Source organism: Meles meles, chromosome 2 (assembly GCF_922984935.1).
Source record: "Meles meles chromosome 2, mMelMel3.1 paternal haplotype, whole genome shotgun sequence".
NCBI classification, from domain to species: Eukaryota; Metazoa; Chordata; class Mammalia; order Carnivora; family Mustelidae; genus Meles; species Meles meles.
Window position 1 is genome coordinate 89,999,251 of NC_060067.1, and position 144,179 is coordinate 90,143,429.

The following is a 144,179-nucleotide window of genomic DNA, read 5'->3' on the forward strand; positions in this document are numbered from 1 at the left end:
GGTAGCCAAGGTGCGGTGGATACTATTGATGCTATTGATGTCCTGCCCAGATCCTTTTTGTGGGCCAATGCAGGCATGTCCCAGATTCTGTGAGTGTTGCCTCCTTAGCAGTTCCCAACTATCCCCTTCTCTGGGGAATTGCCCTCCACTGAAAGGAAGCAGCCTTGCCCTGGATGTTATGCCTCCTCTTCCCCATACCAATGACAGATTGACTGGGGTGGAGACAAAAAAGCTGGGCCCTTGTTTCAAGGTAGGGCCAACTTTTTGGTGTAATTCATGTACTAGAGCTTTGGGAGGGATTAGGCTCAGCCAGACTCCAGTTAAGACCAAATATGGGTTTAGATTTTTTTCTCTTTTACCCTGTTTCCCTTCCTCCCTTTCTGCTGAGAACATTCCTTCAGTAAATCAGCACATCCAAATCTTGCTAGACTTTGTCCCCAGTAAGCTCATCCTAAGACCTGGGTATTATTGTGGCAATATAGAGGCAAGGTAAGGATTACTCTAGGCAATTGCTGTCAAAATTAATACCTCTTTGAGGTTGATGATCCTGCTCTGGGTCAGCAAGTCCTTGCCCCACTCACCATTTTAACACGTGCACTGGTGTTAAAAGCAATGCTCAAAGAAGTCGGGGGCAACTCGGGGAAGGGAACATTTTAACAGGACCAAAACCAATTTGTTTAGCAGAAGACATTTAGTTATTTATGATTAATTAGAAAATTATCAAAGTCCTAGATCTCTTTTTCAACCTCGCTGCTGTTCGTAATTTTTTCCTCAGTTACAGATAAAGGAAAGAAGGCAACCCTCAAATTGCTTCTTAGGCTTATTTAAAATTTTTGACACTTTGTGTTTCTGTATTTAATTTACTGAAGACCCTTGACTTAATGGCCTTCACAATATGTTGAGAAGCTTAGATTCATAGACTTGAAATAAAATAGGGAACTAAGCAAAATAATTTCCAGTGTTTTCAGAGTTTTTTGCACTATAAAAACTTAAAAATGACATATTTTGTGATTATTAAAAGCAAAGTTAGTACAACTTAGGATAACTCTTTTACCCAAACATGTCCAATATATTTCATTTACACAGTCATGTCCAACATATTTCAATTTTAAATGTGTTAAGTCAAATGAAAGCTTATGTAAATGGGAAGTTAAATTGTCTTATGACTGATGTCTAAAGAGAACTGAAATCACATTGACTGTTAATTGCGTGCCCTAGACAAATCTGGTTTCATACCTTGTTCAGTCAAACAGGGTTATGCTACAAGTAGGTTCTCAGTCTTTGGGTGTCATAGAGCTGTTTTAGGGGGTTGATATCATCATCCAAGGTGATAATGATCTCTCTCCCCATGTTTCTTTTTTTAAATTAATCTAAAAGGGTTATTTGTTAATTTTTTTAAATAAGAGTTTGAGAGTTTCCAAATTGATACCAGGTGTTAGTGGAGCCCAGTGTATATACTTATGAGTCGGTCCTTCAGTCAGCCATCTCCACCTGTGTGATGATTTTAACTTTAATGCAGTTTAAGTTGCTTGTATTCTTAGTCATAAGTTGTTTAATTTATACTTGTAATGACTGCTTTAAGACCACAACATAAGGTTTATACATTACTGAAGTGTATGATACTTCTGTAAATTGTCTCAAGGCAATATTTATTACATCTGAGATACAATCATCTGTTTTTATTTTTGGATTTTTTTAATGTAGCCCGTTGTCTCTAGTAGCTTAAGATATGTTTGAAAAGAGAAACTATAGTGGCAATTTTGTCTAACTTGGCTTTTCTTTTTTGTGAACAAAAACCCAGCTAATTGTATAAGAAGTATTTAAAATTCATACTTTGAAACCTTTGCCATTTAGAAACAAAACACGGTACTTAAAATCATTTGCCTTTTCTAGATATAAAGTGAACCAATTTCAAGTATCATATTATGTAAGCTCTTTTTATCTCTTTTTGATGCTGTATCATAGCTACATTTCAATTTTTTAAAAAAATGTGATCTTCAAAATAAACCCTTTTTATTTTATACAATTAGCTTAAAGTAAAATAAACAGTGGGCATCACTTGTAAATGGGAAATAAGCATTGTCAGTATATGTTTTTATTACAAATATGTAAAGATTGGATGAAGATGAATTTTAGAATGCTTCCTTAAATAATATAGCAAACTAAAATAAACTGTCTTTTCTTTACAGTTACATTTCTACACGAGCATTCTCCTACTGTACAAATTTAGTCACAAAATTTCACAATAAAAAAATGAAATAATTATTAAAATTCTGAAGGGTTTTGAAAGAGTAAATACCACAATGAAAATGGTTTGTGGATCCAAAAGGGAAAACATTGGACTAATGGTTTCTAAGATTTTGTCCAGCCCTGGAATACTTATCAAATTTCCCAGAGTAATATTCGAAAATCTAATTCCTACCCACTCTCTCAGGTTTTCAATATTTTGATTTGTTTGTTATAATGCAAAAACAAAAATAATATCAGTATCATTTTCCTTAAGATGTTAATGTGCAATGCCAGCACTTGCGAAGGGAAATAAGAAAATAGATGGAAAGATTTGGTACCTACTGTTATGGATAACCCTGTATCAGAAGCTGCAATCATAGGGACAGAAGGATGCTCACTTTGGGAGCTACACAGAGTTAAACACAGGAGTCTTAGAATCTCTTAATTTTTAATTTTATTTTATAACAATTTTATTTTTAATTGCAAAATTTGGGGTGCCTGGATGGCTCAGTCAGTTAAGTGTCTGCCTGTGGCCCAGGTAATTATCCCAGGGTCCTGGGATGATATCCCATATTGGGCTCCCTGCTCAGCGGAGAATCTGTTTCTCCTTCTGCCTCTCTCCCCTGCTTGTGCACTCTCTTTCTCTCATGATATCTCTCTCTACCAAATAAGTAAATAAAATCTTTTTAAAAATGTACAAATCGTATAGAAAACAGAAAACAAGATTATAATCCTTTAGTCTATAACCAAATAAAATTTTTTAAATTTAATTCATAACAAGCCCTTTCCTATGATTGTAATCATGGTATATATACTATTTTATATTCTATTTTTATTATCCCAAACACTTTCCACATTGCTATACAGCCTTCATTATTTTCACTTTCAGTGGCTACGCAGTAGTCTATGAAGTGCATGCACCATTTCCTTTATACTGGACAGTTAGGTTCTTATTTTAAATGGTCCCCTCAGTTATGACTTCCTACTTTGCTTTGTTTTTGTAGATTAAATATTCAAAATTGGAGTTATTGGTTAAAAATAAAATCACATACTTATAGGTTTGGATACATATTGATACAGTGCTTTCAAAAGGGTTTTATTATCAGTTTAAAGCGTCACAGTTGATGAGAACATGCTGTCTCTGCAACCTACAGTGTTATCACTTAAATCTTTTTCTAATCTGAAAGACAAAATAAAAAAGATATCTTGCTTCAGTATTATTGATTAGAAATGAAGGTAATAGATTTCTATAAGTTTGTTCAGTAACAACTTTCTTTGTGAAATATGTTCATATTTTTACCTGTTTACTTATTAGAATCATAATATTTCCATTTTTATTCATTTGTATGAATATGTATAAATACTCATATCCCCCCAATTTTTTGTATGTAAAAATGTTTGTTACATATTGAAGTGTTTCATCTTTATTTTTAATATGCTTCTTTGTGGTTTCCTGTATTCCTCTTAAGATCAGATAAGTTGCCTTCTCTTATGGGCTGAATTATGTACCACTTAAATTCATATATTGAAGTCCTAATCCCCAGTACCTTGGAATGCAACTAAATTTGGGGATAAGACCTCTAAAGAGGTAATTAAGCTAGAATGAAGTCATTAGAGTGGGCCTTAATCCAATTTGACTGGTTTCCTTACTGGAAGAGATTAGGACACAACTCTAAAAGTGGGAAGACCTCATGAAGAGTCACAGAAAAGATGGCCATCTACAAGCCAAGGTGAGATGCCTTAGAAGATTGGTTTCCTACTGACACTTTGATCTTGTACTCCTAGCCTGTGAGACCTGTGAGACCTGTGAGAAAATAAATTTCTGTTGTTTTAAGTCATCCAGTTTGTGGTACTTTGTTATAGGGGCCCTAGCTAACTAATATACCTTCTAATTCCCTAAATTCTACTAAATTCTACAACTCTATATTCTTCCTTCTCTTCTGTGGCTTTATTTTTCAAACTATCTCTGAAATTTATCTGTATTTTTGTTGATTCTAAATTGATGTGTATTTCCCCCAAAATTGCTACACAGTTAACCCATCTTCAGGCACTGTTGTCTGTTTTAATATAGTGTTATTTTAGCTTCATAAAAAGAAATGTCTGGAACATTCTTGTACCTAGTCAAAAACCTTCTCAGATCCCTTGCAGGAAATTATTTTTCTACCTAAGAAGCACCTCTTCTCGGGGTTTCAGTTCCTGTTTCACCATCACTTGTGAACTCTGCGCTAGTAGAACAAAGAAATCAGGAGAGGAGCTGTATCTTACTCATCCATATATAGTATTTCTGTAGGCAGAGCACTCTGTGCATTAAGGAAGGACTGATGAAAGAATCAGGAAAGGTGAGTTCTCAGTCAGATCTTGGGTCTCTATAGGCCAGTGGTAGTCTGCAGGTCCCTGAGGCCTTTTCAGAAGGTCTGTGATTTTGAAACTATTTTCATTACACTAAGATGTTATCTGCCTTTTCCACTGTGTTGACATTTGCACTGATGGTACAAAAACAATGATGGTTAACACTGCTGGTAGGTAAACATGAATCAAAGCAGTAGCTTCAAATTGCAGTAATAGTCACTGCATTCCTCATGGCACATATTGGCAGGAAACAAAATTCTGTATAAAAATGCCTTTTGAGAAGCAATAAAATATGTTGTCTCACCTCTTGAATATGTTTCTTTTTAAATATTCTGTGTGATGAAATGGGAAGTATACATAAAGCATTTCTACTAAATACAGAAGGGAACTGTCTCAAGGAAAAGCATTCATATGATTGAGTTGCTAGCTGGAATACTTATTTTTTAAGAGCACAACTGGAAAAATTATTCAGACTTGGATATTTGGTATACACTTCCTTGTGAATTCAAAATTGGAACCTACCATTTCAAGGAAAACAATTGATATTTGTTGCCAGTGCTTAAAATTTGGCCTTTTAAACACACATATGCAGAATTTGTATTCATGTCGGAGGTTGATACCTTCTCTGATGAAATCCTTGGTGATATTAACCTATAGGATTTCTTGGATGTTGTGTAATGAAGACACATTCCACATTGCAATTAGCTTTTCAGAAACTACCACTTGTTGATTTTGGACCAGATTCTTCATAAACTTAAAAAACCCCACCTATACCAGCAGATTGAACGCAGTAGTAGATCTGGGACTTGCCTACTATTCAGGTGGACAGTAAATGGATTTGCAAATAAAACCAGTCTTTTTACCTCTTTTTTTATTCGAAAAGAAGTTATTTTCATTAAAATATTTAATACGTTTTTAAACTACATTTTAAAATTTCAGTTCTAATTTCTAACATAGTAAATATCAATAGATAACCCATATAAACAGAAGGTCTTTGGCGTCCTCCGAAATGGTTTGTAAGAGTTTTGTAAAGGGGTCGTAAGGCCAAAAGTTTGATAACTACTGTGGTAAACGAACGCCTATAACAACGCCTCTTTGAAGGGCCTTATCCAGTATCCGTTAAATAGTTCAGAATCTACACAGGTTTCACATTGCGGGTCGACACCCAGAAGGACTTAGCGCTGGACGAAGGTGGGGGTGAGCCAATGCAGCGTTTCCAGTTTCCGGGGAAACCACCTTTCTCCGGTCTCCAGGATCTCTTCCTCCTTTCCTCTCTGCCTCTGATTGGAGGCAGGTTAAGTTCGTGGGCGGTCCTTCGGGAGATGGGCGGGGCTTCATTTTAGCCGGGGGGCGTGTCCTTCTCGCGCGCACGCATTGACGTCATACGGACGCCGCTGCCCTGGCGCCTTGCTTTTGCATCCACTACTGAGGCTCCTGGGGTTGGTCTTTCAAGGGGACGCGAGCGGTGCCCCCTCAGAGGCCTGGGATCTGGCAGCCTCTGTCACTCCTGTGCCGACCCGATAGCGCGTTGTTGTCACCGTCATGGATCTAAATTTAAACCGAGCGGATTATTTACAGGTAAAACTGAGGGGATAAAGCGGGAGCCGTGCGGGGTGAGCCCCGCTCCCTGAGAGGATTTTGTCCTTCCACTGACGTCTGTCGGGGTCGCCCGGAGCGGGGGCGGCGGCGAAGGTGCTGCGGGGCTGGGTGTTGCACTCGCGTAGTCCGGGTCACGGGCAACCCCTGCTCGTATTTGAGGGTCTGCTGGGACTTGGAAAGAAGCGCACACGCTCTCGCTTTGCTGGCTCCTGCCTGGTCCTAAAGATGCCTAGAAAGAACTGACATGATCCCGGATAACTCCCCGGGGCCTTCTCCTCCCAGGCTGCAGCTACCTGTTGGCCTGTAACTCCCGAATCTCCATCTCTACCCAGCTACTTCTCCCGCGCGCCAGACACTTCTTACTGTTTCTGGATCTCACCAGCCAGAGCATCATAAAAGCGACAACTAATTACTGTGCGTACAATTTATTATAGGCGCTTAGCATATTTAATCTCCCTAAAAATTCTCGAAGTAGGTATGGGGATCCAGGGACTCAGATAAAGCAATCTGCTTAACAACAACAACAACAACAAAATGAAGTTCTACAAAGTCTCTGACCCCACAGCTGGCGTTCTCTTTTACACCATCTTGCCTCATTATTTAAGCTCTAGCTATTCTGTCTCTCTTTTCCATCGCCTTTTTCAGTAATTTTATTTGGCTAATGGTACAAAAGTTTGCCAGTCCGTTTACCTGGAAGTTATGCAGGTACTCTCCACTTTAATATCTTCCATTTTGAGGTGGCCACCACATTTTGCTACTGGTTTTATCTCCTGAGCCTCTCATGACTCTGTCCCGTTTTTGCCATCTCCATCACCCCCAGTTCATGTTCTCATCTTTTTAAAAAAATTTAATTTAATTTGTGTGTGTTCCAGAATTCATTGTTTATGCGCCACATGTTTTCATCTTCTTAATTGGGTTCCAAGCCTCCAGCTTCACATCCCTACAAGCCATCATTCACATAACTTGTTAGAGTGGTGTTTCACAAAAGGAAATCTAAAGAGATTACTTTACACTTTAATACTACTCCTTGGAATACGGAATAAAATTGTAGTTCCACGTTATCTGTAGATCTTTTCATGATCTGTTGTTTTTTTCCAACTTCTCCCCCATTGGTCCCAACTGCCCCGCTTCCTATCCTAACTATGCACCACTAGTGATAGTTCCCTGCTGAACAGACCATGCTGTTTTTGTCTTCCATATCTTTTGTAAAATAATCTTCATCATCAGATTGGATGTCATTGCCATCAGCTTGTTTTGCATTTTAACAAAAGTCCTCTATGTTGCATTTTAAATAATTGTAATCTGTTTCCAAAGATTTTAAATCACTTTACAAAAGCTTTTTAACAACTGTATGTATGAAGTTTTTTATGAAGTCTTCTAGAAATATTTGTCTATAAAGTATTTTGCAACTAGAGACGCCTGGGTGGCTCAGTCAGTTAGGTATCTCTCTTTGGCTCAGGTCATGATCCCAGGATCCTGGGATCCAGTCCTGCATCTGGCTCCTTGCTCCTTGGGGAGCCTGCTTCTCCCTCTGCCTGACGCTCCCTCTGCTTGTGTGCACAATCTCTCTCTCTTTCTGACAAATAAGTAAAATCTTTTTTTTTAAGATTTTATTTTTTATTTGACAGGCAGAGATCACAAGCAGGTAGAGAGGCAGGCAGAGAGAGAGGAGGAAGCAGGCTCCCTGCTGAGCAGAGAGGCCGATGTGGGGCTCGATCCCAGGACCCTGGGATCATGACCTGAGCTGAAGACAGAGGCTTTAACCCACTGAGCCACCTAGGTGCCCGAAATAAAATCTTTTTTTTTTTTAAGTATTTTGCCACTAATGTATTATTTTTGGCTTGACAACTTTATAGTATACATTTTAGTATCTTTGGGTGTGCTCTATGTTGACTTTTGTGGCATATTTCATTAAAAAATGAGTTCATCACTGATCATAATTATTTTATATCACTAATTACAATAAAAAATAAGTCTCACTATGATCTGAATCGCCTGGTCCTTTCATTCTCTGATGTAATCATTTCAAGTTAGTATAATAGAAGACATTCACTAGGTGACTGGTGTGTTTTCTTAGGTGGGAGTGACCTCTCAGAAGACTATGAAGCTACTTCCTACCTCAAGGCATAGAACTACACAAAAGGTACTGTAGAGATACTGGTTTCTCCCTATCTCTTTAGCTCTGACAGAGGAGAGGTTTATATTTCTGTATTGGTAAATTACCCTTTAATGTTAAAATGTAAATAAATTTTCTTTTAATTTGAACAGAGGTTGGAATACCAAGGGACATTTATAGACAGTAATTTTCTTGCATGTTTCAATTTTTATGTACAGTCTGTAATAGATAAATAAACTTGTTGAAAATATATTTCATTTTCCTGTTATTAATTTACTTGTTGTGTACTAGTGTGTACCAGATTGTGTGTATGAAAAACAAACATAAAGCACAATAGGATATAGAGAAGGTTATTTTTAAACTTGATCATCTTTTTTTTTTTTTTTAAACTTTATCATCTTTTTAAGAATAAATTAAGTATTGAGGTAACTTAATAGCTCAATCAGTTAAGTGGCCAGCTCAGTTATGGTTCAGGTCATGATCTCAGCCTGGCATCAGGCTCCATGTTTGTTGCGGAATCTTCTTGTCCCTCCCCCTTTGCTTCCTCCTCCACCCTCACTTTATCTTTCTCATAAATAAAAATAAAATCTTTAAAAAAAAAAAGAGTAGGTTTTTGATGTTGAACTTTCTATTTATCTAATATTTATTATTTTTATAGAAATATTGATCCTATGATTTCTATAAGGCAATTATAATGTTAGTAGTAGGATATTTTAATAGCTGCAAAATAAACACACTATCCTGATGTAATAACATTTTTTTAAGATAAATCAACAGATTTCTGATAGTCATTTATTGTATTTGGTCTACTAGATCAGAACTTCTCAAATTCTTTTTGCTCCCAGAACCCTTTTACACTTAGAAATTATGTAGCATCCCAAAGAACTTTTGTTTATTTGGATTATATCTATAAATATTATTATATTAAGATTAAAACTGAGAAATATCAAAATATTTTTTAAAAATAATAAACCCATTACATTTACATAAATGAAATTCTAATGAAAAATACCTGTATTTTCAAAAACAAAAAGAATTTGGTGAGAATAGTGGCATTGTATTATTACACTTTTGCAGATTCTTTAGTCTGGCACAGAGAAAGGCACCTGGCTTCTCGTGTCTGTTCTTTACAGTCTGTTGTAATATATTGTTTCGGTTGAAGTATACAAAGAAAATCCAGCTCACATAGATACACAGTTGAAAATAAGAGTTATTTAAATAGCTTTTTGAGATAATTATGGCTCTTTATATATGATGTGACACATATACTTAACAAATAGTAGTTTCTTAAATATTAGCTGCAATGTGGAATATGAAACCATGTTGATTAGTTTTTCATACTTTGGTACATTAAAAACTATACTTTGTGTCTCACTTATTTGTGGAGCATAACAAATAACATGGAGGACATGGGGAGATGGAGAGGAGAGGGAGTTGAGGGAAACTGGAAGGGGAGATGAACCATGAGAGACTATGGACTCTGAAAAACAACCAGAGTGTTTTGAAGGGGCGGGGGGGGGGGAGGTTGAGGAACAAGGTGGTGGGTAATAGGGAGGGCACGTACTGCATGGAGCACTGGGTGTGATGCCAAAACAATGAACACTGTTATGCTGTAAATAAACAAATTAAAAAAAAAAACAACAACTATACTTTGAACGGATCTTTTACTCATGCATGGGTTTTTTTTTTTTTTAAGAGTTTATTTATTTATTTGACAGACCAAGATCACAAGTAGGCAGAGAGAGAGGGGGAAGCAGGCTCCCTGCTGAGCAGAGAGCCTGATGCGGGGCTCAATCCCAGGACCCTGAGATCATGACCTGAGCCAAAGACAGAGGCTTTAACCCACTGAGCCACCCAGGCGCCCCTATTGCATGGTTTTATAGCATCTTGTAATGGTCATTTGAGATTATTAGTTCATTGAGTTATACAGATTTCCCAAAGGTTGAATGTTCAAATGTTGATTGTACCAAATGTTATCATGGAATACCAAACAAATCACATTTGTTTATATCACTACAGATTTCATCAGAAAAGTTGTCAAATATGGAATAGCTGTCCAGTTCCCAGTGGCAGATACATGTCTTATTGAGTACTTATTTTTACTTGAAAGCTCAAATTTTATCATTGGGAACAAATACTCTCAATTATTTTCCTTTAAAATGATAAGCTCACTTCCTGCAGTTTTATAAAAAAAAATCTCTACAAATATTCAAGTGTTAATAACAACTTGTTATTAATCATTGTTAATAGTTGTCAGTTGTTCTTTCATTCTTAAAATTGTGTTTTGTGTTTTGTGGGGCCTACGTGTTACAGTCAGTTAAGCTCTGACTCTTGGTTTCAGCTCAGATCTGATGTCAGGATTATGAGATTAAGCCCATGTCCAACTCAGTGCTCAGGACGGACTCTGCTTAGTTTCTCTCTCCCCCCTGCCCCACTGGTTCTCTCTCTGTGTCTCTAAAATAAAATAAATCTTTAAAAAAAATTGTTTCATGAAAAACTGGGTAGTTCAGCTTATGACCAAAACAATTCTATAAGTGCTTTTTGGTTTGCCACAAAAGTATTCTATGCATATTTTATTTTATTTTTTTTTAAAGATCCATCCATTTTTTTTTCCTAAAATTTTATTTATTTGAGAGAAATCAGAAGTGGGGTAAGGAACAGAGGGAGAAGCAGATTCGAGCAGGGTGAGGGGCAGAGAGAGAGGGAGAAGCAGACTCTCCGCTGAGCAGAGAGCCCAATGCAGGGCTTGATACTGGGATTCCGAGGTCATGACCTGAGCTAAAGGCAGATGCTTAACCAGCTGAGCCATGTAGGCGCCCCAACCATCCATTTTAGGTAGTGGGCTGCAGAAAGAATCTGAAGCAGACTTCACACTGAGCACCAGCCAAACTCAGGGCTAGATCTCAGGACCCTGAGATCATGACCTGAGCCTAAAGCAAGAGTCAGATGCTCAATTGACTGCACTACCCAGGTGCCCCAATTTTATGCATATTTTCTACTTTCTCACGCTTAAAAGACGTGACTCAAGGACCAAATTTAACAAGATTAGTAATTGTTATTGCTTCATCAAGAACATTCTTATATTAAGTTGGATTTTTTTTCCTTTACTTTGAAGTGATGATGAAGATCACAGTAACCACTGGTGTGGTTTGTTGTCATTGTTTTGATTCTTGCAAGATGCTAGCAATTTTATCCACCATTCCTTTTGTACCATCATTGTAAATATTAATCTAGTGAAAAAGGAAAATAAAGACTTACTGACAAAAATAGTTTTCACTTGGCAGATTCCCTAAAAACTTCTTGTTGACCCTAGGAGTCTAAGAATCATACTTTGGGAATCCCTGTCGTAGATTATTGTTTTTACAAGTTATTAGAGTAGTGTAATGTTAAAAACCTTGGGCGCTTGGGTGGCTCACTCGTTAAGCATCTGCCTTCTGCTCAGGTCATAATCCCAGGGTCCTGAGATTGAGGCTCAGCAGGAAGCCTGCTTCTTCTCTCCTACTACCCCCTGCTTGTGTTCCCTCTCTCACTGTTTCTCTTTCTGTCAAATAAATAAATAAAATTAAAAAAACCCAAAACCGCAAATTGACCTTAACTGTTCTTATGTATTTTTTCATCTGAATAGAAATCTGCCAATACCAAAAATCTATAAATCTCCTAAAAATGTGTGCATAATTATTTGTGAGTGTTCATTGTTCTCGGAAGGCAGTCCATAGCTTTCAGCGAATGCACAAAAGTGTTTGGATTGCCCTACTACAAAGTTAAGAATCAGGGGCGTTGGGTGCCGGGATGGCTCAGTTGATTAAGTGTCTGCCTTCAGCTCGGGTTGTGATCCCGGGGTCCTAGGATCAAGTCCCACATTGGGCTCCCTGCTCTGCAGGGAGCCTACTTCTCTCTCTGCCTCTCTCTTTCTTTGTCTCTCATGAATGAATAAATAAAATCTTAAAAAAAAAGAAAAAGAAAAAGAAACAGGGACCTAAGAATGTGCTCTGCAACATCAAGTTTTTGATATTTGAGACTTATTTATGTCTTAATATATGGTCAATTTTCTAATGTTTCTGTGCGCTTGAAAAGAACATTTATAATTTAATTCTTAGGATGAATGATTACTTATTTATGGATGTGTGCACATGTCCTACATATATGTACATGCATGTATACAGATGTGCATATGTATTAGATCAAGGTAATTATTTTTTAACCTATATCCTTACCTTTCGTCTGCTTGATTATCAATTCCTTAGAAGTGTTGAAATCTTCCTCTGCATTATGCATTTATGGATTATAACGTAATCCATTGGTTACATGTTGATAATTGTTGAAGCTGAGTGATGTCTACTTTTGTATATGTTAAAATTTTTCTATTACAAAGGTTTTAAAAATATCAAAGAAGTCAGTCACAACTTTAATTGATAATTTTTAATTGCAACTTTAATTGATAATCTGTTTTGAAAGTTAATCTTAACATGTTCTTATGCTCCAGTTGAGAAAAAAAAAATGACCTCCCTGCCATTTCTGTCTCTATTCTCTTGTTCTGTTTACATTGTAGGAACAAAATAAATGGCCAACTACTTGCATAATGACTCTCCATACCTCCTTTCCTGCTCTTTTCTTGTAATTTCTTGGAGTATTATTTTGTGTAGGGGTACTTTCCTAGATTTTCTGATCTCTACATTTAAAGTCATAATTTATATATTGAGAATCTTGTTTCCCCCATGTAAGTTAATAGGGCATAATAATAGTAATTTAAGATTCTCTTTAATCTATTGTAGGTGGTTATTGGAGATCATGATGGTGTAGTTCTGTGCTTTGGCATGAAAAAAGGAGAAGCAGTGGTATGTATAGCTTTTTTTTTTTTTTGAGAAAAACAGATTTTCTAAAAGAGAAACACACTACTTATTGAATATTCTTAGGTTAAAATTGTCCTAAAAACAGTGAAAAATGTGTTGTGAGGGAAGCAGTTACATGGAGTATGAGGCTACAAGCAACACAAGAATCATTTGCTAGTTAGCTGTAGAACAGATTACTTCACACTTCAGGCTTTAAAACAACACACATTTATTATCTCACAGTTTCTGAGGGTCAGGAGTCTAAGCTCAATGTCTCACATGGCTGCAACACCAGGCTCTATTCCTTTCTGGGGCTGGGGTCCAATTCCAAGCTCACATGACAGGATTCAGATTCTTGCTCTTGTAGGACTGAGGTCCCACTTTATTGTTGTCTGCACACCAGGGCCTGTTCTCATCATCTTGAGGTCCCCACAGTTCCTAGCCCTGTGGTCCTCTCACAGGTCCATTCCTAACATGGTGACCTACTACTTCAGGCCAGCAGGAAGATCTGTCCAGCCAGCTAAGGTGGAGTCTTATGTAACATGGAAGTGATTATCTAATCACCTTTGCCACTTAATGGAAGCTAGTCAAGGATGTGATCAATACATCATCGTATTCACAGATCATAGTTTATAAGCAATAGGTCTGAGCTGTGAAGACTTATATTCACTATACATTATAAAGAATTTATAAAAAGATGAATAGGTAAAAACTGTCAGAAGCCCAGTGTTTCCATTATTCATATATTCTCCCAGATACTTTAGTCTCTGTATAAAGTTACTGGAGGGAAGGGAATGAAGCTGGTGCCAATAATAAAATGGAAAATAACCAAGGAAAAATTAATGATATAAATGTTGTATTCAGGGGTGCCTGGGTGGCTCAGTGGGTTAAAGCCTCTGCTTTCGGCTCAGGTCATGGTCCCAGAGTCCTGGGATCAAGCCCCGCATCAGGCTCTCTGCTCATCAGGAAGCCTGTTTCCCCTGACACCCCCCACCCCGCCTGCCTCTCTGCCTACTTGTGATCTCTGTCAAATAAATAAATAAAATCTTAAAAAAAAGTATTAAATTAGATATTAAGTTATACATTTGGGTTTTCAGTAAATTCTACAGCCTTTTATTTATAGTACTAAAATTCATAAAAATTATAAAGGAAACAGGAGACTTTAGTTTTAAAAAAAAGATAATTAAAATGCAAAAACATGTCCATTGGAGTCAGTGAGGGAATCTTATTAAAATGCAGGTTCTCATTCAGTAGAGTTGGGGTTGGGCCTGAGATTCTGCATTTTTAATAAGGTTAATCATACTGATGCCCCTGCTTAATGAACTGTACTTTGAGATACAGAAGTTTAGATTTTAATGATGTGGCTGAAATAGGTGTGGCAATAAATATTCCAAATTTAGGAGATATTTAGCCAAAAACCTTGAAGACTCACTGAAGTAAACACATTCATATCTAAAGATGTTTCCATAGTGGAACTATAATATTTTGTGTGTTTGAAATCATAGCATTTTTTTTCAGTAAAGGAAAATGCTTACAGTAAATTTGTGTACTTAAGTTTTTCCCCAATGATTTTTGCAGGCAGTGTTCAAGACTTTACCGGGGCAGAAGATTGCAAGATTGGAGCTAGGAGGGGTTCTTAACACACCCCAGGAGAAAATTTTTATTGCTGCAGGATCTGAGATCAGAGGCTTCACAAAGAGAGGAAAACAGTTCCTCTCTTTTGAAACTAACCTCACCGAAAGCATTAAAGCTATGTATGTTTATCCTTTTTCTTATTTTTACAAATCCATTTATAATATTTTGGATAGGTGACAAACATCAGATTAAATAGCATATCTTACTAGGTTTCCTGGGAAATAAAATTAACTAAAGGTACTTTATTAGTGAGAAACTCATTAACGTAGAATCAGTACAAAATCAGTTGGCTGTCAGAATGTTTTCTTTTTAAGACTCTTACAGTATTTACATATTATTTTTTTGACTAAATGGTTCCAGTTGATTCATGATCAAGGTATAAAAGAAAAAAGTAAAAGAAACCTAAAGATAGTTAGGTTTCTGTTCCTTTGCTGTCTGTGGTCATTTTGGTTGTGAGGTAGCATCATTTGCTGAAGACCTGGCTGTAAAGTTGCTAACTACCAATAGGCTATAATTTCAGGTAAATCAAGTAAGACCCTGAGTAAAAAAAAAAAAAAAAAAAAAAAAACAAAAAAAAAAAACCCTCCCTTAATGGTTTCCTGATTTGTGAGATTTTGCAAGTAAAATATTAGTTTTTTGAATCATGAGGAACTAGAGAGGGTTTTAAAGTTTATCTAATCCACTGTCCTCAGACCACTACTTAGAAGAATCCCTTGGAAGCTTAAAAGAGTAGATTTCTTGTCCTACTCATACCTGCAGAATCAGAATTATTAGGAGTGGGTAAAAAGAAAAAAAGTTCTTCATTTGACAACAAGAGCCAAGTTGTAGACCTTGGTCTGAAAACTACTAATTCAGTCCAGAGTTCTATGTGGTACACAGCTGTCCTGCAGAATTCTATATACTGCACATCACATGTCCTGATGTCTAGGCTGGAACACTTCACTCTGGTGAGATTAGATAAAAATTAAACCATGGTAAGTGGGAGTGAGTTCAGTGGTTTAACAAGAATGTAATAGTTTTGAAATGGACAATGATAATTGTGAAATACTAAAATCAAAGTAATAAATTAATAATTTGCATAACTCCACATTCAGAAAGTGATGTAGAGAGGTTTGAGGAAGATCAGGAGTCCCAGCCAATAGTCTCTTTTGCTTGTTTCTTAAACCTTTTTTTTTTTTTTTTGGAATGGAAGAGGTGGGATGGAGAGGATCTTTATTCAGTATTTTAAAAATTTATTGTCTGAATCCCCAGATTTATAAGAGTGCACAGGAAAGAAGGTTATAACTTAAAAATATTCAATAAGAAACTGAGCACTTACAAAGTTGGTTACCACTCAGGCATCCTTCCCTGCTTAATGCTTCCTTCTGTCCCCACTCTTGTCAACAGTAGTGATTACAAGTAATACTTTGGAAAATATTTAATTGCAATATAATTGCAAGTGTAGTGCAGATGGATTTCAAGATGAAACTTAAAATCTTGAAAAAGAATTTCACTAAGTTGATAAAAATGGTATTGAGAGGACTACTAAAATCACGTGCAGAGCCACAAAGTGAGGCCACGTAAGTGATAATCAAAGAAGAGAAAATCAGTGAAGATCATTATAGCATAGGGAATAATTTTAGTACCAGAACTTTTTAACTAGACTTTAAAGCGGTGGAGAAATAGTTGAAACCTTCAGATAAAATTACCTTCTTTATGATTACATGGTTATAGCAATCTAGAAGTGAAAGGTAATATACTAGTATGTGATTTTTGTCAAATTTCAGCTCTCCCAGTGAAAACTGTATTTAATATAAGAATTGGAACATTGTTAGGATTGTTGCCTAAATTTTGTTAAATATAATTTGAACTCTTTTTCATTTCTCTTTTCAAGATAAAATTCTAATGAAATCATTTCCCCCCACTGTTTATCATTTAAAGTAGGTTTGCTTCCAGTAGCCTTTTCTAGATAATTTACTATAGTAGTAAGAAAGCTAATTCTAGAGCTAAAAGCTACTTGAGCTGTAATCCACTCTGCTACTAGTTGTGTGCCATTAGGCAAGTTACTTAACATTTTATTGTTCTCTGCAAAAAGGGATAATAATGGTCCCTAGTTTACAGATTTATGAGGATTAAGCTAATACATATAAATCTGTTAGGACAGTGGTTGGCACACAGTGCACATTTCAGAAAAAGTTATTTTTGATATTGTCTTCAGATATAGACAGTTATCATTGTCTTCTTTTCAGTTTTTCTAAGCTTAATTTTGAAATGCCTTTTTGAAGCATTAAAATCGTGATTTTCAGCTTTTTAAAATCAGTGTTCGGGGTGCCTGGGTGGCTCAGTGGGTTAAGCCCCTGCCTTCAGCTCAGGTTGTGATCTCAGCGTCCTGGGATCGAGTCCCACATCAGGCTCTCTGCTCCACGGGAGCCTGCTTCCTCCTCTCTCTGCCTGTGATCTGCCTACTTGTGATCTCTCTCTCTGTGTCAAATAAATAAATAAAAATTTAAAAAAAAATCAGTGTTCTATCAAAAGGCTACTAATTAAGTGAAGGAAATGGGAAACTATTCTTTAAGTCTGTGATAAAATGATAGAAACAGTATAGATAAACTTATTCTCATAACAAAAGAATTCAGGAGTTTCCTATGCTTATTTTTTAAAATATGGATATTTTTAATTTTAATGTTCTCAGGCATATATCTGGCTCAGACCTCTTTCTCAGTGCAAGTTACATCTATAACCATTATTGTGATTGCAAAGATCAACATTATTACCTTTCTGGGGACAAAATTAATGATGTCATCTGCCTTCCAGTGGAAAGATTACCTCGTATTACACCGGTATTGGCCTGCCAGGACAGAGTGCTCAGAGTTTTACAGGTTTCTGTTATTTACATTTTTATGGTTTTTTGTAATTTATGTAAACGAATATTGCTGAAAAGTGTGTCCTTGAGATAAATTACTTATTACTACCACTTTAAATGTCCTAGGTAAAATTATATCTGGAAAAAATGCTTTTTAATTGGTAAGCTGATGTTTTTTATTGAGGCAAATGTATTGAGATCTTTGGCAAGTTTATAGAGAGGCATATATGGGAAAAGGATGCTTTTCTGCCCCCATGCATAATTTCTGAGCTAGTTCAGTCAGAATGGGATGGCTTTGCTACAAAGAACCCCTTCTAGCTTTTTTTTTCTTCTTTCTTCCTCCAATACTCTTCCCTCCCCCCAAAATCAAATTAATGGAAGAAACTGGGTTGTGGAGAGGGTGTTAGGTTTTGACAAAGAAGGGATAGTTGTGATCAGGGTTGTGTCATTTCTTTACTCCACATTTATGACAGTATGTGGAACAGAATAAGCGCTCAGTAAATATTTGTTAGATAAGTAAATGAATGATAGAAAAATCATTTTATTGTCCTTATATTTATATTAAAAACTATAAGTGGTTAAAACAATTACATAAGGCATTGTTATTAGTAATAAGAGTTATAATTATCTCCTCTCAAAAGTGGCTTTCAATAAGATACACATACATAAACACACCAGAATTCATAAAACAAAGTTTAAATGCAACTAACCTAGAACAGGTGGATTGCTTGGGTTAGAAAGTTGGACTGATAGTGCAGTTCAACAAAACTTTTGGCTGTTTATTCTGCGCCATCACCAGCTTTCTCACTCTTTGGAATTTCATAGCCAGGTGTCCATTTCTTGACATCAGTCTTTTTATAGAAGGAAAAATTCATTAGTTCTCTGAGGTTTTTTTTTTTTTCCTATGGGAAAAAAAGTTTGTGTTCAAGGTTCATTCTAGGGGCATGAATGATTAATTTCTTCCATAGCCTGTGCTTCTAAATATGAGTTGTTTGAATAAGGTTTTAAAAGAATCTGGCTAGTATTCAATTAAAAATTGGTCTGGCTGATTCAAGGATTCTGCTTTGTTTAATAAGAAGAGATCCATGAGCTTATTGTAAAAATACAAAAATGACTAAGGATTTGTGGGAAGTTAAAACTTGAAGCCTTTGCTTTACCCTTCACATATTCCTACTCCCCTTTGACTCCCCATTTGTAAGCAATCCGTTGCCCCAGAGGTAGCCCTTTTTAAAGTTTTTTGTGTGTATTTTTTTGTGTTTATATACTTGATACCTATGAAGTTTCAAATGTAATTTTAAATAAAAGATAAGGCATATGACTTTCATATGTTCTATATATAATTTTTTAAGAAAAATGTTATTCCATATTTACTATAATTTTGTGGGGGGTTTTGTTGAATGATTTAATCATATTTTTTCCATGTGAGTATAAGTACTTCTACCTCATTATTTAACAGCTTCACAAATACTGTGTACTGAATGAAAATGTTCCAAATGGCAAAATTTTTAAAAGGACAAATAAGTGGACATACTTTGTTTTCTTATCTAAGTAACAGGTCATTTGTCCTCTTACTAGAGTAGGTTTTGGAAATATCCAAAAGAAAAGCCAACATTCTCCTTAAGAAGTAATGTTGGGTTTGTTTAAATGTTTGAATATGCTCTAAGTTAAACTGGAAAAAAGAAACATCTTGTTCCTGGAAACCTTAGATAGGAAAATTTACCAGCTTCAGTCAAGTTTTTGGGTGAAGTATTTAAAATGAAAAGTATTTGAAGTGTAGACTATCTTGTATATTTCTTCTTGATCTTTACATTTTTAATGTGTTTTAAAATGAATTAACATAGACAAAATTGCTAACAAAGGCAAGTTAATAATCACAACATAACTTTCTCCAGCAGTTTTATTCTAGAGTTCTTTATAGGACTACTGATGTTATCTATGAGCATCTGTATTATTTTAAATTTGTATTCTGTTTCAGTTTTGAAATACTTGTTCTCCTTCAGGGATCGGATGTGATGTATGAAACTGAAGTGCCTGGCCCACCTACTGTTTTAGCACTACACAATGGAAATGGCGGTAATCATAGTCAAATAAGGGAGTGCATTGTGTTAATTAAGTCTAGATACTTCAGGTTTAATCATTTAACTATATATTAAGTGAAAATGGGAAATTGTAGAAAGAACATGAACTGGAATTGAGACAGTAGACTTCAGATGACTTGGCAGTAACTAACAGTAATGAACTAGTGAACTTTAATTTTTAGTTTCCTCATCTTAAAATTAGATGATGAGGAAGGGTTTTATCTCTTTTATGTGTAAAATTCTATGACTGTATAACCAACCTACCAAAGTAAGTGTTCTTTTTATATTTTTTAAATGAGATTTTTATGTGAAAGCCAGTGTATCTGAAAAAAATTGCAGTTTTAAAGAGATATTATGAGTCATGGGATAAATATAGCATGTTGACTTTAATTATACCTAGGTGACTCTGGAGAAGACCTTTTGTTTGGAACATCAGATGGAAAACTTGGGCTTATTCAGATCACTGCCTCCAAACCAGTACACAAGTGGGAAATTCGAAATGAGAAAAAGCGGGGAGGTATGTGTTTGATGTAGTTTAGTTCTGAAATTTCAGTGGTTATTAAATATTCTAAATTATATAGTTCATTCTATTTTATTTATTCATAGTACATAGTAGACTTAACATACCACAGAGCCACCTTACTATTTGTTTATTTAGCAGGTCTAGCATACTTTGGCATAATTATTAATTAAGAAATACTAATAGTAATTTAGGATAGACAGGGTTTTATGGGCTAATGTCCATCCATAACATCATTCTCTGCTCAAATCCATTATTTGGTGTAGAAAATTAATTTGAATTTGAGAGTATTTGATAGGACACAAGGAAAAAGTCCAATGGGTAAGGGAATATTTCTGTTTTCTAAAGAATTTTTACCTTTCTGAGAGAATTTGTATCTGACTTAGAAGGTAGTGAGATGGCTATTTATAGATGTAGTAATTCTATTTATATATTCATTTATTCCTTCAACAAATACTTGTTAGGAGAAACAGAGAATAAACAAGCAAATAAGTGAGATAGCTTAATTTAGTCACCTGTAAGAAATGTCAGAGGGTGATGTATTAGTGATGGGAGAAAGGAAAAAGACTGTATTTAGACTGGGTGGTAATGGAAGACAACTTATAGAAGACAAAATTTGAGCTGAGATCTGATTGATAAGAAAAGGAGTTAGTAGTGTAAAAACTTGGGGGAAAATTGTGCTCTAGAAGAAGGAAAAAGTCAGGACTTGAGGCAGAAGTAAACTTGATTCATTTGAGGAGCAGAGGGAAGACCATGCCTTAGCATGGTAAGAAAAGAAGTCAGGGAATTAGCATAGATCTAAATTATGTAGGTCCTTGTGGGCCTTGGAAAAGGATCTGGATTTTAATCTAGTGCAGTGAAACGTCTTTAGAGAATTGTAAGTAGGAGTATGACATGATCTGCCAAAACAAATCAAAAATCCCCCCCCAAGGAGAATGGATTTGCAGGGAAGCAAGTCAAAATTGGAAGCGTGGAGATCCATTAGGAAGTCATTGTTTTAGTTGTTCTAATGTACTCTAGGCTAGAGATATAAGTGGCCTGGGCTAAGCTAATGGTAGTTGGAAAGGAGACAATTTCAGTATGTGTTTTGAAGATTGGGCTGGTAAGATTTGCTAAGAGATTTGATCTGGGCAGTGAGAAAAAGAGAGGAAGAGACGTAGCCTAGAATTTTGGCCTGAGGAACTGGGTGATACCTTAACTGAGGTGAGAGATTGGGGAAGGAGCATTGAGGGGGTATGATAAAGGGGAATGAAGAGTTTTTACTGGGGCATGGAAAGTTAGAGATGCAAATATATGTCTCAAAGAAAATGCTGAATAGAGATTTGGATATATGAGTCTGGAGCTCTGGGGAGAAGCCAGAGTTGGGGATATAAACTTATGAACCATTTCTATTTAGATTATATTTAAAGTCTTGGAAATGGATGAATTACAGATGGAAAAGAGGACACCTGATTATGCTCCAAGGTTTTTGTTGTTTGTTTCCCCATTCTGATTTGGTGTATACATTTTTTTTCATTCTTTACTTTGTATGTACTTGACTATAATGTTAGTTTTATTAATAACTTGTCACCTCTGTCATCTTTTTTAAAGGGATTTTGTGTGTTGACAGCTTTGACATTGTGGGTGATGGGGTTAAAGACTTACTTGTTGGGAGAGATGATGGAATGGTGGAAGTGTACAGTTTTGACAATGCAAATGAACCTGTTATACGATTTGATCAGGTCAGTTCATTTAAAAAAAGACTATATATGCTTACTTATCAAAAATTATAGAGATGACAATGATGGTTTGGGTTTTTTTAAATCAAATATATTAAAATCTTGTGTTTGGCTTAGAATATTGCACCTTTGATGTTATCAAAATCTTCTCTAGACCACTCTTGTGTTTGAATAATAGACTATTGAATAATGAATAATGAATTACTTCCAACTGAATAATGAATTATTACTTCTTTGGTTTCTAAGCATTGTATATTTGAAGTATTAAATATTTTGCCTTAGTTTCTGTAATGCATAGTAGATTACAGGAGTAACATTTATATGTTTGGGTAACATAAATAAGCCTGTGTTGTCTCAAAATAATATTTTAGGATAAACTCATGTTGTTAAGACAATATCAACATATCTTTAAGCAGAGAGAAAAGTTGCAATTTCACTTCTAGCCTCCCAAAAGTTTACTATATGAGAAGAATTACTAGATAAGAGTAATTCTAGTTCACAAATTTTAAATGTAGTTCAGCTTGTTTAGCCCAAGGTACAGAGTTACATGGAGAGTCATTCTGTTGTAAACGGAATCTTTCATTTTTGTGAAGTGGCCTTCTCTAGTCCATGGTTTCCCCATCTTGCCTCTGGCAGGATTCATTGAGACTGTTTTGCAAACAACAAAAAAACCCACAATTCAGTATCAATTAACTTTTCTTTGTCTAATTTTTCTACTGCTGCTACCTCTCAGCTTTAACTGCAGATCAGCAAATACGGATGTTTTGATGTATAGAGAAAGTATATTACATAGATAATATGGGGATAAAAATTCTCTAAAGGTATCATACAGGCTATCATCTTCTTTATTCATTAAAAAAACTATTTGGGAGATAGTATATGGAATTCAGATAATAGACTAAACATGTTGGGAGTTTTGCGTATGTAGTTTAAAAAAAAAAAAAAAAACTTCTTTCTTGGGGTGCCTGAGTGGCATAGTTGGTTGACTCTTGATTTCCTCTCTGGTCATGATCTCAGGGTTATGGAATTGAGCCCCACCCCGGGCTCTGGGCTCAGGGGAGAGTCTACTTAAGTTTTCTCTCTCCTCTCACTCTGCCCTTCCTACCCCATGCTCATGTGCTTGTGCACATGCTCTCCCTCTCTCTTTCTCTAAAATAAATAAATCTTTAAAGACAAAAAGTAAAAAACTTCTTTATATAAATAAATGATTTTGCTCACTGAGTGACTGATGAGGCTAAGTGCAGCACACAAATATATGAGTCATTTTCAATCTTCTTTCCCCAAATTTAAAAGCACTGGAATTTTCTGCCATTTGTGCAGGATTTTTGCCTTCCAGTTTCATTGTTTCCACATGCGAAGTATTCAATAAACATATGTTGAGTGTCTGGAAATGGAAAAGTAAGTTTTATGGCTTATTTTAATATGTGAACTTTTTAGTTACTAATTAAGTGCTTGATCTTAAATTTATTTTAGATGTTGTCTGAAAGTGTCACATCTATCCAGGGTGGTTGTATAGGGAAAGATGGCTATGATGAAATTGTGGTATCCACATATTCAGGTATGGTAAATAGTAATAAGTAAAGAAAGAATCAAATGAGAAAAAACTTAAATTGAATAAATTAGTTTTGATGACTACTTTTTAAAAAAAGTGATATTAGTGAATCTTACCTATATCATTAAACCTTTATTGATTAAAAAATGAGGGAAGGAGTGGGTGTATTGATTTATAAAACAGTTAATATTTGGATAATGTTTGGATACTTAGCATGCTCTAGTACTGAGTTGGGGGAAATTAGAGGGGGAGACAAACCATGAGAGACTGTGGACTCTGAGAAACAAACTGAGGGTTTGGGGAGGGGATAGGGGTAGGTGAACCTTGTGGTGGGTATTGTGGAGGGCACATATTGCATGGAGCACTGAGTGTGGTGCATAAATAATGAATTCTGGAACACTTAAATAAAAATCATAATAATAATAAAGAAAATTAAATGATATTCTTTGATTTAAAAAGAAACATTGACTGAAATTTAGTTTGTTTTGTTATTGCTTACATTTCTTATAAAAATTTCCTTGCTTTTGAGTTGGTCATTTTTGCATTCTCAAAATAGCCAATGTGAGAGTTTTTTTTACTTTCCATGAAAATGATTTTTGAAAGACTGTTTTAATTCATCAAGTATTTGCTGGAATGTATTGACTTATTCCATACTTGAAAACTAGAACTATAAGAAGTGAAAGATTTCCTTAGTCATAGTATTATAATGTTTCAGGCAAAATAACAGTATCACAAAATGCTTATGTAATTTCAGTATGTTTTGAATATTTTCCAGTTTGATTTCTTTCGGTTTTTTGTTTTGTATTGTTTCTTGAAGGAGAATAAGTCCTAGGACTAAATGAGGTTGCTGTTTGTGGACAAAGGGGCATGTATACTTGGGGTTTCTTTTAATACTAGCAGCACTTAATGGTCCATGATTGTAATTTCATCTCTACAGGCTGGGTTACAGGCCTGACCACAGAGCCTATACATAAAGAAAGTGGACCAGGAGAAGAACTGAAAATTAATCAGGAGATGCAGAATAAAATTTCTTCTTTAAGGTAATTTTGGATTTTTTTGTTTGCTTTTTTTTTTTTTTTTCATTTCATGAAGTGTGTAGCTTTTTCTTATTACTGATAGAAGCAGAATATTTTATTGGAAGGAAGTATACCCTTTAATTCATTTGTCACCTTCTTAAAGGAAAGCTTATCAGTTTGAGAAAATTAGCAGTAAGTGCTAATTAGTATTTCAAAGTTAGAAATATACTTTTATATGTTTTATTCTATATTGACTTTTTCTTAGATCAAAAAGTGTATTTTTTCACTTGTTTAGTTATAGATAGTTGTAGTATTTGATTTTCTTCACAGGCATTAGAAAGAAACCATCACAGATGGCTGTATTCCTCATTAATAGTAATATTTACTGCTCATATGGACCCTTCTGAATCTGTAACTTTGGCTTATCAGTTTTCTTACTGGAAATGAGTAATATTGATTCCTTTAGATGCAATAATTGCTTCTATGGTCTATTCAGTTTGACAAGTCCTATGAAAAGGGACACCAGACTCAAGTAAAATTCCTTCCTATAACAAAGAAGTGGGAGTTCCTAGAACTTTTAATGACTGTTCTCCCTACTTCAACCCTTGCCAGCCTCTTGGGTCAGTGATGGCCAATCTTTTTTGGGTGGCATTTGAGGGCCACACAGGTTTTTAAGGCAGCAAAATGCCACAAATACTAATTTACTAAAGCTACACAAGTTTATACCATAAGCCAGTTTATAGCAAAGGCACCTGGAGAGCAAGCTCTAACTTTCAACCAAGATAGAAACCAAGTAGAGTTAAAGTCTACTACTCACATCCTCAGTATAATTCCATACATTTATAACCCAGTCTGTCCCTCCTGATGCCAGTGAATATGAGTTGAGAAACTTATGTCTGTTTTGTTCATTTAGCAGCTGCAACACAGGTACATATGAAGCATTCAGTAAATACTTCTTGGACGAATGAGTCTTTTCCTTGTTTATTGCACAAATCTCCTCCACGTTCTTCCCAGATGTTTCCCCCTAAGTTGGGGCTGGTTAAACCTCATGTTGTTTCTCAGTTACTATTTGCTTCATTTGCATATGGCTTTTCCCTTTGACTGAAGTGACTCTAAGCAATGAAGCAGTGCCTGAACAGTTCAGTCTAAGCAAAATCCTCTTCAACAGTTGATAGAACTTCAGCTGTACCCCTAGCTCAGGATCATCCTGTGGTCCCCAAAATGTGAATACTCTGCAGCCTCCTTTTGTCTGCCTTGCCTAATTCTGATTGAAAGGTACATATTTACTGGTTTTACACATTTTGTTTCTTCAAATTAAATGTTTCTCAGCCCCAGTACAATCAGTTTCTCTTCTGATTAGTATTATATGTAATTGTGACTAGATTTGTGTGTTAGAATTGATTATTTGCAACCTGCTTTGATACTTACAACTATGAGTTTTGATTTTTAGATTAGAGATAAATAATGTGGAATTCTTTTTGGTCAGTCATAGAAACAAAATTTTGTTCCTATTAGTGTCATAATTCTAATTCATCAATAAAATCCATTTTGCAGAAGTTAGTCTCAAATTCTTATAATCATTCTAAGGACTGCAAATGTGTATACTTCTAGGTGACAGAGTTGTATATATTTTCCTCTAGGAGTGAGCTGGAACATCTGCAGTATAAGGTACTACAGGAAAGAGAGAAGTATCAACAGTCTTCTCAATCAAGCACAGCAAAATCAGCAGTACCTTCATTTAGTGTAAATGATAAGTTTACATTAAATAAAGATGATGCCAGCTACAGTCTCATCTTAGAGGTACAGACAGCGATAGATAACGTCTTAATACAGGTAAGCAAAATGTCTAATTTACTTGTTTTGTAATTGGATCTATTTTGCAGACCATTCATATGCACTAATTATTACTGGACACTTAATTTTAGACAGCAATTATAAGTATTTATCTTTAAAAAAATTTTTTTTTAAGATTCAAGAGAGAGAGAGAGAGAGAGAGCATGAATGGGAGGAGGGGCAGGCAGAGGGAGAGGGAGAAGCAGATTCCCTACCGAGCAGGGATCCCCACCCTGGGCTCCATCCCAGGACTGAGGGGATCATGCCCTGAGCAGAAGGCAGACGCTTAACCAACTGAGCCACCCAGGTGCCCCTTTAAGTGTTTATCTTTTAAATATTGCATTTAGTTTAGATAATTTTAAAGGCTTATCTTAATCTTCAATTAGCTAATCAATTGCTCTAGATTACCTAAATTACATCTTTATTTTTTATTTATCCTGTAAGTATTAAACAAAAGACTGATGTACTTAAGTTTCAGGAAACATGAGAAGGAATGTTGGAGGTTTTGTTCTTTGGTTGACCGTTAAGAGAATTTTAAGAGATTTGACAGAAAACTGCAGTATTTAATGCCATTATTAGAATCTTTTTTTAAGCTCCAGATTCTAAAATGGTAGTTTACAGTACAGATTGCTCATTAGCTACCAGTTTCTAGGTAGGTCAGTAGACAAAGTTGATAATGACAAAGGGTGAAATTTAGGGATAATAATACACAACTCCATTCAACAATATATTCAATTAGTTTTTCTTTAAATATATGATATTCAGGGAGTAGAAAAAGATGATAATAGGATAAATGGAAAACAAGTGAAAGATGGAAGACCTGTCAGATAATGAGAAAAGAATAAAGATGAGGAAGAAGATAAGGTTTAAAAATATGTGGGGGAGAGATCAGTTTATTAATTAAAAAGTAAAGGCTGATATCTGTCTTAAGTAATGCTAGCTTAAGAGTTGCATTAAACAACTCTAGAAGAGCATCATTTACATAGAACTGAGTGCAGTAGCTCTGTCCTAGAAACTGCCTCTCCAGAGGAGATCAAAAACAGGTGAAAATAAAATTGATAAAAATGATCTGATATAATCAGAATGGCCATATTGGGAAGATTATGCTTTAAGGGGGGTGGTGAGAGATGATAGTCTGTGATCTCTGATAAAATTAGGAAAAAAAAAAAGTCATTGTGATATAATGTTTATTCTTTATTATATTTATTTTCTAGAAGTACATATTATCAAATATAAATTAAGAAAATTCATTTGCTCAAATTTAAAGATGACCATGAACTAGAACTAAAGAGAACCCTTAGAGAAAATGTTTTTTTGGGCACCTGGATGGTTTGGTAGTTAGGCATCTGCCTTCAGCTCAGGTCATGATCCCAGGGTCCTCAGACTGAGTTCCACATTTGCCTCCTTGCTCAGCAGAGAATTGCTTCTCCCTTTGCCCCTCACCCAACTCTCGTGTGCGTGCATGCTCTCTTTCTCTCTCTCAAATAAAATCTTTAAGAGAAAATGTTTTGTGAAAATTTTTAGTTTTCCATCTGAACCTTTTTTTTTTTTTTAATATTGACTGTAGAGTGATGTTCCAATAGACTTACTTGATGTGGATAAAAATTCTGCTGTTGTCAGCTTTAGCAGCTGTGATTCTGAGGTGAGTGGAAAGTATAAAGAATTTTTCAGATACTTTCATTTCTATTATGCCATTTTGAATAAAGTCTGTAAATGCTGATAGGGTTTGATGTTTCTTCTTCAGTCTTTTTCATAACCTTTCCCTCAAAATCTGTTTCTGCTCTTTTTCCCTGTTTTCGGATAATCCAGAAAACTGGGGTGTTGTCCTAGATTCCTTCCTTTCTCTCATCTGTTAAATCCAGTCAGTCACTAGTTTCTGCCAGTTCTATCTCCTTGGCTCTTATATCTCTACTCTGCTTCATTTCTACTTCTTTTTTAATTTTTTAATTTTATTTTTACTTTCCTTTAAGATTTTATGAGAGAGAGAGAGAGAGAATACAAGCAAGGGGAGGGAGAGAGGGAAAGCAGACTACTTGCTGAGCAGAGAGCAACAATGCAGGGCTTCATCCCAAGACCCCGAGATCATGACCTGAGCCAAAGGCAGACTCTTAACGGACTGAGCCCCCATGCGCCCCTTCATTTCCATTTCTGTTAACTTTCTAGGCCCTTATCATATTTGCTTGAACTACTCATCTACCAGTTTTTCTGCCTCCAGTATTGCCTCTCACCTCTAGGCGCTGCTGTACACTGCCACCAGAGAGGTCTTCACAAAGTATAAGCATCTGTGTCATTTCTTCTCTCAAAACCTTTTAAAATTTTCTTATTTCCTGCTATATGTAAGTCTAGATTTCTCACTGTGGCATAACAACTTTCTATGATTCAGCTCTCGATTTTATCTGTAGCTTATCTCTTACCAGCTGCTACCTTCCCTCCCATGCATATTATTTCTGCCAAACTGAAGTTCTTAAAATTTCTTGAAAATGCTGTATAGTTTCACACATCCTACATTTGAACATGGTCTGTTCCTTCTCCATATTCTTTTTCACCTTTTCTGGGCTTGTTGAATCTTGCTTAACCTTTATGGAGTAGACATTTGTTGAGTACTTACCATGTGCAAAGTACCTTGGATGAGATTGTGTCAGAGTTTTTGGATATGCTTACTCTATCACTTCTTTCTGCTTAGTATTAGCTGACTAGCATTCTCAGATCTAAGTGTGGCTCCTAAAGAGAAGTTAGGGTAAAGACAAGGTCTGGAGTCATTGTATTGAAGAAGGCAAGCCTGAGCAGGAGATGGTGACTGGAGTTGACATGTAGTTATACACACAAAAAAGGGAGTAATTAAAAGAGTAGATGTAGAACAAAGCTGATAGCTATATTAGGTAACAGTTTTTAATATAATTTTACAGTAAAATTTTTTGATAAGAGATTTTATAAGTTGTATTATATAATATGTATCATATTTGTCATCCCTGTTTAAAAAGAAAACATAAGAGATTGGGGCCTACATTTTTATTTTCATTTAAAAAATCAAGTTGATCTTAGGGCGCCTGGGTGGCTCAATCGGTTGGGCGTCTGCCTTCAGCTCAGGTTCTGATCTCAGGTCCTGGAATCAAGCCCCACATCGGGCTCCCTGCTGAGCAGTGAGCCTGCTTCTCCCTCTCACTCCTCTGTGCACTCTCTCTCTCTCCCTCTCAAATAAAGAAAATCTTTAAAAAAAATCAAGTTGATCTTAAAATTTTAATTTCCTAGTTGCTGTAAAAGATTAACCTATTTTATTACCACACTGCAGGATTCTTCAAAATGAGTATTTTATACTAATTTAAAACCCATTTTCTATAATGATGGCTTTAAAAAAAGCCTTGTTATGGAGGTTCAAGTATATACAGAAGTAGAGACAGTAGTATAATAACCTCCATGTACTCATCATTAACTTCAACAAATGACCAATCTTGTTTTATTCTGTTCTCCCTCTCCCAGCCCAAACCTAATCCCAGAACTTTCATGTATTTTAATCTTTATCATCTTAGCCATAAATACTTAAGTATGTAACATTTTTTTTACTCATATGAAAGCATATTTATTTTTAGGTGGACTGATATTCTGTGTTTACTAAATCGAAGTGATTTGAAATTAAAATGCTCAAATTTTCTTTTTAATATTAGCATCTTTTTAATTCAGTTATTTATTAAAAATAGGGAAATAGCAGTACATGAAAATTGAATACTAAATATTTCATGTTGCTTTGTTTTTGAAATTCCTGCACACAGATATATTTCTCTATTTTTAGTAGTTTAATATTTGGGTTCAGGAAGTAATATTTGAAGTAACCTCTCCAAGTTTATTTCAACAAGCATGTATTGAATGTTTACAGTATCATCCCAGGCACTGTGCTATTTGCTGGACATTCAGAGAGAAGATATTTCTTAGTCCTCTATAAGTATTTGTTAAAGTCAAAGACAGTCAACACGAAACACTGATGTTTTTGTCTTTGATATAAACATTAGAAGTGTGTGCTGTCAGTTAAATTTTTAGGACAATTAATATTTAAATGTTATTGTAGAAGATCAGGATGGAAAGAGCATGAGCTTTAGAGTCTTAAAAGATATGAATTTGTATTCTAATTTCATTACTTACTAGCTGTGGGGAAATTTTATTAACCTGTAATGCTGCAGTTTCTGTGTCTATTAAAACTTACTTAGTAAAACTTCAGATAGGGTTTTTGCAAGAATAAAAATAGCACTTATCTCAGTGTCACCCAAATGATATTGTGCTTAGTAAATGGTAACCATTATTATTATTGATGTTTTTATTATTAAAAACATGAATTCATCCTTCTTTCTCAACTTTGAATTCTTCCCAGTCAAATGACAACTTTCTTCTCGCTACTTATCGGTGCCAGGCAAATACCACAAGGCTGGAACTCAAGGTAAAAACGTTTGAAATTATCTTTAATTGAAAGCTTGAACTTTTCTTCCCTTTGCTATACTTTGCTATGATATCATTTCTTTGTATTATTTTCTCCCTGAAATGAGTCATTTTGGAGTAATGACTTTTGGATGACCATTTACGTTTTAACTCAGCCCCAACCATTATCTCTGCTATTGGCTTCTCTAAAATTACCCATTCTGAATTTCCTCTGAGTGGAATTTTTTTTTTCTAATTCTCCATCATAGAAAAGTTTCAAACATACATAAAGGTAATAACTTAAGCTTCAACAGTCATCAACTCATGGCATTTTTGTTTACACTGTCACTGTCCATTCTAAATTATTTTGAAGCAAATACAAGATATTTCATAATTTCATTTGTAAATATTTCAGTACATATGTCCAAAAGATGAGAACTATTTGTTAAAACATAACCACAATACTGTTATCACACCTAATGAAAATTATTGTTGATTAACAATAATTGAAAATAATTGAAAATTATTGTTAATTAACAATTATTGAAAATTAACAATAATTCCTTAGCATCATCAAATATTCAATATTTAGATTTCACTGATTCTTGTTTCTACCGTTTGTTTGATTCAGTCATGGTCCATAATTTGGTTATTGAAGTATCTGGGCATTTGCCCTGTATTTTCCTACCACCCAGATTTCCAGTGTCATTTATTACTATCTATTCTAGAGAAAATCTTTTAATGTTTTCTTTAGGAATTTAGTAACATGATCTCTTTTATAATTAAAAGAGATTTTAATTTAATTTTATAATTTATAATTTTATAATTTAATTATAATTAAGGATTATAGCACACAAATCTATTTTAGTTATTTGGTTCGTGTGAGGTTTTTTTTTAAATTATTTTTGATTCATTTATGATCTAAATATTAATGACTACAACTTTTATCATAGTGTTGATGATGTTCAGACTCAAAGCCTGTTTTTTTTTCAAGAGAGATGCTGTTACATAGTAACTTTTTCACATCTAGTTAAAGAAATTCCAGTGAAATGAAGGTTTTTTTCTAAACAATTTATTTTAGTCTGCATAAGTTCCCTTTTGTGTATTTTGAAAGAAAAATTAAAAACTGGAATAAATTTTTATGTAACTTAATTAAGCATTTTAATTACATTTCCACTGAACAAGACTGTGCCATTAAATTGGGAAGTAGGCCTAAAAATATTAAAAAGCTGTGTTCTTTTTTTAAAATTGGATGCAATAATAGATGTGAGAAAAAGAAGAAAAAGGTGCAACTTAACTTGCCATATGGTAAAATGTACCAAAAAACTACTATAATAAAAATAATGTAGGGTATTTACAAGGCCTAATTAAATAGGAGTACAACAGAATAGTCTAGAAAGAGCCCACTACACATTTATTGAAATTTAATGCATGACTTTTTAAAAAAGATTTTATTTATTTATTTGACAGAAAGAAACAGCCAGAGAGGGAACACAAGCAGGGGCAGTGGGAGAGGGAGAAGCAGGCTCCCTGCTGAGCAGGGAACCCGATGCAGGACTCAATCCCAGGACCTCAGGACCATAACCTGAGCTGAAGGCAGACGCTCAACCCACCTAGGTGCCCTGCATGACATTTTTATGTAGGGAAAAATTCTATTAAATTACTTTTTCTATTTAAAAATTGGTGTTGACGCAATTGGCATATATCTGAAAGAAAATTAAGTAGATTCTTAACTTAATACCATTTATAAAAAATAAATTCAGATGAGTTCAGTGCCTAATTATTTTTAAAAACAAAATTTAGTTGTCTTCTAGGTAATGGGTGAATATCAAAAAAATACAAAGACTGTCTATAACTTTATTAATCAACAAAAAAGACTACCCAGTAAGGAAAGTAGGCAAAGAATATGGATAGACAGTTCATACAAGGAGTCAAAATAGCTAAGAAATATTAAAAGAAAATGTTCTACCTTATTGTTAGGGAAATTCAAAAGAAAATAAACAAAAAACATTTTCTGGATCTAGCAGATTGGCAAAAAACTTTAAAAAGCAACATCACCAGATGGCAGGGTTGAGAAAAAGGACACTCTCAATCATAGCTGAAGAAAATAAAAATTGTTATAGCCACCTTGGAAAAATAGGCAATAGTCCCATTTGGAGGAATCTCTTTTATAGCAATAAAATTACAGTATTATATACACAGATATGTACTTAATTAACTGTGGCATTATTTGTAGAGACAGAAAAGTGGAACCAGAGTGAATATTTAATAATTGAATGGTTGAATAAATAGTTGTTCATATTTTCCATGGAATATAGCACAGCTGCAATAAAAAGTTCACTGATCTATTCCTGTTAACATGGAGTGAATTCCATGAAAAACAAAATGTGGATAAAATCCTTATATATGTAAGAAAGGTATGAAAAGAAACACACCTGTTTGGTCTGATAGATTATGCAGTAGGGGGAGAGCATGGGTGGGATGTGAGTGGGTGGGATGTGATGACATTAGGAGAAGCAAAGGGGAAAAAGTGATTATTAGAAATAAAAACAAAGATGTCTATAATATAAATAGAATTTATTCATATGAAATTATACTTTTTTTGTTTTTGTACATCTGCATAGAGGAATGTATGAAGGCATGACTACAAAATAGCAATAATCATCTCTGGGTAGCAGGATTTTGGGTGACTTATATGTTCATCCTAATTTTTCTTTATTTATATTTTTAATAATGAATATGACTTGTTATATTCAAAGAAAGCAATATGATTTTTATTGTAGAAAAAATTACGTGCCAGTGTAAACTTACCTTTTAAAAAGAAACCCTGAAATATAGCTGTATCAGATGTATTTTTTATTTCTTGTCTGTATTTTCATTTTTTATCTTTTTATCTTTCTTCTTTTCATTTAGAGCAATATTTGCAGTGTAACATTTGCAAAAAACCTTGCTTTAAATTTTTATTTATGTTCCCCATTGAGGGAAAACAATGATTCGCTGCCATGCCACCCCCCCCGCACTGCAACATGCTAAGAAAACTATGAATTAAAATATCAGCTAGGTTAGAGAAGCTACCGTTGTAATACAAGTACTACAGTCTATCTCATGAATGTGAATTGAGAGGAGCAGAAAGTAGGTCAGGAGGGAGAAGCTGGACAGCTTTCCAACTCCTCTAAGATTAATTTAATGAATTATTATTTTCTGGTAAGTGTTTTGAATTCTCAGGATATCCAACCAGGTATATTTAAAATAGCTGAAAAGAATTTCCTAATCCAAATATGTAATAATTAGATGGTATATACTTCTCTATTTTCATAGAAAATTAAGAATTAAGTTCTTGGTAACATTTTTTCTGTCAATAGATTTTTTTTTCTTAAACATTTTGAGAGAAAGAGAGAGAGCAGAGTGATGGGAAGGACAGAGGAAGAAGCAGACTCCCCATGGAGCAGGAAGCCCAACAGGGGGCTCAATCACAGGACCTTGAGATCCTGACCTGAGCTGAAAGCAGACACTTAACCAACTGAGCCACCTAGGCGCCCCTCTGTCAATAGATTTTTATAATAATAAGTATGCTGTAATACCCTCATGCGAAATCAAGTATTCCATTTAAGTTTTAGTTATTTGAAAAACTCACTTATCCCCTCAACAAAAATGTAAATTTTAACCATTTTTTTATGTGAATCTTATGAAATATATTATATACCTTTGTTTTTAGATGTGGTGGGTAGTATGTGGGAATCTGTTTTTTGGAACGGCATAGCACTGCTAAGTGTAGACAAATCACCTAAATGTATGTGGTGGAGATAACTTTTTTAAAAAGTTTGCTTTTGACAGCCAAAATCTTTAAAATTTTTCCTTTAATCTAGGTTAAAAGTAGTTGTTTAATAGAATGTCATTATTTACTTCAAAATATTACAGAGGATATTAAGGTCTAATTACTTGATTACTTATGTTGAGCATTTTTAAGATAACATTTAAGTTATGCTGCTAGATTATTTTTATTTTCTTTGCTCTTTTGTGTTAAATCAGATTCGTTCAATTGAAGGCCAGTATGGCACACTTCAAGCATACGTGACTCCAAGGATTCAACCTAAAACCTGTCAGGTCCACCAATACCTTATCAAACCCCTTTCACTTCATCAAAGAACTCACTTTATTGATCATGACAGGTAGGACAAAGGAGGAAGGAATTTGTTTTTTAGGATATTCTGTAATGCAAATAGACTTCCTTCTGATTTTTACAGTATAAATTCCAGTAGCTGTTTATACATTTTAGAAATTAAATATTTAAACAGTATGGACTCATATTTTTTAATATAAGATTTGTCTTCTTTTAAAGGTTGGTTTGAGTTGAACTTTCCTATTTTTCTAATATATTACCATTCTGCTATCAGTAGAGTAATAGCTCTCTCCCCCAAACACCTATGGTGAATAAATATGATTTAGAATTCGAGTTGCTCTGTGAATGGAATCTCATAATATTAGCCTCAAACATTATATTTTCTTTCTATTTCACCTCAGGGATTATTGGTAAAGCAGTTGGTTGTGATAGTCCCTTATTTCTGACTGCTTTTTCAATTTAAGCATCCTCCTGTTGGTAGTTTTTCATTTTCTTTTCTAAAGATGAGAGGGCATGGGCTTAAATGAAAAAGGGAAAGAAATAACCATTACTAAATACTTTTCTCTCAGCTGTACATTGTGCCAGATACATAGGCAATATCATTTAAGTTTGACAGTAAACAAGACAAGTAGTAATATCTCCAATTTACAAATGAGAAATGGAATCTTGGAAAAGTAACTTGCTGACAGGAAACAGTTATTGTGATTAGAGGCCAAAGTCCATATTTTTTTTCTATTGCAATTTGTAATTTTAAAGATATGTAATTTAAATAAGATATAGGGGAAAATATTCCTAAGGAAGATTTTTGGAAAACATTAAATAGATGCTCTTTGCAGTATCTTCCTGTTTTAAAGTCTAAGTTGTTGTTAGTGAAGGTAGCATGCATGGTGTGCTGGAAAGAACAGCAAATTAGGAATAAAGAGACTAAGATTATAATCTTTTATTTTATCTAATGTTCCTCTTTGGCATTGGGAATAGCATTTAATCTCTTTGGGTTTTAGTTTACTTATCTGCAAATGAAAGTGCTGGTCTGGCTGATATCAAAAGCCCCCTCTAGTTCTTAGATTTCTTAATCCTGTATTCTCTTAAAATTCCTGAATCTTTAATCCCTTAAACTTTGCATTTTCTTAACTGTTTATAATTATCCAGTTGATTTATTTTAAATTTATTTTACAGCCTTTTGTGTATATGTGCACTTATCTGTGTATGAATTTGCAAAACAAAGTATTCCATATCCCTGCAAGATAGCAGGTATTTTTCTCTAACTTGTCCAATGGCTCAGAGCTAGTAAACAGCTAGTAAATAATGGAGCAAGGTTTCAAATCCATACCTATTTTACTGAAAGCCCAATTTCTTGCCTTCACATGCTGATTCTTTCCTTCAGGAAATTGTGTAAGTGTGTTTTGTAGTTTATATAGATGAACTTTTAAACAATGAAGTCTACCTGTATAAACTGAATTTTATTTGTAAAGCTATTATGTTAATTGAATATTAAAAGCACAGATGTGAGCATTCCTTTTTCCATGAAATTCTCCGTGGATACTTTTATATTTGTTTAGCCACTATTGCAGAATTCTGTTTGTTCATGTGTTGTGTACATAAATTACCTCCATTTAGTCCCACACACAAATGTGTACGTCCACTATTAAATTACAGACCCATGAATACACTGACTTTAACGGGCCAGTTCAGTTTTGCTGAAGTTCACTCCTGGGTGGTGTTTTGCCTGCCTGAAGTTCCTGAAAAACCTCCAGCAGGAGAATGTGTGACATTTTACTTTCAGAACACCTTCCTGGATACACAACTTGAAAGTACCTACAGGTAAATAAAACTTATTATTGGTTCACAAATGTTTTTATATAAATGGAGCTTTTAATTTTTTATTTAAGGCAGAAATAACTTCAGAATAATGTGATTGAAAACCTATACTGCCCAAGAGAATTTTAGAAAAACAAATTGAATTAATGAGCTTAAAAAATGATTGAATAAAGATGAATATGAAAGATCAGGCTTTCCTATTCCCCACAATAAACCAGTTAGAAAATAAATTTGAAAAGACCCTTTCAGAGTAGCAATAGTAACAAAATATCCATATAAAACTCTGTAGGAATATTCATTAGAAATATGCAGAACTTACTTACATGAAGAAAACTTTAAAATTTTATTAACATAAAAGACTTAAGTGAAGTAATATATTCTATAGTCATCAATATGAAGACCATTGTAAACATGGCATTCCTTCCCAAATTGTCTCAAACATTTATCCTAATTCCAATAAAAATTCTGGTTGAATTTCTTAATTCAAAAATAGGAAATGGCTCAGAACTTGAGAGTTAAGAACCTACAGGACTTTGAAGCTATCATGTTAAGAGGTGAAGGTCATATTTTTCTATACTCTTAAGCTCCTATTTGCAGTCCTGCCCCTTCACTGTCACTACTCACTCATCTCCCATAGGCTTCCATAATTTCTGTTTCTGAATAGAGTAGAGGCTAAATTTTCCTTCTCTTTGTTCCTATCTCTGAATGTGAAATGACCTACTTCTTGGGTAAGGCTAATTTTTCTGTCTGCTCTTTGAACTTGTACCCTCATGTTTTCTTTTTTTAAGATTTTGAGAGAGAGAGGGCCTGTGCACAAGAGACCGTGGGTGGGGAGAGTGGGAGGCAGACTCCCCACTGAGCAAGGAACCCCATGTAGGGCTCGATCCCAGGACCCTGGCATCATGACCTGAGCCAAAGGCAGACACTTAACCAACTGAACTAGCTAGGTGCCCCATTTTTGTTTTTGTTTTTGTCTGGTGGTCAGCAAAGTGAAGTTTATTGAGCAATAGTACAAAGCTCCCGAAGAGAGAGGGGACCGAGAGGGTTACCCTTATACTTCTTTACCCATCATTCCCCCCTCTGAAGAGGTAACCCTAACATGTTAGGGGGAAAAGGTGATGACATCATAGCTGCTTCCTGCTGTTTAGGGGCTGGTTGGAGAGTGGCAGTTAGGGTTCCTCTCATCCTCGCCTATGGAGGGGTCCCCTGTAGATACCGGTTCAACCTCCATGTGAGTCTCCCTGTAAAGCAGGTTAGGGCATTTAAAAGGCAAGGCTCAAAGCACAGTGCAAGGGGCGCCTGGGTGGCTCAGTGGGTTAAAGCCTCTGCCTTCGGTGCAGGTCATGATCCCAGGATCCTGGGATCGAGCCCCATATCGGGCTCTCTGCTTGACAGGGAGCCTGCTTCCTCCTCTCTCTCTCTTTCTGCCTGCCTCTCTGCCTACTTGTGATCTCTGTCTGTCAAATAAATAAATTTTTTTAAAAAAAGCACAGTGCAAGACTGAGTACAGCACGGTTTCTGTGAGACATAGAGGATATAGGAAGAGTAACATTTTCTGTGTCTTGTCACTTCAAGACTAGTTTGAGGTCCTCTCTAGGTTCACAAATGGATTGTTTAAGGCCCTGTTGCAGCCAGGGTTTGACTCTGGAATGGTGGACTCGGGCTTCAAATTCAGGCACTGTGCTGTTGACCCTCCCAGACAGACTCTAACAAGCACTTTGTAGCTTCAGGAATCAAGAGAGTGGGTAGCCACCACTGTCCCTAAGACATGCCAGGTAACCACAGTGATCAGATTCAACTCTTTGTTTAAATATCCCATTTGCTGTTGAGCTAGCTCCCTGGCACCCAAGGCCATTCCCTTTAAAGCTGGGATACTGAGCAAGGCCTTCTTCAGATTTTTAAAAGCTTTTTCTAACTCTGGATCCCACATTAATAGATGTGTACCAGCCATCTGGGTGTCCTTGGTTAACTGATAGACCAATAGAAGAATTTCCTATTTCTCCATATCCTGGTATCCACAAGCAACAGTGTCCTTTTATACCCAAAAAACCTTTCCGTCAAGGGGAAAGTTGAGGGGGTCCTTAAGGTGTATGGGAACGGACACTGCTGTTAAGGCCTGACCCACTTCAGCCTGAGTTCTCCAGACATGGCAATTAATATCAGGTTCTAATAAAGGGAGGCAATTGCTAGTTTGCCCAGGGGCTATCAATATGCGTTAAAATCTCTACCTGAGAGAAGTGTGGAACTCTCAGGCATTAAGAGTGAGAGAAAAGTACATCTCCCCGGGTGTATCCCAGAAGGTGACAAAATTTGGCTATGGGTTGCCCAAAGACATCCTTAATGACAGCACAATAGTTGGACAGTTGGCTCAGGGTGGAGAGTAGAATAGAAAAGTTGGCTTCAGCATCAAGAAGGAAATTGACTGGTTTTCCTTCTATTTCCAGAATTACCTGAGGCTCTGGGTTCCCTGTGCTGAGCTGCTTCAGAGGAGCCACCATGTAGAGCCCTAGTCCCCATCATTCCCAATCGGAGGTGCTGGCCACCTGATCTCTTGCAGATTGAGGTCTCTAGGGGCATTCAGATTTCCAGTGTCCCCCTCCACAAAGGCCTTGGTTTTCTTTTTTTTTTTTTTTAATATTTTATTTATTTATTTGAGAGAGACAGTGAGAGAAAGCATGAGCGACGAGAAGGTCAGAGAGAGAAGCAGACTCCCCGTGGAGCTGGGAGCCCGATGTGGGACTCGATCCCAGCACTCCGGGATCATGACCTGAGCCAAAGGCAGTCGTCCAACTAACTGAGCCACCCAGGCATGCCAAAGGCCTTGGTTTTTGCCAATAGGGGGTGGGGCGGCCACAGAGATCCCATTTGGTGCCAGAGCCTTGGGAGGCCAAGCTCCCAAGGAAATGGCATGCAAGGCTGCAACCAAAAACTCAATACTTCCTCTTTAGCTTCTCTTCCTTACTCTCCCTGTTGGGGACCAGGGTTTGACTCTGGAATGGTCCCGTTGTAAAAGTCCTGCTGATTAGAGCTCTTCTAGTGTCCCCTTGGGGCCAACAGCCAACTTATGCAGTTTTTTCTGAATATTTGGGGCCAATTGGGTCTTTAAGAATGGTCTTGGCCTTGGAAGAATGGGGGGAGATAGCTCTCTATTTAATGAGATCCTCAACTTTCTAAGAAAGCTATTGGTCTTTTCTTTCTGAGTTTGGGTTGACAGCATCATGTTTACCAACAGATTCAAATAACCTTTACCAGAGACTTCAAAAGCTTATCTTAACAATTACCCATGAAAACTTTAAGATGAACCATTTTTTACCAGCAGACCCAAATATCCTTAAAAGCACAAACCTATGTCTGGCAACCAATGCTTCAGCAATTTATTCTTGGAAAGGATGTAGATGTAATCCCATTTATCACCCAAGCAAAACTTTCTTAACAATAACCCATGAAAACTTTGCAATAGACAAGATTAACTGCCCTTTTAACATAAGTTTATTTGACCCTCTACACATGTAGAAAGAATTGTTCCCAGCTCTAAACCTTGTCAGCTCAGGAGCAGATGCCATGTTTTTTCCACCAAAGTGGAAATACACAGTCCATGACAGGCTGGAGAAGGCACGGAATTTCTCCAAAACAAACGGAGTTTCAGCAACTGCTTGGGGATATTCCTCAAAGTCTCGGTCTTGAGGTAGACTAACCACAGTTGGCTCCAGTTATAGCCATTAACCCTGGGAAATGAACGAGGAAGAAGCCTCCATGGACTCCTCAATCCCTCTATAGTGTAGGCTTGGAAGTGATTGTGATACCAGTTTCCAAGGGGATTGTTAGGATCCTAATTGGGGTCTTGAGAGGATCCCAATTGGTGTCTTGAGGAGTTATAGCCTGCCCAGGCTACAGTTGGAAACTTAACCTGTCTTTGATCCTGGTATCTTTCAGGAGTGGCCAGAACCTGATGTTTTTCTGCTTTGGAGAGGGTCTGACTTAACAGAAGCATTACATCCAAGTCTGGAAAACTTTGAGGTCCCCCCGCTTTGTCTCAGGTCTTATAGTGGCACCTCTCCTTGGTCCCCCTTTGAGCACTACATCTTCTTGCAGAGTATAAAGCCCTCCAGCATCCGCAGGGGTTCCAGGATAGGGTGGGACAGGTAAGAGGACCCAGTCTTACCTTAGGAAGGATGGAGCCAGGGGTGAGAATTGCCCTGTGGACTCCATTTGCCTATCTGCTTTTGATGTGGGTGTGATGTTCTTTTGTTCCTCCCCCAGTGGTACAGTGTGGATGAGAGAACAGCAGGGAGGCTGGCAACAGTCCTACACTGCTAAGGTCAGAAGAAAAAGAGCTGCTTTCCCCACCCCCAACCACATCCCCTTTAAAATCTGGAAGGCATTGTCCCTCAGGTGGCCATGTCTCATTCTCCAACTTGTATCACGGCCATGCCCCAGAACAAAAGAAAATGAGTTTCCTTAGCTCAGTTATAACCAGGAAGGCATCCAAGTAAACGATATTGGACTATTTATGGGTCTGATACTCTTCCTGTAGCCTATAATGCCAGGAAGGGACTCCAAAGGAGTAAGGGTCTTCGTCAGGGAATTATGCATCTACAAGAAGAGAGGAAAAGGCATCCCTTACCTCGGTTTCTTAGAGTTGATCAGAGAGACTTGGAAAGAGAGAAAAAGTGTCCCCCACCTTAGTTCCTCCTCAGCTTTTCTTGATGTGTAGCTGTAGCTGCTCAGGCGACTGACAGCCAGAGTCACTGTCCTCTCTTCGAGGTATTGCCAGTAGGTTGCACTTACCAGGCTTGGTCCTACCTCCAGAGAGTGACCCTGGTTTCCCAATCCTTAAGAGTCCCTTAAAAGTCAATGGATACACTAGATTCTTTTAGTAGAGTTCTTCTGTCTGGCATAGCCACTTAATCATCTTTTAGTAGAATTGTTCTGGGGTCCAGAGAGGGGAAGTCCACCTGGGATAAGCCCCAGTGGTACTGTAAAGTTGGGAGATGTCTTAGATATTAGTTCTTTTGCCCTGCTTGACCATCCTTCACATAGGTGGTATAGGCAGTCTGAGAGGTGTCCTAGTAATGCCAAGGATAGGAAGAGTCAGAAACAGACTGTTTCTCACTGTAACAGGGAACAGAGTAAGATCCCTTGGAGGCCACCCGAACCACTCACAGAGGAATGTTCAGGGGACCGTCCTGAGCTTTTCCACTTGTTCTCCTAGGGGAGGAATCAGCTGACAAATAGTAGAGGGGTTTCTCTCTGGATGCCTGGATGGGCAAGTAAGGAACCAGGTCCCTCTGAGAATCTTCGGGTATCCAAAGGTAGCCTTCATCAGGCCCTTCAATTACTGCGAGGTTTTCCCTAGGTTCCTTACATCCGGTGATCTGTCCCCAAATGAGTTCTGAGCCCTTACCAAACCAACATTCCCAACTTCTGTTGGGGATCAGTTGGAAGAAAGGAGCCTAGAGAACCTGTCTCCTGGGACTGAGATTGGCAGCTGCGCTAATCGCTCGTAGATGGCTGATGGGTGCCCATTGTTTCAACAGATAAAATGGGGGTGGGGAGGGGAGAGAGACTTGCTGCCCACTACTCATGGTTAGTTGTCCTTAGTGATGGTGGAGACCCTAGATGAGCTCCCATAAATGTTACAGGATTTTTTTTCTCTGTTGGTGCCTGCAGTTCTTGGTCACGTTGCTTCAAAGAATGAAGAGGTAGACCAGACCAAGAGTGGTGGTAAACAAAGCAAAGTTTATTGAATGATAGCAAAGTGATCGTACAAAATTCCCAAGGAGGGAGAGGATCCAACAAGGCTACCACCAGATTTTCTGAGTCTAGAGGTATAAAAACCCCTTGGGCTTGTTGAGATAGGCTGTTTTAATCTGATTAACCATCCCTGTGCCTGTCATTCAATCAGGTTTTTGTCACCTATCAAATGGGAAATGGTGGAGGGCTTCTTCCAGAGTGGTATAAAATCTTTTTAAGGGTGATTTCTCCTTGGGAGTGGGGAGGCGGAGCTTGTCCCTGCCTGCCTGCCTTCCAGCTATCCTTCATCAACAGTAAACCTCACACCTTAAACATAGCAGAGAATTCAACATGCTCCTGGCATATTCTGTATTATTATAATAGCATACCTTTGCTCTTTCCCATTCTCTGTCTTTAAATATTCTTTCCTTAACAGTCAAAACTCTAGGGATGCCTGGGTGGCTCAGTCCATTAAGCATCTGCCTTTGGCTCAGGTCATGACCTCAGGGTCCTAGGATCGAGTCCAGCATCGGGCTTCTTGCTCAGCAGAGAGCATACTTCTCCCTCTGTCTGCTGCTCCCCCTGCTTGTGCTCTCTCTCTCTCACACACACACACAAATAAATTTTAAAAACTCTTGAAAAAATAAAGCTATAAAAAATGCCTTAAAAAAATCAAAACTCTGCTTATCCTCCCAGGCTCAACTCACTAGCTACATTTTGAAGGCTTCCTTGATTCTCTTTTCTCTTCCTATCTGTCTTGGGTTATTTATTGTTATTTGAAGTACATAGTAATTTTTATGTAAGCTTGTCTCTTCAGATTAGACTTGAAGCTCCTTATGGGCAGAGTCAATTTCTTAAGTATCTTTGTATGTTTCCTCCAAGTACCTACTGCATGGCTTTGAAAATAGTTGTGCTTAATAAATGTTTTTAGGGTGCCTGAATAAAATACATATATATGGAGAACGTGTGCTTAGGAAGCAGACATACTTAGGTTTGAATCATAGCTCTGTGACTTACCAGCTATTTGCCCTTCCTGGACTATTTAACTCTCTGAGCTTTAGTTTTCTTTTCTGAGGGATGGAAATAATAGCACTTCATTGAGTTGTGATGATTAAAAGAAGGTAAACCAGGTGACTTATTCCACAGTGCTAGGTACTGTATGTTTAATATTAAATATCATCAGTTAAAATTAAGGACTAATGAAAATATCATGATGAAAAACATAATTGGAATCAAAATAATATATATGATTCATCTTCCTAGAAAAAAAAGAATTAGCATTTGTCTACAGCAGTTAATATATACTATTACTGTGTGTGAAAACCAACTAAAAAGATGGCATTTAATGCATGAAAGATGGTATATTTATTAATTAGGGAATTTTTGGTTATCATAAAAAGCAACCAAATAGAAGCAGACCAACATAGTGAAGAAAAGGAATTTATCAGCTCATATCATTTAAAAGTCCAGTAGTGGGGCATCTTGGTGGCTCAGTTGGTTAAGTGTCTGCCTTTGGCACAGGTCATGATCCCAGAGTCTAGGGTCCAAAGTCCTGGGATGGAGACCTGCGTCAGGCTCCCTGCTCTGTGGAGAGCCTGCTTCTCCCTGTCCCTCCGCCTGCCATTCTGCCTACTTGTGCATTCTCTCTATATCTCTGTCAAACAAAAAAAACAAACAAATAAATAAAATTTTTGAAAATAAAAGTCCAGTAGTAATCTGCTTCAAGCAAACAAAGACCATCCTTTTCCAAAATAAAACAAGACAAAATCAGAGAGGGAGACAAACCATAAGAGACTCTTAATCATAGGGAACAAACTGAGGGTTGCTGGAGGAGAGTGGGGTGGGAGGGATGGGGTAATTTGGTGATGGACATTGGGGAGGGTATGTGTTGTAAGGAGCACTGGGTATTAAATAAGACTGATGAATCACAGACCTGTACCCCTGAATCAAATAGTACATTATATGTTAATTGAATTTAAATTAAAAAGAAGGTAAGACTGCCCCTTTCTATTGCTCAGCTCCATTCTTGTCCTTTTTTGGCTTTCCTATTAAGTACTATCTTGGCCACCAGCAGTTCTGTCTAGTTTCCTATTTTTTCAGCTCTCATAGACCCTCTCTTTCCCACTGGTTCCAATAAAAGTCCCAGGATTGAGTGTCACTATAGAGCTGTAAATCACTGTGGTCAGGAAGATGGAATATATACTGCTAAATGCTTCCTCTTAAAGTCCCACAAATGGGGTTGTGGCCAGTGCCAGTGAAACTACAGTTGACCCTTAACACAGGTTTGAACTGCATGGGACCACTTATATGTAGATTTTTAAAATAAATACAGTACTGTAAATTTATTTTCTCCTACGATTTTCTTAATAACATTTTCTTTTCTCTAACTTTATTATAAGAATATAGTAAATCATATATATACAAAATATGTGTTGATAGACTATCTTATTGGTAAGGCTTCTAGTCAATAGTAGGCTATCACTAGTTTAGGGGAAGTCAAAAGTTACATGTGGATTTTTGACTGCAGGGGTTCAGCACTCCAACCCCCACATTGTTCCAGGGTCAACTGTATATGGATTGAAAAGGGTAAGAGGAAGAAGTGGTTCTATAAAGAAAATGACATGTCCTGTATCCATAAGAAGTGGCAGTGGATGATGGGCATGGAAGAACAGAAGCTGTCATTCTTAGGCTTAATATAAACTTTCTTTTGAGAATGAAAAATGTAGTCATGTAATTTATGTGATTATGACAAAGAAAAACATATATAAATAGGCAATTCTAAATCCATTTTATATACATATGGAGTTAGCTGTTTGAAATTTTGTTAGTGAAAGTGAAGGAAATAAGATACTTTAATGAAGGATTTATATAAATTGTCATATGTTTAGGAGGCAAGTTCTTTTGTTTACTTTCACAATTATGTTCAGAACTTGAATTTATGTAATAGTAAAAGATTATACATTTAAATATGTTTTATGTTAATAAGGAGACATGTATATAAAGAGATCTAAAATCAAATGAATTCTAAACACCAGGTACTAGTCACAAAATATGTATTTGCTGAACCTTCTCACTGTATGTATTTTCTTCTAATACTGTTCTTTTAAAAATACATTAATTTTATAGAAAAGGAGAAGGAGTTTTTAAATCTGACAACATTTCTACCATATCCATCCTAAAAGATGTGCTCTCTAAAGAAGCTACCAAAAGGAAAATTAACCTCAACATATCATACGGTAAAAAAAAAAAGAAAAAAAAAAGTAGAAAAATAAATGATTCTTTCTAAGGTATTGTTTTTTTGGTTGTTGTTACAATAAGAATGTTTCTGATCAAAGTGACTTAGCTAATGGTGCCTGACTCATCTCCTTCTAGAGATAAATGAAGTATCAGTCAAACATACTTTAAAGCTAATCCACCCAAAGTTGGAGTACCAGTTGCTTTTGGCTAAGAAAGTGCAATTAATTGATGCTTTAAAAGTAAGTATACATTTCTTGGACTCATGATCATTACTTTATTGTGATGGGATTTCTAAAATTGTAAAGACTTTAAAGTTAGACTGGATTGGATTTTAAATATTAAAGTCCTTCTGTTTTTAACTTTAAATAGGAGTTGCAGGTTCATGAGGGAAATACAAACTTTCTGATACCAGAATATCGCTGTATTCTCGAAGAAGCAGATCACCTACAGGAAGAGTACAAAAAGCAACCTGCACATCTTGAAAGACTGTACGGTTAGTGGACGATTCTAGAAAACTTTGCCATATTTATTTTCTACTGGTTATTTATGAAGGATCCTGTGAGAGAAGCTTAGGCAGAAAGATAAGCAAAGTTACAGCAATCATGAACCAGTGAAAACCAATTTATGCATCACCTATTTTGTCAAATTTGTTTTGATATTTAATATTTTTACTTGAAAAAATGAAAGGGACACATGGGTGGCTCAGTCGGTTAAGTATCTGCCTTGGGATCAGGTCATGATCCCAGAGTTCCTGCATCAGGCTTCTTGCTCAGCAGGCCGCCTGCTTCTCTCCTTGTCTGCCATGCCCCCTACTTATGCTCTTTCTCTGACAAATAAATTTTTTAAAAATCTAGAAAAAACTGAAAAATTAAGTGAAATAAGTATAATACAGTAAATTAATCTCTGTATATGAAGTCACCTAGTGTGAAATGAATATAACCTATGAAGCAATAAAATATAGGCCATATTTCACACAAATAATTTTCAGGTTCTGTTATTATGAAATATCAAAAAGCAGCATTTAATATTTTTTAGGCAAAATATAATAAAGGATATATATGTGCTGTGAATTTACAGGAAAGCTTGTTTTGCTTTGGTGCTGACAAGTTGGGTGTTTCACAAATTACCTGAAAAACTTCAAGAGCAAGAGGGAAATATGCAGGAAGGGAGAGAAAGAGGAAGGATGGAACAGCATAAGGAAAACATTTTTTTTTTATCTTTATGTAAGCTAAGCTTATTTATTTCCTATTTTTATAACATCTTCATTAATCAGATACTTAATCCTTACAATAGCTCTATAAGGTAGATGGTGTTATCTTTATTTTTCACACTAACTGAAATCTGACATTAAAGGCTTGTTGTCACATAGGTAGTGGCAAAGCCTGCTTTAGAACTTCCTCACCCCAAAATGCTTGCTTTTTGAACTATGCAGAATCTTCAGTAGAGTCACTTGGTATCATCAATCCATGTTGATCTTTGAGCCTGCCTAATGAATTTATTTATAAAATAATATATTTATTTATATGAATTTTTTTAAAGATTTTTATTCATTTGACAGAGAGATAGCAAGAAAGAGGGCACAAGCAGGGGAAGCAGCAGGCAGAGGGAGAAGGAGAAGCAGGTTCCCCACTGAGCAAGGAGCCCAATGTGGGACTTAATCCCAGCCTCCTGGGATCCTGACCCAAGCCAAAGGCAGATGCTTAAGCTTAACGGAATGAGCCATGCAGGTGCCCCTTTGATCTTTTATCCTTATAATAACTTAGAAGATGAGTGGTTTTTTATTATCACCAGTTCTAAAACCCAGGAAGCTTTGAAAAACTTCATAAATCATTTGGCAGGAAATTTGACTTAATCTGAACTAATAATTTAATGACAAACTCCACTTAAACTGACATCAGGTTATTTATAGTCATTTTTATTCCACTTAGTGTGAATATTCACCCATATATTTTGTTGCTGAAACAGTATCATGTTTTGTTATCAGATGTTCCCAGTCATTCCCCTTGGATATTATGCCATATATGGTATATCCCTTTCATTATCTATCTAAAATATGAAAAATTCTGAAACATGTCTTGGATAAATCCCAAGAATGGTTAATATATTGATGGAATATTTTTAACTCAAATAGAATTTAAGAACAGAATCTTTTGGGGAACCTGGGTGGTTTAGTAGGTTAAGCATCTGCTTTCATGACCTCAAGCTGAGGTCATGATCTTGGGGTCCCGAGATCAAGTCCTGAGTAGGGCTCCCTGCTTGGTGGGGAGTCTGCTTCTCCCTCTCCCACCACCACCCCCATGTTCACTCCCAAATCAATAAAATCTTAAAAAAAAAAAATCTACACTGTCAAAATGATCAGCTTGGTGAGAAAAATAAACCCCTCATTGTGATGTTATATATACCAATAGCAATTCAAAACTGGTCAGCAGTTAATTGTCTGAGTTTAGTAACTTTTAAGCAATTACTAAGCAGATTATTAGCCAAATGATTAATGTTTTGAAACCTGCCCTAAAATCCCCCTAAACAAATATTTTTTACAAGTGTAAATACCTGGAGTGCCTCGGTGGCTATTGATTGAAAGTCTGTCTTTGGCTCAGGTCATGATGTCAGGATCTTGGGATCCAGCCCTGCACTGGGCTCCCTGCTCACTGGGAGTAGTCTGCTTCTATCCCTCACATTCTCCCTCTGTGCTCTGTTTCTCTCAAATAAATAAATAAATAAAATCTTTAAAAAAAAGTATCTATACCTTTAGGTTTGTATATTAAATAATGCAGTGATAAGTGCTTATAAATTGATTCTCAAGTAATCACTCACTTTCATTAAGTACTGTGTTATTAATTAGAGCTAATCAGTGACAGGAAATTAACATTTTTCTTTATAGGCATGATCACCGATCTTTTCATAGATAAGTTTAAGTTCAAAGGCACCAATGTAAAAACCAAAGTACCTCTTTTACTGGAGATTCTGGACAATTATGACCAAAATGCATTGATTGCTTTCTTTGATGCTGCATGAAATAGAAACAAGGTAAAGTTCCAGAGAAGTCTTTTTAAATGAAATATGTTAAAACAGAATTATGGCACAAGCTAACTGTACATACTTTTATTTCAAATGCTTTTTAATATCATTTAAGACTCTTTAGGGTATGGCTTCTTTTAGTAATCCTTCTATTTTGAGAAATGGAGCTTTTTAAAAATAAAGAGAATTTTTATTTTAAAACAAGTGGAATGATTATAAGGAATTTTAATGAATTTTTTGCAAATGGGTGTTTTAACTTTTAAATTGAGAAATATTTGGAAAATAAAAATATATTCAAATATTTAACAAGCTATACACTCACATATTAACTGTTTTATAGTTTTCAGAATTATTTACATTCATTACTTCATCTGATATTCACAATATATATTGTTATTTTGTCAAATCATATAAGAAAACTGATTCTCTATGAGGTTAAATAATTAAGTGGATATTGTTATTATTTTGTGAAGCCTGGACCACATCCCAAATTCTGGTGCCTGGTTTGTGTCCTTATTACTATATACGTTGTTAACCAGTGGAAATAACTTATCAATTATTTTTTCTAGGAGGTTGAGATTGATTTGCAACTGATTTCAGTCTTGCTAGGTAATGTTTCTTAACCCGAGCTCAGTTTGCTGAATGCTTGAGTTGGTTCAGTGCTATGAATTGTGGCCAGGGAAATGAGCAGAGCTTGCACAGATTGAAATGATCTTCACTTGCTGTCCTGTAACCAGTAGAAATGTACAAATGTACTACATGTGAAGAGTGCAGAGATAGTGATGGCCTCTTAGATTTTCCTGCACTTGTATCCACTAATTTCTGTTTTATCATGTATGGAGGGAAATAAGACTTTAAAGCTACAGAAGTTTTATTCATTAATCTTAATTCATGTTTTTTCATATTCAGGGGAATAGTGTATTTAAAGGTTGTTTTAAAATGGCGTAAAGATTATATAGTTATGTTTTCAAGAAGGGCACACATGAATGGCAGAAAACAATAATGTTTCTTAATTATATACCATTATATTTATTATATGCAAGCCTCGTATATTAAATTTGAAAATTTGTTAAAGGGACATATCATTGAGTTTTATTTTAATAAGGCCATATTGTTTTTATTATATTTAAACAAATGTCATTGCTAAATGGAATCAATAATTCTATTTAGGTCACTAGAATTTCACTGGGTGCTTATTGTTGGTTGCCACAGCTTGGGGAAAGAAGCACCAAAATCAGTGACTGCTTAGTTGCATTTTTTATAGTATATTACATATACAGTGCATATATATATATATATATATATAGTAATGTACTATATATATAGTACATTACTATATATATATACACACACACACATATATATACATACATACACGTGTGTGTGTATATATATATAATCAACGGAGGTTCAAGGTGGCATCTTCCCTCGTTGCATCTTCATTAGGGAAATTCCAAGGCATGACTGAAGAAATACCAAAATGAAAAGATGACATTATATCGTCATTTGAGTATCAGTTACTACGTGAGCAGCGTGTTAATGATTTGTGCACATTATATAATCGTGACAGTCATATGACATGTAGATATTTTTACTCTCAATTAATAGATAAGAAAACTAAGAATCAGAGACCTTGAATAACCGGAGCAAGACTACCAGGCCAGTTAGTGGCTGGGTCAGATTTTAGAGCTTTGGAAACCAGTTAAGCTCACTGAAGGTCCCAAGGCTAACGTTAGGCTGGGGTGGCCCACTAGCAATTGCTGAAGTATAACTCAGTTTATTCTAGAGATTGCCCTTTCTCAGAGTCCAGGGGATCACCTAGCGGCCCAGTTTAAAGTCATCAGAAACTCAGGCCCCGCCTCTTCGCCCGGCGCAGGCGTTTTTCCTCCCGCCGCCGTTCGGCGGATCTCCGCCCCTACTCTGTGGCCTTCGCGGCGGCCTTCATTCGCCTGCGACCGTGTCGCCGTGACTTACGTCACGGGCATCGGCCCTCCCATTGGCCCATTTCAATAGTCGCGGGATACTTGAACTGCACGAACAGCCGCCGCTCCGGCGGGCTGCTCGCTACATTTTGGGGGCGTCTTTAGCCCTCCACGCCCGAGAGTTCCTGCCTACCCCTTTCGCAACCTCTTCGGAACTGCGCGATCCCGAGCGAGCAGGCTGGCCCGGGCTGTGGCGGCTGGCTACGTTTGGAGCGTTTCTCGGCGGGGTCGGCGGGACGGAGTACACGCTGCTTGGCGCCGCAGGCTGATCCCGCCGCAACCCCGGGAGCAGTGATGTTGGGCAACTCCGAGCCCGGTCCTGCGGCCCGCGAGGCGGGCTCGTCGCTGCTAACATTGCAGCATACGGCGCTCCAAGAGGACCAGGAGAACATCAACCCTGAGAAGGCGGCGCCCGCCCAGCAGCCACGGACCCGGGCGGGGCTGGCGGTACTGAAGGCCGGGAACCCGCGCGTTCCAGCGCCGCAGCAGAGGCCCAAAACACGACGGGTAAAGAAATGAGCGATGTCTGCGGGAGAGAGGGCGGAGCGGGAGTTTTGCACGAGGTTTAGCAGGCCGAGGAGCGTGGAGAGAGTATCTTCCGAGCCTTTTTTTTTTTTTTAATTTATTTATTTGACAGACAGAGATCACAAGTAGCCCGAGAGGAAGGCAGAGAGAGAGGAGGAAGCAGGCTCCCTGCCGAGCAGAGAGCCCGATGTGGGGCTCGATCCCAGGACCCTGGGATCATGACCTGAGTCAAAGGCAGAGGCTTTAACCCACTGAGCCACCCAGGCGCCCCCCTTCCGAGCCTTTTTAAGGGAGGCCTGGGTCTAGAATCCCCTTGGTCCCAGGTTTTCTGGTGTGTGCGATGCCACTTATAGCTTCTCTCCCATTGGTCTCTTCGTCGAGCTGTGTTTTGCTGCTTATCTGCTCTTTATTGGGGATATTTTTCTATAGATAAGGTCAAACCAAACCCTACGTGTGTCCGCGCTTTTCTCCCCGCTTTAAACCCTAGGCACTGCCCTGGGATCTGGACTCCCTTCCTGCTTTCCATATGGTTAAGATTACCTCTATTTTAGGAAAGGGTATAAAAAAATATTTTGCTTTTAGTAAATTCCGCCATTTTACCGGATTTGCTCTGTTGCTCCACCCTGGGGCGAAAGTGGTGAACCAGCACCTCTTAGCCGGCTCTCCTAAACTTGTCATCTTTCAGCCTGCCATTCCCCTCATCTTGTAGCCTTGATTAGTTTTACATAATGTCACTTAGTGTGATTCTTTCTATAACTTATGTAGGAATGCCTGTAAGGAATTTGAGCATCCCTTTCTTCAGCCACTCAAACTTTTTACTGCCTGGATTTTGTCCCAGATAGTTAAACTTCCTGAGAGTACTTGGGAATGAAAACAGAAACTGAGACCCCTAAGGGGAAGAAAGCAAAACTCCATTTAATGGGCTCAAAGCCAGATATTCATTTCTTTTTAGGTTGCACCTCTTAAGGATCTTCCTGTAAATGATGAACATGTCACTGTTCCTCCCTGGAAAGCAAACAGTAAACAGCCTGCATTTACCATTCATGTGGATGAAGCAGAACAAGAGACTCAAAAGAGGCCGGCTGAATCTAAAAAAACAGAACATGAAAATGTACTGGCTTTTAATTCAGCTATTACTTTACCTGGACCAAGAAAACCACTGGTACCTCTTGATTATCCAATGGACGGTAGTTTTGGTAAGTTTTAAAGAACATCTATATCAAATCAATATAATCATAATTATTAAGTAGACTGAATTAGTGATATTTTGCATTTTAAGACATTATCTTCCCTGATCCTTACTTTGCTTTAATGTAACAAAGTTTAGAAAGTGTGTGACTTACCTCAGATCTCACAGCTACTACAACCTAGTGACCTATAAATCCTAATTGGGTGCTCCTCCCTTACCAGTATATTACCAATCACATCAGTTTAAGTAGATCTCAAACACCTTCCTTACTTGGGAGAATAGATTTCAGTTGTATTGATAAAACTCACTCTGTACATATCACTTCAGAGAATATTTGAATAGGATATACCTTTCAATATTGTGATATCTAACATCTCTTACGGCTTTAAAATTTTCTGTAAATCTAGTCTGCTACCAGAGAGGGACACTATCCTGTGAGTCGAGAGTTCAATTATGGCTGTTTGCAGTTAATCACATATAAAATAAAGTAGCTGCTATAAAGAAAGGTCTGCCAGCAGTTTGTGCAACTTCTTTACCATAGATCTGTTGAGTCACTGATAACTCATTAAGTTCAGTCTTATTTAGGTTTTAGTTCTTTTGTGGGGAGTGGTCTGGGAGTAGCAGGAAAATCCTTTAGAAATAAAGTAATTTTTGTATTTTTATTGAAAATTTGTAACAATGAACCTTGAAGTGAAAAGAGTAATGAATGATATTCCTTGCCTCAAAGGGTCATTTAAAATGATAAAACGGGAAACACTTGTTGATTATAGTGCTAATTTGTTGGAACAGCTCATAACAAACCTAATTTTCATTGACACTTTAGCCCTCCTAGTTATTGCTACATTGTACTCTGAATTTATCAGACTTTGTGGTCTGCAAACTCTTGGGGTAAATAGTACATCATATCACAAAACTTGCATTTTAACTGTCTTCATAGGATCACTGTGCTATCTCCTCATGGAATATGAATCATACTTTAACATAATACTTTTTTTTTTTTTTTTGGTTAAAGATTTTATTATTTATTTATTTGACAGATTACAAGCAGTCAGAGAGGCAGGCAGAGAGAGAGAGGAGGAAGCAGGCTCCCCGCTGAGCAGAGAGCCCGATGCGGGGCTCGATCCCAGCACCCTGAGACCATGACCTGAGCTGAAGGCAGAGGCTTTAACCCACTGAGCCACCCAGGCGCCCCTAACATAATACATTTTCAAATTCACTTTCTTTTTAATGGCCTATTAGTATTTTCTCTTGTTGATTAAAACCAAGTGGACAGAGGTACTAAAGCCAGAGTGAAATATTCTATGTACTTTGTCATGAGAAGCCCTTTTTAGCTGGATGAAAGGAATGATTTTGTATGGGACACTTTACAAAGGCAATCAGTTTTAGCCATTACATTAATTATAAAATTAAACAATGAACTTAATCATACTTTTATATTCTCCCAGAGTCACCGCATACTATGGATATTTCAATTGTGTTAGAAGATGAAAAGCCATTGAGTGTCAATGAAGTCCCAGACTACCATGAGGACATTCACACATACCTTAGGGAAATGGAGGTAAGAGCTCTTAGAATCCAGTTTTTATATTGTTGCTTATTCATTGTGGCAAAATGAAACTGAGAGGATGTTTTTAAGTTCTTTAACTGCTAGTGAATTATTGTAATGTTATACATATGTTTCTGGTATGTAGCATCTTTGTTAATGGTAGAATAATCTAATTGCAATTTTAACATTATACTAAGTAACTTTCTCAACAGGTAAAATGTAAGCCTAAAGTGGGTTACATGAAGAAACAGCCAGACATCACTAACAGTATGAGGGCTATCCTTGTGGACTGGTTAGTTGAAGTAGGAGAAGAATATAAACTACAGAATGAGACCCTGCACTTGGCTGTGAACTACATTGATAGGTTCCTTTCATCCATGTCTGTGTTGAGAGGAAAGCTTCAGCTTGTGGGCACTGCTGCTATGCTGTTGGCCTCGTAAGTTCAGCTTGGTTTGTTGGATTAAAAGTGATTGACACCTTTCTGTGTAGGGAAGAAGCTGTGATTTTTAACACTGTAGCATTTTAATAAAAAACACAAGGCAGAAAAGTCAGACTACTTTAGGGGTAGCAATATGAAACAGTGTGTGAAACTAATTTAGGATATTAATCTTCCCAGATCTAGATTCCAGGGGACCTTCTTGAATGAAGATGAGAGACTGGCTACATTTTAATAAACTCGGAGTAGAATACCAAGTTTGAAAGTGTGGTTCCTGCTATCAAAAAGTACCTTTCTGGCATAAAATCTTTATTTTAAAATATGTATTAAATTATTTTTTAATTAATTTATTAAAATTTAATGAATTTATCTTCCATGGAAATTAAATACATTAAAAATCTAAAAATGTTTATTTTACTAAGAATTTCCTAAATTTTCAGTTACGTGGTAAACTCTGGCATTATTCCTATTTTGGAACTCTCTTGCCTCTTATATCTTTTGATTGCATTGGGAGAAAATCCCAAGTCCTGGATGGATTTGGGTCTTTTAGTTAGCATTCATCTAGCTCTGCTGGAAATGGTCAAGTACCAGGGCAAACGGGCAATTGGTGGAGTGTAGGTTTTGGACTTATTTCATGTATTCTGCTAAAGGGATTTCAGAATTAGATAAACAGCTTGCTTCTCTTTTTGGAAGGACTGATTACTTAAAACTTTTTTCATTGTAGAAAGTTTGAAGAAATATACCCCCCAGAAGTAGCAGAGTTTGTGTACATTACAGATGATACCTATACCAAGAAACAGGTCCTGAGAATGGAGCACCTAGTTTTGAAAGTGCTTGCTTTTGATCTAGCTGCACCAACAGTAAATCAGTTTCTTACTCAGTACTTTCTGCACCAGCATTCTGCCAACTGCAAAGTTGAAAGTTTAGCAATGGTAAGTTCTTTTCATTTGTTGAATGAAGAGTCTTAGGTCACACAGCTTAATTATATAGCTTTGGTCAAGGGATTTAGTGTTTTGGGGACAAATTAGTGTTGCAGTATAAAGAGAGCCCACCACTGGCAGAAGGTAACATGAATTGGGAAATACTAAGGAAAGTGGTATGAGGATGAAGTCTAAGAAATGGTAGCCAGAAGAGTTGTTTTAAAAATTATTGGAAGAGGAAAAAGTATAAGATGAGGACAGATAAGATTATGGGAGTTTTTTTCCTTTGGCTGCCATAAAGCCAGGCTTTTAAAGATTTTCTTTGAGAAAGAGAGAGCACAGAGAGGGAGGGAGAAGCAGACTCCCCCCTAAGCAGGGATCCCTATGTGGGGCTTGACCCCAGAACTCTGGGATCATGACCAGAGCCGAAGGCAGACGTTTAACTGAGTCACCCAGGTGCCCTGCCATAGAGCCAGTCTTAAAGACAGAAACGTATTCGGGCAGAAGGGGAAAATTTGAGGCTTGAATTCTAGAGTTCTTGTCATCAAAAAGTATATTTGCTTTTTCATTCCAGTTTTTGGGAGAATTAAGTCTCATAGATGCTGACCCCTATCTAAAGTACCTGCCATCAGTTATAGCTGCAGCAGCTTTTCATTTAGCACTCTACACAGTCACAGGACAGAGCTGGGTATGTATCACCACGTCCTCACACATCTGTCTTGCAACTTAAATTTGATTTCTGCCAGATAAGTAAAATAACTTACATACAAGTGTTGCTGGTATAGAGGTACCTACCTGGAAAAAACGTTTTTGCTTGTTAGGTAGAAAGCTTTGTTATTCTTGGGTTTGAAAGGTGTGCTTAAAGAATTAGGACCGTAAGACCTGCTGTTGGCAGGGAAAGTAGTAAAAACTGATCAAAGTCAGCATAAAAGATGGAATAAGGGCTTGAGAAATCTGGAAGATTTGCTAGTTGGAGGTGTTAAGTCTTGAAATTTAACAAAACTCAAGTTTAATGCCAATACTAACTCACTGTATTTAGTGTCTGTTGCTAAAAACAAAACTCAGTGGTTTTCTACTCCCTTCTCTGCAGCCTGAATCTTTAGTTCAAAAGACTGGATATACCTTGGAAAGTCTTAAGCCTTGTCTCATGGACCTTCACCAGACCTACCTCAGAGCACCACAGCATGCACAACAGTCAATAAGAGAAAAATATAAAAGTTCAAAGTAAGAATTAACATTAATAGATATTAAAGAAGCTTGCTATTTCAGGCTACCACATGATTGAGATCCTTGACATTTTAACTTTATCAAAGGATTCACAAAACAGGCACAGGCTCCTCGTAGTCAGGTGTTTTGAGTAGGTTGTAGTTATGCTTTATGTCTTGCATTTGAGGGAGAAAAGGGGAGAACGGGGCACGCTTGCATGTTTTGTGGACCAATGATTCTATAACCATTAATTTCAATCAGATTAGAAACAGCATTTCTGTATTCCATAATCTTTACCCAATGAATATTTACTGAGTTTTTTTTCCTACTTACAGGTATCATGGTGTTTCTCTCCTCAACCCACCAGAGACACTAAATGTGTAACAGTGAAAGACTGCTTTTGTTTTCTAAAATGTAAATCATTCAAAGTATATGGTGTACAGTTTTTGTAAGGTTTTAATTTTACAATCATTTCTGAATAGCGTTATGGTCAAGTACAAATTATGGTATCTATTACTTTTTAAATGGTTTTAATTTGTATATCTTTTGTACATGTAACTATCTTAGGTATTTGGCTAATTTTAAGTGGTTTTGTTAAAGTATTAATAATGCCAACTGTCAGCACAGTAAGAATAAGAACTAATAAATGGATTTGGAAAATTTGGTTTTTGTAAGTCAAATCTGATTTGACTTTATGATATCACTCTGAAGAATTAATTTCATTTACTGTAGAAGGGAACTGGGAAGGCTTCTCCTGAAATTAAAAAATAGTTTTAGGAAAACGGATAAAATTTGAGCATTCATTTTTCATAAGGAACTGGATCAATTTGGTGACTGGAGCATAATCTAAGCATATGTGGAATAAATCTGTACTTATTTATCAGTTGTGATGATCCTGAGAATCTTTCAGCCCTTTGTACACACTATGAAAATGCTGTTTCATTCCTCATCAACTTTTCCACTTTACTGAAGTGACAATTGTTTAAAACCTAAGTTGTTCAGAGGTTTATTTTAAAGCAAAATGTAAAAAATCATATAAAGAATCGACTAGATTTATAATGGATTTGTGAATAGAAAAATACTCAAGTTATGAGCACTGAATAAATATCCTTTTAATAGTTATATACACAAATATACAACTATGTGAGCTTCAATTAGCAGCTCTCTTCTTTTTTCTTTTTCTCACTGGCTTTTTACTTGGTGCTTCTTGTTTTGCACTGATGGTCTGTGTTCTGTGAATAAAATAAATTAAAGTTTACTAACAGTATTAGCACTATAAAGCAGATACAATGGATGGTTTACCAGACTTACACCATTTTGCTCGTTCGAAATCTGGACTACCAAAATGGGAGACCCGCCCCCCCCCCAGGAGAATACATATAAGAATAAAATTCAGTGACCTTAAAAGGCATCTATACAGTTTTATAGAATTAGATCCTGTTAAATCTCAGTTTGAAGAAACCAAGAAAGAAGAGCTGGATTTAAAAAAAGGGGTGTGTGTGTATGTCTTTGTTTATAGTAGGATAAGATGAGAATAAAACCAGAGAAGTCTTGAGTTATGTGTGTACATTTGAAATAAACCATAACTTTGTTACCTTATTTTCTTTGGGTTCTTGTCTGGTTCTAAAATGATCATTTCTTCTTCTTCACTGTCTGAGAGTACTATAGGGGCATCTTTAAGAAAATGTTAAGGAAACAATGTAAGTATAATCTCTTGCAAAATTTCTACATGGGTTTATGTCAGCAGTTCTAAAATTCTATTTCCATACAAACAGTCCCAACTACTCTTGAGTAGAGGCTTACAGAACTACTTGTTTTCTCCTTCCCTGAAGTAACTCCCTGGAGCTCTAAAAAATAACATACTTTATTTCCTAAAAATTCTATAATTATATGACCATCTTGTACATGTCATAATAGGGGGAAAGTTTATACAGCTTCTCCCCATTATAAAAAACACTGGAAGGAAAATACCTAGAAGGAGAATTACTGTGTCAAGAGGTATATACATTTAAAAAAGTATTTTGCCAAATCTACCCAAATTACTGTTTCAATTTTTATCAAAAACTCAATTTTCCGGGGCGCCTGGGTGGCTCAGTGGTTTAAGCCTCTGCCTTCGGCTCAGGTCATGGTCTCAGGGTCCTGGGATCGAGCCCCGCATCGGGTTCTCTGTTCCGTGGGGAGCCTGTTTCTCCCTCTCTCTCTGCCTGCCTCTCTGCCTACTTGTGACTTCTCTCTCTGTCAAATAAATAAATAAAAAATTATAAAAAAAAAACACCTCAATTTTCCTTGCACCCTTGCCAATGGTGGTTTTGTTTTGTTTTTAAGATTTTGTTTATTTGAGAAGGAGAGAAAAAGCACAAGCAGCCTCCACATTCAGCATGAAGCCCTAACTGGGGCTTGATGTCATGACCCTGAGATCATGACCTGAGCAAAAATCAAGAGTCACGCACTTAACCTGAACCACCCAGGTGCCCTAATTTTTAATACTGTCTGATACAGTAGTGAGAAAACCCCTTTTTGCTTTGAATTTATTTCCTTTATTACTAGTAAGGTCGCTCATGAAATGTTGCTGGCCATTTGTATCTGAGAATTACTTTGTATCTTTTGCCAGTTTTTCTTCTGAGCCTTAGTTAATGATGTATATAAAGTGTGAATTAACCCTTTTCCCAGGTGGCATATCAGTCTTTGAGTTTTCAATTTGTTTCTCATGTTCATGTGCTTTAGAAAGGTTTTACCTGTTTTATCCTCTCAATTATCTTAGGTCCATTTTCATTATTCAGTTGAAAATATTACTCTTCAAAGCAGTAATTGAATGTTTAGCTATTAATCTTATTAATCTTAGAAAAATATTTCACAAATATATAAAGAGGCATATGCTAAGATGCTGTAGCACTATAAAAATGGTAACATTTGGGGCGCCTGGGTGGCTCAGTGGATTAAGCTGCTGCCTTCGGCTCAGGTCATGATCTCAAGGTCCTGGGATCGAGCCCCGCATCGGGCTCTCTGCTCCGCGGGGAGCCTGCTTCCTCCTCTCTCTCTGCCTGTGTCTCTACCTACTTGTGATCTCTCTCTGTCAAATAAATAAATAAAATCTTAAAAAAAAAAAATGGTAACATTTATCAATAAGGGAATATTATTAAGCCAACCTAGTTATTGTCAAAGCTAGAATTCTATGTAGCATTTAAAAATGTGGCTGATGACATGAAAAAATTCTAAAGATTGATTCACAGTCCCTGTGTTTAAGCTTACATTGGTATAAATACATAGTAAATAAATACATGGAACACGGTCTAAAAAAATAATACCGAACAGAAGTAACCACTAGGAAAGCTGAATAAGGTTCCCAATCAATAGGCAATTTTTTCCCCCTTACAAAAAACCCCAGCAGGCTCCCAGTAGTATTTATAGGTAATTAATCTCATTCTTTGAAGGTAGGCAGGTATGTACATTATGTACCTAAACAGTATCACCTTCATTATTTTTTTCAGCCAAATTTAGTAAATATAACCTTTAGTTCTCTGCCAGCCTACTTACTACATCGATCCTTGTATGATTTGGGTTTGAAAAACCCAATTCATGATTATAATGGGCCAAGCAAGAATTTGGTTTTCTGAACAGTAAAAATATCCACAGGTTAAAAACAATTTTTTCTAGTTCTACAGCTTTCAGGATGCAAAGAACACCTAGGACTACCATTATTCCAGGTGATTCTAGAGTTCTGTATGTTCTAATACTGCTCTAATAACAGCCTTATATAGCTATTTAATTTTATAATAACTAAAATTAAAATTTAGAATCCAATTCTTCTGTCACAAACCACATTTCAAATGCTCCATATCTGCATGTGGCTAGTGGCTATTATATTTATTGAACAGTGTATGCATAGAACATTTCTAACATTACAAACAGTCTCATTTGGACAGCTCTAATATATGTTATGATACGGGCTTTTCATGTTTGAATCTAGCCACTACAAAGAAAAAGTGGCATGCAGGAATGAACTTAAGGAACTCATCCCTTTAAAACTGGCCTACACCTACATATAAAAGAAAAATTTTTTAACTAAAATGCCACTACATACCAGAGTACTACTACCCCACAAAGCATGTTCTTTTAGAAAAGAGTTGGAATTAATTCTGTAGTTAGCATCAACAGTTTAACTGAAATTGAAGCCACAAAATATTGAGCCCCTCTTTTAGAGGAATATAAAATAAGATCCCGAAAAAAGGAAGATATATGTATTATGTATATATATGTAATTACATAAAAGCCATAAATAGTGTTACCTACCTTGGCTTCCAGTATTGGAAACTTCTACTCCAGTGTCCATTTTTATACTATCAAGAATGATTGCTTCATCAGTGCCATTTTCATCTTCCTCTTCCTTCTCAGAGTCTTCAAGATCACCCCAGGAGTTTTCTACTCCCTCTCCAATTTGGGCAGTTCCAGGAGTCCAAAGCACAGGATTAGAAACACTTAACAAGTTAAGGAAACTATGAGTAACAAAAATACTGCCATTTGGTGCAGTGTTGAAAAAGATGAGAGAAAAAGTTTTAAGACTGAAGAGTGCATCAAGTTTGTGCAAAAAGATTTTGCTGAACAAAAAGAAAGAAAAAGAAAACGTTAACTTGGGTAAGATTTTATGGAAACAATAGTGAGAAGTATTGAGACATACTGGCTCTCAACAGTTGCAGTAATAAATGTGGCAAATGGATGAATAATTAATTTCCAAGAACAATGTGTAATAGATATAAAGTGCTTGACTGAGATTAAGGAACAACTTTCCAAGGAAAAATGCTGTAAATTGGCCAGTAAGATAGAAAATTTTCAGTTTTTGTAGGATAGCCAAAGAATTTTATCAGACTCAGTAAGACTAATCGCTGTCTTGTATCTGCAGTGTTTTCTCTAACAAAGCAGTGTTTCAGAAAACAAACCAGTATGTACACCCTTCACATATTCTTAATAATGCCGAAAGTGTTATGAATCATGTTGTTACTGAAAAAAACCATCCAATAAAGATACACTTCTAAAGGAGGTTCAGCTTCAGCAATAATTTCTTCTGCTTTCTCTTCTACATCAGAGGTATCAATAGGGGCTTTTTCCATTTTAAATGCTGTGATTCTTTGACTTGCTATAGACTCTGCAAAGCCGTATTTTCCACCTTCTTTCCTGTGTGGGTTTTTTATTTGGAAGCGGGGAGGGGTGGAGAAGGGGGAATGAAAGGTAGAAGAGCAAACAGGAAGGGAAAAGTTAATCATTTTATCCTTTTGATGGAGGAGAAACATTGAGAAAAAAGCTGACCAACTTAACCTCACCAATTTATTATGCTTATCAAGAGAAATAAAAGTTACTGTAGTTTATTGAAATATGTGCCAGGCAAGCGCTAAGTGCTTTAGGTATATTATTCTCTAATCCTCAAACCTGTCCTACCAAGTAGGTATCACCTCCCAAATCACAGAAGACACTGGAGTGGTGGGTTATAGAAGAAGCAGAGAACCAACCCCCGTTTCTGTTGCTTCTGTTAGATGAGCTACTAGATTTTCTTTTTTCTAAAGAAAAATTTTTTTTTTTTTTTTTTTTTTAAGATTTTATTCATTTAGGGATGCCTAAGCGGCTGCCTTTGGCTTAGATCATGATCCCAGCATTCTGGGATCCAGTCCCACATAGGGCTCCTTGCTCCGTGGGGAGCCTGCTTCTCCCTCTGCCTGCCACTCTGCCTGCCTGTACTCTCTCTGTCTGACAAATAAATAAATCTTTAAAAAAAAAAAAAAAAGATTTTATTCATTTATTTGAAATAGGGAGAGAGCCAGAGAGAAAGCATGAGCAGAGGGGAGGGGCAGAGGCGGAAGCAGGCTCCCCACTAAACAGGGAGCCCAATGCAGGGCTCCATCCCAGGATCCTGGAACCATGACCCAAGCTGATGGGAGTGGGAGGTGCTTAATCAACTAAGCCACCCAGGTGCCCCAAAAATGTTGATTTTTTTTTAAAGAAAAATATTATGTGGCTTCTCAATACAGATTATATTTAAATTGGAATACAATACAACACTTCTGTATATTCAACTTAGATTAACAGATAAGGAAAAACGGGAGTGTGAAAATTATATGGTTACTCTTACGCAAGAAAGTCCTTAACAGAAAAATCTCTTAAAAACAAAAAGACCATTTAGGGCTAAAAAGAATTAAACTTACCTTACTTTCCGGTCATTCTCCAAAGCCTTCTGTATTAGCTCTGTAATTTCCAGTACTTTCACACCAGCTATTTTACTACATCTCAAAACCTATTTATAAAAGTGCATTCTGTTATTTAAAGACAATCACACAGCTTTCTCCAACAAAACTATAAATGTGAGAATAGTTTTTCTACCTTTAAAATATAAGCTTGACCTTTTCAAATATGAAAATACAATATAAACACAAATTAATGCAAAATGTGAGACTTGTTTTAAAATATCTGAAGGATTATCACATTAAGAAAAGAGACTCAAAAACTACTCTGACAGTGTAAAAGATACCACTGAAAAGGCCACAGATATACATTATACACTCAGAGATACACTAACTACCCTTCTGTGTGAGTGACCCAAAACATTAGTTCAAGACATGACTGCAGTATCCCTTGGGAAACCATAAAGCAGAGATTCCAGGCCTCAGGGACCTAATGGATCAGAATCTCTGGAAATAGGGATCTGGTAATGGCTATAATACTGGTCATTGAAACTAACACGGCACATTTAATATACGCTATACAGTGCAATATACCCATGTATTTATCCTTACAGTCCTAACAACTTTATTCCTGTTTCTATTCCCTGTTTTACAGATAAAAAAGTCAAGGCACAAAGATATGAAATCATTTGCAAAAGGTCAGTTAGTATAAGGCAGAACTGAAATTTCAACTAAAGCAGTCTCTATTCCCCATCTGTGCTATATGCTATATGCCAATCTATTTTCTAGAAGCCTTCAGGTGAATCCAATATGTAGCTGGATTTGTGAACTACTGCTTATTGAAAACCCAACTTCTGAGAGTACCTAATTTCTCCCTTTTTGACACCTTTTTTTTTTTTGAATAAGGAGATGAATCTCTCTTCTCACTGAAAAGAAAGGATACATTGTAGTCACCAGTCAACACAATGTAATAATATTGAAACCAGATTCTAACATATCCTAGAATCACTGAAAATATCCTTGATGGCTGTCCCTGATGGTTTTTTAGTTAAAAAAAAAAAAGAAAAAGAAAAAGAAAAAGAAAACAAAAACAAAAGCTTCTAAAAAGAAGAGACCTATTCTTAAAAGAACATTAATCAAAGCACTAACTTGATCTTTCAGCAGCATTATCCCACCACTGGACTGGATAGTACAAATCTCTCGATGCTTGTTCATGGCAATCACCAGCAAGCCATCCATTACACGTTCTTCCCGTTCATTGGGATCCACCAATAAATATGTACTGAAATGAATGTTATTGGACCTATTAAATCCGAGGCTAAACGCTTGTCAATTTTAAGATAGTGAATATTTTTAAAAGATAGCATTAATAAAAGTCAACAGAATAAAGGTCTAAGCCTATGGATGTGAATCACTTTAATGGGAAAAGAGATGAGAATTATAGTTTTTATGGACAAAATAAATGCTGAGGGGCTATCACTAGCTATTACAGTAAAATCACTTAAGTTCATATTAGTTTTTTTTAAACAGTACACAATCTAAACCTAATGCTATCACTTTCATTAAATGACTTATTGCTCATCAATAAAAACTACATTAATTTGTTAATTTGGAAAGTCCCCTAGTGTGTCCTAGATTCTGAAGTTCTCCTAAGTTCTGCTAATGGCTCATTAAAAGAATACTATTTCTGCATTGTCCAACGTTGGCCTCTAGTCACATGTGGCTGATGTACACATGGGAAAAATACAGACGTCAAAGATTTAGTAGAAATAAAAGAATGTACAATATCTGACGAATAATTTTTACACTATATATTAAGATGATATTTTACATATAAGAGAAGATATATTGCTCATGTTGTATTTCTACTGGACAGTGCTGGTCTATTTCCCACTAATGAAATTCTACACTATACTGAATAGAAGTTGAAAGCTTCCATAGTTTTTAATTCATAAAATTGTTAAAATATCTTATTTATGTCTCCCTTTGTTTCAGAAGAGATTTAAGGCTCAAGTTTTCATTTAAAGATACCGCTACATGGACCTACACCTCCAGTTTTTCTGTTGTAGGAAAAATTAGTGAATTGTGAAGAAACTACTAGAGAGCTGAAGAAAACTAGATTTATCCCATTTGTGAACCATTCCATCATATGACTTGCTCCTCTAATATGCTCCAAAGTCCTATCTTCCATTAAGCCACAGTAATTCTCACTCTACTTTCCTGAATTAGAACCTAACACAATTCTGTTAATACCTGTACACCTCTAGCACCCACACTACAGGAAATTTATAAGTATCCTATGAAAAGTGTTGTGAAATCTCTTCATTACAGAAGAATTTGTCACTTCTATTGAGAAAGCTCTTTGCCAACTAATGCTCTTACAAAAAAAGAAAAAAAAACCTAATGTGCTCTAATATTAGAGGAGGTGTTTATTCATCTGTCCACAGCACATTTGAACAGAACAAAAAAGTTCCTAGCTGCATGTACAATTTCAGCCCATGACAAGAATGAGACTTACCCTTGCTGGAAGAAGGCAAAACTGACACAAATTGGCATGTGGTGGATGCTTAATGGTACAGGATCTCGCTCTTCAGGTGTATACTGTTTGAAAATAAAAGCTTCAAAAATTAGTCACTAAATTATAAACATAAAAAATATCATGCACATCAAATATTAAAATAAAAATATATTTCCTTTAATCATTAGTTGAGTACCTAAATTAATTCTTTCATAATTACCTGTTTGACTTTGCCACTCAGGGTTCCTTAAAACTTTATGCATATGTCAAAAAGCTTTACTGGAATATAAATACCATAAAATCTGTTCATCTAAGTATATATCTACTCATTTTGTAGTAACTTATAGTTATGTAACTATCAACACAATACAGTTTTTTGACCTTCTCAGTACACACCCGCTCAAATCTCCCTATTTGCAGTCACTTCTCACTCCCACTCCCAGCCCTAAGCATTCCATGTAAGTGGAATCAAACAATTTGTATTTTGCGTCTGCTTCCTTTGAAGTTAGCACATTTCATCCATCTTGCAATATGTATCACTAGTTTGGTCCTTTTTACTTCTGAGCAGTATTCCACTCCACTCCATTCTACTGTACGGATGTATATCCATTCCACTGTATGGATATACCACTGTATGGATATATGTTTTTCGACTTACCAGCTGATGAACATTTGGATTGTTGCCAGTTTGGGGCTATTATGAGTAATGCTGCCATGGAACATTCACATGGAAGTCTTTGACTGAAAATGTACTATCATGTCTCCTGAGTAGATTCCTAGGCATGGAATTGCTGTGCTGTGTAAGTTGATACTTAACTTTTTAAGAAACTGCCACACTTTTTCAATGTGGCCATACCACTGCTCTACATTGCCACCAGCAGTAACTCTAAAATATTTTTAAATTGATCTCTTTCTCTTTTACTTCCTTACACCAATTCCCTTTTCTAAAGGAACATGTCTATTATTAATAAACCTTTGTCTCTACCTCTAGGTCTTTATAGAGTCTACTCTAGTCTAATGCCTAAAAGCAGCACAAGAAAGACTGCCCAGAAATGTGGGCATCTGATGTTTCCTTCACAACTTTAGAACTCAAACTATACAGTGTACTTTCATTATCCTAGCATGAATTCATATAAATTGAAGTTGACATATTTAGCACAAGAGAAAGGCAATGTAAACAGTACATGTCAATAGTTTTCAAAATGTGGCCCTTCCACTGGCAGCATCAGTATCACCTGAGAACTCTGTTAGAAGTACAAATTTGTAGGTTTTATCGTTACCCTACTCTGAGTATGGAGCCTAGCAATATGTTTTAATAAGCCTTCTGGCTGTTTCTGAAGGACTTTTGCCAGAGTAAGCACAAGTATCTCAATGTGCTGAGCACCATGTATTTCTAACACGTGGTTCCTAAACCTAAGCCAACCACTTCACCTAATGCTCAATCCCAAGAAAAAGTTATCTGGTTTTATCCTAGGAAACCAAGATAGGGTGTGCTTTTATTGACAGACACTTTAATAAAAGAGATTTAAGAGTTTTCAGGGACAATTTTGACCATTTATCATTTTTGCCTTATCAACAAATCTCAGAACATACTTAATTACCATCTACAAAAAGAATTCACTAATAACAAGTTGCCTAAACATCAAGGATATTCATTCATTCATAGGGAGAAGCCTGGCTCAAATCATGGGAGCTCACCAGCGTTACTTCATCTCCTTGGACAGAGACATCGGGTCTTCGGAAGTGACACAAGGCTACGATTGCAGCAATGCTGGCAGCATCAATAATATTCCCATCGTGATTTAATAAATGTAGGTCCACACGTATCTGCCAAACCTGAATGTAAGTTTAAAACAAAAATAAATCCTAACTGATCACAACCAGTGGCTATTCATAAGGAAAGTAACACAGCGTGCAAATTTTTCTCTTGCAGTTAAAATATACAGTTACTCCTTCTACTTTATCAATAAATGTGTATTAAGAGAAATGTTAAGCTAGGTCAACATCTGAAGTACCAATAGTTTACCTTTCTGTGAGTCACCTGACAATAACTAAATATACACTCTAAATATGTAGAACCATTGCACAATTATAAGTTTATTATTAAAATTATTAAAATATTATTAAAATAAAAAAGATTTTTATTATTAACGTCTTATTATTATAAGATTTTATTTTTTTTATTTTGATTTTGTCTCCCAACTTAAAAACCACAAACTCTTAGGTTTTACTTGACAATACTTATAATAATCCTATAAATAATCTAAATAGGAAGCATCATCTTCAATGATATTATGTAGAAAGTGATTTCTCTGGAGTCAAAAAGATAGTCAAAATACCCTAAACAAGAATAAAGTCCTAAAACATTATCATGTAGCACAATTTATTGAGAGTAACATTTCCAATGTCAGTCTATCACTAACTACCTGTGTAGGTCTTATAAGTCAATAAACCTACACAAAAGGATTTAATCTGTTCTTCAGTTCCCCATACATAAAAAGAACACATTACCTGCTTCTATCAACTCAAAGAACAGAATAAAACAGAATATATGAAAAAACAAGTTCTTTGAATAAGACATTTTTTACACACATCCAAGTTGATACTTTCACCAATGTTTATTGTCCGTTCAGAGACAGAGATGACAAAGTTCTAGGGTAGCACTCAGGAACATTTGCAGTGAAGTGAATCAGTATAAAACTGAATTAATGGAAGCTCTGAGAATACAAGTACAGATATAAGATTCCATGAATCAACAATACTCAACCTAAGATTATAGTTAAGAATTTTGGGCATATTCCCCACCTTTTCACCAGCAACAACACAGAGAGATTCAGTGTCTATACACTTCGAATTTCTTAGACATCTTTCCAAGAGTCGATTCAACTTCACCAAGAGATCTGACTGCCTATGAAAATAGGAATGGGCTAATGTCATGAAATATAACACCAGGCATTAAAACAATAGCTCACTGCTGTTATGTTCTCCTCTGGCTAAAAAGCAGCTTAAAAAAAAAAGATTTAAGTACCTGCCAGGTTCAAAAGCTGGGGCAGCCATCTGAGAGAGTTCAAGGTTAAAAAAAAGAATACCTTCTGTTGCCCTATTGAGCTTTGGAGAAACAAGTTCACAGGAAACCTGTCCAAGAACTCTGCAAAATAAAGTACAAATCTGTTAACTAAATATATCTCCTTTTCAATTAAAAATAAATTTAAAACAGATAGCAATTAAGTTTTGATCTTACTCTAACAACATATTCAGTATGATGTATCATTAGAGGCTGAAATTACACATAAAGTATAGAATATATACAGAAATAAAACACATACTGGCATACACATAAAGAAAAAAATCTCTTATTACAATACTATTTCACAGATTTTTTTTAAATCAATGATCTTAACTTTTTTCTAAAACAAATATTTATTGACACAAGACAGGATGAAAACTTGTGATTTTTTAAAGTTTTCATATGGCATGGCTGGCCACCATTATCTGAACAATATCCTCACAGCTTCCAAATAAATAAAAAACCTAATTCTTATGTCAGGCAAATGAGAAAAGTAGGCCTACTTAATGGGAGGTGCAGAAAATAAATTCAGGGCAATTACTACTGGCTGTATATATGACCTAAAGACATCAGAAAACTGCAATACTCAGGATGAAAAATATATTCATGGTTAAAAATTTAAAAATCTCTCATTAAAGAAAATATACTTATTTTGGCAGCGAAACAAATAAGTCTGTCCAGACTTCTTAGATGCTTTGTGAGCAACTGAGTCAATAAGTTTCTTTTAAACTTCTCCCTATTGAGTTTTTATCAAATTTGAATCCTTGTTACCTTGTTTTCCCAAGTTCCACAATACAGCACCCATAATCTGTTCCAAACGAGATCTTGATGTTCCTATAATCATAGGTTTGTCTGCCATCCAGCCGCTGTAAGCACAACATTCATTCTTTTATTACTTCAACAATTATTTACTGAGCAGCTACTCTATGCCAGGGCTAAAGCTCTTGGAGATAGGTGGATTCCTAACCACTCCCCATAGAAAAGTGGAAACTAGATTCCCGAGCACTCGTAGTCGCTGGTGTGACTCCAGCTTTTTGAACCCAACTGGAGGGGGGAAAAATGCTTAAGGGATGGGGGAACACGCCGGTGGTTCCTTCCAGGGGCTTCCTGGGCCTGCGAGGGTTCTCCGCGTTCAAACCGGAAGGCTCCGAGCGGCGATGCGACCAGAGTGCCCACACGCATCGCGAAGTTCCCGGGACCATTTACCTTTTTCTCTTCGATGGCTCGGAGTAGGAAACGGCGCTCGCAGTTTGAAAGTGGTGTCTCCTTCATGCTGTAGGACCACAACACCCCCTAGCACCAGAATCCGCTAGGAAAAGTGAACTTGATCCCCTTCACGCGCTCCCCGCTCGCTCTGACGCGCAGAAAATTTACGTCATCAAAGCTCCGCGGCCAAGGCTGGGCCCGGTCGCTAGTGCGCAAGCTCAAAGCAATGTTGGCACTAGAGGGGCTGACTAGGAGAAGCGAGTAGTTTCAAGGAGGCGGGTTTCTGAGCGTAAGGGTCTGTTTCTTTTATCATAAAGCGTAGGAAAGAAAAGGACTCCAAAACAGCTATCAGTTATAGAAATTAATATCAGTATAGGGCTTTCGCATTTCACTCTTTATTCAGTTCTAGCGGGATAGGCTAGACAGGTATTACTGTTATTTTATACAGATGAGGAAGTTGAGATTTAGCCAGAAAGCTGCAGAGGCATAGTTTGGAGCATTTTCAGTGGAGAAACACTGGAATGAACGGGCGAAGTGAAGAAGAGGGAAAAGAAACTTAAGACGGTGAGGTGGGGTATTATTGCAGGCTGAAGGTGAAATCTCGTAGACTTGAGAAGTTGACAAGAATTGAGAATATTAGCACTTCTTACCTAACGGTGTTATAATCACCACTAGCTTAAAAAAATCTGTTGTTTATTTTTTTTCAGTCTCCCCAGTTATTTTAAGCCGATAAACTTACTTTTATGGGCATAGAAGAACTGGATGCTCGCGCGGCCAACCACTCAGCTTTTTTTTTTTTTTTTTTTTTTTTTTTTTTAGAGAAGCACTAAAGAAGTAGCTAAAAGCAGGAACTCCAAACTATCCGGGTTCTAATTCTGACTCTGCCCTTAACTAGTTGTGTGACCCTGGCCAAGTTAGCTTATGTGCTTCACTTTACTCATCTGCAAAGTAGGAGTGATAAACCTATTCTGAGGGGTGAAAATGAGTTAATACATGTAAAATGCTTAGCACGGTGTCTGGAATGAATAAGTACTATGTGTTTGCATATTATTTTGTTAACATTTGTTTCTGAGGGGATAGGCACTGTAATTCCTTTTCAGGCTCCATTCCACTACTTTTATCTTTTCTTACACTTTTTTTTTTCTTTTTCCTACCAGTGATACAATGTAGTCTGTTTGTACCACTTGCAGTCCCTGTACTCAGTAAGTTACTGTGTGTGTGTGTGACAGCTTTCTGTGTTGCAAGAATAATTCAAGTGCTGGAGAAAAGGGGTGGACAAAATCCTGTTCCTTAAGGAACCCATGTTCTCTTTGGAAGAGATAGTACAAGCTTAAACAAACATACACAAAAAAACCCAAGTTCATGTACTGAATGCTGAGAATGGGGTTGCTATTTTAATCGGGATAGCTGCAGAAAGAGGTTGTTCTGTAGAGGTGACATTTGAGTTAAATAAGTTCTCAGTGATGAGAAGGAGTAGCTATGATATCATCTGGAGAAAAGGAAGTGTTTCAAATAGAAGGAGCAAGATAGGATGAGCTTAACATGGTCTGGAGACAGAAATTGTGAAGAAGTAGGAAAGTGAACAGAAACTATGTCCATATGCTCAGGGATTGATTTTCAAAATAGGCAAGGGGGTTACAGAGTATAGGCCATTCAAGTTCTTTTAACAATATAAGTTCTTTTATAATACGACTTCACAACAGAACTCTTGGCTGACTTCATCATTTAAAACCTTGTGTTCTTTTAGTGGGCATTTACTAATTTCTCTTTTTGTCAGAAATGAAATTTGGCCTTTATTGATGTAGTCTGTCCTTTCCTGCATGGCTGCTTGGTAGTGGGAAAAGAGTGGTGTTTGGCTTCAGATAAACTTCAGTTCTAATGGACTTTGGGTAAATTAAGTAATCTATGTGAACTTCAGCTTCTCTATCTTAGTTTGGAAATAATTACTTTGTGTTAAGTTGAGAGAATCTAACACTGTTTTGGACAGGATAACTGTACAATTAGTTTCCTTTCCTTTTTTTGGCTTGCCAAAGGCTTCCCTTGAAATCACCCAGATTTGCCATGTCAGATTGCTGTTCTGAGATTGCTGATTGATTGCTTTGCCCTTGCTTTTCTCCACTATGCTGGAATTTCCACCATTCTTTTCTACTTTCACTATTATTTTATTATAATTTTAACATTGCAGTATCTGCCTTTTATTGGAGTTAATTCAAAGATATATAGCCTATCTCCACCCACATCTACATACCGTCACAAAATATATTTACTTCACAATCTCATATTTAGTAAGAAATCTTTGAAACACCCAAGGGAGTTTGGCTTCATGTTTTCAGGGGGGAAAAGTTTTTGAAGTTTGAAAAGATTGTACATTCTACTCTTTTTAAAAAAGAATCAGTTTGAATCAGCATATTAACCTGGATTATCTGTTTACATATAACCTGGTTTTCAACAAAATATTTGAATACACATCCCCCCCCCCCATCTTTATTGGGCATCTGTTGCTTTGTCTGACCAGCATCCTTCTATTTTTTGGAGAAATGCCCTTTCCTGATCCCATATTATTCAACAAAATATTTGAATACACATCTTTCCCCCCCATCTTTATTGGGCATCTGTTGCTTTGTCTGACCAGCATCCTTCTATTTTTTTGGAGAAATGCCCTTTCCTGATCCCATATTATTCTGGTGTTAATCGTAATAGCAGGCAGGGTATGACCAAGCCCTACTGATCATGGAAATCCCTCTCTCTCTCCTCATTGCCTGTTCACCCAGGCAGGGCTAAACAGAGTCACTTCATCAGTCTTGACATGTGAACTCTGGGAGAGAGTAGGTCTTTCCTTCTCTAAGAGTATGAACTCTAAGAACAAGGCAAATCTGGAACTGTTAGGGGCTATCTTGCTACCACATGGAGAGAATGTGTTTCAAAATGAAGTCAGACAGAGGCCAGTAAACTGAGAAATAAGGGGGAGAAGGTGAGCCCTTATATAGGAATAGTTTGCACGAGTTCTTGGACTTCCCAGTTGGCAAACCAGTACATTTGAACTGCTCTCTGAGTAAGTATCCAGAAGAATCCTGACTAAATACACTTCTACTAGATTGTAAAGATCCATGTCTTACTAACCTTACAGCATTTGCTGAATCTGGTAGTGTACCTTGTGAGTAAATGGATGAATGGTCTGTTACAGCACTTCTGGTGAAATAAATTAACAGGTGGATGAATAAATGAACAAATGGAATCTTACAATTTTATTTGCCATATAGTATGTCTGCCGTACAATTTGTCTCTATAGAAATTGGTTTTCTAGAAATTATTCTGGAAGAAAATAATGCAAAATGTTAGGATGGTTATCTCTGGGTGGTGGGATTCCGGGATTTTTTTTTCCTTTTCGAAGTTTCTTCTTTATGAATTTCCCAAATCATCCATAAGGCATATGAATAGCTTTTATCATCAGTAAAAGTAAAAATAAGAATGTGTTTTCCTTTTCTTGTTCTGACACTTATAACTATTTATTTAAAGAGATTTTGGCTTTCAACTACATTTTAATAAAGACATTTGTTTTGTTCTTTTTCAAGACTCAAACTGAAAACTACATAGTTAATATGTGGAAAGATTTTATGCATTGACAACTGCTGTGGTCTGAATGTTTGTGTTCCCCTGCAAATTCATATGTTGAAGTTCTAACCCCTAAAAGTGATCATGTTAGGAGGAAGGAGTCTTTGGAGGGGGAGGATGGAACCCTCACGAGTGGAATTAGTACTCTTATAAAAGAGATTTCATAGAGCTCCCTGACCCCTTCCACCATATGAAGATACCATAAGAAGTTGGTGACTCAGAGCCCTCACCCAATCATGCCAGGACCCTGATTTCAGTCTTCCAGCCTCCAGAGTGATGAGAAATAAATTTCTGTTGTTTTAAGCCACCCAGTCTGTGGTATTTTGGTTATAGCAGCCCAAACAGACTCAAAAAAAAAAATGATTGAACACTAATAAGTCACATGTAGTGTGTATTTCCCTTCCATATTTTTCTTCCATATTATAAGTTTAAAAACTAGATTATCAAGTTCATCTCTGGTTTCTACGAAATAGTTAAAAGAGCTTCCTTTTCTTTTTTATCATTTGCTATGACCAAATATCTATATATGATTTCGTATTATTAAGCTTTTTCTGTATGTTTAGAGGAATAAAAATTATTATCTTCAGCTTACAACAAAATGAGGGGTGAAGAAAAGCAGGGACCGTTTTGATTTACACTGCTTACAGATAGTTGTAACATGTGGGTAGTCCTGGACACAAAGAAAATTAGGCACATTCTTGGGTTCCACCCTAGACTTCCTGAATCAGAAACTCTGCAAAAGGGGCCCTACCATCTGTGTTTAAAAAACTCCTCCAGATGATTTTTGTACACACTAAAGTTAGAGAAGCTCTGATCTAAATTTATTGGAGAAAGAGATATACCTGGTCTTGTCTGTAGCTCTGGGATTTCCAGTCTGTTTTATGCAAAATGTGCTTGCAAATGTCATCCACTCCCCTTCACAGGGTGCACTGCTGAGGGCTTACTGATTTCTGGAGGGAAGTGGAGGTAGAAAAGGAATTACAGAGCTCCTAATATGTGCTAGACAGTGTGATTGGTGCCAGCAAGGTTGCGCTTCTGTACAATGATTTCCAACTTGCTCTTCACTGATTTTACAGAAGGAGAACTTTCAATTACAATCTAAACCTGAGCTATATCTCAACAGCATGGATTTTTATTGTTTTATTTTTTTAGCAGCATAGATTTTTAAAAGTTAATAGACACATGTTTAAGAGCACAGAAAAATTGAGTAGAAAATACAGAGTTCCTATATACCCTTCTTCCCCAACCCCACTACATACATGCAGCTTTCCCCACCATCAACATCCCCAATCAGTATGTTACATTTATTACGATTGAGGAACCAACATGGACACATCATTATCACCCAAGGTCCATAGTTTAGGGTTTACTGTCAGTGGTGCACATTCTGTGGGTTTGGCCAAATGTATAATGACATATATTTGCTATTAGTTATCATACAAAATAGTTTCACTGCCCTAAAAATCACCTGTGCTGCACCTGTTCATCCCTCCCTCTCCCATAGCCAGTGGCAACTAATCCTTCCACTGCCTCTGCAGTTTTGCCTTTTCCAGAATGTCATATAGTTGGAATTAAAAAGTATGTTGCCTTTTCAGATTGGCTTCTTTGACTTAGCAATATGCATTTAAGGTTCTTCCCTGTCTTTTTGTGGCTTGGTAACTCATTTTATCACTGAGTAATATTCCATTGTATGGATGTACCATAATTTCTCTATCCATTCACTTAGTGGACATCTTGGTTGCTTCCGAGTTTTGATAATTATGAAGAAAACTGCTGTAAGCATTCACATGAAGATTTTTGTGTGGACATCCATTTTTCAACTCATTTGGATAAATACCAAAGCACACAATTGCTGGATCATATGGTAAGAATATGTTCAGGATTATAAGAAACCTGTCAGACTGTATTCCAGATACAGTCTGGAAATGGCTGTACCATTTTGCATTCCAACCAACAATGAATGAAAGATCTTGTTGCTCTACATCTGTACCATTTGCTGTTGTCAGTGTTTGGTATTTTGACCATTCTAATCAGTGTATGGTGTTATCTTGTTATTTTAATTTGTGATTCCTTAATGGCATATGATATTAACATATGTTGAGGAAATATATATGCTTATTTGTCATTTACAAATCTTTGAAGAGGAGTCCAGATCATTTCCCTTTTTAAACCGAGTTGTATATTTTCTTATTCTTGAGTTTTAAGAGTTCTTTCTAAAAAAATTTTTTAAAGAATTCTTTGTATATTTTGGGTTGTTGGGTTTGGCCAGCAAATCCCGAGATGGCAAATGAAAAGCTTACTCCACACACCTTAGAAGAAAGGAGAGGGCATGACATTGGGTGAAAGGTCCCAAGCCAGCTCTGCCTCCACTTTTATTGTGAACGTGATCAGTACATCAAGGAAATAAAACAAGAAGTTTGAAGCTTTAATAATCAAGACAGTAACATAAGTAGTATCCTGTGATTAGAACAAGCTATACTCGTGTCACGTGTGCAGGCAGAGAGTACATGACCACCAAAGATAAATGTTTTTTGTAAGCGTTTACTCCCTGCATGAGTGCATTGACCCATGACAAGGATCCAGCTGTTTTCAGCCCAGAAACCTCAAAAGAGGCCCAGTTTTCCAGACACTCCTTCTTTGCTTTTCAATTAGTATCACCCAGAGAGGCATATATTTATTAAATCTTATCTAGCCAGGCCTTATGAATTTCCACATTGGATGATAAATATGTGTTTTGCACTGTTTTCTCTTAGTCTGTGGCTTGTCTTCTCATTCTGTTGACAATGTCTTTCACGTAACAGAAGTTTTTGGGTTTTCTTTAAGATTTTATTTTATTATTTCATAGACAGAAATCACAAGTAGGCAGAAAGGCAGGCGGGGGGAGGGGAGGAAGCAGGCTCCCGGCCAGCAGAGAGCCTGATGCAGGGCTCAATCCCAGGACCCTGAAATCATGACCTAAGCCAAAGGCAGAGGCTTAACCCACTGAGTCACCAAGATGCCCCCACATAACAGAAGTTTTAATGAAGTCTAACTTGTCAGTGTTTCTTTTTTGGATTATGTCTATGGCATTGTATCTAAAGAGTCATCATCTCTAAACCCAAGGTCATCTAGATTATCTCACGTGTTCTTAAGTGTTGTCTACTTTTTCCATTAGAGCCCTTAACATATTAATTATAGTTATTTTAAATTCCTGGTCTAATCATTCCAGCGTTCTTGCCATATCTGAGACTGGTTCTGATGTTTGCTTTGTCTCTTCACACTATATTTTTTGTCTGTTAGTATGCCGTGTAACTTATTGTTGAAAACCATACATCATGTACTGGATTAAAGGAACTGGAATACATAGCCCCTTAATGTTTGGTGGCATGGGGAAGGGGAAGCATTCTATAGTCCTATGATTTGGTTTCAGTCTTTTAGGGAGCCTGGGTCCCCAGGCTGTGACATTTTACAAGTGGTTCTCAGTTTCCCACCCCACATCTTTAGGTAAGAAAGGAAAACTAGTTGGGAATAGAGTTGGGTCCTCCTTTTCCCCCAGATTTGGTGGGCTCTGGTAAAACCCCAGTCTCCTGGGCTCTAGTGACATAGTTTCTCTTGAGGGCAGGCCTTATTAAGAATAACAGAATGTTCTGGCCCTATGTCAAAATGGCTACTGTTCCCCTCCCCTTGCCAGAAGCATGAGAAGACTTTTTCCCCCCCAATTTTCACTATGAGAGCCTGGTAGGGCTTCTGGAGGTAAAACACACAAAAGAGTGGGAGTCATCCTAGAGTGACCCCCAACTGGAGTTTTTAGCTCTCAAATTTATCTGCATTGAACTCCAGCAATTAGTTCATTACAGCTTAGGTGTTCAACCACAGAGGTTCCTGAAGAGGTTTCTGTATGTGAATTTCTGTTCTGGTAAGTTGTGGTTCTCCATATCTGCCTGTCTGTCTCTCCAGGTTTTGTGGCAGTGGTTTGTTCTGTGACCTCACTTCTGTGACAGATCTAAGAAAAGTTGTCATATTTAGTTTGTTCAGCTTTTTTCTTCTCATGTGGACAGGAATGACCATTTCCAAGATGACTGTGTGCTAGTCCAGAAACTGGAAGTCACATGAAGTAAAAATTTTAAAAAATTCTTTTATTTAACAAAGATGCATATAACACTGTGCCAGGTCTTGATTTAAGCACTTATAAATACTAATCCTGATAACTATCCTATGAGGTAGGTTAAATTATTATCTCTGTTTCACAGATGGAGAAACCCAAGACACAGAGAGATTAAGTGATTTGCTTAGGGTGACACAGCTAGTAAATCATAAAACCAGGACTCATTTGCAGGCAGTCTGTCTCAAGAGACTATTTATAAACACTACCCATGCTGCTGCTTATAAATGGGAATCCATTTCTGTGCCAAGTATATGATCTTCACCCTAACACCAAGTCAAATTATTTTCTTTCCCTGTGAGGATCTTAACTTTCCTCTTTCAATTATATTGACAGCTACACTTGACCCTTGAATAACATGGGTTTGAACTGTATGGGTCCACTTTTATGTGATTTTTTTTTTCTGATAAATATAATATAGTACTATAAATGTGTTTTCCTATCTCTAACTTATTTTGTTGTCAGAATACAGTATATCATGCACATAACATATAAACTATATTTAATTGATGATATTATCAGTGAGGTTTCTGGTTATCAGTAAGCTGTTAGTAGTTAAGGGGGCGCCTGGGTAACTCAGTCAGTTGGGCATCTACCTTCGGCTCCAGTCATGATCTAGGGTTCCTGGGATGGAGCCCTGCATTGGGCTTCCTGCTCAGCAGGGAGCCTGCTTCTCCCTCTCCCCACCCCAACCCCACTCGTGCTCTCTCTCTCTTGCGCTCTCTCTCTCAAATAAATGGGTAAAGTTTAAAAAAAAAAAAAGGAAGCTATTAGTAGTTAAGTTTTGTGGGGGAGTCAAAAGTTACACTCAGATTTTTAACATGGGGGGGGGTCAGTGCCCCTAACCCCTGCACTGTTCAAAGGTTAACCTACTTAGAGAAGAAAGCTACTATTAAATTACCCAAACTCAGTTTCTTGTACTTAGACTCGACATGCAATTAGATGTATAACCATGAAGTGGGCTCATTAATGCAAAGAGACATGATGAGAGGCAACTATAATCCCAAACCTTGCATACAGACAGAAGTAAGATTGTAATTTAGCTTTTATTAATAAGCAATAGGAGAACTTCTATGTGCAAAAGTGGTGTTGTTTCTTGATGGAGAGACTCTTACAGAATATGTCACTTGTACAACCTTTAGCCCTAAACCCCCATGGATGCTATCCCTATATCATTGATCAACTCCTTATTCAAATTAATGACTTAAGGGGAAAAATTTCTACTTTACTCTTGTTCTCACTTTACCTCTTCCTAAAGTTGCCCAGGAAGGAAGGCTTAGATTGTTTCAGAAGCAGCAGTGTCAGCAGGAGTGGGAGAATACCAGACGATGGTGACATCAAGAGGTAATAGCCGACAGCCAAAGCGAGAAGGTGGTTTCATGTTGGCATGTCTCTTTAACAAGCAATAAAGTAGGGCTGCCTGGGTGACTCACTCCGTTAAATGTCCTACTTGTCCTACAAGGTCATCATCTCCTGTTCGGCAGGTAGTCTGTTTTTCCCTCTTCCTCTGCCCCTCACCCATCTGGTACTCTTTCTCTCTCCCTCTCTCTCAAATAAATAAATAAAATCTTAAAAATATAGCAATGAAGTATTATTTTGAAATAGTACTTCAATGATAGGCAGCCTCAAAGATGGCCCCCAGTGATCCCCACCTCCTGGTATTCAGGGCCTGTGTAGTTCTCTCCCTGTAAGTGACTTGCCTCAAATCATTAGACTCCCTCAACATTGAGAGGGTGATACTTTTGTGATTAGATTACAAGAGAATGTAACTTTCATCTCCCTAGCGGTTTTACTCCTTTGTTGGCTGTGATGATGCATGTTTCTGTCTTGGAGGGTGGGGCCCCACATGGCAAGGAAGTAAGGATGTCCTCCAACCAACAGCCATATAGGTATTGAGGCCCACAATCCACAGCCCAAATGGAGTTAAATACTTCCAGTGATCATGTAAGTGAGCTTGGAAAAAGATCCTTCCCACGTTGAGCTTTCAGATAAGACCCCAGCTCTGGCTTCCATCTCCATAGTGGCCTTAAGCAGACCCAACTGAGCTGTGCCTGGATTCCTGACTCAGAAACTAGGATAAATAAACATTTATTGTTTAAGCTGCTAAGTAGCAATAGACAGCTAATGCAATTTCTAGCACAAACTCTTAGGTGAGCATTACTTCTGGATTTCATATTTCCACTGACCTATTCTCAACTTGTTGATAGTGCAAAGAAAATCTATATTTGACATTTTTTACATCTTCTGAGTTTATCAAAATGTTGCTAAAATATTTTTTGAAGGAATTTGTGGCACATAAATGCTAATTCTTTATCACTGAAGTGTGCTTTCTTTAGTGACCAGGAAATTTTTTGATGATCTTTAAGAGGTTAACTGAAAGGAAATCATGGTTTGTATCTCAAGAATCTTGCTATAGTTAAGTATTACTAGATTAGAACTGTAATTTTTATCTCTGGCAATATAAAATATATAGGAAAATGATTTCCAATGTTCAGATAGAAAAGTGTTGTCTGACTTTGCTGTTACTTAAAACAAAAACTGAGCCTGAATGTGTAGTTTGTTGAGAGTCAATGACAAGAAATAATCCACTCAGTGATGGATTTTTTAAATCTGATCCAATAATGTTATCTGAAAAGGTGAATTCATGTTGGAATCTCTGTGATGAGTACATATCTATAAAAAGAAATACCAGTATCTGTTTATAAACAGGAACTGGAAAGGAAAGCTGAAATGTGTGTTATGTCTGATGGTGGCATTTTTCTTTAATTTTCATTTCTGATACTGCTGATAAAAATCAGATTGTATAGCAAATAAGAACCTGAAAGAATTCAGTCATTTATATACATATTTTTTGTGAATATGCTATGTGCCAGGCTCTATTCCAAGTGCTGGAATCATGTAGTGAAAAAAATAGACAAAGTCCCTTGGAGCTTTTGCTATAGAGACAAGTGGACAGTAAAATCATCAACAAACAAGCAAATGAATAATGCTTGATAATAGCCAAGCGATACAAAGAACAGTAAAACCAGTTTGGGGTGAGAGAGAGTGGAAGATAACGTAATCAGGAAGGAGCATCTCTAATGAGTAGGCATTCAAGGAAATCTGGAAATGTGAGGAATGAATTAGTAAGTGGACTTTGGTATTCCAAATAACCAAATAGGCTGTAAGAGGGGCTGCTGGAAACAAGTAAATGATTTCTTTGAGGTTCTGGGGCATGTACCATAACACAGCTGGACATAGTTTTATGAAAGGGAATTTTAAAAGCCTAGGCTCCAGAGCCAACCTCCTGGCTTAAATTCCAACTCTGTAACTTATTAGCTGGGTGACCTTGGGCAAGTTATAAACCTCTGTTAAAAAAAAAATGAGATTAATAATCACACCTTCATAAAGTGGTCATGAGGATGAGGGTTAAACAATGTGTGAAAAGTACTTAGAACAGGCCTCAGCCCGTATTTAGCAATAATAAACATTAGCTACTTTTTAAAAAAAGATTTTATTTATTTGACAGAAAGAGACTCAGCGAGAGAGGGGAACACAAGCAGGGGGAGTAGGAGAGGGAGAAGCAGGCTTCCCACTGAGCAGGAAGCCCAATGCAGGGCTCCATGTGGGGCTTGATCCCAGGACCTTGGGATCATGACCTGAGCTGAGGGTAAATGTTTAACAACTGAGCCACCCAGGGACCCCACATAAGCTACTATTCTTAATAAGTTTCCTCTATTACAATATTTGTTTGTCATTAAATAAGGTCAACACATATCGCTCTCTGGAGGTATAACGCTCTGCCTTTTATAAGGTGAGGGATCTAGCCTTCAAATATGCAAGCCCAATTTCCTAATAGCTTTTCTGGCCTCTAGGAGAGTTTTAGCACAGGAACCCAGAACCAGCTTCCCAGACACATTTGGTATACATTGTTAAAAGAAAGGTATAAAGAAGTATGTGTCAAGGATTCTTAGAAATCATCTAAGAAAGTCACACATTTTCTAAAATGTAATTTTTATATTGTTTCAGGGCATCAGGCAGCCTTGGGTTTAGATCCTGGCTTGGGAAACAGTGGTGTGTTGGACACATCGTCCTACCTCTCTAAACTGGAGTTGTTATAGCTGCCACTCTTAACAGCATTTATTATGTGCCAGATACTTTTCTAAGATGTTTACATACATTAGCTCATTTAATCTTCACAATCCCTCTATAAGTAGTTACTATTATCCCCATTTTACAAATGAGCAAATTGAGGCAGAGATCAATTGAGTTTCTCAAGGTGACATAGCCATTTCAGTGACAGAGTCAGGATTTGAATAGATTCTGTGTGGCTCCAAGTCTGTGTGCTTAAAACCCTTAAACTCTCCTGCCTCCATAAGAGGTTATGTGTAAGCACTCATCACGGTGCAAGACAGTAAGTGCTCAATAAATATTTGTTGAATGATTAATTGTGCAAAGTCATAGTAAATAGACTATCTGCATACTTTATTATGGCTGAATAATTCAATTATTTTTCACATTTTTAGGTAATCTTGTATTTGTTACATCAACTTTGCAAACTCATTATAGTCTAATAACCCCATTGGATTACCTGGCAAAATTTGTTTGTACTGAGCCCATGCTGGCTCCTGATGGTCACCTCTTATGTTTCTAAATGCCCACAGACCATCTGTTTGAGAATCTATTTTAGAATTGTGCTTGCAATCAGTGTCAAGCCCATCATTTACATATTTGCCTTCTTTGCATTTTTGGAACTTGGGGAATTTCTAATTCTCTTCAAGATGAAAATCTAGTTTACATTACTGGCATACTTCATTAGTGATGGAGACCATTAGAAATTTTCTGCATAGTTTCAATTTTTTGTTAAAGTAATGGAATGACTGCATTATACTAGAAAAGCATTTGAATCACACAACTAGCAAATCACTTCTATTTCAAACCCATAACTGTATCAGATTGTGCGGCTGATCCAGCATAAAATTAGATTACTCATCTGTTAGAGGAAATTTTCCAACAGGAAAATTTAGGTAGGATATGAGTCATATAATCTGACATTCTTCTGCTATCTAAATAAATCCTATTTCTTTTAACTAAACCATATGTTTTAAAGGAGTAAAGAAAAAATAAAAATGTAAAATTTTTGTACATAGAACCTCTTGACCAATTAGGTACTGTATACATTTGAATTTCCGAGTTACAGTTGGACCTTGAAAATAGGTCATTTTCTTTGCAGCAAAACTTTCCAACTGCATTTCTTTCTTAATAAAAGGTTTCTGGTTACTTAAAATATAGCAAAGAAATTGAGTTACATATACCTTTATTTTCTCTTAAATGATATTGTCTAAAAGCAAAAGCTAGTAGTAAAATTTCTGAAATACTGAAATGGCTAGTGCATGGGTCTCCCTTCTTAAATTTTCTAAAAGTCAGTGGCATTGTTAGGAGATGAGAATTAAACTTCAAAACTTAAGTTGGTCAAATTGTATTTTATTTCTACAATCTACACTTAAAATGGTAGTAATAAGTTGCTGCCATGGGGAAGTTTTGGTACAACAGTTGGAATCAGGACACCGCTGACATGGGTTTGGCCTTAGTCATGGAACCCAAGGTTGCACCCCACCCCTGTTCTTTCCTCCTCTAGTTTGGTCTGCTGAGAGCTGAGGATGAGTTGTAGTACAACTACAAAGAAAGGATGGGGGTGGTAAGAGAGGGAAAACAGGACAGAGCAGACTTTGGTGGATCTCAGAGGAACACTAATCTGTTAGTTGAGAATTGAAAGTCCATGTGAGTGGGTGTATATGCATGCATTCTGTGTGTGTTTGTGCATTTAGAGTGATTATACTCCTTATTGTTAAAACCAATGAAGATTGAGTGTCTTGCTTGATTTTTCTGCATCATTTGATATCATTTTTTCTTCTTGAGATGCTTTTTTTCCTGTGACTTTAGTGACCTTCTTGAAATACTTTTCCCCCCCTCTTGACTTCCATGAATTTTAATTCTCCTGATTCTTCTACCTTATATGACTAGTCCTTTTTAGTCCCTTTTGGGGATTCCTCTTCTTCAGTTCATCTCTCAAGTGTCAGTGTGTCTTTGAATTCTGCAGAAAATTTCTCCCTTTTTACACTCTCTCTGGTTTTCCACTTCCCTGGTTTCAGTTACCAGCTGTGTGCTAATAGTATACTCCCAAAGGTACTGTGGGATTTCAGACCTAAATCCAGACCTCTTCTGGATTTCTTCTGGATTTCTCTCGATGTTCTGTGGACATTTCAAATTCACTGTGTCCACAACTGATCTCATTACCTCTCTTCCCAAACTTGTTTTTCCTTATATTCTCTCTAGTGAATGGCAGTACCTCTGTAGCCAGTACATCAGGGTGTCATTCTTGATTCCTTCCTTAGCACACCCATCCCATCTCATAACTCACCAAGTCCAACTGAGGCTACCTGCGAAACACCTTATCTGTTTGTTTTCTCCAGACCCATTGTCATGAGCATAATTCAAGTCACTATTGTCTTTTCTCTAAAGTATTGTTTTGGCCACCGACTTAGCCTGCCAGTCTTTAAACTTGCCTTCTTCCACTTCACTTTCCACATTATGTGTGATGCTTCTAAAATACAAATCCACCATGCTGCCTAACTTACAGCCCTTCTGTGACTTCACATTACTTTAAGGTAAATTCCAAACTCTACCCCATGGTTTACAATACCTTCTCTAATTTAGTCTCTATTTTCCCAGTTCTATCTTTAACACTTTTTTTTTTTAAATCTAATCTTCCAACTTCATTGCATTATTTTCAATTACTCAAAGGCACCAAGTTCTCGCTCACCTCCAAGCATTTGCATTGGGATTCTCTCTGCCTGAAATACTTTTTTCCACCTTTTCTATCTGGCCAACTCCTAACCATTCTTCATGTTTCAGCAAGAAATCTTTCCTGAGGGACTCCTAGGTGGCTCAGTCGGTTAAGCTTCTTCCTTCAGCTCAGGCCATGATCCCAAGGTACTGGGATCGAGTCCCACATTGGGCTCCTTGCTCAGTGGGGAGGCTGCTTCTCCCTCTTTCTCTCTCTCCCTTTGTCTCTGACAAATAAATAAAATATTTTTTTAAAAAGAAGTCTTTCCTGAAACCCCAGACTGGTTGGAGTCCCCACTCTGTGCTTCTAGAACATTTATGGCATGAATTTAAAGTGGTCTGTTTTCCTGGCTGTGTCTCTCCTGAAGCTCCAGGAGGAGAATGTGTTTCAATTTTTTATCCACCGCACCTGGGCCTGAAACATGGCAGATACTTAGTAAATATTGAATAAATGAGAGAAAAGCAAGACCAGGATGAAAATGGAAGCATATGTACCTGGCACCACAAGCCTATATTGTACTACAGAGCAAGAGTAATCTTCCCAGTCACATTTGCATTCCTACTGCATTCCAGGCACCGTTCAAAGCAATTTCCAAACATATACTTTTCCCAACAACCCTAAGTAGATGAGGATTTTGGTGCCTAGACAGATAAGGCAACTTGATGAAGGTAAGGCATTTATTAATTTGATACTTTCTTCTTTTTGGTAGGGGAGCTGTGAGTGCTCACTATGTCTAATAAAATACATTACTAATCATATTTTGCATAAAAATACCACTAAGATGATGATGATAGACTTCAGGTTTGAGGCTTCAGGTTCTCTAAAACAAGTTTTAAAAATCCTTAAATTAGAAAATATCATTTCTTAAAAATAACCATGCATCCTTTTTATGAGAAACTGTTAAGTGAAATTATTTTTCAAAACCTTTGCCAACATTATATAAATAATGTAAAATTTCAATGAAACTACCCTCCTTTATTCAAAATAGTTTCAAAGCCTTCTCAGGAAGGACAGATGGTGTTTTCATCATCTACAATAATATGAAGGATACTATAAAGTCATTTGAGGTGAGGCCAAGTACCAAGTCTCATAGATCCAGGCCATTACTTTAAGATGCATGAAGAAATTTGTTCAGAATTGGGAATCTTTACAGAATCCCAAAAAACTTGCAACATATTTAGCCATCCAAATTGTCTCTCACAAGCTGCTCAGTGCATTTCTATTTTTCTGTAAAAGATTAGTCAATATTTTGGTAATCAGATTTTGAGCAGGCAGTTTGAAGCTCTGATTTTCACAGGGAAGGTGATCAGGATATATGTTGATGGCATGCTTTTAAATGGCAACACTTGCAGCTTCATCCTGAAGGAACTATAAGCCAGTTGATTAACTTTGTGTAAAAATTAATCCATGGCAATAAGCACTAGCAGGAGTTATATGGAAATTAAACCAGTGCATGTATTTAGAGTAGTGGGTTCCCCCCCAACCCCGACTTTTGTGGAGATGCTCTGTGTGCCATAGACAAAAAGCAGGGAGAGATATGAGGTCTGTCTAGCAATTTGTGCCAGGGGCAGCCTCCAGCTTCTGGCTTATGTCTACCTAAAGTCTTAGAAAGCAGCCTTGTCACCCTGTGGCTGCTCCCTGCAGCTATGATGTCTATTTTGGCTCAAGACTTGTGACACAAGCTAATAAGCTTTATTCTGTCCCAAAGCACAAAGCTAACCATCCTTTTTGATTAGCCCAAGATCTGTAAAAACCCTGTGCTCAGAAGCATGTGGTTGTGTTGGGTTCTTAAGAGCTTTCTGCGGAGCCCAGGAGAGAAACAGGGGTGCTGGGGGATGCATTCTTCCCTACCCCCTCACTGGGGGTGTCACATTACTGGGGAAGAAATAAGGGAACAGCTGGAGCGAGGCAGGGCCCTTGGCAGCAGAGCATGGTGTCAGAACCCAATTTGGCAAAGCAGAAAGTTGTCAGTAGTTACATTGGAGTGCCAGGTCCTTTCCAGCTGCCAAGAGAGAGTAGCTAGGGGTGGGTGGATAGAACAAAGAGGCAAAGGGAACCACACAAGCCCATTTCCAAGGAGGGGTGGGAAATAAGCATTGGAGAAGCTGCCCTCAGAGATGCGACATGCTAGGGGCTACTCTGTGTGGGAGAGGGAGGCAATGGTCACAATCTGTATCAAGTGAATTACAAGTAAGGTAAGTTCGAGGAACTGTGTACCTCACACTCAGTGATAAACTTCTAATGAAGCCAAGGTAGGCTTTGTTCATAGGTGCACTCTGACTCCACGTAGGAGGTTTAGGAACTAGCACAGGGCTCCTAGTATCTCTATATCCACACAGTCTTGGCACAAAAAGAGCAACCCATTAGAACTGCAAGACTCTTGTGTGACTTCTGAGCCAGAAAAGGGCTCCTCGAGTTTCAGAGAAACATGTTGGTAGAACTCCAGGGATCCACTGGGTTTGCCAAAGCAGATGAAGTAGTCCCATTTTCCACATATGATCACTTGAAAATATGTCTAAATATGAATGAGTGATTTCCTGGTAGGAGAAATGAAATATTAGTGTTTAGTATATTGACTCGTTAACTTTAGTTACTTCTTACAGACCCTCCATGTAGAACTGCCGATAAGTGTCACATCTCTGCAGGCATCTTCCTCATTGCTTTTTCCCCCAGTGCTCCTTGGTAATGGGCACTGTTTGAGCCTTTTGCCTTTTTGTTCTACCCACCCACTTGCAATCTTTTTTTTTTTTTTTAACTTTTTGTTTGGCAGCCCAATAACAAGCAGTGGGTCCAAAGGAAACCAACTACAAAGCCTTGAAATAAATGCTTATCTCAGTATTATTTTACTAATCCCACCTCATTCGGTTTGTCCACATCACTGTGATAATACAATATTAAATTATATAATTCTTTTCCATATTCTGCCCTGTAATTGTTATCTATTTCTTTGATCTCTCAGTTTAGTCTGTTCTTAAGCAGAAAATAAAAATTCCTTAAAGATGGGAATGCATCTTTTATCATTTGGTATGCTGTCTAATGCATAAAGGATAAACTGTGGGCAATACAGTTACAGAGTTAATACCAAGTGTTTTTATTTCTTCACTCAGTGCCTGAGACAGAGCATGTATGATTAGACTTTTAAATCTTCTTTTTTAAGATTTTATTCATTTATTTGACAGAGAGAGATCACAAGTAGGCAGAGAGAGTGAGAGGGAGGCAGGCTCCCTGCTGAGCAGAGAGCCCGATGCAGGACTCAATCCCAGGACCCTGGGATCATGACCTGAGCCGAAGGCAGCAGCTTAACCCACTGAGCCACCCAGGCACCCCACAATTAGACTTTTAAAAACCTTTTGTGATTTATGAGATGATCTCTATGTGGTTTTGATTGTGAATCTATCCTGAACAAGTTGTTTGACCTCTGTCAACATAGTTTTATTAACATACTTTCCAGATCTATATTTTTGTGATATAACAATAAAACCAACCCACCCCCAGATCACTATTTTATGGGTTTTTTTTCCTAAAATCTTCTGGAAAAACAAAATATATTTGAATGAACAACATTGATGTCACTAAATTTGAAAAGAACTCCAAATGACTTTTTGGATGTAGAGTATGTATGATCATCTTTAAAAACAATTCAGGAAGCTCTGCTTATGTCTCTTCACATTGGTGGAATTGAATTTGTGCACTTTGCAGAAAGCACTTTGTTCTAAATTGAAGACTGTAGTTGGGGTCAAATTAGATTATGTATGTGAAAGTGCCCTGTTAATTGGTCTATAAATATATGTCATTAGTATGAGTAATGATGAAAGTCATCATGGAACAGCCAAAATAAATTTAGGCAGTGAAGAACTGGGTATGGTTGACCCTTGTGAGATGACTAGACACACACACACACACCCCTAGAAGTACCTGAACAATTGCAAACAAGTTTGAGGTGGGAGGAGGAGGTGGTTGGGATATAAAAAAATAAGCAGTCTAGTATCTTTTTAAGGATTTTTTTTATCATAATCCCTCTAAAAGCATTTTGGAAAAAAACTGTATTTCTGCTAAATTATTTTAAATTGACATTTAAAAAATTTTAATCATAAATTTAAATAGCAGCCAAAGATGTTGTTTATAGCATACTGCAAATATCTATATTTTAAAATAAAGCTATGGTATCACCCTTCAATAGAAATGTAAGATCCACAGTGATTTGAACCCATCAACATCCATTTAAAACATTAATAAACTCCTCTTTAACAGTAATTTCATGGTTTTTTTTTCCTCTTTCAACTTCCTATTTTACTTCTCTATAGGCTTTTCTCCTACTCTAATAAGCTTTTATGCTGAAAATCTTTTATTGGCGATTTTATCATGCTTCTTCCCATCAAATATGTATCCCATGACCATATATATGTAAAACAGTTTGTTTTGGATTGCTTATCATTATAAACACAAGTAACATTGGATTAGAACAGCATAAATTATGAATTTTGATAAACAATTATTACGTGATTATTAGTTGGCAGAAATATTCCAGACAATACACAGAGGAGGCATAGAGCAAATTTATGGGGAAGTCTCATAGCTAAGAGCCAGCAGAAGAGCATACAGGTTCTCTCAATATCGAGCAATGAGAGGTGTTTAGGCCTAGGACTTCACCCAAGGCATTGGAAAGGGGCAGAGAGCCCTTATCTGACTATGTAACAATAGGGGCTTCCCAGGGGTAGGATGACTCTCATAAAAAAGTGAAGAAGTTGGAACCAAGGCTGGCATCAGCTAGAAGCCTCACCATTGTCATTTTTTGAGTTGGTTCATTGCTGGGCTGCCTGATGGGGTAAGGAGAGAGAGCCACGGAACCCAGTCAGCAGACAAAGGGTTTTTGTTCCTTGTCACCTATAAAGGAAAGGTCTTTGGAAATAGATCTCTTAATGAGATGGTTGGGGAGGATGTATTATGGTGCCTTGATTAAAGAAATCATTTAAAGGATTATTTCTGAATTTGGCAATGTGTAATATTAAGATTGGAAATAGGTAGGAGATAAGTCTAGCTTAAAATGGGAGGAAATTTGGAAAGAGGAGTATGAAGAGACCCTTGACATATTACCAAGTGAAAGAACCCAATTTGAAAAGGCTACATGCTGTATTATTGGCAAAACTGCGAAGCCAGTAAAAAGATCAGTGACTGCCAGGGATTCTTGGGGAGGGAGACAAGAACAGGCAGAGCAGGGGATTTTTAGGGCAATGAAACTACTTACCATCATAATGGTGGATACATGTCCTTACACATTTGTTAAAACCCGCAGAATGTACACCACTAAGAGTGAACTCTGATGTCAACTATGGACTTTGGGTGATAATGATGTAGGTCAATGTAGGTTCATCAACTATAACAAATGTAACACTCTGGTGAAAGAGGTTGATAGTTGGGGAGGCTGTGTGTATGTTGGGACAGAGGGCATCTGGAAACTCTGTGCTCTCTACCTAATTTTGTTGTATATCTAAAATTCATCTAAAAAAGTCCAATAAAAAAGAGACCTCTGATGACTGGCAGATGATTTTAGGAAAAAGTACATGGAAGTTGAAGATTTGGACAAAGCCATAAAACTAACCATGCTTATAAGCTCCTTAGAAAGTCTTCATATACCTTCAGTTGAATCTGAAACCTAGTTTGAAGACCTCTGGCCTAAGGTTATGGGAGAGTGAATAGAAAAGAAAAAGAAAAATGTAGGAAAAATGAGTTATTCATTGGGAAAAAATGGTTTTGGGGAAACAAGGCAGTCATATGGAAAAAATAAGGACAAATCTCTGCCTTACACCTCATCAAAAATTAAATTCTGAATGTATCAAAAAGTTGAACATTAAAAAAATCCCTATAAATTTAATAGTAGAAACATGATCTGGAGAAGGACAGATGTGATTAGCGAGATAGGCATTGAAATATACAGCTAGTTTGTGTAATTACAAGAGGGTCTACAGATCAGCACCATCATTGGTGTGTAATATCCTGACTTGTGAAATAATGATAAGAATAATAGTTAACTTTTGTTGAGCATCTACAATGTTCTGGGCAGTGTTCTAAGCTCATTCATTAATCCATTTAATATTCACAACAACCCAGTGTCAAGGCCTCCATTTTTCAGATAAGGCAGTTGAGTCAGAGAAGATTGAAGTCACATGCTAGTTGGGATGGAAGCCAAGATTTACTAATTCAAACAGCATGCCTTTTACAGCCCAGGGACTTACTTTTTTTTTTAAATGTTAGATATACAGATAAGTAAGTATTAAATTTTACAAGTTGTATCTATAGTGCTAAGCTTAAACAATTTATGCATTTACTTTCCTTTAGAAAAGCTTTAGACTTTTTCATTTAATAGTTCACAGAAAAAAACATAGAATTATTTTATCCCTAATGTATTTCACTAACTGAAGAGTATAATTTCCACATCTTTGCAGGCTTACTTCACAATTTAATTCATGGTATTTTTAAAAATCGCAGTGTGTACAATAGTTTTAGGAACACACTGTTATTATGCATGAATGATTTTACAAACATGATTATCAATAGTTTATCATGGAGTGATGGACAAACAATTGTCCTTTAATTTTCTGCTTGTGTTGAAGTTGAGAGCAAATGTTGTCACATTATTTCTTTGACAGAGTAAATCTGCAAACCTTCTTAAAAAAGCGTGAATACCAAACAGTTCTAGCTTTATAATATTGTTGTGAAATGATTATTGTGTTGTTACAAAAGATATAAAATAACGGATTGTCAAGTGCTTGATAAGAAAAATGCTCAATACTCTCTGATATTAAATAATCTTTAAGATGAGACCAATTTTTGTTCAAAGTTAGATGAAAACTAGTAAAGCCATTTTCTTATGGTGGTGGGTTGTAGAAAGCTTCATTTCTAAGCTTGTACAATGGAGGAGGTTTTTTTGTTCTTGTTTTTGTTTGATTTTTGAGTTTTTATTTTAATTCCAGTTGGTCAACATATGGTGTTGTATTAGTTTCAGGTGTACAATGTAGGGATTCAACAAATCCATACAACACCCGGTGCTCATCGCAAGTGCGCTCCTTAATCCCCATCACCTATTTCTTCCATCCCCTCACCCACCTCCCCTCTGGGAACCATCAGTGTGTTCTTTATAGTCAAAAATCTGTTTCTTGGTTAGCCTCTCTCTCCGCCCCAACTTCCCTTTGTTCATTTGTTTTTTTCCTTAAATTCCACATGAGAGTGAAATCATATGTTTGTCTTCCTCTGACTGACTTATTTAACTTAGCATAATGCTCTCTAGCTCCATCCATGTATTTTTGGGTTTTTCATTTTTTTTAATTTTTATTTTATTTTTTCAATGTTCCAAGATTCATTGGTTATTTCGCAAATGACAAGATTTCATTCTTTTTATGGCTGAATAATATTCTGATATTTTATATAAATATATGTATATTATATATATATATAAAATCTCCATTCATCAGTCGATGGACACTTGGACTGCTTCTGTATCTTGGCTATTGTAAGTAATGCTGCTATAAACGTAGGGGTGCAGGTATCCTTTGAATTAGCATTTTTGTATTTTGGGGGTAAATACCTAGTAGTGCAATTGCTGGGTCATAGGATAGTTCTATCTTTAACTTTTTGAGGACATCCCATACTGTTTTCCAGAGTGGCTGCACCAGTTTGCATTCCCACCAACAGTGCAAGAGGGTTCTCCTTTCACCTCATCCTCACCAACACCTGTTGTTTCCTGTGTTGTTGATTTTAGCCACAGTGGAGTTTTATTTATTCTAGTCTGAAAGAGAATATAAATAGTGTGTACAGTTACACTGTGGACGAAGTCCTGTCCTCAGCAGCCTACCTGGGAGGTCTTATTAATACAACTCTTCTCTCAAACTTTTCTTACTTGGAAATGATTTGGGCTTGGTCAGAGAAGTTGAAGAGTTATGTGTAGTACTTAGGGAGAGAATATCTTCTTAGAAGCTTGCAGAATACCTTATCTGTGGGGTCGATTTTATTTAAAATGCAATTTGATAACCTACTGGTGGGAGCTAGCTCAGGTTGGTGTTCAGGTTTCCTGCATAACAAAGAGGGCAAAGGAAAGAAAATAATAACTTTGTTGAGGAAAACAGTGTTAAAAGGAGAGAGCACCCGAAGGTGCTTGAACAGCCAGCCAGGGCCTTAGGGAGCAACAGAGCTGTCTAATGGATATTTGTTTGCTCTGTGGTCTAAATTCTCCCTTTTGTCTCCCTTCAGTAAATTCTGTGTTGCCCAGTCATGCTTTGTGGAACGATTTTCTCCTTTAGAGGAAACCATGCTGTGCTGAGCGCTGCTTATGGTTTGCACATAGTGAAATAGTGGTTGCTTTTGGGAGCAGCTGATATGTAGGTTACATGTGAATAACTCTACTTACTTAAAGGAAAAATGTCATGGCTGTGGGTGAGCAGTGGTTAACTAACCTCGTCTGTTAATGTGTCAGAGGACCTTCTGGGAACAAATTGCTTTCCTTTCAAGAAAGAAGGCACTAAGGGTTCCAAGCCTACCCTGTCGTTGTGGCAGCTGGGAGCAATTCACACAGATACTCTCACTCTTCCACCACCCCTGGTTTTGGCAGGAAAAATGATAAGTCATTTGAATTTTGGAACTAGAAGGGACATGGAGATAATTATGTTCAATCCCCTAACTTAGGGAACAGACGCGTAGAGAAGTTAAAGACATGCCTAATGTTATGGCTCATGCTAGCAGGGGATGGTGAGAATCTAGGCTTCTGAAGTTTCCAACTAGTGTTCTTTCCACAACATCAGAAACTCTGAAGAAATCTGGAGAAGAAGGAAGAAACATCATACCGGCAAATATAGCTAAGGCATCAGCAAAATGATGAAACTGGTATATGGCTGTTTTCCTCTTGGTATAGATTTTTTTTTTCATCAGACAAGATACACAAGATAGAAGAAAATGTGAAGAGCCAAAAAATATGTAGGTAGCAGGTGCTCAGTTTTGTGTATTGAGTTGTGTGTTCCTCTTTTCTCATAGGTGTGAAATGGTTCCACCACCAGCTGGGGTGGGTGGAGAAAGGAAATTCTTGGTGGTGTAAGTTTCAATCATAGCCCACCAGCTTAGCCATACAACACATGAAGAGATCATGATTATGAAGGGCCACACAGAGAGCCAGGTGTGCAACAGCCTACAAAGAATATGCATTTTCTTCAGATGACACAAAGATTCATCTTCATTACTGAGTAATTGCTATAATAGCATCACTCAGTTCCACCAACAGTATTTGTGATGGCGCAAAAAGAAACCTCAAGACAGTACCAGTATTCTAATACTGCTAATTCACAAACACCCCGAACATTCTCTTTTTGCAAAGCTTTTCAGGTCACAGAAAATAAAGGACAATCTCTTTATTGATGAATTCATAATTATGTATTTTGAATTCTTAGAAAATGCTTTAAAGGTTGTTACCTCTATGGTGCCATTTGTCTTTATTTAGACACTAAGATCTATTATGCTAAAAGAAAGCTAAAAAAGACACTTTGTTCCAAGTCAATAGCCTCTAGTTGAAGTAACAATTTCACTGGGGAGGGTGAGAAGATTTGTTGGATGGACTCACAGTGGCTTCCAGCAGCTGACACAAAAACTAGAAGGAGGCTTGGGTGGGTCATCGTTGCTGGATCACAAAAGGAATATCCATATGTATTTTCTTTTTTCTTTTTTTTTTTTTTAAGATTTTATTTATTTATTTGACAGACGGAGATCACAGGTAGGCAGAGAGGCAGCCAGAGAGAGAGGAAGGGAAGCAGGCTCCCTGCTGAGCAGAGAGCCCGACGCAGGGCTCGATCCCAGGACCCTGGGACCATGACCTGAGCCGAAGGCAGAGGTGTATTTTCTTTTTTTTAAAAAGATTTTATTTATTTATTTGACAGAGATCATAAGTAGGCAGACAGGCAGGCAGAGAGAGAGAGAGGAGGAAGCAGGCTCCCCGCTGAGTGGAGAGCCCGATGTGGGGCTCGATCCCAGGACCCTGGGATCATGACCCGAGCCGAAGGCAGAGGTTTTAACCCACTGAGCCACCCAGGTTCCCCTATATGTATTTTCAAATAGAGGCCTTAGAATCTCTCACTCTGTTACCGAGAGTTTCTGCTTAGGTTCTAACCAGTATTTATAACAATAGGCCTTTTGATATGGCCTATTGATATGGCATATAACAATAGGCCTTTTGATATGGCATATTGCAGAGTCAATAATACCAAACTGATACCTTAACCACTGTATAACTGATCTCTCTAAATACAGGATATCTGAAGGAGAAAGAATTTTCACATATGTTAAATAGCATTGTGGCCTTCTGCATTAAACATATTTACATGCTACAGGAAATAGCTCTTCAGGGGTTATGTATGTATGTCTTCTTACAACCAATAACCAAAGTAAATTATTTTAATGATTAGATCATGTGGTAAAGCTCCTGTTTTATTCAAAAGATATCTACAAGAATAGTATATACATACAATGAAATATGTATTAGTTAAGGATCTCTAGAGAAACAACCGATAGAAGATATAGATAGAGAATTATTTATTATTAAAAAAATAATTAGTGAGGGCAATCCACTTTACTCAGTCTGTTGATTGAATGTTAATCTCATCCAGAAACACCCTCACAGATACACCCAGAATAATGTTTGACAAATGTCCGGATGTCCAATAAAGTTGACAAATGAAATGAACCATTACAGAATACTATTCAGCCTTACAAAGGAAGAAAATTCCGACACATGATACAATGGGGATGAACCTTGAGGACGTTATGGTAAGTGAAATAAGCCAGTCACAGAAGGACAAATACCGTGTGACTGCACTTATATAAGGTACCTAGAGTAGTGAAATTCTTAGAGAAAGACAGTGGAATGGTGGTTTCCAGGGACTGGAGAAAGGAAGAAATGGGGAGTTGTTGTAGAATGGGTACAGAGTTTCAATTTTTTCAGGATGAAAAAGTTCTGGGGATGGATGTCATGATGGTTGTGCAACATAATGAATGTGTTTAATACCACTGAACTGTACCCTTAAAAATGGTTAAGATGGTAAATTTTATCTTAAGTGTGTTTTACCACAATTAGAAAAAGAGAAGGAGGATTCTGGGAAGATGATGGATTAGCAGTCACTTGGAATTTGTCTCCCCACCTAAATCACAGTTGCACTGGCAGCAGCATCTGTTTAATATAACTCTTTTGGAACTCCAGAGTCTATTGTACACTTGAAATTTCCAGAAGTCTTGGACATAAATTATGGTAACAGAGATTACAGGCTCTGAGTAACAGCAATTATGAACTTTGAGTAACAGTGACCATCAATTCTGTATAATTCCATTTTCTCTTTTGCTCCTCTAGTCCAGGGGATTATAATCTTTTAGTACCTTACCTTCTCTGTTTTGTATCTTGTATTCATTCAACAGCTGTCTAACCAATTTCCCTACTTTAGATAACTACAGTGGTTTTGTTTTATTCTTTGGAAACTGATAATACTTCTATTTAATTAGATTAAGTCAATTTATGTCATATGTCCCTTCTAGAACTATATATATATATATATTAACTGAACGACTTTTAGACCACTTGGATGCACATCCCCAATACAGTTTCCTCTAAGTCATATGGGATCCATGGGGAAGAAGTAGATACCTGAATAAAGTCAGGATTCTATTAATGAGGGAGAAAGATGGATGAGGTGCTTGGTTAGGCAACCAAAGGTGTTCAAGTTTACCCAGCTAACAAGAGATAAATCCAAGATACATGTTCAAGCCATAGGACTCAAGGCACTCCCATCACTGCACAGTATAGTATAAGGTAGAGTGTGTAGGGCTGGTACTAGAACCCAGGTCTGTTCATTGCCAGTTTGCCTGCATATGTCTAGAAGGCAGCTTGGATCCCTAGATTGGGGAATACAGGCCCTAGTTGCTGGGGTCACCAGATCTTACAAGCTGGCATTTCACAAGGAGTATGGGTTGCAGACAAATTCTACTTTTTTTTCCAGTTGTTTTTTCCCTTGTGGCAATATAATTTTAGTCTTACGTGTGTGCACAGGCATCTGCAAGTCCACAGCTCTGATTATTATCAGTTCATACAGAAGTTTGCAGACCTTCCATTAGAAATGACAGTTTCACTACTGCCATTATTGAGGTTGTGCTAAGCAAAAGATACATTGCTCAGATTTTTTATTTTGTTACATGATATTATGTATCAAGTCTATATTATGATCAAGTCTAGAGTCAGCCACAGTCACATCTACTTTTTTTTTAGTGTTACTGCTAACTTACTGGAAAGAGTCTAAATTAAAGAAATAGTGTTTGGACGTTAGCACAATCTGTCACTTAATTTTTTTGCAATATTGGACAGACTTGGGCATCTTCTAGTGTTTTAAGACATTCTAAACCAAGGACAGGGTCTAGAATTATTCTTAGTGGTGAATTCTGGGTTTCAAAGTCTACCCACATAGGAGGATCTCCCACATACCCCTCAAATAAATTTCTTCCTTAGATTTCCCTCCCTCCCTCCCCTCCTTCCTTCCCACTGGAATTCCTAAATGGTTATGTGAGATTTAAGCAGTTTGTCACTTACATTTTACTTATTTCTTGAAGAGTATCTCATTTTGTAAGTATTGCGAAGCTGCTAAAGTCGTTCTTTTGGGCTGGAGTAGGAAAAGAGGTGAGGGTGTGGAAAGAAAATCCCATTGTCAGGATCTTAACAATAACTGTTGTTCAACTTAATTTGACTCCCTGAGCTGGAACATCTCACTTTTCTGCTCATCTGCAGCAGGAAACATTCCCATAGATATTCTGATTCTGACCTAGAGTGTTGTAGGGGTTATAAAGAGTGTAATAAGGAGCAATTGTAAGGAAGCCCTGTTTGTATTGCCTAGAGATGAACATGGTGGGACATTTGTGTATGGGGAAGAAAGGGATTTGGGGTGTCAGAGGGACATGGATAATCTGGGCTGGGATATTTGGGGCCATTAACTGCCAGGATCACTGGGGTTATTCAAGCCCTGAGTAGCTAGGACAAAGCTTCTTAGGGCCTGGAAACTTCCTTAGAGCATGGATTTCATCCTCAGCACATGCACGGATGCTTTACAGGAGATTCCATCTAAGCAGAAACCATCGACCTATAACCCAGTTTTTAAGGTCCAGAGCACCTGGAAATGTGTGCAGTTACTTAATAACCCTGTGTTAGTAATCGTGGTCAACAGCACATTTTGAGGCCAGAGTATGATGCAAAATATTTCTTCCATTTCTTTTGAGTTCGTATCAGACCAAACTGAGTTAGTCTTAGAAAGATACCTGGACATCTTTTTCTCTAGTCTCCCAGTTTTGCCCTTCCCTCGTCTTGGGGAAACCGCTTCCATCCTGCAGGTTACCCCCAGCAGGTCAGTCTAGGTAGGTTTCACCTGGGGATGGTGACAGGAGTATTTTACAGTACTTCCTTTAGTGTTTTCTTAGGAATTCAGACTCTTTAAGGAAGCACATTTATAAGACAAAGTCTTCTATTGCTACCCTTAATCACTTTTCATAAATAGTTTTGATGCTTGTTATGATAAAAGATTCCTTCCTAGCAGAGGTGGGGGTGAGGAGGAACAAGACAGACAATGGGATGGAGAACCCTGTTCTGATATTTACACCGTAGCCATCCATAGGCCAGGACCTGCTCGAGGGGCCATATCCAGTTGCTTTGAGACTTGTGAGGAGGGAACTGAGGAGTTAAAAGAAACATAAAGTCTGACTATGAGTAATCAACATGTTAAGTGGAAGTATATATGGGGTCAACCTTATGGCAGTGGTATGGGATTGTAACGAAATAGTCTCCATCTACTTTACCAGTTTGTGCACAAGGGCTTTCTTTTTAGACACTTGAACTAGTCAAGCTCTTATCTAAAGTAAACTGTCCTTTCTGCCTTTTAAAATGCTTGGGTTGGGGCACCTGGGTGGCTCAGTGGGTTAAGCCGCTGCCTTCAGCTCAGGTCATGATCTCAGGGTCCTGGGATCGAGTCCCACATTGGGCTCTCTGCTCAGCGGAGAGCCTGCTTCCCTTCCTCTCTCTCTGCCTGCCTCTCTTGTGATTTCTCTCTGTCAAATAAATAAATAAAATCTTTTAAAAAAATAAAAAAAATAAAATGCTTGGGTTTTCTTTCATGGATTTCCATTAATATAATATTTGGGTGGAGAAAGATTGCCTCTTGTATCTACGGAGTCATTTGTATAACAGAAACTGAAATTCAGACCATCTCATGAGGTGTATAAATGTGAGCAGAAGTTAAAAACATTGGGAGCATCTAATAAATATAATGTTATTTTGTTGTTGTTGTTGTAGCAACATTATTTTAAATACAAATTATGTTGAGAGTGACTATGAGGGTTTGTTAGTTAATATTTATAAATCTATTTAAACTGCTCAGACAAAAGGAAAAATTAAAGAGCTATGGTCAGGAAGGCTGAAATGGATTTGAGCTTGATGACACCAAACTTTCATCTGTTGACCTCTTTCCTCAACATCTGCAGGCAAACACTCACTCATTTGAAACTTTGGCCTTAAAGATTTCAAAGGAAGGAGCTGAGATATAAGTAAGCAGAAGGTATGGGTTTCTTGAACTTTATTTTCTGTAAGTTTAACACTCAAAAGACAAAATATATGGTCATTAATTTGATGGTGATACACAAGAAAGGAGTACTTTCCCTTGTGAGGCAGTATATCATGGAGGCTGAGAGTGAAGGCTTGGGAGCCAAACTCCCTGGGTTCATATCCCAGTTTTGCCACTTGTTAGCTGTGTGGCTTTAAGCATGTCACTTAACTTCTCTGTGTTTCAATTTCCATTCTTTGATAGCTTGGCTATCTGGATGGCAATGTGCTGATGGCATATGCCTTTTCTACCAAACACTTTATTGATTATGAGTGCATAACAAATGCAAAGCTTGTAATTAATGCTTTATCAGTATTTGCATCTGCAAGTTGGCACTAACCACTCTTCCTTGCTATAATAAGGAGAGGTACTGGAAAACCAGGAGAACCTCAACAGAATGGAAGGGAGGCAGGAAAGCCACACATGGGAAAAGGACAGGAATCAAGGATGTCTTGAGCAGCAGGCAACAAGAGCCACACCCAGGTCACTCCTGGCACTGGTCAGGCGTTCAGAACTTCAGCACTACTGGGAATACTCCAACCCTTGTTCTCTTGGGTCACTTTCTCTGGGGAAAGCCAGCACAGTGTTGTAAGGACACACAAGCAGCCCACATCGCAAAGAGCTGAGGGCTCCCAGCAAAAGCCAGCCCTACTTATCAGCCATCTAAGTGAGCAACTTTGGAAGTGAATCCTCTGGTTCCATTCAAACCTTCAGGTGACTATGGCCTTGCCTGACACCCTACTGTAACCTCATTAGAAACCCCAGGCCAGAATCACCAAGTGCTACCAAACCCTTGAGTCTGTGAGAGTGTCTCAAACTGTGAGAGAGAACTAATGTTTGTGTCATCTTAAGCCAGTAAGTTCTGGGCAATTTGTTACACAGCAGTAGATAAACTGGGGTTCTTTACAAGCTTCACCATATAGGCTATGGGTGATCTTAATCAAATACAGAGAAGAGTTAGGGACTTAAAGGAGCATTTCAAGTAATTGTTTATTGTTGTTTGGTTTTTGCTTTCCACTAAGGAAACTGAATTTCAAGTCAACGTTCTGAAGCTTTGTACAATATTACTTTTGAAATGCGTTTTGTTCTTAATGCTTTCCGAAATGACCTGTTGTCCGTAGAAGAGAGAGCACTCTGTACTGAGAGCATCTGGAACTCTGAAGAGCAAGGCAGCTTGAACTGGAATTCCCTCTGGCACCGTTAAGTCATCTCAGCCCTTTAGACCCCACTTTCACTGCTACCTCTCATTCTTTTGGGTTTCTGGGCCATAGCATCTTTTCCCTTTGGGAAAACCAGGACAGGGGAAAATAAATTAATTAGGAAGGGAGGGGGGCTAGATACCCACTGGATGTTGGGGTGGAGATCTTAATAGCATTTGCAAAACACCAGCCCCAACACCCCTTGGGAGACAGCCATGACCCCTTTTCTAGGTGTCCCCGCCCGCAAAATTCGCTCCTAGAAAAATCCTCTCACGTCCCCAAGAGCGCAGGAGAGGATCTCAGCGAAGCGGGAGGCTCTTTGTGCTTGTTGGGAGAGGCGGAGCTGGATTAACCAGCTCCTTGGCGCGTTTCCTCTGAGCTGGGGGAGGCCGAGCACGGACCGCGGAGTAGGCGCCCAACGTGGGGCGCCAGTACGCGGGCGGAGGAGACCCGAAGGTGGGCGATCGGTCTGCAAGCCTTGCAGGGTAGCTGCTATCCGCGCCGAGCGCGCACTGCCACCGAGCGCCGGCGCCTCCAGGATGGAGTGGGAGCTCAACTTTCTGCTCTACCTGGCGCTCTTCTTCTTCCTGCTCTTCTTACTTTTCCTCCTGCTCTTCGTGGTCATCAAGCAGCTGAAGAACTCTGTGGCCAGCACGGCCGGGGCGCTCCAGCCCGGGCGTCTCTCCGTGCACCGGGAGCCTTGGGGCTTCTCCCGCGAGCAAGCCGTGTGACCCGCAAGGCGCGGGCATTAGCGGCAGGGCACCGAGCTGCGCGGGCGCCCCGCTGGATCTCAGCCTCGATTCTCTGTCCGCGTGGCCGCCCAGGTTCCAGTGCCAGGCTCGGTTGTAGCCCTGGCAGGTTCGTTCGGGTGTGGAAGGGGTCTGCGGAGGGGCGAGTTTCTCCGCCTCTCGGGGAGGTTCTGGGCTCGAAGCAGGCTTGGTTGCCAGGCACGGCGGGTGTATGGGGTCTTGGGCTGACGCTTTGCTCTTAGGGACGAACACTCAGCTTTTGCGGGGTGGAGAGAGATGGAGAAAGAGAGATGTTCAGCTGTTGGAGCCGGAATGACTTTGGGCACCTGCAAGCTCTTCTTCCCAGTCCCAATGCATTTTAGCTTGTGCGGAATGGATGGAAAACTAAATCATTCAGATAATTCAATCCAACCACTTTCAAACCGAATTTGATTAAAAAAATCGAATGTCAACCTTAATGTCCAAGTCACTGAAAGAGTGTGGGGTTTGGGACAGGAAGCAGGAGGAAACAGTGCTCTCTTGAAATATGCCAAAGACTGCTTTAAATATCTTTGCGCTTTGGTAAACAGTAAGTGGGCTTCATCTGACAGTGCCAAGGAGGATTCAGTGGCCCTTCTTCCCTTTAATCCCTACTCCTTTTCTAGCCACAGACCCTATTGATGCCGGCAGAGTTGCCACCAGGTGGGTTTTGAATCTCAAATGGCTGGAGGGTAAACATTAGAGAGTCATTTGGGAGATGACTTGGGGGTGATGAGAAGAGGTAGGTTCACACGTTGTAGGGCAACAGGAAAAAGAGGAACAAGGCTGTTGTTTCAGGTTACATGACTAGACCATTTGCCAGAAGATGGGTGGGCAGCATTAAACTTATTATTAATGTGCCCTAAGCACCCTCCAGGCACTGTCAGTTTGGGGGAATAACGGTTTCATCTTCCAGATGCTTTTTCCTCAATTTACATCGTCTCGAGTTCTGGAACCAGGTATTGCCCAGGGTTGGTGTGCTGAAGACCCCCCCAATGCAGTTACGGTTGCTAAGAGGCAGCCCTGCACAGAAACGATGGGGACAACCCAAGATGGACCTTTGCTGCAAACGGTAAGTGAGACCACCCTTGATTTCACTTTGTCCCTGGTTGTAGCTGAACTTCGGAAGACCCAGAGCCTAAAAAAATGAGAGGTTAGGCTTAAGGAAATGGGTGGCATGAAAAGGGGGGGGGGTGTCTCTCTCTCTCTCTCATAGAACAAATGAGTTTTCTACTAGAACTGAGGAGCCAAACTGATTCCTAACTAAGTGCAAGAATCAGTGTCTATGCAGAGGAGCCTAGAAATTAGAATGGGATGTGAGGAGTGTTTACAATTGTAATCATTATTCTGCTCCTTTGGCAAACAGTACAGGGGGTCTTGGAGTTGAAATATGGAATACAGGGGCGCCTGGATGGCTCTGCGGGTTAAAGCCTCTGCCTTCAGCTCGGGTCATGATCCCAGGGTCCTGGGATCGAGCACCGCATCGGGCTCTCTGCTTAGCAGGGAGCCTGCTTCCTCCTCTCTCTCTCTCTGCCTGCCTCTCTGCCTACTTATAATCTCTATCTGTCAAATAAATAAATATTAAAAAAAAAAAGAAATATGGAATACAGATAGAATTTTTCTTCAGTAAGGGAAGATTTTGTTTTGTCACGTTAAGGTGGGATAAGCTGTCCATGTCATGACTGAATGTTGAAAATAGTTATTAATTTTAGGTACAAGGATATATAGGTACAAGTATAGAGAGGATAAAAACAACACAATACTAAGTTTTGCCTAAGTGAATAATACGAAAGTGAAGTGGAAGACAACTATTTTGATAATTCTAGGGAAGGAAAAAAATACTCATGTAGGTAAATAATTATGGGAAAAATTTTTTGCTTGAGACATTCAGATAATTTCCCACATTTCTGTTTCACTTTTCTAGAACAGCCCTGTTTTTAATAAGGTATAGGTATGTGCATATATCTCTTTCTCTTTCTATATATAGAAGTATATATATATATATAATTCTCTATATAAATATATGTAATTCTATATCTCTATCTATACTTCTTTTTATCGGAGCTGTGATATGACTTGTTTTGAATTTCCGGTTTGAATCTTAGAATCGTCTGCAGTGACTATCTTGTATTTCAAACAATATTTCTCTAAATGGTTGACACCCCTGAAGTGGCATTTAGTTATGGGGTTGTATGGTTAGTATGGACATTGAAGACGAGTGTGGGAGTAGTTAATTAGCAATTATAGGTATTTACAAGGGTGGAAAACAATCACTTCATACTTTATAAATAACCAGAAGGCAAATTATTTTAAACACCTCTGTGACTTCTTGAGTTTGTAATCCTTTAATCTTCCCAGCAGCGTGCCTCATGTCCAGAGGTTCAAACCCTCCTGACTCTTCTAGAGAGGAGACAACTCAGGGTGAGTGTTTTGTTGCCATCCCCATATGAAGCCAAGCTCTGGGTGGTTTTACTGACTTTGCTTCCTGTGAAGGGTGGTTACTTTTCTATCTTGTGCCCAGTGCCATTTTAAAACCTCCTTGTAATCTAATTATTAGTTACTGAGTTCCCATTTGTCTAAGCCAAAGCAATGAATGTTTATTCCTGTTATTTAGTCTCTGCTTGGAAGTTGGCCCTAAACTCTGGAAGTTAAGGTCCCTCACATTTGCTCTCAGACCTTTCTGCTGCTGATCTCCTGCCTTGCCCTTGCTTGGTTAGGCCTCTGCTTTTGAAACTTGGACACCTCGTATATGAGCTGCCTTTTTCTATTCGTTTATTCCATCACCATCTTTCTAAAACTCAACAAAAACCAATCCCCCAAATTATAACTACTTTTGAACTCATGGTTTTTTGTTTTGTTTTGTTTTGTTTTGCTATTGACCTATTCTTGATCTAATGCTCTGACACCCACTTTGGTCTAGATTTCCACTTGGTGCGTGTTGGCTGCTCTATCCACTGACCACATTCTGATCCTATCACTAAACCAAGTCTGTTTTTGAAGATGGTACACATGTGAGCGAGACATTAAAACATTTGAAAAGTCAGGAATGTTTAAAACAACTGCTCATCATACAAGTATAACTTGAATATAGAAGATTCTTATGTTCTGTTTTCCATAAAAGGTTGTTAGTGATTCTTCAGCGATGCTAGAAGCTGAGTTGAATTTCTTACATTATGAGGAATTAGACCATAATTCAATTACTAGGAAATATTAGTATTTTATTTCAAGTGTTCTCATTTCAGTGTTGTCTCTAAATTTCAGTTGTTTGAAATGACTTCAAATCTTATTAGGATAATCTTGATCATGTTGCTGATTTCCAAACCTGTAAGTGCAATGAATCAGCAGTTCCACTTGGAAAGAGAACCATTTTCAGTTGAATGAGAATGACATCACACTCACACCTGCAAAATCTGAAATGTCTAATAAAGTAGATTCCTAAGTCTGAACTTCAATTTTAGGGCACAGCTGTAGATGCAGGACTGATGCCATCTGGTGCAGTTCCACAGAAAAAGAGATAAAATTTACCCAGAGTGTGCCATGCACTGGCTTTTCTGGGAATGACAAGGTGCCAGGATTTGTTTTTGGTTCATTTGCCGGGGTGGAAACTTGGAACGAGGTGAGTAAAATACATGCAATATCCTCATTTATAGCTTGACATTTTGTATTTCCAATTCTGTTTGTAGTTTCAAAATAAGTGCAAAAGAGTTAATTTTTTTAATGGCCCAACATTTAAACATTGTAAATAGTTAAACCATTTAGGATAGTGGGGAATGTTTACTTTTTCTAACTCATACCTCTAATCTAGGGAATTCTAGAATGCTAATGGTACTAATGCAGTACATAGGAAATATGTACAGATTACTGTACTTTGGTTTTGATCTTTGTAGCTACTTTGAGGTAGATGTGCTTCATTAAGCTAAAACTCCAATTAAAACTCTGATATCATTAGGAAATCACTGTCAGGTGTCTGTGTCACATACAAGGGAAAGATAAAAATTGAGTTGCAGACCTCTGAAGTTAATTTTTTGGTGGGGGGTTTGAATCTGAAATCAGTTCTCGACGCTACATTTCTTACTTTGTCCACACAAAATAAGATTGTAGATTAAATAGTGATCTGATTAATTATCTGAGTAGTTAGCATCTTATTGCATAGGAATGTGGGCCATCAGGGTAGACCTGTGCTTAGAACAATAGTCAGAACATTACAGGCACTCAGAAAAAACTTCCTGTTGAATTAAGCTAAAAATCTTCTTGTTTTCTTTAATAGCAACTATTTTATGTAATAAGCCTAATCATTTCTTCCACTGTTATGCTGTGCAGATACGGGTAGGTTGAAGTTAAAATTTTTAGACTTTTATTAGTATGACTCTATGAAGTTACTTGAACATTATTGAATATATATGAGTCTTCAGGCAAGCTTTTTTTACATTAAGACAGAAATCTTGCTTTCCTATTGGGAGTCAAGATGGATGACTATGTTAGTAATAGAGTAGAAGTTACTAGACTGAACGGTAGCTTAAACAAAGCAGGGATTTTGTTTCATTCTCATGTGACAAGGAGGTTAGGGGTAAGCTATTGCTGGTGTTGGTTCAGCAGCTCACAGATGTCAGATTAGTTCCTGAGCTTCCCGTGGCTTTTCCCTTAGGTTCCAAGATGGTTGCTGCAGCTCCCCCAAGAAAATGAAGGAAGCTGAAAGGGAAAACAGGGCACACTATTTTGATTCTGCTTCCTTTTAAAGAGCTTTCTCAGATGCCCAGCAACTTTTAATTACATTTCATTGGCCAGACTGTGTCGTATCTCTGAGGCTGCATGAGAAATGTAGTTTTTGTAGCTGGACGGATAACTGCCTTCAACCCAAAAGTCTGAGGAAATCTAAGGAAAAAAGATGATGGTGGATCTTTGGGGAACAAACTCGTAGTCCATGCCCTGGTTACAAAATGCAGTTGTCAAGGAGCATAATGACTGAAACAGATCAAAACTGTAACTCCTTCACAACGAACAGTACTCCAAGCAACAGTGCTCTGCCCAGAGAGTGAGCAGAATGAAGACATCCTGGGTTTTTTTCTTGAAACACCTGCCAGAACTGGCTTTTGTGGTTAGCAGATATGCCTGCCCTACATCAGAATTTTCTAGAGGAGGACCTGGGAACCTGTACACTTCCTTGGAGGACATAATCTATGGAAGTTTGGAACGGGATGAAGAAGGCTCTACCTTGCCGCTTTCCCATCTGCTTCATGTAGCTCTAATTTTCTTACAGATTTTTGGTGGAGTCTGGTTTGTGTTTGATCCCCAGAAAAGGATCATGCCTTTCATACATAGGAAAAGGTAATCTATGTAAAGAAAGGCTACTTTACTCCCTTCTGTGATTCCACCACTCATCTAGGAATATCCTGGGAGAAGACTTGTTTCTCAAAGCTGCTTCCATAATCAGCCTACATCCTGCCTAAGCAAAGGAAGAAGAAACACTTCCCACATCCAGGGCTGTCCAAAAGAACTTTCTGTGGTGACAAAAATGTTCTATATTTGCACTGTCCAATATGATAGCCACTAGCCACATGTGACTAATGAACACTTGAAATGTGGCTAGTGTGACTGAGGAAGTAAATTTTAATGTTATTTCATTTTAAATAATTAAAATGTAAATAGCCGGATGTGGCTAGTGGCTCTTGTATTGTCCAGCACAGTATGCAACTTTCTTTTCCTTACATTTTCCAACTACCTGGGAGGAGTTTTGATGCAGTCATGTGCTTGGTGTTCCATCGTCTTTACTATTCCACCTTGCCATTGAATTTGTGCCCCAGAGAAAAGGAAAAATAGTATCTTGGAACTAAATTCAAGATAACTTGTTAACTTGACATCTATACATGGTACGGATTTCTGGAAAAATGGAATGATCTCCTGGGAATAGGTCCTGTGATTGATTTTTGTGATAATTGATGGTGGAAAAATGGCGGTGGTCTGGTCCACTTAGGATTCCTAGTGAACATTATGCATTCCTAGTTAGAGTGAGTCAGCAAGTATCCTTTTGTTCTGTTGTGCAATTCGTTCTGGCTTATTTTTGTAATATTATGGCTGCTAAGTGATTATTCCATGTGTTTTTTTCAAAATACTTAGTGGTTTATATTTTTTAAAAGACTGTGAAATAAAAATTATATGTAACTCAGTTTTTTGGTGTGTGTAATTATTCTTACCCATAATTTTTAAAGAGTTAATTAGAATGAGATTAATAGATAGCAGGAAATATTTTATTTATTTATTTATTTTCTTAATTTATTTATTTTCTTAATTATTTATATATTTTAAAAGATTTTATTTAGTTAGTTGAAAGAGAGAGCAGGAGCGGGGGGAGGGGAGGGACAGAAGGAAGGGAAAGGGAGCAGCACACTCCCCTCTGCGCATGGGGCCTAACACAGGACTCGAACCCAGGACCCTGGGATCATGACCGGAGCCAAAGGCAGATGCTTAACTGACTAAGCCACCTAGGCACCCAGAAATATTTATTTTTATATCGGATTTTTGAATGGGCATGTCTGTATGTCAATTAATGTTGTGTTTTAAAAATATTTAATAGTATTTTCATCATACTCAGAGTTTGGATAAAATATGAGGGTGGTCATTGTATTGGGGTAATTGTTTCCTCAAGTGTCTGGTTGTTTTTCTGTCCTGAACATCACTTAGGTCTTGTTTCTTTAGTGCCCTGTCTTGGGTTATTTGTCTTTTGTTATTGAGTTATAGGGATTCTTGATACATTCTAGACACTATTGATCTATGACATATAAGCTTTACAGCAATTTTCTTCTAGTTTGTGGCTAATCTATTCATTTGCTTAGTGATGTCTTTAAAAGAAGTGTTTGAAATTTTGAATTTAGATTTATCCACTTTTTTCTTTTATGTTTATTGGTTTTTGTGTCCTCTCTAAGAGACTCTTCCCTATCTTTTAGGTCACAAAAATGTTCTCCTGTAATTTTTTTTCTATATTAGAAGCTTTATAGTTTTAACTTTTACTATGTCTGCTATGCATCTTAAATTAATTTTTGTGTGAGGTATGAGGTAAGGATTAAATTTCTTTTCCCCCCTGTGTATATAAACAGTTTTCTACCCATTCGTTGAAAAGACTTTTCCCTCTCCATTGCTTTGGCATCCTCTTCAAAAATAAAATGACCATATAAGTGTGAGATTATTTCTGGGCTCCCTATTCAGTTCCATATGGTCATTCTCATCCATTACATCACCATCTTAATTTCTGTAGTTTTGTAGTAAGTCTTGGTATTCACTATAAAATGTTATTGTATTCACTACAAAATGTTACTGAATCTGAACTTTTCTAATAAACTACTAAAGTTTGCATCTATACACAAAAAGAGGCTTCAGTAATTTCAGTTGAAAATGGTCAAATTCCGTAAGTGGCAACACTACCATGCTTCTTTCATTTTCAATTCTAGTTCCACCCACAATCGGAACCTGGATTTAGGGTAGCACTTGGTGAAAACATGTGTCCTTGTGTTTCTACATATCTAGAAAACTAGGAAATATCTTTTTTTCTTTAATTACAGTAGAGAGCAAACTGTACGTTATAAAAGGGACTTTTTCGCTAGAAAGCTAAGTGATATAAAACAAAGCACCAAAGTTCATGTGTTGCTCAAGTCCCAACTTTGTTACTAATGTAGAGTTAACCATAGATTGAATTTACTGGCTCAAGTATTAGGACCTCTGTTTTGATGTTTGCTCCTCACCTCAGCAGTCATCTGATATGTGAGTGTTTGGACATTTAGCCAGGATCGCTTGATTAGCACCCAATTACGTCTCATGCCCCATTTTTATTTGCACGCAGTTTTCCAGAACACTACTTCTTACATATCTCAACTTGGAACATACTGAAGAATCTCGACCCATTAGTGGAAACATGAATGGTCCCCTCCATCTCCAACTATGTCATCTCACTCCCTCCTGGGACTTAACGGTTGTTAGAAGTTTGAAGTATAGCTTTTCAAATGATTTTCTAGGTGTTTGCCTTGCACAGTTTACCTAGTCACATTTATTCACATTTTCATGCAGATACACAGAAGGCTTTGTTTTTTTAAATATGGACAATGTCAGACTATAGGCATTCTACAGTTTGCCTTCTTCTCTAATATGTTGTGGCAGGTTGTGTTTTCCAGAAGATGACCAGAACAGTGTCTCCAATTTCACGTGCTCTTACAATATGATTTGACATTGAGTGGGAGTGTCTGGATCCCCTCTCCTTGACTTTGGGCAGGCCGGTGACAATAAAAAGGGGCAGAAATTACATTGTCTGACTTACGAAGCTAGGTCAAAAAAGCAGCACAATTTCCCCATTGTTTGAAGGAATACCTACTTTTGGAGCCCTGATTTACCGAGTAACATGGAATTATCCTGAGGCCATAATCATTCTCTGAAGAAGCCCATGCAGAGAGGCCCTGGGTAGGTGCCCTAGTGAGAGCCCCAGCTAATGAGCAACTCCCCCGTGCTTAGTCCTCCCACTTGAGGCCCTTGACTTTATGGAGGAGAGACCAACCACTGCACCCTGTCCAGATCCTAATTGTTTTAGTCACTCATTTGGGAAAGTTTGTTACAGCAATAGTAATTGGAACATATGTTTTAAAAGTTTTAATGAAATAAATATCATCCTTATTGTTTTAAATTATTGTACAGAATCTGCAACAATTTAACAGATGAAATCTTGATGAACATTAAGTTTGTTGCAAACTTTTCCAAGATTGTATTCACAGAAGTATGATTTCTGGTTCATCTGGCTTAGAAATCTCAAGTCTGTAGACACAGACAGTCTCCATCCCAAACGACTGGGCCAGGATATATGTCTCCACTTCTCCACAGTATTTAGCATTATGAGTCTTTAAAAATTTGCCATTATAAGAACAAAAAAATACAAAAAAAAACAAACAAAAAACCTTGCAGGCTTGATCTGAAAAGTTATGAGGGAGTTTGTTCCTCTTTTTTTTTTTTTTTTTAAAGGGTGGGGAGGTGTAGAGAGAGGGAGAGAGAGAATCTTAAGCAAGCTCCATGCCCAGCATGAGCCCAATGTGGGGCTTGATCTCATGACCCTAAGATGATGACCTGAGCTGAAATCAAAGACTTAAAATCAGTTAAGGAGCCTTAACTGACTGAACGACCCACGTGCCCCTGTTGCTCTTGTTTTATGTTTATTGGCCACTATTTGTTTGTTTGTTTTTAGATTTTATTTATTTATTTGCATGAGAGATAGTGAGCACGAGTGAGAGGTAGAGACAGAGAGACAGAAGCAGACTTCTTGCTGCGCAGAAAGCCAACTCAGGGCTTGATTGTAGGACCTGGAGATCATGAACTGAGCTGAAGGTAGACACCTAAATGACTGAACCACCCAGGTTCCCCTTATTAGCCACTTTAATTTCTTCTTCTCTATGTGCCTATTCAAATCCTTTACCCATTTTTAAAAAAGATTTTATTTATTTATTTGACAGAGAGAGAGAGAGATCACAAGTGGGCAGAGAGGGAGGCAGAGAGAAGAAGGGAAGCAGGCTCCCTGCTGAGCAGAGAACCCGATGTGGGACTTCATCCTAGGACCCTGAGATCATGACCCGAGCTGAAGGCAGAGGCTTTAACCCACTGAACCACCCAGGTGCCCCCTTTACCCATTTTTAATAGGCTGCTTACCCTTTCATAAGTAATTTATGTATAATACAGATATATAAAACTATAGTACAGATATATAATGAATAGGCCATATGCATAAAATCAGTAAATATATACATACAGTTATTAGTCATGTGTCATTTGAAAGTTGAAACTGTTTTTTCCTAATGAGTTGTGTATGTTTTAACTTTGTTTTTTTGTTTGTTTGTTCACTTTCCAAATTTTTATTTAAATTCTAGTTAGTTAACATATGGTGTAATATTGATTTCAGGAGTAGAATTTAGTGATTCATCATTTCTGTATAACACGCACTGCTCATCACCTTAATATCCATCACCCATTTAGCTCATCCCCTACCCACCTCCCTCCATCAACCCTCGTTTGTTTCCTATAGTTAAGAGTCTCCTATGATTTGCTGCCCACTTTCTTTCTTCTTCCCTCCTTTGCTTCCTTCCTCCTTCCCTCCCTCTCTCCCTCTCTCTCTCTTATTCATTCGTTCTTTTGTTTTCTTTTCTCTCTCCTTCACTTTCTTTCTCTCTCTCTTTCTTCTTTCTTTCTTTCTTTCTTTCTTTCTCTTTTCTCCTTCCTCCTATCTTCCTTCCTCCCTCCCTCCCTCTCTCTTTCCTTTCTTTTTCTTTTCCCTTCCCATATATTCATCTGTTTTGTCTAATAAATTTCACTTGTGAGTGAAATCATATGTTATTTGTCTTTCTCTGACTGATTTCTTCTGCTTAGCATAATATACTGTAGCTGCATCTGTGTCATTACAAATGGCAAGATTTCATTATTTTTGATGGCTGAGTAATATTCCAGTATGTGTGTATGAGTGTGTGTGTGTGTACCACAACTTCTTTATCCATTCATCAGTCAATGGACATTTGGGCTCTTTCCATAAGTGGGCTACTGTTGATAATGCTGCTACAAACATAGGGGTGCATATACCTCTTTGAATCAATATTTTTGTATCCTTGGGTAAATACCCAGTAGTGCAGTTGCTGGGTCATAGAGTAGTTCTATTTTAAACTTTTTGAGGAACCTCCATATTGTTTTCCAGAGTAACCCACACCAGTTTAACTTAACTTTGTTTTTATTTCATCGTACTGAAGTTTAAAGTTATATATTCATACTGTTAACTCTCCATAACTGTATACTGTAGTAGAGCAATTGTCTCCTCATTTTAAATTCATTAATCAAAAATTTCTTTGCTATTGTTCTGGTGCATGTGTGTCACATAAGAAGTTAAGAATGAATTTGTCAATTTCCATTAAATAAAATTCCTTTGAATTTTGGTTGGGATTGCATTGAATTTCTACATTAAATTTGGGGGAAATTGACATCTTTTTATTTTATTTATTTGTCAGAAAGCGAGGACACAATCAGGGGGAGCAGCAGGCAGAGTAGGCAGAGGGAGAAGCAGGCTCCTCACTGAGCAGGGAGCCCTACATGGTGCTTGATCCCAGAGCCCTGGAATCATGACCTGAGCTGAAGGCAGACGACTAATCGATTGAGCCACCCAGGCATCCCTTGACATCTTTTTCAGATCTTTTAGTGATGGCTTAGGTTATTTATTTCATATGGGCAATCTTGGATATTCCTGCTTAAGTTTATGTTTAAGTATTTTACAATTTTGGTTGATGATATATAGAGGATATTTAGTAGCTATTACTCATAAAAGAAAGTAATTGATTTTTATACATTGATCTTATATCTGGATCCTTATTAAACTCTTTTATTCATTGTAATATTTTTTCAGTGATTTTCTTGGATTTCCTAGGTGGTCAGTCATATTGTACAAATAATGAGTTTTGTTTCTTTGCAACCTGCATTTATGCAGTTTATTTCATTTCTTTTCTAGAACAATGACCAGAACAGCTAGTACAATATTAAGTTCTACTGGTGACAATGGGAATTCTTACCTTTTATCTTATTCCTAATTTAAATGATTATATTTCTAATGTTTAACCTTTAAGTATTATATTTGCTATAATTTTTGATATGTTTTTCTCTTCATTTCTGTTCCTCTTCATATTTTCATGGGAATGTTTGTTGTTTTCTTTTCTGACCTGTTTCCTTTTTCTCAACAATGATTTGAGTAGCTTTCTAAATCCGGAAATATATAGATAAATAATTTTAAATGTCCATATAATAGTTCAGTGAATATACATACTAAAATATACTTACCTAGTCTTCTATTGGTAAACAAGTATATATATTTAACAGGTTGATATATATATAAACTACACTGCTTTGAATTTCTTTGTACAATCTTCACATCTGTTTGATTCTTAACAGTTGGATAGCTTGTGTTAAATGTAAAGTGGAGGGCCCTGTGTGGCTCAGTCGGTTAAGCATCTGCCTTCAGCTCAGGTTATAATCTCAGGATCCTGGGATAGAACCCCACATCAAGGGAGCCTGCCTCCCTCTCTCTCTCTCTCTCTGCCTGCCTCTCTATCTACTTGTGATCTCTCTCTGTCAAATAAATAAAATAAAATCTTTAAAAAAAAAAAAAAAGAACCCCACATCAAGCTCCCTGCTCGGTGGGGAGTCTTCTTCTCCCTCTCCTTCTGTGCTCTCTCTCTCTCTCTCAAAAAAAAAAAAAAATGTAAGGGACATATCTAACTAACTTTATTGTGCATTATTACAAGTTGTTGAGGGCTGAATTGTCCTCCAGAAAGAATATACCAATTTACGTTTTCATCAACAGTGAATTAGTGTGCCCATTTCCCTTTACCCTTGCCAACTCTGCATTTTGAGGATCTTTTTAATCTACAAATTTGTTAAGTAGGGCGCCTGGGTGGGTTAAAGCCTCTGCCTTCGGCTCAGGTCATGATCCCAGGGTCCTGGGATTGAGCCCTGCATTGGGAATCTCTGCTCAGCAGGGAGCCTGCTTCCTCCTCTCTCTCTGCCTGCTTCTCTGCCTACTTGTGATCTCTGGCTGACAAATAAATAAATAAATAAATAATCTTTAAAAATATATTAAAAAAATTTGTTAGGTAAAAAAGTGATGATTTGTTGCTTTTATTAGCATTCATTTTGTTATTAGTTGAACATTGATAATTTTTCTTTCTACTTTTGTGAGTTGTCTATCCATATCTTGCTTTTCTTCCTATTAAAGCATTCTTTAGTTCCTTACTGATGTTTCATTGATATTTACTTTTATTCCTTCAGAGAATGTCATTTTATTTATAAATAGGAAGACAATGAAGTTAAATCACACTCCCTCCCTAACTATCACTCTTCATTTTTTCTTTATGGTTACTAGATTCTTATGTATACTTCTAGACTTACGAAATTTCTATTCATGCATATATCTCTTTTTATTCACACAAATTAAGCCATAGTATTTGCACATTGTTTCATACCTGGCATGAAAAAAATGTAACATATATTCCCTATTCATTTATTCAGTAAATACTTACTGAGCACCCACTATGTACCAGGCACAATCATACTTATTTGGGCTATATCAGTGAACAAAAAAGATAATTCCCTCTCTCATGGAGTTTACTTGCATTGTGTATATATGGCTCCCTATTTTTAACTGCTGTATAGTATTCCATTGATAAAGGAAGCATAATTTACTTATATAACTCTTTGTTAATACATATTTAGTTGTTTCTATGTATTTGCTATTACTAACAACATTACATAATTTTTTCGATGTAAATCTTTAATCAATATGTCCATATATCTAAAGGATAAAATCCTGGTTACAGAATTTCTGGTTATTTGAAATTTGAAACATATATAAAAGTAGAGGGAATATTGCTTCAAATTTATTTTCTTTGATCATTACACAGTCTTATTTATTTTCATTTGTTCTGAATAGTTTTCCTCATATGGGTGTACTATATTTTTGTTTGTCCATTCACTTATTAAAGGTTGCTTCAAAGTTCTGGTAATTATGAATAAAGCTCTACCATTCTGTTTGCTCTCTTCTGGAAGCCGTCCAAGTTGATAATATTCCACTTAAAAGGTGGTGCTATTTCTCATGGTTGTGGGTAAAACGAGTCCTCTCATATACCCTGGTGGAAGTTGGAATCTGAAGAGATACATCGGAGGGCAATTTGTCATATCTATTAACATTTAAACTGCACATGAGCAGGAATTCACCTTTTCCTATCTCTTATAGAGAAACACAGACATGCAATAGGTAATGTTTGCATCTAGCAATCAGTCCATTTACAACAGGTCAGCAGCTGGAACTAAAGGAAACTGGGCCCCATGGATTAGAGCAAAGGGTAAGCCCCCAGGGCTCACCAGAATTAGCAAGGCAAAGAAACTGAATCAGAAACCTCATCATAGGGTCTGGGCTAACACAGTGAAGGGTAGAAATAGGTTGTGAATCCGAGTTTTACCTCAGGCTCACTGGATGTCTGGTTGGTGACAGAAGAGCTGGTTCCAGATTCCCTGCTGCCAACACGAGTCGGCATGCTGAGATGGCTGGTACACTTTCTAATCCAGCCGGCACCGTAGATTCTTGCAGGAGAGGCTGGAGTTGAAAGAACTGGAAACCACTGATCTTCATCCAGAATATTATCTGCATACATGCAAAATATGAAACATGATTCAGTGGTTTTCAGATGGCTTAATTTCTAAACATTTTACAAACTACTTTTTCCTCTCTCTCTCTCTCCCCCAACCTTTTTTTTTTTTTTTTTAAGAGAGAGTGGGGGACCAAGGGAGAGGGAGAGAATCTAAAGCAGATTCCACGACTGAGCCCAGAGCCTGACAGGGGACTCGATCCCAAGACCTTGAGATCATGCCCTGAGAGGGAATCAAGAGTCAGATGCTCAACCCATTGAGCCACCCAGGCGCCCCTACAAACTGTATTTTTATTTTTATTTTTTTATTTTTTTAAAGATTTTATTTATTTATTTGACAGAGAGAGATCACAAGCAGACAGAGAGACAGGCAGAGAGAGAGAGAGAGGGAAGCAGACAGGCAGAGAGAGAGAGGGAAGCAGGCTCGCTGCCGAGCAGAGAGCCTGATGTGGGACTCGATCCCAGGACCCCGAGATCATGACCTGAGCCGAAGGCAGCGGCTTAACCCACTGAGCCACCCAGGCACCCCAAACTGTATTTTTAAATATAGAATTTTGATGTGGATTGACATGAAGCCTCCCTGCATAATTTCCAGAATCCTCTCCTTACCCTTACCCACTCTGCCTGCGTTTTGAAAACAGGACCCTTTCCCTGCCTCCAGAGTTCCCACCCTGGTGCCTGTGATGCCTCTGCAGGCCTTGCAGCCCTGATGTGAAACTGCCTCTGCCAGGCTTGGCTTCTCAGAACCGAGCAAGGGAAGGGAGGGCGTTTGGATGACAACTTTCCTGAGAGCTGAAGTCACCAACTGCTACTCTCTTTGTCTCTGTGCCAGTTTTTCCTCAGATTGAACTGCATTATTATATCTGATACCGGGCTGGCTTGCCTATCTTGTAAGAAATTCATTTTCCTTTCGCATTTTATTTTCAACTGAGATGGTCTTGCAAGGATCAGTTAGGAATTCCTCTCAGCCTCTATTGGCCAGCTCTGATCAGTTAAAGAGGCATTGCTTAAAAACTTAGACAATGGAGCCAGACTCTTGCATTTACATCCGGGGTCTATCGCCTCTCTGTGCTTCAGTTTACCGTCCTGAGAATAGAGACAATAATAATTGCAAAATTGCTTGAGCATATATGACCATATGTGACATATATTAAATGGTCAGTAAATGTTAGCTCGTCTTTCTATTCAACAACGTATACGTCTTCCATCACTTTATTTTAGATAATTGTCCCATCTTGCAATAGTTTCTTTTGTCTGATACAACATTCATTTTCCTTTGTTAAAATTTCAGGTTGACTTGACTGATAATCTATACTTTGTTAATTTATAGATAGATATGTGAGTTTGTGGTACTGTCCCTATTTCAATATTTTGGTTTTTTGCCAAGACTTACTGGTCCACTCCCATGCTATCGTTCTTCTCTTGTCATACGTGGTATTCTCTGGAGGTGTACAGGTTTATCTGGGCATTTCTCCTGCCCTGCATATGTCAGATTGGTACCTTCCTGCTAAGTGTGTCCCTCCCAGCCCATGCAAACACACTCCAGCTTCTGTGGGATCCCACTGGCCCAGAAATCTAAATTCACCCCTACCATAAAGGAAGCTGGCTGGTCACCTCTCACATCCTTCTTTACCTTGTAAAGTCACAGCCTTTTCCTGAAAGTCAAGATAAAAACACACTCTGTGTCCTGGGGTTTTTCGGCTTTCAGCCCAGAACTTCAAAATGCACAGAGAGACATTTTGGAGAGTTCTACCTTCTAATGAACCATTAGAAGTTAGTAGTACTAAGAGAATTTGATCAATATCGGCAGACTCTGACCTAACTTGGATATAATCAAGAGCCAAAAATATATGGACACATAGCTAATGAGTATCTGAGTAGTCGGGGAGGAAAGAGATTCAAGGTTAGGCTCTGAACATTTCTGGTGTGAACGTTCTGATGATCAGGAGGCTCTGAAGGGTTATACACTCATTATATTTGTGAGGTTTCTGCCCACCAGACAGCTGGAGACACTCCCAGAGTCTCCACACCTCTGCCCTCTCCAGCATAGGCTCTGTGATGAAGAACAGGGACAGCGGGGACTGCAGTGTTTTTCATATTCATTATACCTAGAGATTTTATTTCATGTAGAGAGTCTCTGAATTATAATAGACACCTTTTCCATATGTATAATCTTAATGGAGTCCTTCCTCCTGAAGGAATTTGTGATGTATAACAAGATGTGAGCTCAGACCTCAGATATGAGCTTCTCCCCACATTCATTAAATTCCTAGCCTCTTTGTTTTCATCTGGGAAACTTTTTGTGCTAGGAGATGGAGTCTGCCTTTAGTATTTCATCTCACCCCTCAGAGCTGCCCTCAAAGTCACAGTTCCCTTCAAAAGGGGGCTTTCAGTAGTCTTTTGATTATTTCCACTGGTACCCACCACTGATGTCTTCATCTTGGGGGAATGATAATAGGAGGGTCTGTAATGTTAAGTGTTTACCCTGGACTGGGCACTGTGCTCACGTGTGGTTACTCAGTCCTGAAAAACCCCCTGAGGAGGGTGTTATTATTATGCAGTGTTGTTTTCCCCATACCGCCTTTCTCCTTCACACTTTGCACCCACAGCAGATGGTGCCCCTAATAACCCTTAGCTCTGTGTCCCTCTGGGGTCCTTTGCTGTGACCAGAGGACTTGACAGCCCCATTTGGGGGAACACATTGCCTACCTTATCTAAACTCTTTATGAGAGCCCATGAGCTCTTATGGCCACCAGGTGGGAGTATTGGGATTTTAAAGAACTCTCCAGAAAACCGATTCAGTGATCACAAGTAGGCAGAGAGGTAGGCGGGGGTGGGAGGAAGCAGGCTCCCCGCTGGGCAGAGAACCCGATGAAATAAATAACCTAAGCCATCACTAAAAGATCTGAAAAAGATGTCAAGGGATGCCTGGGTGGCTCAATCGATTAGTCGTCTGCCTTCAGCTCAGGTCATGATTCCAGGGTTCTGGGATCAAGCACCATGTAGGGCTCCCTGCTCAGTGAGGAGCCTGCTTCTCCCTCTGCCTACTCTGCCTGCTGCTCCCCCTGATTGTGTCCTCGCTTTCTGACAAATAAATAAAATAAAAAGATGTCAATTTCCCCCAAATTTAATGTAGAAATTCAATGCAATCCCAACCAAAATTCAAAGGAATTTTATTTAATGGAAATTGACAAATTCATTCTTAACTTCTTATGTGACACACATGCACCAGAACAATAGCAAAGAAATTTTTGATTAATGTATGTGATTTTAATAGATAAAATGCCTGTCTAAATCAAAGCTAAACTTCTTTTGTAAAAGTACATTTTAAGTATTTTAAAATACTAGAAGGTGAGTTATATCAGGAGCATTGCAGTTTTGAAGATTTTCTACATGTTAGAACTCTGTACCCACCCACCCTTAAACACAAACATTCTTAGATTCAGTTTTTTGTTTGTTTGTTTGTTTGTTTTTAGTTCTAATGGTTTCCATAAATGCACAGTTTAGGATTTCCTAGCCTGATACTTCTCACATTTGCTCCCAGTGGCAGAGGAGAGAGAGTAAACACATATCCCAAGAACTGTGGACTCACCTACAGGGGTCTGTGGGAAAAACAATGCCTTTGAAGTCTGAGGTTTCACTTCACAAGTTGTGTTGATTTTAACACATATCAGTGTTTTTAGTTACGAAAACAACATTACGTAACATGGCCATGGCTGGGAAATGCGGTAGGTATGCTTATCCCACAGACAGTTTTGGGAGCCTGGCTTATCTCACAGTCAGTTTCTGGAAGGGCAGGAAAGGAGTAGACATGCCAGTAGGGAGCACTCCAGTGTTCATCTGCCTTGGGATTTTTCCAGTGGTTATCTTCTGTGGTGTTTCCCTTCTCTTTGCTCCTGAGAGTCTCTTTCATTCTGCATCTTGGTCTTTCATATTTGTTTTTTTGTTGTTGTTGTTGTTTTTTTTTTTTTTTAAGATTTGATTTTATTTATTTGACAGAGATCACAAGTAGGCAGAGAGGCAGGCGGGGGTGGGAGGAAGCAGGCTCCCCGCTGGGCAGAGAACCCGATGCGGGGCTCGATCCCAGGATCCTGGGATCATGACCTGAGCTGGAGGCAGAGGCTTAACCCCCTGAGCCACCCAGGTGCCCCGCATTTTTGTTTTTATTAACATTTTGGCTATTTTTCCAACAAATATGGTCTTACAAAAACAGGGCTCAATTTTTGGCCTTCAGCAATGCCCTTTCTTCAATTCCCAGGATTACTCACTCTTTTTTAAGTTCCAGACTCCTTCCTAAATTAAACCTTTCTGATGATTCAACTTTCTTTCACTTTCTCATTTCAATACTGTTCACTTCATAAGATTTTTTTGTGTGTTTTAAAAATAACTAAATAATGTATATATAGCAGTCCCATGTTTTTTAGAACAAATTAGAAATTGTTCCTATACAAGATCATCACAAATGGGAGGAGAAAAGCATGACTAATAAAAATTATATTATTACTATTTATAATAATATTAATAATGATGATGATGATAGTGATGGTGATGGTGATGATGAATGGTAAACAGAAGAAGGCAGGGAGAATGTTAGTCCATAGGATCTTGCTTAAAAGCCCATTCTTTATCTTCAGACATCCTGAATTTTTGCCAGACTCGAAGTAGGAATGACTCTGATGACTAGAAACATATTTGGGTGAATTTAGAAGGGCATTGCTACTTTACTATTTTATTTCAAATTCTCTTTTACTCCCCCCCATATATATTCTTATTATCTAACATCTTTGAGATGTCAGAATTAGTACATGCCTGCAAGAAGGGTGCTGTGGAATGTTTTGTGAACATAATTAACATAGGAACTTCTCTTCATGTGATTTCAGTATAGGATTAACTTAGGGAGGTTAAATGTTTATTAAGGATGCAGATTCTGTGGGATGCCTTGGTGGCTCAGTAGGTTAAGCCGCTGCCTTCGGCTCAAGTCATAACCCCTGGGTCCTGGGATCGAGTCCCACATGGGCTCCTTGCTCGGCAGGGAGCCTGCTTCTCTGTCTGCCTCTGCCTGCCTCTCTCCCTGCTTGTGTGCACTCTCTCTCTCTCTCTCTCCTTCTCTCTGACAAATAAATAAATGAAATATTAAAAAAAAAAAAAAGGATGCAGATTCTGTGACCTTCGTGTTACCAGTTGGTGGATTGTATTATTTGTTCAAAATGTTGTCTTCCTCCCCCTCAGTGAATTTATTCCTACAGAATCCCTCCCTGGGGAAGGACTTGAATCTGTTAGCCTTGGCCTCATAAATGACTTTGGCCAATGTGACATGTGCCGCATTCATGACAAGTCGTTAAGAGCCATCCCACCGTTTCCCACTGCTCTTTCTCTCTGCAATGAGAACAACGTGCCCCAGTTAGGGGCATCTCCTTCCATCTGGATCCTGGGATGAGAGAATCATGTGAAAACAGAGACAGCATATCCTTATGTGGGAGAAACAAATCTCTTTTGTTAGCCACTTGAGATCCTAGGGTCATTTGTTGGAACCTAACAATGGCTGTATGATATGCCAGTGAAATCTTTATCAAGCAGTTTTACCTATCCATGAACAATGGTAGTTGGTCATCGATATAGTGTACCTGTATTATATATTAGTTAACACAAGAGCAAATTTAGCTTGTGATCAATAGCCATTTATTATTTTCAGCAAAATTCTTTCTTAAATATTACTTTTGAGTAAACAAGGACATGTAAAGTTGGATTTTGCCATATTCTTCCTCTTCCACTGAAAGTTTTTAGAGAAGCCATATCTAGGCTTGGTGTACAGACATGTAGTACATTTCCCAGTCAACTGGTTTTCTCAGTATAGTTATGAGGCATGCTGAAGCAGTCAGGATTCCTGGGTTTCAAGGAGCTGTAGGTTGGGTTTCTTGGAAAGAAGAATCTGAGATGGAAATTAGTGCATAAGAAATTTACTACGGAGAGCCCTTGGAGTCAATACCTATGGAAGGGAAAGGAAAGGAGTGCAAGGGAAATGAGCAGGATAGGGTGCAAAGAAAAGTTGGGCTATAATGGCAGTCTGAACAAAGGATTCAGCTAGCCTCACAGGGAGTTCTAAAAACTGGGCTGGTCCTTCAGAGTTGTTCCAAGTCAGTTTGGGGTGGGGGGGTGGGTGGCGGGGTGGGTGCAGTTATATTGTACATTAACCAATCATTGGATGTAGACTTCCTAAGTTTGCATGACCTCGGGCAAGGGAACTCTTTCTTCCTTTCTTTCTTTCTTTCTTTCTTAAAAGATTTTATTTTATTTTATTTTATTTTATTTTATTTTGACAGAGAGACAGCAGAGAGGGAACACAAGCATGGGGAGTGGGAAAGGGAGAAGCAGGCTCCCCATGGAGCAGGGAGCCTGACACAGGCTAGTCTCGATCCCAGGATACTGGGATCATGACCTGAGCTGAAGGCAGGTGCCCCGAAGCAACTCTTTAGCTGAGGCAATTACCACAGAGGGCTGACAGCTGAGGACTCTCTGCTAAATGCACTCCCAAATGCTGGGAGAATGAGTCCTTTGTCTCAAAGGGGATCCAGGTGACACACCACAGACTCCACTGAAGTCCTCCCCTTGTGTTGTTCAGATTAATTTCATTACGAAAGTTCTGAGAGCAGATCTTCCAGAATTTTGCTGGGCTTCTTTCCCGGGGAAAACCTGTAAGAAGAAGACTGGTGGGATGTGAATGACAGCCCCTGTTGCTGTCATTGGTCTCAGAACTGCAAATGAAATTCACTCTTGATCCTGTATGATCCAATCCGGGTTACTCTCATTCTCAGCTTCTTTGCTGGTCTCTGCCACCTAGCATCATGATTTTGCCACTGGTAACCATGCCTTTCTTGGGTGGTGGCTTGAGTATTTGTCCATTTACTATCAAAATTGAGCAAGGCGATATACAGAGGTGCCCATGTGAATCACCAAATGTCAACATATTCCTTCTTGTGCCCATCGTGTAACAGGGATTAGGGCTGGATATCCCAGCCAAGTTGGTGCTGCATATCTTGTTTGCTAGTCTCTTGTTAAGAGGGGCCTGAAGTGTCAGCTGTAATTTATGGGACTCTCACTGTGTCCCATGGGGAAAGTGTGTGCCTTTTGTAAATCATGGCCTCGAAACCCACAGAACCCGGAGATGACAGGACTGTAAGCACAAATTCTCCAAGTAGATTAGTGGGAGTTGTAGTAAATGGGCCATTTCTGCTTCCATCTCTTTATTCCCGGACCCATGTATTTTACTTATGGGGGGCATAACGCCATATAAAAGTCATCTGAAAATGTTTATTGCAGGATTCTGAAGGATAATGTCCTATCTTCCCAAACGTTAGTGATACATGTTAATTAAAAAAAAAAAAGGCAGAGCAGCAAAAGGAAGTATAGGATGGGATGGTCAAAATTATAGACAGGGGAGCTAAGGCAGGCCTCATCTAGCAGTGTCATTTGAGTAAAGATCTAAAGGAAGAGAGGAATCTAGGGTAAGTTTATTTAAACTTATTACATAAGTTTATTTATCTGGGGAACAGAAAGGACCAGGCCTGTGATAGAAGTGTTCCTGGCATACTCAAAGAATAACGAAGTGGTTGGAGCGCCAAGAGTGGAGAAAGAGAAACAGGGTGTTGGTGGATGATGTCAGAGTGGTGATAGGTGACCATCTAATGTAGGGTCTTAGAAGCTGATGTAAAGTGTTTGCTTTACTCTGAATGGACTGCGGAAACACTGGAAAGTTCTGAGGTAAGAAACAATATGATATGACTTAGGGTTTACCAGAATCTCTATTTTATTTTATTGAGGATAGACCGAAAGGGAAAAGGTGGAAGCAAAGATACCAGTTACAAGGCTGTAACCTTGAAAGAGGTCAGAGACGGTGGTGGTTGGATCAGGATGGTGACACTGGGAGTGGTCTTACGGATCAGAGCTTCTGAGGCACCAGTCGTAATATGTTCAGGGTCAGGGGGGCCTCTTACAGTTGTATAGTGTCTGGGTCAGTCAAATTCTTGCTACATTTTTGAAGCAGAGGCAACCAGATTTGCTGATACAGCACATGAGAGGAAGAAATATGAAGGATGGCTTCAAGGTTTCTGGCCTGAGCAACCAGGAAGTTGGGGTTGCCATGAACTGAGATGGGGAAGATAGTGGAAGGAGCTGATTGAAGGATGGGAACAATATTAGGAACTCAGCTGTAGACACATTAAGGTTGAGACGCCTGTTAGACATCGGTTGGCGACTAGATTTGTGAGCCTGGAAACCATGGGAGGTGTTTTGAGTTCCATACTTAGGAATCATTAACATAGATTGAATTTAAAGGCATGACAATGAAGGGGATGGCTTACTAAGTGTGGTGCGAATAAATGAAATCAGCTGAGGAGTGAGTGTGGGTGAAGAAAAAAAGACAAAACCAAGCCAGAGACGGAACCAGATGTACTCCATGTTCAGAATCTGGGGAAATGAGAAGGATCCAGCCAAAGAGATGGAGCAGAGGTGGTCAGAGAGCTGGGAGAAATCCAGGCCGGGAGCCATCTTGAAAAGCCAAGTGAACAAATTGCTTGAAGAAGAGATACAGAAGGAATGAAGTAGCCAGGCATACGGTCAAAGGGATTTTTTATCAGGGTTGGTTCTCTGGACAGTTTTAATCGCCATATCTAATGTTGTGTTAGAGAATACAATGCAGCATTAGAACATATGTGTTCTTGTGTCCCTTTGGAAACTCGACAATAAAGGTCCAGCTTGTCATTTTCAGAGCAAGTCTGGTATTCCAGAGGAGGGATCCACAGGCATTGAGGACATTTCAAAGCGCTCAATCAGGACTATAGTTCTTTCATTTCTATCTTTCTTAAAACACCTATTTTAACAAGTTGGTTTTGGGCTCTTGCCTGGAAAGCTAAAAAAAAGCCAGAAGCTGTCTGTTGTCTTAAGCCCACAGCAGAGCATGGTGATATATGAGAAGAATGTGCCAACATACATTGCTGGATTTGTGCTGTGGTACTGCTGAAGCCATGCCCAGAAGCCCCAGCAAATAAAAGAACACGGAAATTCCAGGTGTTACCAACTGATTTGGGGAATGCTTTCTATTTTTTTAAATAAGACTTTTGAGAGAGAAGTGGCAATAAGAATTTTAAAACAAGTATTTTCAGAAGAAAAAAGAATTGACATATTTTGCTATTAGTTATTTTGAGCAGAAATGTGAAATATCTTTTTAAAAATGTAGGGGAAAACTACTCTTTTGTTGATAAGAATATACTATTTGGGGAGAATATGGGTCAGTCCTCTTTCCAAATATTTTGTCCTGAATTGCAGCATCATAACAAATTCTGCATGATTTCCCTCATTTCAAATATATCTTATGATGGGGAAACATGGAGAAGGATTTAAATAAATGAATATCCAAAGCAGTTTTTTTTTAAAATATTTTATTTATTTGACAGAGAGAAATCACAATCAGGCAGAGAGGCAGGCAGAGAGAGGGGAGGAAGCAGGCTCCCTGCGGAGCAGAGAGCCCGATGTGGGGCTCGATCCCAGGACCCTGGGATCATGACCTGAGCCGAAGGCAGAGGCTTTAACCCACTGAGCCACCCAGGCGCCCCCAAAGCAGTTTTAAAGTAAGTAAAAATTTCCTTTTCCATAGAAGAAAGTACTGTAAAAGTGTTCAGTGCTTTTCATCTCAAATTTAAGTTCTATTTCACAGGAAAGTTATTGAAATGTCTGTATCTATGAATAAATTTCTTTTAAAGTTAAAGGAAACAAAAAATTGTTTTTTAAAATTTTTGAATAGCTTATTATGAATAAGCAACTTTGTTAAGCAACTAGTCTATTTCTAGCATATTTTGGGTAGATAAGTATGTACAAAAATTAATTTCTTAAAAAACTCTGGAATTAAATATCATCAGAAATAACTCCATGCTACTGAATTATTGCCCCAGCCTGCATTCTGTAAGCCCTACCTCCTTTCATGAGCATTTTTTAGTGTCTCAGTGAATCTCTGGGTTGAGACCATGATCCTTCTTTTTTTTAAAATTTAAAATCAGTTAATTAACATATAGTATATTATTAGTTTCAGATTTAGCGATTCATCAGTTGCATATAACACCCAGTGCTCATTCCATCGAGTGCCATCCATAATGTCCATCACCCTATTACCCCATCCTCCCACCCACCTCCCCTCCAGCAACCTTCAGTTTGTTTCTTAGTTAAGAGTCTCTTATGGTTTGTCTCCCTCTCTGATTTTGTCTTATTTTTTCCTTCCCTTTCCTTATGTTTATCTGTTCTATTTCTTTTCTTTTTTTTTTTTTAAGATTTTTTATTAATTTATTTGAGAGAAAGAGAGCGAGAGAGATCATGAGCAGGCAGGAAGGATAGAGGGAGAAGCAGACTTGTGGACTGGATCCCAGGATCCTGGGATCATGACCTGAGCTGAAGGCAGACGCTTAACCGTCTGAGCCACTCAGGCACCCTGTTCTTTCTGTTTCTTTTCCTTCACTCTTTCTTTCTTTCTTTCTTTTAGAAAGAGAGAAAGAGTTGGGGGGAGGGGGCAGAGGGAGCTAGCTTGGGGCTCCATCTCACAACCCTCTGCTCATGACCTGAGCTGAAATCTAGATTCCGACGCTTAAGTGATTGAGCCACCCAGATGCCCCATCTGAGCCCCAGGTTCCACACATAAATGAAATCATATAACTATCTTTCTCTGATTAACTTATTTCACTTAGCCCAGTACCTTCTAGTTCCATCCTTCTTAATAACCTCTGAACGTGGAGAGTCTGGTCCCATGATGACCTCATACAAAAGCACTAGGGGGAGACATCTCACGCTCCTGCCCGTCCGCCCTGCCAGAGGGGCGGATCCCCAAATCCCCAAACCTTGGTTTAGAAATCCGTAGTGGGCAGTCCCATTGAACTGTTTCTTCCTTGCGCTCTGAGCCCTGAGGCCGCTATTTCTCCTTCCGAAAGCAGTTCCTTCACCTGCTGCTTGAGGCTTCCTTTTCTATAGCAGGATTTTTCCAAACGCGAGCTGGTAGGTTATGAAATCAATTCAGTGAGCAAAAGAGGGAGGTAGTGATAATTACACTGCGACAACAGGCATAAACTGAACTGTTCTGGAAAAACCAGGACATGTGCTTACTTAGTAGTTCAAGACCAACGTTAAAGAAAATGAAATGGAATTAGGGTAGAAAAGATCAGTGTGTCACTTTTGAAAGTATAAATAGCGTTTTATGAAACTGTTGCCAGGAACAGGTTAAATGACATTTCTTGCTGGAGTCAGAGACAAAAATGTTTGAAAAATCATCTCTCAGTGATGTAGGGCTCAGACTAGTCTGTAGAGGGGGCCTTGGAAAAGGTCATTATGCTTTCCTTCTCCTTCTCTGTTCTCACCTGCCTAGCCTCCATAAAACAAAACAAAAAAACCCTAAAATTCTCCAATAAAGCAACTCTTACCACTAAACTCCTCCTGCTTGAACCCAATACTGGGCCTGGGTTAAGCTATGTTCCCTAAAACATAACGCTTATACGATACTTTTCTTGCCTGGAATCACTGAGGAATATAAGTGGTTCATCTACCATAAGGGTATCTAAATGTGGTGGAGTAGAAGTTGATAAATACACACACACACATATATATATGTGTATATATATATATATATATATATTTTTTTTTTTTTTTTTCCTATGCTAGTTCCTTGAGGGTAAAAGCCTTCTGAGAGAATAGCACCAACCTGAGAGATAGATGTCCTCAGGAGCTGCTTATCGAACTCCCCTGGTCTGATGACTGCATTTTCCCTCCTGTCTTGCCCAGTGAAAACTGATGCTGTGTGATGTAACTGCCTTCTTGTGGAACTGCTCCAGTGTTTTCTCTCCGCAGGGTAAGTGTCTGGTAGGAGAAAATGTGCATTCTGGAAGTAATATTATGATGGGGGATAATTCCCATAAAGCAGTCAGCCCAGTACTTGTTATCCAATAAGTGCTCAGTAACGTTGACTGTTGTTATTCCTGTTAAGTAAGCAGAGTAAAGACAAAATGACATAGGAAAAAAAAAATACTGTGTCCCTTCACAGACTGGGGCAGGGCCTTTAAAACTTAGTTTGATGGTTCTTTTTATTAGACAAACCATTAGTGAATTATTTTTAAGTGATCCCGTGATCAACTTGCTTTTCCGTGTCTTCTGTGTTCTCTCTGCACCCAGAAAACACAGAGCAGGCTTTTTGCCAGGTTGGGAGCCAAGAATAGGCTCATTAGCTCCAGGGCTGTTCCTGCCGAAATGAAAAGGTCTGTGGTTCTGTTCAGGGGGGCTCCTGCTCGGGACTCTGCTGGTAGTCGGAGGGAGAATCTTGTCAGTCCCAAGCAGATGAGCAGGGAGTCTCAACTTCGGCACAGCTGGCATTTTGGATGGGCTAATTCTCTGCTGTGTTGGGCTGGTCTGTGCCCTGTAGGATACTTAGCAGCACGTGGGTCTAGATTCATTAGGTACCAGGAACGTCTCTGTCCTGCTCAAGTTGTAACAACCGAAGATGTTTTCAGACATTACCAAATGTCCCCTGGGGCCATGATGGCCCTAAACAAGAACCTCTGAGATAGAGTAAGGATGAAAGTTAAGATAATCATCATAAAGCACACCAGAATTAAGTGACTTTAAATGTGTGTGTGTGTATATATTGTGTATATATACACATACACATACATTTAAAGTCACTATATATATATGTGTGTATATATATATGTATATATATAGACTTAATAAGCAGCCACCTTAAAGGACACTTTTGCAAGGTTTATTACTATTGTATTATGAATAATGTAATTTAAAGTGTCTCACCTTTTAAAATGCAGCCAAAATCAAGAAGTCACTCCTTCACATTTCCCACGCACTCCACGCCCCAGCATTGCCTTCTGCTTCCCGTGCACTTCCCTTCCTGGACAAACTCCTCCTCATTCTCCAACGCCCAGCTCAGATGTCACATCCTTTTTAAAGAATTCCATGTGTTCCAGTGGCATTTTATGATTATCTTGTGTCATCATTTTTACATTTCATGATAATTATTTATGGGTCTGTCTCCCCAACAAGGGTGGGAACTGTCTTATTCACTTTTCCACTTGCAGCCCTCCCTCAGCGCAGTGCCTGTTGCAAAGCCAGTCCACAGTAAATGGTTGTCGGTGAGGCGGTGTGGGGGCTGAACATTGGAGTTTCATCTTCTACTCTAGGCCTTTGGACAAGTCCCTTAACTCTGAAAAACACAGCGTCGTCACCCACAGAACAAAGATAATAGTATCTGCAACTTGATGGATAGTGTTGGGATTTAAAAGCACCCAGTTAGATTGACGCTTCTTTGAGAAATGAACTGTGGCCTATTGTGGGCCAGAAAATATGAAATCCATCCTTAGGATTTTGTAGTTGGGCATAGCCTAGTTTTGACTGAGCACTCCCAGGAGAAATTTGAAGTATTATGCTATGACTTTGCAATAATTTCATAATGACTTGCATTAAAATATATTTTTCTTAATTCTACTTCAACTCCCAGAAATGTAGCTAGTGAACTACATTCAGGGCTGGAGGGAGGCCTAAAAACTACCATTATCTGGATATTACTGTTCTTGAGAACTCATTAGCACCTTAGGCTGAAGAGGCCTGGTGACAGTGGCTTATATCCTCATAAGCTGGGCACTGCTACAGGGAATGCTTAATTGCATTCCTGTGAATCATCTGCTCTCTACATATTCCACTGAGAGGCAACGTGGAACAGAAAGATAATGGGTTCTGGGGCCAGATGATCCACTTGTTGGTGTATAAACTTTGACAAGTTGTTTATGCCCTCTGAGCCTCATTTTCCACAGCTTTTAAAGATGAGAATAAGAATAGGAACATCTCTCTCATGATTGTTTTGAAAATGTAAAGTGGTATTTTACAGTGGGCTTTTAAGACAGTGCAACAACTCAGTATGGTAGTGTAATGGTAGACACATGTCATTATACATTTGTCCAACCCCATAGAATGCGCAGCACCAAGAGTGAACCCAAGTGTGAACTATGGACTCTGGGTGGTTGATGGGTCAATGTAGGTTCGTCTGTTGTAAAAAGTGGAGCAGTATGGTGGGGGATGTTGATAATGGGGCCTTCCCTGCCCACGAGTGGAAAATCTCAGTACCATCCCCTCAATTTTGCTGTGAACCTAAAACTGCTCTAAAAAATAAAATCTATCGGGGCGCCTGGGTGGCTAAGTCGTTGGACGTCTGCCTTCGGTTCGGGTCATCATTCCAGAGTTCCGGGATCGAGCCCCGCATTGGGCTTCCTGCTCAGCAGGAAGCCTGCTTCTCCCTCTCCCACTCCACCTGCTTCTGTCCCCCCTGTGTCTCTCTCTGTCAAATAGATAAATAAAATCTTAAAAAAAAATCTATCAAAAAATAATAAAAGAGGTTATATGTATAAAACATCTAATACACTCCTGTCTCATGTCAAGTATTTACCCAATATTAGCTACATATCATTCACAGATGACAGAGAACATTTATACCTCATTCTGCTCTCTACCATGTGCTATGTATCTTACTTGCCTCCTTGCTATCAAAGGCTCTGACGCAAAGACCCCTGAACCCAAGTCAGAAATTCTTCTAGTATTATTAATAGGTGTATTAATATTGTCTAGCCATAATAATGTTATTAATGACAAATCAACTGCAGCAAATATGCATTAAATATTAGTGCACCTGCATTTTCCCACAATTTCCATCGTATATACTAACTCAATAACCTTACGAGGGAAATTCCATTATTACCCCATTTAACAGATTAATTGAGGTGCCAGGGGGTTAATTGTGCAATGTCACAGAGTTGAAAAGTGGCGGGGGGAGGAAGCGGAGTTGAGAAACGCAGACACCTGCCGCGGAAATGCATCTTCTTAACCACTGGGCCTCAGTGTGATGGCAGGCTATCGTTTTGGTCACTCCCTCAGCAAACACACATTGAACTGTTATTTTGCTTCAGGCACTCACATTCTGAGTGAAGATGAATAGGACATCCACGTAGTCCTTGAAGAGTTCACAGAGTAGTAGGGGAGACAGATATGTAAAAATGGATGATTTCCATGTAATGTCATAAGAACACCAATAGAGGCCATGTTAAGTACAGCGGAAGCCCTGATGTGGCTGGTCTCCAGGTCACATCCTTCTGAGAGGGGAGGGGTGTCTTGAATGAATTAAACAGACGAACAGCCTTGTGATAGCAATGAGTACTCGGCAACAGGTGTGGCTGGTCAGATGCAGATAACTCCCAACACATTTGACCAGAAACCTGCCTAGACATAATTTTGGTTTTTGTCACTCAGTCCATTATTTTACTGCCTGGGTTATCTTTGAAAAAAAAAAAAAAGTAATAAAATATTCTGTGACTTAGACGTGAGGCAGTTGCTTGTAGTATCACTGAAACTGATAAACTGTGAAGCAGGTACTCAACTTGTTTTATAAAAATTAAAAGTGCTGTCCTTTGATGTTTGTGTCTTCCGGTAAAGACCGTATTTTCTGTATTAGACTGCAATAAGGTCACCTCAAGCTTTGATCCGACCGGAGGAAATTGAAAAGAAATGTTTCAGATTATGTCCTTCTTCTGTGAGGCTGTCTTCTATGTTTCATATGCTTGTTTTCTGAGTTGTTAAGGAAAATGTGAGATGGCAGGATACTTTCAGGAAGGTTGCCCTTCAAGTATATTTGTGCTCTTCTAATTTTCACTGATGGCCTGGGAGGAAACTGTGGTCTCAGAGAAAAAGCCATTATTCTAGGAACTCCCGTCTGTAATGACTGCATTGTGGCTTTCAACCAATACATCCTTAAAGGATGGAAAAACTGGGCTGTGTACTCAGTGCCTGGGGCTTTCCTTCCAGCTGAGGGAAGAAATGAGCTCCCCTGGATTCTAATGCTGCAATTTGGCAAAACAGGCCTTTCCCTCACCAAAAAAGATTATGAATTTAGGGAGACTTCTTACGTGGATCTCTTAAGTAGCTGGATTAAAATATGTAGGAGGAGTTTTAAGCATTTTAAAAAAGCCGCTAAGAGTGGATTCCAAGCATGGGGAAATTGCCTTCGTTATGAAACGAGGTCTTGGGTTGTGAAAGGAGATATTTCTCGTGTTGTGTTGGTTGGTGGCCCTGGAAAGGTCGGGGGCTGTCAGGAGACCAGAGTGCTGCTGAGAAGGGAAGTGACTTGCACCGATGGAGTCTCTTGTACTAAGATTCTTAGCCTTGCAGAAGGCTTTTCAGTGATCCAGGGCAATGCCCCTCAAGCTCCTCCCTCCTCTTTTCTCTTTCCCAAACCCCGGGCAGACATAAAATATTTGTAGTAGAAACCATCGCAGGGGTGTGTATCAGAAACTCTGGGGAGAGGGATGAGGTTGGCAGGAAGTAATGAGGTGGAGAAAGCAAGGCAGTTTTAAGAAAACAAACCCAGTGGGTGAGTGGGAATTTCCATCCTCAGCTGTGAGGAGCCACCGCTATTCCAGTGAGAGGCACTCTCCTTTGGGACATCTGTGACAGAAAAGATTATATTGGTTCAGATGTAGGCCGCTCCTACATATCTGTTGGCCTTAAGTCTGTTCTCTGGAATCTCCTAGAACATGGCTGCTGTCCCTTCCCCTGTGACTATTCCTCGACTATTTGGAGTCAAATTCCATCACATTTCTCTCTATCTCTCTCTCTCTTTTTAATATTTTATTTATTTATTTGACAGAGCAGAGATCACAAGTAGGCAGAGAGGCAGACAGAGAAAGAAGAGGAAGCAGGCTCCCTGCCCAGCAGAGAACTGAATGTGGGGCTCGATTCCAGGACCCTGAGATCATGACCTGAGCTGAAGGCAGAGGCTTAACCCACTGAGCCACCCAGGTGCCCGACATTTCTCTTTTTCAGTTTGAACTTCAGCTGTTTTTTTTTTTTTTTCCCTTGCCCATCCTATATCCCTTCCTCAGGTTCCCACTGTGTGCTAGGTGAAGCCAGGTAATCTGAAAATCAAATCCATGATAATGTGTCAGCCAGTGGTAATAAGTTACTTTTGTATCTGTAACCAGAACCAGGAAGAGACCTTGGAGGTCAGCTCTGCCCATTTCTGCTAAAGAACTAAAGAATGCCCTTGAGGAAGAAAGGGTAAGCTATGAATAGGCAACTCACAAAAGAAAAAAGAGAAGTTATCAAAATTCAAACTAATAACATAATGAATGGTAATAAAAGCAACAAATGATCACTTTTTTATCTATCAGATTTGTAGATTAAGGACATAAAGGGAAATGGGCGCATTCCTTCACTGTTGATGGCGGCATAAGTTGGTATATTCTTTATCCATGGAAAAGAGTGGAGGGGCGCCTGGGTGGCTCAGTGGATTAAGCCACTGCCTTTGGCTCAGGTCATGATCTCAGGGTCCTGGGATCGAGCCTCGCATCGGGCCTCGCATCGGGCCTCGCATCGGGCTCTCTGCTCCACAGGGAGCCTGCTTCCTCCTCTCTCTCTGCCTGCCTCTCTGCCTACTTGTGATCTCTCTCTCTGTCAAATAAATAAATAAAATCTTTAAAAAAAAAAAAAAAAGAAAAGAGTGGAGCCTCTATGTCACACAAGTCCTTGGTGGGTAAATTAGGACCAAAATGCAAGTTTCTGAACTCTCAGTGTGCAGGGCGTGTGCCAGATGACATTCCTGGGAAACAGTTTAACCGGCAACAAATCAAAGAGTAACTAACCTAAGATTAACTACACAGTGAAGAAAGCAGCCTGTTCTGGCTTTTGCCTATTTCAATCCACTCCAGATCATTTAATTTTACATAACAAGATCATCCCCAAGTCAGTTGGGCTCCCATTTGTTTCTTCTTATTAACATAATGGTTTGCTATTATTGTTTTGTTTGATGAAATACACACAAAGAGTGAGCTGCTTTTTCTCTTATTTTTGGTTGGTATTATTTTAGCTTCAAAGATGTAATTCTATGGATGCAACTAATTTCCAAAATTGAAGGATCCTTAAAGGACCAAATAATACTATGTAGCAGCCATATCATTTACTAGGAAGGAAGGAGAGAGAAAAAAAATTCAAAGCAATATTACTGATGTGAATATTTTGACTGGAAATACATAAAAAGTTCCTTTTAAAAAAATAAAGCCTTATTTTAGAATAGTTTAAGATTTATAGAAAAATTGCAAATGTACAAGAAAGAGTTCCATGTACCCTGCACCCAATGGTACCTATGATACAATGAACTAATATGGATACATTATTATTTGCCAACGTCTTTTTTTTATTCACATTTTTAAAATTCACATTTCCCTTGTTTTTATCGAACATCCTTTGTCTGTTCCAGGATTCAGTCCAGGATATAACATTACATGCACTCATCATGTCTTCTGAGGTTATGGTATGTGTGGGTATGGCAGTTTCTTTAACTTTCCTTGTTTTTGTTGGCTTTCACAATTTTGGGAGGTATTGATGAGGTATTTTGTAGAAAGTCTCTCACTTGGGACTTGTCTGATTTTTCCTTATGATTAGACAGGGCTTATGAATTTTATGTAAGAAAAGCAACAAATTGTAGTATATGCTGTCATAGTGATAGCATTATTGATAACAGCTGTTGATGTTGACCTTGATCTGGCTGAGCTGGGGTTTGTCAGGTTTCTCCACCATAAAGCTCCTCTTTTTCCCCTTTTCATACTGTACTCTTTGGAAGGAAGTCACAACTAAATGTAGCTGACACTAAGGAGTTATACTAACTAAGGAGTTATACTCGACCACCCATGAGTCGTTTTGGGTTAATTTTTGTGAAATGTGTAAGGTCTGTGTCTAGTTTTATTTATTTATTTTGCATATGAATGTCCGCTTGTTGCAGCACCATTTAAAGACTATCCTTTCTCCATTAACTTGCCTTTGTGCCCTTGTAAAAATAAGTCAACCAGATTTGTGTGGGCGGTTATGTGACATTGAACGTTCATTTGAGAAAATTAGTTGGCTTTTATTTTATTTCACTTGTTTGTGTAATTTAATTTTATTGAAATCCTTTATCTCCACATATGTAGTTATCACGGTAGCCTTTGAAAGTGGCACCTCTTAATCAGAAACAAAAAGTCTTGAGGCATTTGGGTGGCTTAGTCACTTCAGCATCAAACTTGATTTCAGCTCAGGTCATGATCTCAGGGTAGTGAGATCAGGCTCCATGCGCAGTGTGGAGCCTGCTTAAGATATTCTCTCTCTCCCCTCTCTCTCTGCCTCAGCCCCCCATTCCCCTTATGCTCACACGTACACGCAGGTGCTTTCTCTCAATAAATAAAATCTTTAAAAACATTTTTAAAAAGAAAGAAAAAGGCTTTAACTCAATTTCCTCTTCTGTAGGTAAGAGTAGCAGAATGTCAGGTTGAGAAAGGGAATTGAGGGGGCGCCTGGGTGGCTCAGTGGGTTATGCCTCTGCCTTCGGCTCAGGTCATGATCTCAGGGTCCTGGGATGGAGCCCCACATTGGGCTCTCTGCTCAGCAGGGAGCCTGCTTCCTCCTCTCTTTCTCTGCCTGCCTCTCTGCCTACTTGTGATCTCTCTCTGTCAAATAAATAAATACAATCTTAATAAAAAAAAAAAGAAAGGGAATTGAGAAACTCTCTACTCTAACAATATTGTTTGTCCTGTGAGAAAGGCGAGATGCCCATGAGATACTTGCTCAAGGTCAACACCTGGTAAGTGGTTAGGTCGCTGACCAATGATGAGTGAGTGACTCACTGAGTTCTCTACTCAGGCCTGTCCCCCTATATGGTATCCTTGTGTAAACAGAGACTTCTGCCTTTCTAGATCTTTCTCTCCAGTCACACTTATTCATAGATATACATGCTTCTTTGCTGACTGAGTAAATGTTGCATCATCCACAAAGCCAACCAGAAAACTAGCCCAGGTGTAATCGTTCTGAGAAGCTAGGTTGGTAAGAACATGGCATTAATGAGGTAATTCCTGAATTCTTTTTTTTTTTAATATTTTATTTATTTGACAGAGAGAAATCACAACTTGGCAGAGAGGCAGGCAGAGAGAGAGGAGGAAGCAGTCTCCCCGAGGAGCAGAGAGCCTGATGCGGGGCTCGATCCCAGGACCCTGGGATCATGACCTGAGCCGAAGGCAGAGGCTTTAACCCACTGAGCCACCCAGGTGCCCCGGTAATTCCTGAATTCTTGCACCCTGGGAGACAACTGGCTTATTTTGGATCTGTAGCCAAACTGCATTTCTATAACCTTTGAACAGCCTTGGAGGGGTTTTTTTTCTGGTCACAAATGGAACTCAGTGAGAAAGTATTGGAGTTTTATATGTAATCTACTGCTGTTATTGGGGAAAAAACATAGCTCAACAGGTATATGCTGCTGATAATAAGTCAGGCAGATAATTTGCATATGAGAAAAACAAGAGTGCACCTAACGCTGTGTGGGTGGACACGATGTCAGGTGATTGCTTTGTTCATAAGTAAATAAATAGACCTATGAAGAGATCATGGATTACTAGATAAATGGAAAGAAAATACTTTAACCCTAAACTTGACATTTTGATTCCACAAAATTTCTTAAATGATTAAATGGATTTATAAATCTACAAGTATTTAGGTTTGCATGCTAAACAATGAGATTGCAAGATGCATCCTACTCTTTCATACATCATCCGCAGCAGCAAAAATGATGTTGGACAGTGAAACTTTGCTCTGTGAGTTGAGGGCTTCATTTGACTCTTTCATTAAACTTTATTCAGATCTACTACTGTAACTGTCTTGTCATCTTTTAAGGTATATTTGATTCCTTTTAATTGCTCCATTATTGCCATAGTCATCATTATTAATTATAAAAGCCATCATTTATTAGGCACCTACTGTGTGCCTCATCTTATTCTAAAGCAAATTTATGTTTATTACTCTCATGCAATCTTCACAACAATTCTAAGAGGTAGCTTATATGACTGTCTTCACTTTGTGGTGATTAAGACAAATAGTAGAGCTGTAATTTATGTTAAAAAATTATCATGATTTGCACTCACTTCATTCCAGTCAAAACACCAACTTCCCATGTCCCTGATCCCAGCTGGCTTTCCATGAGATTGAGTCATTCATTAATTCATACTAAGATAAAAATGATGACAAAGGTTTGATTTATCTGTTTAGAAGAGACTTGGAAAAATTAAAATCAAATGGTAAATTTTTCTGGTTGTAAAATGCATTTTTGGGAAAAGAAGTACAGGAGAGAGGGAAAGATTTTATGGTGAGGAGTCCACTGTCCTTTCAAGTACATTTCTTGAATGTTTACCTGGTAAGGTAGTAAACCATCTCATCTGTTAACAAGAACAGTGTGTATGAAGAATGGAGACTTGGTTTATTCAGGGAGTACTGCTAGAAAAAGAAGAGACATATGTATGTGGGGAATTTTCAGTCCAAATTTTCTACCCACAGGTGCGATAAGTGAGTTAACTGTAGTTCTGCAGCTAAGAATTCATAGGTGGCAATTATAATAATTAAAGTGTGTCCAGGCAAAAGTGTAAAAAAGTAATTCAGGAGATGGTTGATATTGAGGGCTCTTTTAGAACAAATTTCACATACCTGTTTTTATTTTCTATTTTTCATCTTCCTAAAGTTAGACACATTTCTTCTGAGTTTTTAGTACACACAGACAAGCATTATTGGGAGCATGGCTTCAAGAATACATCTCTGCAATTTTGGCTAACCTGGACCTCTCACATTCTCATAGTTTGAGGCCATTAGAAAACAGAAAACATTTTGGTGACCTAAATAATTTGAACTGTCAGTGTCCTACTTCTCTCTCTCTCTCTCTTTTTAAGATTTGGTTTATTTGTTTGGTAGAAAGAGAGAGAGAGACAGTGAGAGAGGGAATAGGAGGGGGAGTGGGAAAGGGAGAAGCAGGCTTCCCGCTGAGCCGTGAACCTGATGTGGGAGCTGAATCCCAGGACCCTGGGATCATGACCTGAGCCAAAGGCAGAAGCCTAATGACTGAGCCAGCTAGGCACCCCAGGGCCCTACATCTCTTTAACCAAAACATGATCATCTATGGCTGTTACAGCTGGAGAAGGTGGATACTCAAAATAGCATTGTGACTCAAAGCAAGGGCTCCTGGGTTGGACTACCTGAGATCAAATTCTAACTCAGCCATTGACTAGTCATTTGAGCATTAGCATGTACTTAACCATCTTGCACCTCGGTTTCCTCATTTGTAAAGTGGGGGCAATAATAGTACAATATTTATTTCACAGGATTGTTGCGAGAAATTAAAGAATCACTTAGAACAATGTGTGGCACAAAATTAGCATTCAATAAACGTGAGATACTATCAGTACTAGTTTTTGTATGTATGTTGTACTCCACAGTTCATAGTTATATTTGAGCCAATAATACACATTCTTTTCATCTGTTTTCCACGAGTACACTCATCATACTTATTTTAAATGTTTTTGATAACTAAAATATCCGGATTAATATGTCTATTTCTATTTTTCTATGGTTTTTAGTAATTGTTTCCATCTCCTAGAATGTCTGCTAAATGTCTCCTGACTTGACCAGACATTGTATTTTAAATACTGTAGAGGCTTATGGGTGAAATCTTTCCTCAGAGAGGCTTTACCCCTTCCTCCGCTCGGGAGCTGGCCACTTTAATCCAGTCAAAGATAGACCTGACTGCAGGTTGCATTATAGGGTTTTTGTTTTTTTGTTTAGCTTTATTTTTTTGGAACAGTGTTAAGTTCACAGAAAAGTCGAGCAGAAAGCATAGTTCCTGTATGTCCCTGCCCCTACACATGCATAGCCTCCCCCACTATCAACAGCCTATGCCAGGAACCTGCATTTCTTTTTTGACCAAGGATGACTCTACATTGATGCATGGTTATACTCAGAGGCTGTAGTTTACATTATAGTTCACCCTAGGTGAGTGAACCCATTCTCTGGGGTTTCACAAATGTATATGACAGGGCTCCCCCATCATAGTGTCATAAAGAATAGTTTCACTGCCTTAAAAATCCTCTGTGGTCCATCTATTTATGCCTCCCAAGCCCACACCCCTGGCAACTACAGATCTTATCTTTGTCCTTGCAGTTTTGTCTTTTCCAGAATGTCACAGAAGGCATTATAGTTTTTGTGAGGTTCTTTTCCATCTCTGATCTATCCCTGTTTCTAGAAAAGAAGCCACTGCTACGGACAGAATGTTTATATCTCCCCAAAATTCATATGTTGAAGTTTTCACCTCTAACATGATGGTGTTATGAGGTGGGGCTTTGGAAGGTAATTAGGTCCTGAGGGTGGAGTCCTCGTGAATGGGAGTGGTGGCCTTAGAGAAGAGACCCTGGAGAGCTCGCTCAGTTCTCCCACCATGTGAGGACACAGTGAGAAGATGATTGTCTGTGAACCAGTAAGTCAGCTCTCACCAGACACTGAATTTGTCAATGCCTTGATCTTGGACTTCACAGTCTCTGGAACCATGAGAAATAATGTGTAATATTTTTGTTGATAGCAAAACACCCTCCTAAAATTTCACCTGAGGACCGGGGTGCCCACTGTGAACTTTTCCTCCTGCTGAGTCCTTTGGGACTACAAAATCTCAGCTGTCCTTTTACAGGCATTCTGCTTAGTTTCTTAATATCCTATTCAGGCAGCATTGGAATCTGGGAAAACAGGTCAAGTGTCAGACTCGATGTTCCACCCACCCTTCTCACTGGCATCCCAGACTCATAAGATTCCAGTTTTCCTCTCCAGCTCCCAAAATTGCCAAAAATTCTGTTGCCTTCTCGGCCTTTCCTGCCTGCATCCATGGCCTGGTCCTTGGAGTTATGCCCAGTGCTCAGAGTAGGCAAATGCTATTTTACTAGAGGAAAAATCAATTGCTGAATGCCAATTCTCCTCTCCAAATTTCTTCCTTCTCTGGAATCTTGTTGCTCAAGGCCAAGATTCCCCAGAAGTTCTTCAATGCCTTTAAGCAGATACTGTTTGATGTAGTTTATGCAGCTATTGTAGCCATTCTTGGAGAAAGTGCCGGCCTTTGTCTCGGCTGAAGGTGGCCATCCTAACGTATGTTCCATATGTCCTAACATATGATAGATGTTTCTGTATTCCTTAGTGATTCCATTAAGATTAACAACAATATAAACAGTTTAGACAAGTAATCTACCCAGTCTACAAACCACATGGTTGCTCTTATGGATGATTTGTCATTTGCAAGTAAATCTGTGCTTTAACTTAGCATGGTGTTACTTTAACATATTTGATCATCTCATGTATAAATTCTTGTGACTTTTTAAGTGAAATTTCCAATGAATAATCTGGTGATTGTCATCCCCATATTTGTTTAGTATATGAATTTCAACTAGCCAGTTGAGATATTGTGGAAATGTAATTTTATTTTTTTGTAAGTCAACTTAATTTCAATCTTGGGCTCCCATTTTACTTGGGTGGCAGAAATGTAGTCTCAGTTCCTTTGTCCACAAGGGGAAGCTCATTAAATACAAAAGCAAAGACAAAAACAAAAAACAATTAACCTAGCCAGAGCACCCTATAGAAATGTGTACCTGACTGTTCCAGTCAAGATCGTGTCTTCCTTTATTTTAAAATATGAACAGACAACCAAGGATTACCAGGTGATTAAGGAAAGCCCGTGGCACGTCAGAGAGAATCAAATCAAACATCTGAAGACACTATGCATGAAGCAGAAGAAAACGTCAAAAACAAACAAACTTTATAGTTTATCTCCCCACATGATAGGAAGAGATAGAGCATCTGGGTGACAGTGAGAAAAGGCTGTAGAATGAAACTATCCACAGAGCAAAAAATTGCTCTTTGAAGTTAAATAGAAATTTTTGGAAGGCAGTTTGGAAGATAAATTTGAGACAGTCTTCCAGAAAGTCAATCAAAAATAAAGAAATAGAAAATGGAAGAGGAAAGGACAAGATTAGAGTTCAGGAGTCCCAACACTCTAAGAAACAAGTGTTCTAGAAAGAGAGACTACAAAAAGATTAGGGTAGGATACTTTTGAAGAAATAATCAAGAAGATTCCTTGATAGATGATATGAGTTTGTAGGTTGAGAGAGCTCACTTTTGCCTTGCATAATGCATACAACGACAAAAAAAAAAAAAAAAATCACACTAAGGCATGCCAATGTTACATTTCAGGACTTTGGAGATAAAGAAAAGATCCTATAAATTCTCAGAGATTGAAAACATACAAAAGATCCAGAATCAGAAAAGCACCAGATTCTCACTTACTCCATGGAAAGCTAAAAGTCGGTGGAATAATCATGCAAGTTTTAGGACTTTTTACTTCCTTAAGATATTACAAATGACTTGTCAGATAAAGTGCTATATCTGAAATCTATAAAGCACTTATGAAACTCAACACCCGAACGAACAAAAAATCTAGTCAAGAAATGGGGCAGAAGGCATGAACAGACATTTCTCCAAAGACATACAAATGGCTAACAGATGCATTAAAAACAAAACAAAACAAACCAACAACAACAAAAAAACGCTCAACATCAGGGAAATACAAATCAAAACCACAATGAGATACCACCTCACACCAGTCAGAATGGCTAAAATTAACAAGTCGGGAAATGACAGATGTTGGCGAGGATGTGGAGAAAGGGGAACCATCTTGCATTGCTGGTGGGAATGTAAATTGGTGCAGCCACTGTGGAAAACAGTATAGAGGTTTCCCAAAAAGTTGAAAATAGAACTACCCTATGACGCAGCAATTGCACTACTAGATCTTTATCCAAAGGGTAAAAACATAGTGATTTGAAGGGGCACATGCACCCCAATCTTTATAGCAGCAATGTCCATATATATATATATATATATATGAATATTACTCAGCCATCAAAAACAATGAAATCTTGCCATGTGCAATGATATGGATGGAACTAGAGGGTATTATGCTAAATGAAATAAGTCAGTCAGAGAAAGAAAAATACCATGTGATTTCACTCATATGTGGAATTTAAGAAACAAAAGAGATGAACATAAGGGAAGGGAAAAATAAAGGAAAAATAAAATAAGATGAAAACAGAGAAGGAGACAAACCATAAAAGACTCTTAACTATAAGAAACAAGCTGAGGGTTGCTGGAAGGGAGTTGGGTGGGAGGATGGTAACTGGGTGATGAGTATTAAGGAGGGCACTTGATGTAATGAGCACTGGGTGTTATCTGCAACTCATGACTTGCTAAATTCTACCTCTGAAACTAATAATTGCAGTATATGTTACTTAAATTGAATTTAAATTAAGAAGAAACATTCACATCCTTTTCAGGAAAACACTGGAGAATGGGTTGTGCAAAATAAGAAAAGAAACCACGAAGAATATGATCCAGGAAACAAGACCTGAACCAGGAATGAGACAAAGGGATATCAATTGTTTCAATTTGTCTGGGCCTGGGGGGCGGGGGGCGAGGGGGAGGTGAATGCCGGATGTGGGACCTTCAGCTTTAAAACTGGGCTGGTCCCTGATGAATGGGGATGAGTTGGTCATCCTATGTCTAGGAAACAGTGAGAAGTCTTGGGCAGAGAACTGGCAGCGGGCATGGAACGAATGGACCAGACAGAAAGGAGAATGTGCTTCAGAAGAATGGTCTAGAAAATACATCCAGGGGAAAACACATACATACCAACTTACATACATGTGTGTATTTCCTGATAAATGTGAATATATTAATATTAAAGAAATTCTTCTTTTGGGGGAGAGTTTAGAGCTCAATAAATGTACACAGGCAATGAAACCAGTGAAGGTGGTGGAGACAAGAGGGAAAACAAAAAGTTATAGATGAAAGAAAATGAAATTGGGACATTAACATGGCTCTTCTATGAATTATATTTCCATAATAATGCCAATGTAAGCACTGAATATTGCTCCACCATTGAGATTGTGGAGAAAGAGGAACAAGAGAGTGTGTATGTGAAGAAAGCTCATAAATTGTCTTCAATGGTATGGAGTCAGTAGGTACTATCCTAAAAACAAAAAACAAAAAACGAGTTTAGAGAGTTGAAAAAATCTACTTTGGAATAATGGAACTTAATAGTGGGAGCAAGTAAGGGAAGAGACTTAAATTTTAAGCATATTAATAAACGACTTACAGAATTATGAGTAAAAATATCTTTGAAACAATAATTATTTTTAAAAAAAGAAATTACAGTCAGCAGCTTACATTTTAACTTCATTTATATAATATTTTATCGTTCAGAGTTTTTAATTTTAATGCAGTTTAATGGGTTAGTTTTTCTTCTATGATTTGTTCTTTGATGTTTTTAATTTCTTCATGAATATGATATCAAAACACAAGGTACAGTGAAAGAATAGAGTATGTGTAGTACTTTACTAGTTATATTAAATTTGAAACACACCAAGAAATACTAAAAATGTTATCTATTGATTTTGGTTAAAAACATAAATAACTGGTGTGCCTGGGTGGTTCAGTTGGTTAAGCCTCTGCCGTTGGCTAGGGTCATGATCCCGGGGTTCTGGAATTGTGCTCCACTAGGGGCTCCCCTCCCCTCCCCCCATGTTCTCGCTCTCTCTCTAATAAATAAATAAAATTTTTAAAGAAAAACATAAATAAGATATATAAGCAGTGAATAGCGGTGGTAGTACTATTCTGTGTAACATTTTATTTATTTAAAATATGTATAATTAATGAGGTATAAATTGTACCAAGCTTTTATTTTATTTTGTTTTTTAAGATTTTACTTATTTATTTGGCAGAGAGAGAAAAAGAGAGCACAAGCAAGGGGAGAGGCACGCAGAAAGAAAGTTAGAAGCAGGCTCCCCCTTGAGCTGAGAGAAGAAAGTGGGGCTCAACCCCAGGACCCTGGGATCATTACCCAAGCAGAAGGCAGAGGCTTAACTGACTGAGCCTCCTAGGTGCCCCTGTAACAAGGTTTTAATTGGTAACAATGTATCATTTTAAACTTCTATAGTTTACAATTGAAAAGAAACCAACAGGCAGCCACAATACACAGAGGCCAGGCTTTACCATAGTGGAAGAAGGCGCTTGATGCTAAGGAGCCCAGAGTAAAAGCACCTAACCCAGACTAGGGGCATTGGTTAGAAAAGACTTCCTAAAGCAAAGACATGGGAGCTATCACCTTAGGAAGCACTGGCACGCTGGAGGTGGGGGGCTGCAGGTAGAGCTGTATTTCCCTAAGAAAGTGGGGGGCATTTTTGATACATGTGTTGGGGAAAAATAACAAGGACCCTACAAATCATGTTCCCTGAGTCTGACTCTCATCCCCAGGTAAGGGTGAATCTTTTTTTTTTTTTTTTTAATTTGTTTATTTTCAGCATAACAGTGTTCATTGTTTTTGCACCATACCCAGTGCTCCATGCAGTACGTGCCCTCCCTATTACCCACCACCTGGTTCCTCAACCTCCCCCCACCCCCACCAGCCCTCTGGTTGTTTTTCAGAGTCCACAGTCTCTCATGGTTCATCTCCGGTAAGGGTGAATCTTATTGAGCATCAAGGCAAAAGCGGATCCTGGGAGACCAGGTGAGAATCTGGGGTCTGTATTTAATTGGTAGAGGCTAGAATTATATACAAAATTGCACCCCCCCATCCAGCCCCCCACCCGCAATGATGCCTTCTGCCTCACTGAGCCTATGGTTTTTGCCTTTCCTGCCTTTCCCTTCGCTGATGAGTACACGGTGCATTTGTTCCTGGTTGCTTTCCCCTTTTGTGGTGCGCTTGCCCCTGGTCTTCTCAGGTCTGGGCCAAGTGTGTCAAATGCTCCTTTCGGTTCCGGTGGCAGCTCCCATGGGCCCCTCTGCGGCCCCAGTTCACAACTGTGAAGGCTTTGTCAGTATGTTTTTTCCCTTTTAGTCTCCTTTCTGTGCCAGAACCCCTCCTTCTCATACGTGTGGGATTCCTGGACGCTGAGTCAGGCATGGAGCTCCCCACTCCTGCCCACTGCCAGTGACTGACTTGTTTGCTGGGCTCTGCTCCCTGTCCCTTTCTGCTGTGGCAGGGTCTCCTTCCTGTGTCTGCTGTGTGTGCGCTGAACAGGGCAGTCTCACACATAGGAGAAGTGAATGCTTTCCTACCCAAGTCCAGCTTGAGAGAGGAAAGGGCTTGTGCTAAGAATCAGCGGGTGTTTATTTATCATGGCCCCTGTGGCTGAGGTTTATTTTCCTAAAACTAAAGGTAGTTTTTAGAAATATTTGGAAATATTTACTTCCTTTCACTTTTGTGATGTGAAGACTCTTTCAGTGTGGTGTTCTGAATCCCCTGTGTACACCCTGTGTACGATAAAAGAGGTTATCGTAACGGGAAAACATAATTAGATTTTGGTATTATGTGCAATTTTTTAATGCTGTCTTTTTTAGAATGAAGCAAAATTTACATACAGTGAAATGA

At 38.1% G+C, this 144,179-nt stretch overlaps 4 protein-coding genes across 6 annotated transcripts; 3 read left to right on the top strand and 1 right to left on the bottom strand.

Annotated features, from left to right (window-relative positions):
• Positions 1–5,985: 5,985 nt before the first annotated feature.
• BBS7 (Bardet-Biedl syndrome 7) lies at positions 5,986–49,914 on the top strand. Of its 2 annotated transcripts, XM_045998087.1 has the most exons (19): positions 5,986–6,156; positions 8,255–8,320; positions 13,066–13,128; positions 14,701–14,876; positions 17,429–17,615; positions 19,600–19,672; positions 20,078–20,194; positions 21,788–21,918; positions 23,389–23,473; positions 24,405–24,507; positions 26,124–26,316; positions 27,884–27,958; positions 30,677–30,742; positions 34,750–34,889; positions 36,497–36,661; positions 45,518–45,627; positions 45,764–45,867; positions 45,998–46,121; positions 48,510–49,914. In XM_045998087.1, exons 1-19 carry the CDS (start codon positions 6,121–6,123, stop codon positions 48,641–48,643), a joined length of 2,148 nt encoding a protein of 715 aa, XP_045854043.1. In that variant the 5' UTR covers positions 5,986–6,120; the 3' UTR covers positions 48,644–49,914. The 2 variants fall into 2 exon arrangements, with proteins under 2 accessions (XP_045854043.1, XP_045854044.1); XM_045998088.1 differs by lacking the exons at positions 5,986–6,156; positions 8,255–8,320; positions 13,066–13,128 and having other exon boundaries at positions 14,739–14,876; positions 19,575–19,672.
• Positions 49,915–50,012: 98 nt separating this feature from the next.
• On the top strand, positions 50,013–57,486 carry CCNA2 (cyclin A2). Its single transcript, XM_045997535.1, has 8 exons — positions 50,013–51,135; positions 52,106–52,349; positions 53,788–53,900; positions 54,101–54,324; positions 55,049–55,256; positions 55,819–55,932; positions 56,335–56,468; positions 56,786–57,486. Exons 1-8 carry the CDS (start codon positions 50,923–50,925, stop codon positions 56,832–56,834), a joined length of 1,299 nt encoding a protein of 432 aa, XP_045853491.1. The 5' UTR covers positions 50,013–50,922; the 3' UTR covers positions 56,835–57,486.
• A 51-nt stretch (positions 57,487–57,537) lies between these two features.
• Positions 57,538–69,548, bottom strand: EXOSC9 (exosome component 9). Its single transcript, XM_045997534.1, has 12 exons — positions 69,409–69,548; positions 68,974–69,068; positions 68,164–68,283; positions 67,941–68,043; positions 66,834–66,971; positions 65,136–65,218; positions 63,767–63,899; positions 62,642–62,730; positions 61,473–61,619; positions 60,741–60,925; positions 58,046–58,124; positions 57,538–57,682 (listed from the first exon to the last, which is right to left on the bottom strand). Exons 1-12 carry the CDS (start codon positions 69,472–69,474, stop codon positions 57,601–57,603), a joined length of 1,320 nt encoding a protein of 439 aa, XP_045853490.1. The 5' UTR covers positions 69,475–69,548; the 3' UTR covers positions 57,538–57,600.
• A 30,601-nt stretch (positions 69,549–100,149) lies between these two features.
• SMIM43 (small integral membrane protein 43) lies at positions 100,150–106,774 on the top strand. Of its 2 annotated transcripts, none has more exons than XM_045985663.1 (5): positions 100,150–100,701; positions 101,527–101,682; positions 102,972–103,031; positions 104,069–104,226; positions 105,256–106,774. In XM_045985663.1, exon 1 carries the CDS (start codon positions 100,383–100,385, stop codon positions 100,572–100,574), a length of 192 nt encoding a protein of 63 aa, XP_045841619.1. In that variant the 5' UTR covers positions 100,150–100,382; the 3' UTR covers positions 100,575–100,701; positions 101,527–101,682; positions 102,972–103,031; positions 104,069–104,226; positions 105,256–106,774. The 2 variants fall into 2 exon arrangements, 1 of the variants encoding a protein (XP_045841619.1); XR_006815953.1 differs by having other exon boundaries at positions 100,586–100,701; positions 102,969–103,031.
• Positions 106,775–144,179: the final 37,405 nt, after the last annotated feature.

Bases quoted from the DNA above. Each gene is read 5' to 3' on its own strand.
- BBS7 (XM_045998087.1), top strand. From the start codon at position 6,121: ATGGATCTAAATTTAAACCGAGCGGATTATTTACAG. The intron at 8,321-13,065 runs GTACTGTAGAGA...AATCTATTGTAG, and splicing joins GGCATAGAACTACACAAAAG to GTGGTTATTGGAGATCATGA. The intron at 13,129-14,700 runs GTATGTATAGCT...TGATTTTTGCAG, and splicing joins TGAAAAAAGGAGAAGCAGTG to GCAGTGTTCAAGACTTTACC.
- EXOSC9 (XM_045997534.1), bottom strand. From the start codon at position 69,474: ATGAAGGAGACACCACTTTCAAACTGCGAGCGCCGTTTCCTACTCCGA. The intron at 69,069-69,408 runs GTAAATGGTCCC...TTGTGCTTACAG, and splicing joins GAGCCATCGAAGAGAAAAAG to CGGCTGGATGGCAGACAAAC. The intron at 65,219-66,833 runs GTGAGCTCCCAT...ATTTTCAAACAG, and splicing joins AAGGAGATGAAGTAACGCTG to TATACACCTGAAGAGCGAGA.
- CCNA2 (XM_045997535.1), top strand. From the start codon at position 50,923: ATGTTGGGCAACTCCGAGCCCGGTCCTGCGGCCCGCGAGGCGGGCTCG. The intron at 54,325-55,048 runs GTAAGTTCAGCT...TTTTCATTGTAG, and splicing joins GCTGCTATGCTGTTGGCCTC to AAAGTTTGAAGAAATATACC. The intron at 55,257-55,818 runs GTAAGTTCTTTT...TTTTCATTCCAG, and splicing joins AAGTTGAAAGTTTAGCAATG to TTTTTGGGAGAATTAAGTCT.
- SMIM43 (XM_045985663.1), top strand. From the start codon at position 100,383: ATGGAGTGGGAGCTCAACTTTCTGCTCTACCTGGCGCTCTTCTTCTTC.